The sequence below is a fragment of the Erinaceus europaeus genome, chromosome 15, assembly GCF_950295315.1.
Source record: "Erinaceus europaeus chromosome 15, mEriEur2.1, whole genome shotgun sequence".
NCBI classification, from domain to species: domain Eukaryota; kingdom Metazoa; phylum Chordata; class Mammalia; order Eulipotyphla; family Erinaceidae; genus Erinaceus; species Erinaceus europaeus.
The window spans coordinates 19,668,306-19,790,903 of record NC_080176.1 but is presented as its reverse complement, the minus strand read 5'-3'; the positions used below and the strand labels follow the sequence as shown (position 1 = coordinate 19,790,903).

At 48.5% G+C, this 122,598-nt stretch overlaps 5 protein-coding genes, 1 long non-coding RNA gene and 1 pseudogene across 9 annotated transcripts in view; 4 read left to right on the top strand and 3 right to left on the bottom strand.

The window, feature by feature from the left end:
* The first annotated feature begins 1,686 nt into the window (after positions 1–1,686).
* On the top strand, positions 1,687–2,805 carry LOC132533114 (apoptosis-associated speck-like protein containing a CARD). Its single transcript, XM_060173108.1, has 3 exons — positions 1,687–1,981; positions 2,099–2,167; positions 2,476–2,805. The coding sequence occupies exons 1-3, from the start codon at positions 1,708–1,710 to the stop codon at positions 2,730–2,732; spliced, it is 600 nt and encodes a 199-aa protein (XP_060029091.1). The 5' UTR covers positions 1,687–1,707; the 3' UTR covers positions 2,733–2,805.
* Positions 2,806–9,698: 6,893 nt separating this feature from the next.
* On the top strand, positions 9,699–10,234 carry LOC103119749 (large ribosomal subunit protein uL13-like; annotated as a pseudogene).
* A 9,332-nt stretch (positions 10,235–19,566) lies between these two features.
* Positions 19,567–31,393, bottom strand: FUS (FUS RNA binding protein). 2 transcript variants are annotated; one of them, XM_007530039.3, is made up of 15 exons: positions 31,244–31,393; positions 28,829–28,853; positions 28,591–28,745; positions 26,946–27,087; positions 26,598–26,785; positions 26,214–26,418; positions 24,606–24,640; positions 23,151–23,183; positions 22,202–22,305; positions 21,729–21,858; positions 21,174–21,275; positions 20,591–20,714; positions 20,278–20,378; positions 19,943–20,090; positions 19,567–19,759 (listed from the first exon to the last, which is right to left on the bottom strand). In XM_007530039.3, exons 1-15 carry the CDS (start codon positions 31,254–31,256, stop codon positions 19,720–19,722), a joined length of 1,545 nt encoding a protein of 514 aa, XP_007530101.1. In that variant the 5' UTR covers positions 31,257–31,393; the 3' UTR covers positions 19,567–19,719. The 2 variants fall into 2 exon arrangements, with proteins under 2 accessions (XP_007530101.1, XP_007530102.1); XM_007530040.3 differs by having other exon boundaries at positions 26,946–27,084.
* Positions 31,255–79,918, top strand: PRSS36 (serine protease 36). Its single transcript, XM_060174111.1, has 16 exons — positions 31,255–31,390; positions 31,790–31,891; positions 65,129–65,206; positions 65,460–65,495; positions 67,157–67,319; positions 67,691–67,971; positions 73,451–73,617; positions 75,955–76,204; positions 76,297–76,426; positions 76,603–76,859; positions 76,947–77,110; positions 77,763–77,988; positions 78,100–78,241; positions 78,776–79,041; positions 79,140–79,261; positions 79,420–79,918. The coding sequence occupies exons 1-16, from the start codon at positions 31,255–31,257 to the stop codon at positions 79,699–79,701; spliced, it is 2,802 nt and encodes a 933-aa protein (XP_060030094.1). The 3' UTR covers positions 79,702–79,918.
* Positions 79,919–83,542: 3,624 nt separating this feature from the next.
* On the top strand, positions 83,543–91,183 carry PRSS8 (serine protease 8). Of its 2 annotated transcripts, XM_016191280.2 has the most exons (6): positions 83,543–84,269; positions 84,524–84,541; positions 88,008–88,170; positions 89,812–90,083; positions 90,157–90,323; positions 90,420–91,183. In XM_016191280.2, the coding sequence occupies exons 1-6, from the start codon at positions 84,191–84,193 to the stop codon at positions 90,738–90,740; spliced, it is 1,020 nt and encodes a 339-aa protein (XP_016046766.2). In that variant the 5' UTR covers positions 83,543–84,190; the 3' UTR covers positions 90,741–91,183. The 2 variants fall into 2 exon arrangements, with proteins under 2 accessions (XP_016046766.2, XP_060029098.1); XM_060173115.1 differs by lacking the exon at positions 84,524–84,541 and having other exon boundaries at positions 83,546–84,269.
* A 34-nt stretch (positions 91,184–91,217) lies between these two features.
* On the bottom strand, positions 91,218–119,302 carry KAT8 (lysine acetyltransferase 8). 2 transcript variants are annotated; one of them, XM_060173112.1, is made up of 11 exons: positions 119,057–119,300; positions 112,705–112,779; positions 112,445–112,620; positions 106,745–106,798; positions 106,479–106,643; positions 105,812–105,901; positions 92,526–92,666; positions 92,342–92,435; positions 92,080–92,230; positions 91,750–91,904; positions 91,218–91,436 (listed from the first exon to the last, which is right to left on the bottom strand). In XM_060173112.1, the coding sequence occupies exons 1-11, from the start codon at positions 119,265–119,267 to the stop codon at positions 91,372–91,374; spliced, it is 1,377 nt and encodes a 458-aa protein (XP_060029095.1). In that variant the 5' UTR covers positions 119,268–119,300; the 3' UTR covers positions 91,218–91,371. The 2 variants fall into 2 exon arrangements, with proteins under 2 accessions (XP_060029095.1, XP_060029097.1); XM_060173114.1 differs by lacking the exon at positions 91,218–91,436 and having other exon boundaries at positions 91,764–91,945; positions 119,057–119,302.
* A 2,875-nt stretch (positions 119,303–122,177) lies between these two features.
* Positions 122,178–122,598, bottom strand: part of LOC132533116 (uncharacterized) — a 1,655-nt gene continuing 1,234 nt past the window's right edge. The window contains exon 2 of the long non-coding RNA XR_009545000.1: positions 122,178–122,598. This exon is cut by the window's right edge and continues 743 nt beyond it. This is a non-coding gene — a long non-coding RNA (uncharacterized LOC132533116).

Here is a 122,598-nt window from a genome sequence, read left to right as displayed (position 1 = left end):
TGCTCAACAATTTGTTTGGCTTTGTATGTTAACTCTCTTTTCAGTCACCAGGTTCCAGGTGTTATCAGGATGCCGGCCAGACTTCCCTGGATTGAAGACCCCACCAATATGTCCTGGAGCTCAGCTTCCCCAGAGATCCACCCTACTAGGGAAAGAGAGAGGCAGACTGGGAGTATGGACCGACCAGTCAACGCCCATGTTCAGCGGGGAAGCAATTACAGAAGCCAGACCTTCTACCTTCTGCAACCCACAATGACCCTGGGTCCATGCTCCCAGAGGGATAGAGAATGGGAAAGCTATCGGGGGAGGGGGTGGGATATGGAGATTGGGCGGTGGGAATTGTGTGGAGTTGTACCCCTCCTACCCTATGGTTTTGTTAATTAATCCTTTCTTAAATAAAAAAAAAAAAAACAATAAAACAACAAGGGCAGCAAAAAGGAATAACTAAATATTAAAAAAAAAGAAGATAAAAGAAGAAAAGAAAATTATTAGACTATAATTGATGTGGGACTCATGCCCGAGGCTCCGAGGTCCCACAGATAGTGACTCCCAATTTCTGGTCCCAACTTGTGAGCAGCAGGTGACCCAGGAGGATGAAGAGGACAAGCTGGCCCCAGAGAGAGGGGCTGTGGTGGCACGCAGGGTCATACCACGACACCTGTCCTCAGCTCCCTCACCACCAAACCCCCAGCCAGGTGTGAGGAGCCACTCCCCCTCCTGGAGATGACATCCACTCCCCAGGTGCAATTAACTGCAGCCTCGAAGGTTCCATATAAATTGAGAGGAGAGCGGCCAGCAGAACAGCTCAGGGGTGCACGACTTTGTCATGTGGGTGACCCAGGTTCCAGCACGGCCCCCACCACAGAAGCTTCAGCACTATGGTCTCTTTCACTCTCTCTGCCTGTCTCTATCTAGCTAACGAAGTAATAATAATAATAACAATAATAATAATAATAAGTTGCCTGAGAGGTGAGGCAATGGATTAAGTGTTGCTACTGCTGTTACGGTCCTGTCATTCACAGCCATGACCTGTTAAGAAAGGATGTGAGGGCTCAGGGAGACAGCACAGGGGCTCTGCAAAAAAAAAAAAAAAAAAAAAAAAGTCTTTAATGCCTGAGGCTTCCAAGTCCCAGGAAAGGAGGAGAGGGGGGAGGCTGATGGTGGCGTGCCGGTTGAGCACACACGTTACAATGTGCAAGGACCCGGGTTCAAGCCCCCAGTTCCCGCCTACAGGGGGAAAGCTTTGCGAAAGATGAAGTAGTGCTGCAGGTGTCTCTCTATCTCCCCTTCCCCTCTCAATCTCTGGCTGTCTCTATCCAATAAATAAAGACGAGAGAGACAGACTGGGTGGTGGGGCACCCGGTTGAGTGCACACATTACAGTGCGCAAGGACCCGGGTTCGAGCCCCCGGTTCCCACCTGCAGGGGGAAAGCTCTGCAAATGGTGAAGTAGTGCTGCAAGTGTCTCTCTCCCTCACTGTCACCCTTCCCTCTAGATTTCTGGCTTTCTCTGTCCAGTAAATAAAGATAATTGAGGGGGGAGAGAGAGAGATGGCATGGGAGGAAGGTTCAAGGTCGGGAACCCGGGTCCCGCGTGAGCCTGGAGGCCCAGCCCGCACCCCAAAGGGCCGGGTCGGGAGCCCCACCGGGTGCTGGGCGGGGCGGCGCGGGCTGTGCTGACACTTCCTGTGGGCGCCGGGCGGCCGCCATGGCGGATCCCCGCGACGCCATCCTGGACGCGCTGGAGAACCTGACGGCCGACGAGCTCAGGAAGTTCAAGCTGAAGCTGCAGTCGGTGCCGCTGCCCGCGGGCTTCGGGCGCATCCCGCGGGGGGCGCTGCAGCCCATGGACGCCGTGGACCTCACCGACAAGCTCGTCAGCTTCTACACGGCGCGGCGCGGCGCCGAGCTCACGGCGCAGGTGCTGCGGGACATGGGGCTGCGGGAGCTGGCGGAGCAGCTGGGGGGCGCCGTGCACCCGGGTGAGCCCCCCACTCCGGGCCGCACCCCTCCCCGGGGACGGGGGCGGGGCTCCTCCCGCAGGGCTGCCCACGACGCTCCCGGGGAGGAGGTGGGGTCCGCTGACCGGCTCCCCGCAGGCCCCGCAGACGCCGCCGCCGCAGCGCCCGCCGCCCTCGGGGCGCCTCCCCGCACGGCAGCCGCGCCAGGTGAGGCCCCGCCGCACCCCTGCACCGCCCGACGCGGCCCGGGCTTCCCGCCACCCGCCCTGCTGCACCTGGGGACGGGGATCACGTACCCCAACACCTGCCGGGCCGCCCGGGGCCGGGGCCGGGGAGGGGGGAGTGGACAGCATGGCGGGGTCCTGCACGAAGATGTCCCAGCCCAGGACTCCAGAGGTCCCAGGTTCGATCCTCGGCACCAGCAGAAGCCAGAGCAATAGCCACCGGAAGCGGGAGGGGTAGGGGGGCAGGGACACGCCCCCGAGCCCCCCTCATCTGCGCCCCGGCCCCCCCAGGACCGCACTTCGTGGACAAGCACCGCGCCGCCCTCATCGCGCGGGTGACCTGCGTGGACGCGGTGCTGGATGCCCTGTACGGGCAGGTGCTGTCGGACGGGCAGTACCAGGAGGTGCGGGCAGCCAGCACCAGCCAGGAGAAAATGCGGACGCTCTTCAGCTTCTCACCGGCCTGGAACCGCGCCTGCAAGGACCTGCTGCTCCAGGCGCTGCGGGAAGCACAGCCCTACCTGCTGGAGGATCTGGAGTGCCAATGAGGCCCTTCCCCGCCTCCCGGCATTCTGGGTCTCTCCTTGGTTTTTTACATACAAAATATATTTTTTAAACCAAGTTGTGCTTGTGTGTTTTCTCCGTCCAGACGCAGACCCAGATGCCTGAGAGTCTCGGGTGAAACTCTGCTCTGCTCGCTGGCAGCTCTCCTAGGGCGGGGGGCGCCCCCAGGTATCTCGCCCCTCCGGCCTCCCCGTCAGCATGGACCTTGAGGTCACAGCTCGCCTGTGGCCCAAGTGTAAAAATTAGAGTGGAAGTAGGTGGTCTGGGAGGTGGTGCAGTGGATAAAGCATTGGACTCTCAAGTATGAGGTCCTGAGTTTGATCCTCAGCAGTACATGAACCAGAGTGATACTCTGGTTCTCTTTCCTCCTATCTCTCTCATTAATAAGTAAAAAAAAAAAAAAAAAAAAAAAAAAAAAAACTTAATCTGAGCACTGCTCAGCTCTGGCTTCTGGTGATGCTGAGAACTGAACCTGTGATCTTCAGAACCTCAAGCATGAGTCTTTTTGCAGGACCATTATGCTATCTTCCCCACCCCAATAAATACAAACTAATTTTTCTTTCTTTTTTTTAAATATTTATTTTATTTATTTATTCCCTTTTGTTGCCCTTGTTGTTGTTTTTTTATTGTTGTAGTTATTATTGTTGTTGTCGTTGTTGGGTAGGACAGAGAGAAATGGAGAGAGAAGGGGAAGACAGAGAGGAAGAGAGAAAGATAGACACCTGCAGACCTGCTTCACCTCCTCCCCTGCAGGTGGGGAGCCGGGGTTCGAACCTGGATCCTTATGCGGGTCCTTGTGCTTTGCGCCACCTGCGCTTAACCCGCTGCGCTACAGCCCGACTCCCTTTTCTTTCTTTCTTATATTTGATAGGGCAGAGAGAAATTGAGAGGGGAGAGGGAAGGAGGAGGAGATGGGGGGAAGATACTGCTCATGAAGCTTTCCCCTTGCAGGTTGGGACCAGTGGCTTGAACCTTGGTCCTTGCACATGGTAACTTGTGTACTCAACTGGTGCACCACTGCCCAGCCCAGCCCCTACATAAATTCAGTATTTAAAAGAAAAAGAAAGGGGCCACTGTAATCTTACAATCTTGTAACCTACTTTTAATCACAATTTTAAAAAATTAAAAATGGGGAGTAGAAGGACTGGGTAGTGGCACACCCGGTAGAGTGCACGTTACAGTGCGAAAGGACTTGAGTTCAAGCCCTCAGTCCCCACCTGCAGGAGGGAAAGCTTCACAAGTGGGAAACGGTGCTGCATGTGTCTCTTTCTCCCTCTCTAACTGCTCTGTCTCATATCAATTTTTTTTTTTTAGTTTAGAGGTCTGTGTGAAGGTTCTGGAACTGCCAGGGCCAGGATTGGTAGAGACATTTAGAAAGAGACTAATCTACATTGTTTGCTTTTTTTTTTTTTTTTTTTTGCTTTTCCCTTTGGAGAAAAAGTGTAAAACTGAGCAGTTGGGCTGGGGAGACAGCATAATGGTTCTTCAAAAGACTTGCAAGCCTGAGGCTCCAAAGTCCCAGGTTCAATCCCCAGCATCACCCACCATAAGCCAGAGCTGAACAGTGCTCTGGTAGCTCTCTCTGTGTCTCTTTCTCTCTATCCCTCTTTCTCTAAAAATAAATAAAATATGAAAGAAAGAAAGAAAGAGTAGTCTGGGAGGTGGTGCAGTGATAAAGCTTTAGACTCTTAAGCATGAGGTCCCGAGTTCGATCCCTGGCAGCACATGTGCCAGAGTGATGTCTGGTTCTTTCTCTCTCTTCCTATCTTTCTCATAAATAAATAAAATCTTTAAAAAGGAAGAAAGAAAGAAAGAAAGGAAGAAAGAAAGAAAGAAAGAAATCAGAGCAGTTTAGAGGAGGAAGCATCAAAGTATTTCAACACCCACACAGGCCATGGTGGGATGAAGCTCACTGACTCAGAGTGACCCTGTATGTATGAGGCCCTGGGTTTGATCCCCTGGCACCAAAAATGAAATGAGCTTAGCACAGAAGAGCACAGGCATCCCCGACCCCAAATATAATTCCAGTTCCTTCTGGCACTGGCACCAGAGGCTTCTGTTCATCCCACCCCCTGGAGGAAGGGGTTAGAGGTTTGTGCAGATAACATGCCAGCCACTAAAGCAGTCCTTGAGGAAGTGACTCCCAGAGTTTCTCAACAAAATTTCTGCCTGCAGAGGAACTGAGTCCTTCTCTCCAGGAAATAGCACCGAGGGAGCCTTTCCTGAGACTACTGAGAGACCCAGAACACATTTTTCTATTTATTTATTTATTTATTTCCTCCAGGGTTATTGCTGGGCTTTGGTGCCTGCACCATGAAGCCACTGCTCCTGGCGGCCATTTTATTGATTTTGTTTTTAATTTATTCCTTTTTGTTGCCCTTGTTGTTCTCTTGCTGTAGTGATTATTGTTGTTGTTGTTGATGTCGTCGTTGTTGGATAGGAAAGAGAGACATGGAAAGGGGAGGGGAAGACAGAGGGGGGAGAGAAGATAGACACCTGCAGACCTGCTTCACCATTTGTGAAAGTGAGAACTCCCCTGCAGGTGGGGAGCCAGGGGCTCGAACCGGGATCCTTACGCCCAATTTTTTTTTTGATAGGACAGAGAGACACTGAGAGATAAGGGAAAGATAGAGAGAGAGAAAGAAAGATAGACACCTGCAGGCTTGCTTCACCACTTGTAAAGCTTCCCCTGAAGATGGGGAGCCGGGGACTCGAACTGGGATCCTGTATAATAAGTACCGTGTGCTAACCAATTAAGCCACTGGAGCTCCTCGAACTGGGATCCTTGCCCCAGTCTTTGTGCTTTGTACTATGTGCAATTAGTTGGTTGCACCCCCACCCAGAAACCCCCCACACCCCCGATTATTTTTTCTTTTCTTCCTCCCCCTTCCCCATTAGAACTATTAGTGGGGCTTGGTGCCACCTGGTAGCTGTTTTTTCCTATTTTTCTTTTTTTTATTTCCTAGGACAGAATTTTCAGAGGAGAGAGGAAGATAGAAAGGGAGAGGGACAGTGGTCTGGGAGATGGAACAGTGCATAAAGCATTGGGTTTTCAACCATGAGGTCCTGAGTTCAATCCCCAGCATCACATGTACCAGAGTGATATCTGGTTCTTTCTCTCTCTCTTATCTTTCTCATGAATAAATAAGTAAATTTTTTTTAAAAAAAAGAAAAAAGAAAAGAAAGGGAGAGGGACACAGAGACACCTGCAGTACTTGCTTCAGCGTTCAGGAAGCTCCCCGCCCTGCAGCTGGGAGCGGATGCTTGAAGGAGGTCTTAGCACGTTATAACATGTCACTTAACCAGGTGATCCACCATCCAGACTCACCCACCCACCCAAAGTCTTTCTGCACTTGAAGAGGGAAGAAGTATACATACCCATACACAAGCCTCCATGAAGTGAAGGATCCTGTTCTTGGGAACTGGAAAGATCTCATAAGGTGGGAGGGAACGGTGGCTTTGTTTACTCACTCATTCATAGTATCGCCATAGCAACACTCAGAACATCACCGCCCACAGGAAGAGCAAAGCAGGACCAAGACTGCTCCTGGTTAGCCTCATCTCGCTGATGCAAGAATCAGCAAATGCCAAGTGTTTCATTTACATATGCCACCGCCCTTCCCAAGTGTATGTGTTTCCAGGGGCTCAGAAAGTGACACTGAGTGGGGCGCTGGACTTGGAAGCATGTAGCCCAGAGTTCAATCCCCAGCATTCCATCTGTCTGAGTGATGCTCTGATTTCCCTCTCTCTCTCCCCCCCCTTTCTATATTGTGTTAATAAATAAATATGGGAGTTAGTCGATAGCACAGTGGGTTAAGCCTACGTGGCGCAAAGTGCAAGGACCATAAGGATCCCGGTTCGAGTCCCCAGCTCCCCACCTGCAGGGGAGTCACTTCACAAGCGGTGAAGCAGGTCTGCAGGTGTCTATCTTTCTCTCCCCCACTCTGTCTTCCCCTCCTCTCTCCATTTCTCTCTGTCCTATCCAACAGCGATGATAACAATAAAACAACAATGGCAACAAAAGAGAATAAATAAATTAATTAATAATGAATTAATAAATAAATAAATATGATGGCCCAGGAGGTGGAACAGTAAGTACAGCACTGGACTCTCAAACACGAAGTTATGTGTTTGAATCCCGGCATCGCATGTACCAGAGTGATGCTCTAATTCTCTTTCTCTCCTCCTCCTTCTCATTAATACATAAATAAAATACTTCAGAATGCGGAGGCCAGGGACTGGGAAGTAGCGCAACTGGCTAAGTGCACGTGGGGTGAAGCGCAAGGACTGATGCAAGGATCCCAGTTCAAGCCCCCGGCTCCCCACCTGCGGGGGGGGGTCACTTCACAAGTGAAGCAGGTCTGCAGGTGTCTGTCTTTCTCTCCACCTCTCTGTGTTCCCTTCATCTCTCAATTTCTCTCTGTCCTATCCAACAACAACAAAAGCAATGGCAACAATAATAATAACAAGGGCAACAAAATGGGGAAAATGGCCTCCAGGAGTAATGGATTCATAGTGCGGACACCAAGCCCCAGAAACAATCCTGAAGGCAAAAATAATAATAATAATAAAGGTTCAAGTGGTGGTGCACCTTGTTAAGTGTGCAAGGGTCCAGGTTCAAGCCCCTGTCCCCAACTTCAGGGGGGTCGCTTCACAAGTGATGAAGCAGGTCTGTAGGTGTCTATCTTTCTCTCTCCCTCTCTATCCTCCTTTTCCCTCTCAATTTCTCTCTGTCTTATCTAATAAAAATAGAGAGGGGGTGGTCCGGGAGGTGGCACAGTGGGTAAAGTATTGGACTCTCAACCATGAGGTCCTGAGTTCGATCCCCAGCAGCATATGTGCCAGAGTGATGTCTGGTTCTTTCTCTCTCCTATCTTTCTCATGAATAAGTAAAAAAATTCTTTAAAAAAAATAGGGTGCAGGGAGCTGGGTGGTGGCACAGTGGGTTAAGCACACATGGCGGAAAGCACACACAGACCTGCATCAGGATCCCGGTTCGAGCCCCCGGCTCCTCACCTGCAGGGGGTTTGCTTCACAGGCGGTGAAGCAGGTCTGCAGGTGTCTGTCTTTCTCTCCCCCTCTCTGTCTTGCCCTCCTCTCTCCATTTCTCTCTGTCCTATCCAACAACAACGACAGCAATAACAACAACAATAATAACAACAACGACAACAATAAACAACAGGGACAACAAAAGGGGAAAAAATGTAAAAAGACTTTAAAAAACTAGAGAGAAAGGAAGAAAAGAAGGGAGGGGGAAAATGGCCACCAGGAGCAATGGATTCGTAATGCTGGCACCCTGGTCAATAAAAAGAAAAAGAAAGAAAGAAAAAAGAATAAATGGGCCCGGGGAGCCAGCATTCTGGCTATACTTTATGCCGGTCCTCGCACTTTGCACCATGTGCGCTTATCCTGGGCACTACCGGTAGTCCTACACCACATTGTGGTTATACCAGTAACTTCCATGCTTCAGGTTCTGAATGCCCAGGTTCAATCCCCAGCACCACCATAAGCCAGAGCTGACAGTGCTCTGGTTAAATAAATAAATAAATTAGTTTTAAGCTTTTTTTTTTTTTAAAGATTTTATTTATTTCTGAGAAAGATAGGAGGAGAGAGAGAAAGAACCACTGTGGCACGTGTGCTGCCAGGAATCGAACTCAGGACCTCATGCTTGAGAGTCCAAAGCTTTACCACTGCGCCACCTCCCGGACCACAGTTGTAAACTTTTAAGCAGGAAAGTTAAAGGGCATATGCACCAGAGAAGCACATGAGCCATTTGGGCAAAAATGGCTGACCAATAAAAATATTTTTTTTTAAAGAAAGAGAAAGAGGAGATTAGGAAGAGGTTGGGGGAGGAGGAGAAAACAAAGAGGAGTGAGACGAGGTGGTGGCACCCCTGGTTAAGCGAGCACATTACAAAATGCACAAGGACCAGGGTTCAAGTCCCCAGCCCCCACCTGCAGAAGGGAAGCTTCTCAAGCCTTAAAGCAGTACTGCAGAGGTCTCTTTCTCTCTCTCCTTCTCTCTCTTTCCCTCTAAATTTCTCTTTTTGTCAATCCAATAAATTAATTAATTTAAAAAAAAAAAAAAAGGAAGAAGCAGCAGCAGAGGAAGGGACATGAGAAGGAGCAGGAGAAAGCACAATCTCAGGCTGATCTTTCCCTGTTGTGATCTACTAGATCACCAGGGATAAGAGATGCAAGAGGAAGCTACTACACTGTAGCCGCCATCACCGCTACATGGCCCGGAGGGTTCCTGAGCTGCGCCCGAGTGGGAATCAGCCCTAACACTTGTCAAGCTCCTGGTCCGTCAGCCACCCTATAAAGCATTCCCTCCTCAGTCTCCTACCGTGATTTTGCGATCCCTGAGGTGAGTTCATTTATTTGTTCTGCAAGGACCTGGCATTACCAGAGCTATGCGTCTACCTTTTACGGTCCCTGCATCCTACCACCTGATAACAGCAGTGACCCTGCAGTCTTGCTGACTACTCGCAAATAAACGCCTTTCCTGTCCCGCCAGGTTTGTGCTTAATGTCTGTCTTTCTTTCCTTTCTTTTTTTCTTTTTTCTTTATTCGTGATTTAATGATTGACAAGATTATGGGATAAAATGGGTACAATTCAGGGGTCGGGCGGTAGCGGTAGCGCAGCGGGGTAAGTGCACTTGGCGCAAAGCGCAAGGACCGGCTTAAGGATTCCGGTTCAAGCCCGGGCTCCCCACCTGCAGTGGAGTCGCCTGTCTGTAGGTGTCTCTTTCTCTCCCCCTTTGTCTTCCCCTCCTCTCTCCATTTCTCTCTGTCCTAACAGCAACGACATCAATAACAACAATAATAACTACAGCAACAATAAAAAACAAGGGCAACAAAAAAGGAAAAATAAATATTTTTTTTAAATTTTTTAAAGAATAAATAAAATTTTTTTTAAAAAATTAAAAGTAGCCCAAGCGGCTGCCGAAGATGGTGGAGGGACAGGTCTTGATCCTCGATGGCCGAGGCCATCTCCTGGACCACCTGGTGGCCATCGTGGCCAAGCAGGTGCTGTGCACTGTGAGGGCATCAACATTTCTGGCAATTTCTACAGGAACACGCTGAAGTACCTGGCCTTTCTCTGCAAGCGCATGAACGCCACGCCCTCTCCCGGCCCCTACCACTTGCAAGCCCCCAGCCGTATCTTCTGGAGGACCGTGCAAAGCATGCTGCCTCACAAAACCAAAACCAAGCAGGGCCAGGCTGCCCTGGATCGTCTGAAGATGTTTGACGGCATCCTGCCTCCAGATGACAAAAAAAAAAGCGGATGGTGGTTCCTGCAAGAAGCAGTAGCTCATGAGGCTACAGAAACAGGCCGAGAAGAAAATCTGCAAATTCACAGAGATCCTTAAGACCCATGGACTCCTGGTCTGAGCCCACTAAACTTGACTGTTTGCTCAAAAAAAAAAAAAAAAAGTAGAAAGAAAAAAAAGGGGGGGAGAGAGGAATGGCCGCCAGTAGCAGTGGATTCGTAGCGGCAGCATCAAGCCCCATTGATAACGCTGCTGGCTATTAAAACAAAAGAAGGGCCAGGCGGTAGCGCAGCAGGTTAAGCGCAAGACAGGTGTAAGGATCCCAGTTCGAGACCCATCAGGTCTGCAGGTGTCTATCTTTCTCTCCCACTCTCTGTCTCTCCTCTTCTCTCAATTACTCTCTGTCCAATCCAACAACAACAACAATAATAACAAGGGCAACAAAATGGGGAAAATGGCCTCTAGGAGCAGTGGATTCAGTGTAGGCACTGAGCTCCAGTGATGACCCTGGAGGCAAAAAAAAAAAAAAAAAAAGGAAGGAAAAAGAAAAATCAAATACCACTCCAACATCCATGAAGTTCTACCTGTTTTATTGTTTTCAATTTTTTAATATATAGTTTTATTTATTTTGGATAGAGACAGAAATTGAGAGGGGGAAAGGGAAATAGAACAGATGATAGAGGGACTTCCGGGAGGCATGGCCATGGAATAACTGGGACCAATCGCCCCTCCTCCCAAAACAACAAATAAACACAAGAGGCCCAGCTGAAAGTTCTGCAGCCTCAAGTGGATGCTCCATGCAGTTGGAGCGAAAAGAGGTTGCAGGTGCGGGTTGAAGAACAGCAAAGTTAGATCAGAGCTCTGGGGGGTGCAAGCACTGAGCTTTGCCACTTTAAGCACAGCAAGCAAGTAACATTGTTCCTAGTGCCGGAAGAAAAGAGGCAGGGCGGGGAGTCTGACCATAGTGCAGCAGGCTGAGCGCATGTGGCACAAAGCGCAAGGACACGAGAGTAAGGATCCCGGTTCGAGCCCCCGGCTCCCCACCTGCAGGGGAGTCACTTCACAGGCGGTGAAGCACGTCTGCAGGTGTCTATCTTTCTCTCCCCCTCTGTCTTCCCCTCCTCTCTCCATTTCTCTCTGTCCTATCCAACAACGACATCAACAACAACTACAACAATAGAAAACAACAGCAGCAACAAAAAGGGAAAAATAAATATAAATAAATATATTTTTAAAAGAAGTTATATACAAAAGCAGAGCTATAACACTTTCATTATATTTCTCTTCACAGATTCTAGAGGCCAGGAGTGGAATGACATATTCAAAGTTCTAAACGGGAGGGAATTCCAGCCATGAATATTGTATCCTGCAAAATTATCCTTCAAATATGAGGGAGAAATAAGGGTTTTCTCAAATATTCAAGAACTAAAGGGATTTGCCACAACCCCACCTTACAAGAACTACTGAACTGAGTGCCACAAAAAGGAGGAAGCAAAGGAATAGACGTTCCAAACACCAAGTTGCAGATGCTACCGTAATGCCAACCTGACTTACCCAGACAGAAGACTTCATGTTATACCCTGAACCCCACCTCTCCAAAGTCCTGTCCCGTTAGGGAAAGATAGGGACAGGCTGGGAGTATGGACAAACCTGTCAATGCCCAAGTCCATCGGAAAAGCAATTACAGAAACCAGACCTCCCACCTTCTGCACCCCATAATGACCCTGGGTCCATATGCTCCCAGAGAGATAAAGACTAGGAAAGCTGTCAGGGGAGAGGATGGAGCTCTGGTGGTAGGAAATGTGTGGAGTTTCAGCCCTTTTTTTTTTTTTTTTGCCTCCAGAGTTATTGCTGGGGCTCAGGCAAGGAATCCACTGCTCCTGGAGGCTATTTTTTCCCCTTTTGTTGCCCTTGTTGCTTTATCATTGTTGTGGTTATTGTTATTGTTGTTATTGATGATGTCATTGTTGCTGGATAGGACAGAGAGGAATGGAGAGAGGGGGAGAAGCCAGAGAGGGAGAGGAGAGAGAGAGATCTGCAGACCTGCTTCACCTCTTGTGAAGTAATCCCTTGCAGGTGGGGAGCCGGGGGCTTGAACCGGTATCCTAATGCTGGTCCATGTGCATTGAACCCACTGCAGTACCGCCCGATCCCCTTCACCCTTCTTATTCTATAGTTTTGTTGATATTTTCTATTTTTTATTTTATAAATTAAATTTAAAAAAAAAATAAAGGAATAGAGGCATGGCCATAGAAAAAATTACCGAATATATATAACTAGAGAAAGATAGCTTTAGAAATAACAGTCAAACTGTTATCTGTAACCTTGGGAGAACTGCTGTAGTTTCCTTACACCGGTCCTTGTGTTTTGCGCCATGTGCGCTTAACCCGCTGCTCTACCGCCCTTCCAGTGAAGGGAATGGTGACACAAAATTTTTGGCGGTGGGAATGGTGTGGAATTATTCCCATGTTATCTCACAAAATGGTGAAGGAGGCTTCAGAGCCTCAGGCAAAAGACTATTCTTGCATAACCATTATGCTGTTTCCCCGACCCTATACTAGATTTTTTAAATATGTATCTACTTAACATTAAGAATAATAATACAGGGAGTCGGGCGGTAGCACAGTAGGTGAAGCGCAGGTGGCGCGAAGTGCAAGAACCGGCATAAGGATCCCGGTTCGAGCCCCCGGCTCCCCACCTGCAGGGGAGTCACTTCACAGGCAGTGAAGCAGGTCTGCAGGTGTCTGTCTTTCTCTCCTCCTGTCTTCCCCTCTTCTCCCCATTTCTCTCTCCCCTATCCAGCAACGACATCAATGACAACTATAATAATAATAACCACAACAACAATAAAACAACAAGGGCAACAAAAGGGGGGATGGAAATAACCTCCAGGAGCAGTGAATTTGTGGTGCAGGCACCAAATCCCAGCAATAACCCTGGTGGCAAAAAAAAAAAAAAAAAAAAAAAAAGAATAAAGTGGCTCAGGCAGGTAAAATAACTCACTGGGTAATGTACTGTCTTGCCATGTGTGTGGTCTGTCTCTCTCTCTTCTTGTCTCTATATAGAGATAAGAGCAAAAAGACTGTGTTCAAGCGGTCTGAACTCAGCAGACTTACTAAATTAGATGATCTACACACTAAAGGTTGCTAAGTGATCCCTACTGTGCTTAATTTACAGACACCCCACTAGGCTGTAAACCTGGCACATGGTTGGAGGCCTTTCCCACATGAATGATTTTCACTTTTTTTTTTTTTTACTTTTACCAGAGCACTGTTCAGCTCTGGCTTATGGTGGGGCAGGAGGGACTGAACCTGGGACATTGGAGCCTCAGGCATGAAAGCCTTCTTACATAATCATTATGCTTTCTAGCCCCCACCTAGGACCTGAACATCTCAGGCTGGAGTCTTTTTGCATAACCATTATACTATCTCCCCAATGCCACATGAATTCCTTTTTTAAAAAAATCTTTATTTATTGGATAGAGACAGAAATGGAAAGGGGGGGATAGAGAGGGAGAGAAAGACAGACACCTGCAACCCTGCTTCACCACTTGCAAACATTTCCCCTTGCAGGTGGGGACTGGGGGCTCGAACCCAGATCCTTGCGCATTGTAGTATGTGCACTCAACCAGGTGCACCACCACCCAGCCCCAATCCCATCTGAATTTTTTTTTTGAAAGATTTATTAATGAGATAGAAGAACCAGACATCACTCTGGTATATGTGCGCCAGGTATTGAACTCAGGACGTCATGCGTGAGAGTCTAGTGCCTTAGCCACTGTGCCACCTCCTCCACCACCCACCTGAATTCTTATTCAAGGAAATCACAAACCAGATGAGACCTAGCAGCTTCTCTAAAGCTGGTGAAGCCATGGGAGGAAGAACAGTGAGAGAATCTGTGCAGCACTGCCACCTAGTGGTATTTGTGTAGAATGTCACCTGGAAAACGTGGCTCTTGCCTTTTGAAGGTGGGTAGCCCAACTCTTCAAATTCACCTAGGCTTCAACTCTGTAATTCAAGAGGATGCTAGTATTACAACCCTGACATTCAGGGGTAGAATCATAAGGCTGAGCTGAGACTATGAGTTGGCAGGGCATGGTGGCAGGCCCAAAGTCCTGTTCCTGTCTCATGGGCATAGGGGGGACTGGGGGCTTAAGGCTCAATGATCTATAAACACGATTAGACTGAGGACCTGATTTTTTGTTGTTGTTTTTTTGCCTCCAAGGTTATCACTGGGGCTTGGTGCATGCACTCTGAATCCACTGCTCCTGGAGGCTTCTCTCCCCCCCCCCTTTTTTTTAAAGATTTTATTTATGAGAACAGAGAAGAACGAACCAGACATCACTCTGGCACACGTGCTGCCAGGGATCGAACTCGGGACCTCATGCTTCAGAGTCCAAAGCTTTATCACTGCACCACCTCCCGAACCACTATTTTCCCCATTTTGTTGCCCTTGTTGTGGCTTTTATTTTTTTTTTCTTGTTTCCCTTGTATTTTTAGTGTAGTTATTGTTATTGATGTTGTCATTGTTAGATAGGACAGAGAGAAATAGGGGGGGGGGAGGGGGACAGAGAGGGGGAGAGAGACACCTACAGACCCAGACCTGCTTCACCGCCTGTGAAGTGGCTCCCCTGTAGGTGGAGCACTGTTCAGCTCTGGCTTATGGTGGTGCAGGAGATTGAACCTGGGGCTTTGGAGCCTCAGGCATGAGTCTGCATAAACATTATGCTATCTACCCTCTGCCCTCAGTTTAATTTTTAAATGTTCTTAGTGGTCTGGGAGGTGGCACAATCGATAAGAGTTGGACTCACACATCAGGTCCTGAGTTCAATAGCCGGCAGCACATGTTCTTAGTGGTCTGGGAGGTGGCACAATCGATAAGAGTTGGACTCACACATCAGGTCCTGAGTTCAATAGCCGGCAGCACATGTACCAACCAGAGTGATTTTGTCTGGTTCTTTCTCTCCCCTCCCATCTTTCTCATAAATGTTTTAAAAATAAATTTTATTTTTCATTTTTTCTTCTTTTTGCACGGCCTCTGGTTTTTGAGACCTTTTTCCTTACTTCTGATCAGGCCTGACTATACTCACTTGTAGCTAAGTTAATTGTGGGGGAGTTTAGATCCTGAGTCACAAGGCTGGTTTAGGGTCTTTGATGTCAACATAGGGTCTCTCCAGTCTCTGTGGTGTAATAGCATGGGAAACTTGAGTCACAGTTATAAACTGATATTTTAAGGTGATTTTTCTTAATTTCTTTATTGGGGAATTAATGTTTTACAATCAACAGTAAATACAATAGTTTGTACATGCATAACATTCCCCAGTTTTCCATATAACAATATAACCCCCAATAGGTCCTCTGTCATCCTTAGACCTGTATTCTCCCCACCCACCCAACCCCACCCAAGTCTTACTTTGGTGCAATACACCAATTCCAGTTCAAGTACTACTTGTGTTTTCTCTTCTGATCTTGTTTCTCAACTTGTGAGAGTGAGATCATCCCATATTCAGCCTTCTGTTTCTGACTTATTTCACTTAACATGAATTTTTCAAGGTCCATCCAAGATCAGCTAAAAACTGTGAAGTCACCTTTTTTCAATTTTATTATAGTTATTGTTATTGATGTCATTGTTGCTGGATAGGACAGAGAGAAATGGAGAGAGGAGGGGAAGGCAGAGAGGGGGAGAGAAAGATAAACACCTGCAGACCTGCTTCACCGCCTGTGAAGCGACTCCCCTGCAGGTGGAGAGCCGGGGGCTTGAACTGGGATCCTGATGCCAGTCCCACCTGTGCTTAACCCGCTGTGCTACCACCCAACTCCCGAAGTCACCATTTTTTTATAGCTGAGTAGTATTCCATTGTGTATATATACCACAACTTGCTCAGCCACTCATCTGTTGTTGGATAGCTGGGTTGCTTCCAGGGTTTTGCTATTACAATAAATGTTTTATTTTTAATTTATTTATGGGTAGACACAGAGAAATTGAAGAGGGGAGAGAGACACCTTCAACACTGCTTCACCACTCATGAAGTTTCCCCTCTGCAGGTGGGGACCAAGGGCTTGAACCCAGGTCCTTGCACATTACCACACCAGCCTGTGATCGATCAGTTACTGCAAGTGCCAAGTCTGCTGGCAAGATCCATTTGACAGTACCCTTCCTCCATTCTCACACCAGCACCATGAACAAGTTATGCATAATGGAGATTTCTATGCAATTCTTATTCTAAATTTAAAATATCCTCAAAAACTGCCCAGGTGGTGGCATAATGAATAAAACATGAGGCTCCAAGTTTGACCCCCTGGAATCAAAATGTCAGAGTAATTCTCTGGTGGCCTCTCTCATTGAGAAATAAATCTTGTCAGAAATAAAAATAAACATCTCAAAAAACAAAAAAAAAGTTAAAGCAGCCTAGGGAGACAGTATAGCGGTTCTGCAAAACCTCCTATACCTGAGGCTCTAAGGTCCCAGGTTCAGTCCCTGGCATCAACCTTCCAGAAATGAGCTTGGTCTATCTCATTAAATGAATAAAAACAAGAGATTTCCTAAGAGACACATCACCGTGCACAAGGCACTAAGTCTGAACCCTGGCACCACTTGGGAAAGCCGGTGCCACTCACAACTCGCGGAGTGGAGCAGTAGGGTACTGTCACAAGACACTAGGTCTAGACCATCTTTTTGCAAAAAAAGTTTGGGACTTCAGCGGTGGTACATCTGACACCCAGGTTCGAGACCCTGTCCCCACATGGGGAGGTCCTCCCTTTTCCCTCCTGATTTGTCTCTACTCAGTAAGTAAATAAAATATAACTAGGGACCCAGCAGAAGTGAACCTGGTAGACCACACAGGAAGGACCTAGGTTCAAGACCCACCTCACCTAGTCACCAAGTTTCACAAGCAATCAAATTATTACAGATGTCTCCCTCTTCCCTCCATTTGCTTTTACCCTAAATATATTTTCTAACTTTTTTCATTTTTCAAATTATTACTGGAGACAGAAAGTGAGAGGGGAGATAAGGAAATAGAGATACCTGCAGCCCTGCAGGTGGGGCTCAAGGATTTGAACCTGGGTCCTTGCACCACCACCACCTGGCCCAGTAAACACAGAGCAGCCTCACAGAAGCCCCTGGTCTCCCTGTTCTGAGTGAAGAAAAATGAGCTGCACTCCAAAAGCCAAAAGGGTATTTAAAAAAATAACAAACACACACACACACACACACACACACACACACACCCTAGAAAGATGGCACATAAAGTCTCTTCTGCCTGGAAATCCTGGCAACAGACTTCCAAAGTATAAGCAGTGGGGTCCTGGCCTCAAGACACCCAAGGAAGCAAGTTCTCAATCCCAAAGAGCTGTCTTGTTACCCACACATCCCGTTATTAAAAAAAAAAAAAAAAAAAAAGAGCTGGGTGGTGGCAGGCCGTTAAGCACACATACTATTCACAAGGACCCAGGTTCAAGCCTCCATTTTCCACCTGCAGGAGTCACTTTACAAGTGGCAAAGCAGTACCTTCTGCAACCCACAATGACCCTGGGTCCATGCTCCCAGAGGGATAGAGAATGGGAAAGCTATCGGGGGAGGGGGTGGGATATGGAGATTGGGCAGTGGGAATTGTGTGGAGTTGTACCCCTCCTACCCTATGGTTTTGTTAATCCTTTCTTAAATAAAAAAAATAAAAAAAAAAAAAACAAGTGGCAAAGCAGGTCTGCAGGCGTCTTTCTCCCTATGTCCCATTCCCCTCAATTTCTGTCCTATGGAATAAAAGTTTTAAAAAGTTGAAGATAATGGACACCAGGGGCAGTGGATTCGAACTGCTGCACCAAAAGGGAGGGGAAGGGAAGACAGGCTGGCCAAAAGGTTGGAGATCCTCCAAGTCTTAATTTTAGCCTCTTTTTTGACAGTTGGGCCAGGTAGTGACCTGGTTGAGCACACATTACAATGCACAAGGACCCAGGTTCGAGCCCTGCGTCTCCACCTACAGAGAGAAAGCTTCACAAGTGGTGAAGCAGTGCTGCAGGTGTCTCTCTCACCCTCCCCCTCCCATTTCTGTCTCTATCCAACAAAGATTAAAAAAAATTCTTAAATGGGGAGGAGGCAGAGTAGATAGCATAATGGTTATGCAGACTCTCACACCTGAGGTTCTGATATCCCAGGCTCAATACTCTGCACCACCATAAGCCAAAGCTTAATAGTGCACTGGTAAAAAAAAATATATATATATATATATATATATAAATAGACTGTTAGGTAAATCTACAGCCCAGAAGGCAGCAGTGACTGGAGCCTTTAACTTAGAAAGATCCAAGTCCCATCCTTAGCATCTAACAGTGATGCTCTGGGGGTTTACCTCCAGAGTTATGGTCTGGAGCCTGTGAATCCACTGCTCCTGGCAGCCAGCCATTTTCCCCCTAGGACAGAGAAATTGAAGGGAGAGTCTCCCTTCAAAGACCCCCTGCAGGTGGGGGCAGGTCTTGAACCTGGTTCCTTGCACTTTTTGCACTATGTGCATTTAACTGGGTACACCACCACCTTGCCCATTTTTTAATGAAATTCAGAGGGTGGAGACAAGACACCTGCAGCACTGCCTCACTGCCCATCAAGGCCCCACTCCCTGCAGACTGAAAGCATGAACCAAGGGTGCTTGTGCAGCAGGTACAATCAACCAGTTGTGCCACTGTCTGGTCCCCCCACTTTTCTAAAGAAGCTTTACCTGCTTCTAAGACCCAGTGTGTAACCTGAGTCTAAATCCAAGGGCTCCTCCATGTCAGCCCATAAAGCTGCAGTGACTCTCCCTGGCAGTTCCCAGCTCCAGTCAAGCCAAGACCACACAGCTCCTACTCCTCAGAGAAGCGCTACTTCTGGTCTGGGGCCCCAGGAACAGGCAAATTGTTTTCAGCTCTATGGAACTAAATTCAAAACCTAGCTGATTGGCAGGAACAGATAAGCTTCCGAGTGGGATTGAGGGTAAGCAAATGTTCAGGTTGCTCAGTGGCTGATTTACTAGCCACATCCCTCCAGCTGGACAGGGGGTACTTGCACTCCCTAACACTGAGGGTCCAAGTCCGGCGTCATGAGGACCAGAGACCCTGTAATGTCAGGATAGGAAAGCACGCCAGCCTCGCGGCCATTCCTACATCAGATCATTAACAATGCTGTGAATTTGTCCCTTTATGTATCTGTTGATATGACCATGTGGTTTCTGGTCTTGCTTTTGTTGATGTGGTGGATCACAATGATTGATTTACGTATATTAAACCAACCTTGCATCCCTGGAATAAACCCGTATGTATGTGTGGCTTAAAACCCATCTGGGCTCACTTTTGTTATCTCCTGTTATTCTCTGTCCCATCCATTCAACATCCAATCTTCAACCCTGGCACGTAGATTTAGACTCTGCTTTTTAGGACCCCACCTGACCGTCTCTCCCTGGACCAAGCACTTTATTCCCATCCCTGCTGGGCAGAGATGATCTGAGAGGAAAAGTCTCCATGCCCCTGACCTGGACATTAATCTGCAGATGACTGAGGGGGGAAGAGGAAGAAAGCTTAACTAAAATGATGGTCTTTAATGGGAGCCAGAGATATAGTTGCAATTACAGTCCAACACAAAAATCTGTGGGTGGATCAGGAATCAGGTTACAAAACGATGAGGGTAACACTGGGTACAGGAGAGTAGCTGTTCCAGAAACTCGGGGCAGCCTAATACGGCCTCTCCCTGCGATCCTGTCTGTGCTCACCCCTGCAAGAGAAAGCGCTCATTAGGCCTGAATCGCTGGTCTCTACCCCCCTCCCCTCCCGCCAAAATCCTTAAGTGCTCCTGCTGCCCAGCGCCCCAAAGCACCCTCCCTCCTCCTGAAGGTGGAGCACTGTAGCCTACAACCCAGCAATTACTACGTTTACTTCAATCTACAACCTTTCTTACCTGGAGTCCATCTTTCCGGGGCCAAAGCCACCTCTGTCCCCACCACCCCGGCCCCCTCGGAAGCCCCCACGGTCCCCTCCGCGGCCTCGGTAGCCGCCCCGGTCGTAGCCTCCTCTGCCCCCGCGGCGGTCATCTCCATAGTTGCCCCCTAGGACAGAAAGAAACAGATCAGCCATCCAGAAGGGGGTGCGGTGGAGAAAGCCTTTAAGGCCCCACCCCCCTCTTAGAAGTCAGGTTCCCCCAAATCCTTGACCTTCCTTCCAGAGCCTCCCACAGGAGCTCTCAGGATTTCTCCCGAGCCACCTGGCCCCCCTCACCCCAGCTGTCTTTCTTACCCATGTGAGAGCCTCCTGGGCCTCCTCCTGGTCCATCTGGCTTAGGGGCCTTACACTGGTTGCATTCGTTCCTCCAAGAAAAGTTCATGTTCTCGCAAGTACTGAAGAAAAGGGAAACAACCAAGACTGGTGGGACGCAAGGCCCAAACAGTGAGGACACTTAAGTCTCAGAATGGAGGAAACAGCAGCTTCCTCTCCAGAGCGGGAGGGGCCGTATGACTGAGCCCAGGTCAATGCCTTCCCTGCTGCAGAGGTCACACGCAGGCCATCCCTCGCCAAGGGTCAGAGAAGTTGTAAGTGAAGTTTTACTTACGGATTAGGGCACTTCCAGTCCCCAGCTCTCTGCTGGCCGCCGCCTCCGCCTCCTCCACTGGGAAATCCTCCCCGGCCACCGCCGCCACTGCCGCCACCTCCATAGCCTCCTCGGCCCATGGGTCCTAGGACAAAGAGTCCGGCGGTAGCACAGCGGGTTAAACGCAGGTGGCGCCAAACCCAAGGACCAGTGAAAGGATCCCGGTTTGAGCCCCCGGCTCCCCACCTGCAGGGCAGTCGCTTCACAGGCGGTGAAGCAGGTCTGCAGGTGTCTTTCTCTCCCCCTGTCTTCCCCTCCTCTCTCCATTTCTCTCTGTCCTATCCAACGACGACATCAATAACAACAATAAAACAACAACAAGGGCAACAAAAGGGAAAATAAAATTAAAAAAAAAAAAAAGAGCAGCCTAACCTTTCCCAAGCAAGTCTTATCCATACTATCCCATCACTTGCTTTTGTTTTTCCCTGCCATTGCCACCAAGATGTTACTGTTCTAGACACTTTTGCAGGGAGGAAGACACCACAGCACCAAGACTACCTGCCGCGGCAGTGGGGACAGCCCAAAAGGACCCCTCCTCCCTTACCTCCTCTCCCTCGGCCTCCGCGTCCATTGCCCCCACCCCGGTTGAAGTCTGCTCGGCGAGTAGCAAATGAGACCTTGATGGGGTTTCCAGAGAATTCTTTACCTAAAGAAATAAAAGGTGGGGGAGCAGGGGAACATAGCATAATGGTTACCCTATAGAAGTAAAGGTGGTAGGGAGCCGGGCGGTAGTACAGTGGGTTAAGCCAAGTGGCACAAAGCTGCTTCACAAGCAGTGAAGCATGTCTGCATGTGACTATCTTTCTCCCATCTTCCCCTCCTCTCTCCATTTCTCTGTCCTATCCAATGACGACAACATCAATAACAACAATCACTACAATAAAACAAGGGCAACAAAAGGAAATAAATATTAAAATAAAAAAACGAAAAGTGGTATAAAATGAGACTTATAAGCCAAAGACTGGAAAGCTTTGAAATTCCACAACATAGGCAAAAGTAATGGTTAATGTATCAGAAGGTTCAAAAGAACCCTCAAAATGCACTGACTGGTTTCCAGAAGCCGCTGCCCAGGCCCCAGCCCCACCTGCCTCACACTTACCGTCAAACCAGTCAATGGCTGCTTTAGCTGAAGGCGGGTCATCGAACGACACCGTTGCCTCTCCCTTCAGCTTGCCTGTTTCTCTGTCTGTATACAGGTTAATCATGGGCTGTCCGGTTTTCTTATTTGTCTAAGGAAGGCAATAGCAGATGTCAATCTTACAGTATAGAGCACTCCCCACCTACCACCTCCAGAACCCCAGCTTTATCACAACCACACTTCTGACAGTTACTACTGGCCTGCACTAATGGAAGCTGAATTTAAGACCATACACTGTTTCCCATTTCAACAACAAAACAGACAAGACATCATTAAGAAGTTTAAAAAGGTCAGGGCATTTCATTTCCTGTTGTACTGTGTTGTCACTTGTTTCTCAAAAAGGAAACTAACACTCAACTTCCACAACTCATGCTATGCTGGTGACCTTTCTAGATCTGTGAACTCGATACCTGCAGCGACAGGAGGACAAGTACCTTAATTATACCGATCTGCTTGAAGTAATCAGCCACAGACTCAATGGTAACATTCTCGCCTAGGCCTTGTACGAAGATGGTGTTATTGTCTGAATTATCCTGTTCTACTTGTTCCACACAGGAGGAAATGGGAGTGTGAAGAGAAAAATCAAGGTAAATACAAGTTAGTGACTCTTAATATGACTCAATGAAAAAAAAAAAAAGAAAGAAAAATGGGGGTATGGGGTGATTATTATGTGGAAAACTGAGAAATGTTACATGTATAAACTTATAAACTGGTCGATTACAAACCATCAAATCCCCCAATAAAGGAAAACAAGAGAAATCACAAGGACCTAAACAGAAGTAAGTTTTTTAACTGATACAGTTTAGTTTCCGTCAAATGAAAGCTTTTCACATCCTTCTATTTTATTATTCTAAATGGCCCTATGCCAGTCACTTCAAATTTTAGTTTTAGAACTACCCTTCAAAATATATTAAAAGCCCATCACAGAAACAGGGCTGGCTCAGGAGTTAAATTGAGATCACAGTAAATACAAGCACCACATTTCTGAACCTTACTCCAAAGACCAAGACCAGAAATGTATTTTACACTAAAAGCCAGTGGTAACAAAACCATATCCTGTGTTTAAAGATTATCTTGATTATGATCCACCTAAAAAAAACTGCTTTAAACAAGCATTGCTGGAGTGTTCGGTCCTACACAAACGCATTAGTGCACCCAAAGACCTGATACAAATGCAGACTAGGCTCCTACCAGACCAGTTTGATTGCTAGGAGGACGCCAGTCAAGTGTCTGATACGCTGACAGCACACCTAAACTCATACCCCTTTCATTTCCTTCTCTTAACTTGGCTCTTTTTCAGATTTAAGATTCAAAAAACATGCAAGGAAAGTAACAAAACTACTTTAGTTTTTTGGTTTTTTTTTTTAAATATTGAGGACTCACCTGAGTCATGGCGTGATCCTTGGTCCCGAGGGCCTTAAGTGACATGAAAGAAAAAAAAAAACAAGGAAAGAGGAGCTGTTAGTCAACAGGTAGAGACACAGAAGGGAAAAAAAAAATAACAACAAACTCTTGCAAAATTATCAAGTGCTCAGTCTCACTTCCAACCCTGTCCAGAAGAGAAAATTCTAGGCAGGCCTGGGGAAAGACACAGCCCCCCTTTCTTAAGATCTTTAACTCGAGTCCACACAGGGACAGCTCTATACCTCAGAAAAGGCTGCCTCCCCCAGCTCAGGCTGGGAAATGTCCTCAGCACAGATTGGGGGGAGGGGGGACAGAAGACCCATTGAAGGTAACAAACCAACTCAGAGCTCAGCCCTAGTTCTCTCACCCCAGAGAGAAACGGGCTCACTACCACCAATGTTATGTGCTTTCATCCAGTCTCCAAACTTTAACACCACAGACACTTATCCCTTATGGAACAAATTTTTAATTTCATCTTTAGAAACCATTCTTAAGACCATGTTTAATATTCCCAAAAGCACGTGAAGAAAAAGCATTACAAAACAGCTATTTACTTTTAAAGAATGTCCCAGGGAACAGACCAGAAATCTTATTTCCATTACATAGCCTCTATTGTTTTTCCAGATACCATCTTTAACCAAAGTTTATCTGAATTCACCATATAAATATATATATATATATATGTATATATATATAAAGATAGTACCCAGTTAATGACACCTAAGTCATGAACCCAAACCTTTGGCTTTAAATGTTGAGACAGATCAAACCTTTGTTAGTTAACCAGACCAGAAAAGTTCCAGCTTACTGGGAGACTTCTCAAAATTTGCCATTTTCCACAAATTCATCGTGTGCTGTTTAAGACCTGGTTATTCCCGCGAGCCACACGCTCCCAAGCTTTCTTGAAGTAGTCCACACCTTCCTTCCCAGAGCTACTTTCTTTCTATTTGCCCCAGCGAGTTTAAGTAGATAGAGAATTGCATTGACACCATTGAGAATTTAATATATACCAACTTCACCAGCCTCTTCCCGAATTAAAACATTTGGAGGTTGTTACACGCACACACTAGCCTTGGACAAACTGATCAGAAGGATCCTAAAGCCCAGTTGGCACCACGTGTCCCAGCACACTCTCTCCAGATCCTCACACGGGTGGGTACTACTTAGTGCCAGGTGTGGCCGCCCCACTGCCAGAGGCCTACTACGCGCCTCTTAGAACCCGGGTCAAACCAATGTGGTAGCAGCTGCTGCTGTGTTACCCTGCCTGCCTCCAGGTTAGCACATCCGGCAGCAGGTGGCATTCCACCCACCCTTTCCTGGAGGTGGTTCTGGACTCTTCAAAACCTTTGACACTTAAAAACATGCTAAGACATCTTCAAATGAACAATCAGACAAAGCTGGGAGTTGGGAATTTTGTAAACTCTGTTCACTTACCACCAAATTTATTGAAGCCACCACGGTCACTTCCGCTGGAGAAGACAAGTTAGAAGAAAGGACATGAAGCTTCCAACGGCTACAAAATGGCGTTTTTGTGATTTTAACATTCCCCAAAGAAGGGTAGGTGTTTTGGGGAAAAGATACAAGTGGCTACTAAAATACATTTCCCTTCCTGACCACCCTTGCCTCACCTTTGAGCATGCCACACACGTGTGCAGTATCTCAGACACAGGTTTTGTAATTTTGCTTTTAAAAGGTTATGCAGCTATTTCCTCCAATAGGAAAAAAAAAAAATGACCCAATTTTCCTTGGTCCTTCTTCCGATGTAGCAGATGTTTTTTCCTCTTGGTGTGAGTGGTTGACAACCCAGCAGTTGGTTTAAAAACCCTACCCCCGATTTACCCAGAAGACATTTCACACCAGGCTGGGGTAGCCCTGAACACATTTGTGGATTTTGCTTTGAAAGCAGCAAGCAGACCCAACCCCATTCCATAAAAAGTCAAAACCAAAGGCAAATCTCTCCCTGAAGCGAGACAAACTTAGCTGAGCCCTAGCCTAACTACTGAGCTGCGTTGCGCTCCCCCACCCCCGGGGTCACCCCTTCTACACTGCCAGAAGAGCGGAGTATTTTGCAATGTCACCTTTCATACCTGTGGCACATAAAATGCAGAGCAAGTTAACAGTCACATTAACAGTCGTTTTGCTTTTTCTTTTTTTAAAGTTTTGCATCAAACACACGCACACAGAGTTCTGCTTATGGTTGCCATGTTTGAAGCTGCCCCCACCCACCTCTTAATACTTACCTGATACAGTGTAAAAACCTACTGACCCCAAGGAGTATCACACTGACAGTCCTCCCCAGTTCATTCAAGTGAGGGAGATTAGGGTCCTTCAACTCATATTACCAACAGATTTAACAACTGCTTTTAACTTCAAATCTAAGGTGTGTAACTACTTCAACTTGAGCAGGAAGGGGAAGAAAGTTCAGTTGGTGGGACAGAGACAGTGGAGCGAATAGGCGGGGTGCCACTGTCGAGCGTGATTCTGTACAGGTCTGCACACTTCAGATAGACCCACAAACCAAGTCACACACAAAATCGTTACTGTCGGTCAGATTCGTGCAAGTCAAGCTCATGGATTCAAGTGACTACAGAATATGGGAAGAGCAGCCAACCCTGGAAGCTGGAGTCCGGTTAACCGTTAAGCAGCCCGAGAGGACACATGGGAATGAATACAAGTAACAGGTTCCCCACTGCCCTGGAGTGGAGTGGGCTCATCGGTCTCCCTTGCAGAGAAAGATGCCTTCACCTCCAGTTTCCTGCCTAGGATGGGTATCAATGACTCCAGTCCAGACACATCCATGTTTCCCCTCTTGAAAATAGAAGTGTCGATACTCAAATCTCTACTCAGAAGTGTGGGTGAGAGTTCAGGTGTCCAATTATCACAAAAATTGTAAAGTGGGGAAATAGAAAGTCACTACTCTCAATCCAAAGCCCTCACAAATCCTTTAAACAAGACTAACCGTGCACTAAGGGGCCGGGGGTAAGAGGAAGTCATGCAGCCCCCCCCCCCCATGTCATACTCCCTGGCTGCCGAGACACCTACCCCATGCCGCCTCTGCCTCCACGGCCACCTCCCCGGCCTCTGGGTTCATAGCCACCTCCGCTGCGGTTATAACCACCGCCGCCACCGCCGCCGCCACCGCGGCCCCGGCCTCCTCGGTCCTGCTGGCCTCCCCCATAGCCGCCGCCACTCTGGTCTTGACTGCCATAGCCACCGCTCATGGAGGACTGGTCTTGGCCATAGTTACCTGTCAGGAAAAGGGAGAGTTCGATAGTATCAAGAGAAGCGATACTATACAACGATAACCAAATGATAACCAGATCTAACAAGCAGCTCCAAGAACTTCTTTTTGCTAAGAGCCAAAGTGGATGTGATCCTTATAGATGTTTCTTCCTCAAGCGTCAAACAAAGCTGAAGCCGTCTCACCTCCGCCACCCCCTCCGCCACCTCCGCTGCTGCTGTTGTACTGGTTCTGCTGCCCGTAGCCCTGCGGGGGGTTGTAAGAGCTTTGCTGCTGTCCGTAGCTTTGCTGCTGTCCGCCGTAGCCCGACTGCTGCCCGTAGCCCCCGCTCTGGGGCTGCCCATAGCCGCTGCTCTGAGAGCTGCTACCGTAACTAAGGAAAAAAGAAACAGGCGTGTTCTGAATACTTCCTCTTCTCTGAAAGCAGCTTTACCTTCCTCCTCATCCGCATGACAGGACTCTTAGTTCAGTCATTCCCTGATACTCCTAGACCCCCATCCCCACAACCCCCCCCCACACACAGAGTACCCTACCTTCCAGAGGTGTTGCTAGGAGCCGGCTGCTGGCCATAGCCGGGGTAGGACGACTGCTGCCCGTAAGACTGAGAACCCTGACCGCCGCCATAGCCGCCGGCGGAGCCGTAGCCCTGGGGGGCTGACTGAGCACCATAGCCTGCTGAGGGAGGGCCGGATCACAGATCTGACCAGAGGACTGAGAACATCGCACCCTTCCCAGTGCTCACCCACGCTGTCGGTTGCTTACAAGCTGCTAGGAGCCCTTCCAACTCACAAAGTTACTGCCTTTCTCTCCTTTTTTTTTTTAAAGTTTACTTATTATTGGATAAACAGGGAGAAATTGAGAAAGGAAGGGAAGACAGAGAGGAAGGGAGACATCTGCAGCTCTACTTCACCACTGAAGCTTCCCCCCCTGCAGGTGGGGACAAGGGGCTTGAACCCAGGTCCTTGCACACTGTAGTGTGCATGCTTAACCAGGTGCACCACCACCTGGGCCCTTTTTAAAGATTATTTATGAGAAAGACAGGAAAGAGGGGAAAAAAAAAAAAACAGACATCACTCTGGTACATGTGAAGTCCAGAATTGAACTCAAGACCTCATGCTTGAGTCCAATGCTTTCTCCACTGCCACCACCTACCAGACCACACTGCCCTTGTCTTAGAAGAGAACTTCAGTGGTCTGGGAGGTGGCACAGTGGATAAAGCATTGGATTCTCAACCATGAGGTCCTGAGTTCGATCCCCAGCAGCACATGTACCAGAGTGATGTCTGGTTCTTTCTCTCCTCTTTATCTTTCTCATGAATAAATAAATTCATTAAAAAAAGAGAAAGAGAGAGAACTTCAGCCACGTCAGAGACCCAGTCTCCTGCCACATGTTCAGGAGTCAGTTCCCAGAGCCTCCAGTCACACCAGTATAAAAGCTCATCTGCACGCCCCATCTGTTTCTATTCAGGACCTCGGGTGAAACCCTACATAATCATGACTTCAACATCCCTATGTAAGGATTTTCAAGAACCAAAACCCTAACACTTCCTCCCTCCCTCTGGGGAATAGCCTGCCCTGCACAGCACTTGTGAGCTGAAGGAAGCAGAGAAGGGCAGGAGAGCGGTCTGGAAGGTGGCACAAGGGATTAAAGCATTGGCGATCAAGCACCAGGCCTAGTTCGTCCCTGGAAGCACCTATGTCAACAGCACTCCTGATTCTCTCTGCAATGTTTTATTAAGAGTAGTGCAATAGAAAAAAAGTGGTCTGGCAGATGGCTCAGTGGATAAAGCACTGAACTCTCAAGCATAAGGTCCGGAGTTCAAGCCCCAGCAGGCAGAGTTGATTAAAAAAAAAAAAAAAAAAAATCTGGTTAAAAAAAAAATCTCACCAATTCTCATGCCTGAGATTTCAAAAGTCCCAGATTCAATCCTTTGCAGTACCTTAAGCCAGAGCCGAATAGTACTCTGGTTTAAAATAAATAAAAAATAAAATAGTAAATGGAAGAAAGAACTAAACCACACCAAGAGCTTTTGTTTGCAAGGGCACAGATCCCAAGTTTCCATTGGTTAAAGATTCTTAAGGAAAAACCTGGGCCAATCTCAACATTTCTGAAGCTGAAGAAAAGCAGCATTCAGATGAGGTGAAGAGGGAGGGAGGTGGTTCCCTCAAAGAGACTCACTGTTCTGGGTTTGTCCATAGGAAGAGCCATAGCTGCTCTGGCCATAGCCTGACGTGTCCGCTGACTGGCCGTAACCTCCGTAACTCTGCTGTCCGTAGGGCTGGTTGCTCTGCTGGGAATAGCCCTGCCCAGGCTGGGTGGGGTACGCCCCATAGCTGGAGAAAGGGAGACAGCCACCATTAGGAGCAGATACCTCGGTGTGACCCCCATCAACTATAGAATTCCCAAAATAACTCACCTTTGGGTTGCTTGTTGGGTATAGTCTGGAAAAAAAAAAAAAAAACATTAACTTTAGCAATCCTCAGTAGAGCTAAACCCCTGAACTCAAGCCCACAGCACAACAACAGATCAGAATTTGCACAACTGAGGCAATGCTCTGATCTCTCACACTATTTAAAAATAGACTATTCTACAAAAAAGGGTGATTCCCTCTAGTAACAATAGCTGAAACAGTCGGAAGGTAGCAGCCACACTTTTAAAATTACTTATTACCGGACAGACAGAGAAACTGAGAGGGAGAAGTAGATAGATGACAGACACCTGCAGCCCTACTTCATCATTCATGAAGCTTTCCCCCTGCAGATGGGGACCAGGGGCTCGACCCTGGGACCATGCCCACTGTAAAGTGAGCATTTTATCAGGTGCTCTGCCGCCTCTTTCTAATAGTAAATGCACCTTTCTGGAGGTGGCCCTTGGCCTGCGGAGACAGCCTAATGGCTCTGCAAAAGCACCCACGGCCAGAGCTAAGCTGTGTCCCGGTGTCTGTCTCTCCCACTCATTAAAAATCATTCATTTGGAGGCTGGGGTAGATAGTATAATGGTTATGCAAACAGACTCAAGCCTGAGACTCTGTCAAGTACCAGGTTCAATCCCCTGCACCACCATAAACCACAGCTGAGCAGGGCTCTGGTAAAAAAATAAACAACTCTTTAAAAAAAAATCCATTTGGATGAGGGTATAGCATCATGGTTATGCAAAGAGACTTTTATGTCTGAGGCTCTCAAGTCCCAGGTTCAATCCCCCACAGCTCCATAAGCCAGAGCTGAGTAGTGCTCTGGTAAAATATATATATATATATATATATATATATATATATATATATTCGTTCAGGCGCACGCTCTCTCTCTTCTGTCTCCCTCTCTACCTCTGTATCTCTCTCAAAAATAAGTTAAAATAAATTCTTCATTCAGGGTGGGGGTAAATAGTACTAATGGTTATGTAGACTCTCATGCCTGAGACTCCAAAGTTCCAGGTTCAATCCCCCACACCAACCACCATAAACCACAGCTAAGCCGTGCTCTGGTTAAAAATAAATAAGCCAAAAAAATTATTCATTCAATCGACCTAGTGGGGGTTGAACTGTTTTGTGTAAAGCTGGGAAACGTTATGCATGTACAAACTACTGCATTTTACGATCAACTGTAAACCACTTAAGTCACCCAATAAATAAATGAAATGCCAACTGAAAAAGAAGGATTCGAGGGCGGGAGTAGATAGCACGATGCAGAGAGACTCTCACGCCTGTGGCTCCGAAATCCCAGGCTGGACCCCGGCACCACCATAAGCCAGCGCTGGGCAGTGCTCTGGTGTCTCTCTCTGCATCTCTCAAAAATGAAATAAACGAAATTAAAAAACAAAAAAACATTCGGTTGTTGGAAATGCCATGAGGCTGGGGGCAGCCGCGCTCTTACCACACGGACTCAGCCTGAGCCCGTCAAGCGCGAGCGCCTCGTGCAGTGGCCCAGCCCCCGCGCCGCTCGAGGGGCAGGTGCCGGGGATCCAGCCCCGCCGGGAACGCGGCCTCCACCGACCTGGCCCCGCGGCTCATGACACCAGGCCGCGCCGTCGCAGGGGCTTCCGGGCCGGGAACCCGCCGCTTCCCCGCAGGAAAAGGAGCGGGGCGACCCGGCGAGGGTGTAGCCTCAGCGCCCCTCCTCCCGGGTCCCGACTCGGAAAGCCGCGATTTCGGCGGGAAAAGCCCCACGACTCAGTCCCCAGGTCGCTGCCTCCCCCTCCCCCCACGCGCGCCCCTCAACCGTCCGGCCGCGCACGACCCCGGCCCCCGCCCCGGCCGCGTGGCAGCCGAGGCGGGAAGCGCGCGGCCCCGCCCCTTCCCCAGGGACCCCGCGGGCGAGGCCCACACCCGGCGCGCGCCGCGGAGCCCCAGCCTGAGGGTCTCGCGACAAAAAAATCGGACTGACACGCGGCCGGAGGGGGGTACGCGCCGCGAGAAAGGGGGAGGGGCCAGCAGGGCGCGTGCGCGAAGCGAATGCCCGGATGCAGCACTGCGACAAAGCGGGCCCGAGCGGCGGGCGCGCCGGGGAGGCGGGCAAGGGGCCCCGGGGAGGAAGCTTTTCTGCCCGGATCTCCTGTTTCCTGTTTCCAACCATCCAGCAACGCCCCTTCCCACCCTCGCCTCCAAAAAAGGGGGCGCGAAGGAGCGAAACTCACCCCCTCCACCTCGCGCGAGCCCAGGAACGAAACAAAATGGCGACCCTGGCCTCCCCCGTCCGCCCCTTTCCGCTGCTTCCCGCCACAGGGGTGCGAGAAGCTCCTCCACGCGACCGCCGCCGCGGCCCCACCGAAAAAAACCAGAGGCCGGCTTGGAGGGGCCAGCCTCCGTCGAAGGCCGCCGCCTCGCGCCCTCACTTACCGTTTGACGCCATGTCCGCGCACGCGCGCACAGGCCGGCACGTAACAAGGTTCCAACCGCACCGAGCGCCGACGCCGCGAGGACTGAGCCGCCCCGCCTCCTGCGTCGCAATTTATGTATGCCGCCGCCTACGCACCGCGGCGGGCCGTACCAAGCGCGCCAGGGCGGGGGGGGCCAGGCCCCCTCGGGGCTCTCGCCAAGGAGCCCAGCCGTTCCTAGGAGACACAGGGCACCCAGTTCACTGGAAATCCTGAGGACAACAGATGCGATCACAGTTGTCAAACACGGGCCTCCGTCTCGCCCTGCAGGATTAACTCACGACTCCTCCCACCCCTGTCCATGCACAATGGAATGACCTGAGCCCATCAGGGGCGGGGCGAGGGGCCCTGGGCGGCAGCCGGCGGAACTGAGATCAAGACCGGGAGTCGCCTGGCGGGAACCGAGATTCTGTGGCTGCCCCTTTCGCTGGGCCCACTTTCTCTGTGCGGGGCCGGCTCCGCCCCCGCCCTGCCGCTGCCCCAGACGCCACGTCTCTCCGGCCCTAAGTGCCTCCCCCCGCCGCCGTGGACCTGGCTCTGGCCATGCGGCTGTTTTTCCACTCCATCCTCGGTCCCCGACGTCTCGGCCTCTCCCCCAGGCCGGTGGATTGTGACGTTTCGCCTGCAGAAAGCCCGGGGGCCTCCCAGGCCTGGCCCCTGCCAGACACGGGGCTGGAAAGCCCAGTGATACTGGCCCGAGGGTTCCTCTCGCCCCGCTATTTGCTATCTCTTTAAATATTTATTTATTCCCTTTTGTTGCCCTTGTTTTAATGTTGTAGTTATTATTGTTGTGATTGATGACGTTGTTGTTGGATAGGACAGAGAAATGGAGAGAGGAGGGGAAGCTAGAGAAGGGGAGAGAGAGAGACACCTGCAGACCTGCTTCACCGCCTGTGAAGCGACTCCCCTGCAGGTGGGGAGCCGGGGGCTCAAACCGGGATCCTTAGACCGGTCCTTGTGCTCCGTGCCATGTGCACTTAACCCGCTGCACCACCACCCAACCCCCTATACAATAAAATTTTTTAAAGAATTTTGTTTATTTATTGAGAAAGATAGGAAGAGAGAAAGAACCAGACATCACTCTAGTACATGTGTTGCCAGGGATTGAACTCCAGACCCCATGCTTGAGAGTCCGGTGCCTTATCCACTGTATCATCTCCCAGACCGCCAATAAATTATTTATTTGATAAAGAGAATTTGAGAGGGGAGAGAGATAGAAAGGGGGAGAAACAGAGACACCCGCAGCCCTGCTTCACCACTCGTGAAGCTTTCCCTCTGCAGGTGGGGACCAGGGGCTTGCACCCGGGACCTTGCACACTATAGTGTGTGCACTTAACCAGGTGCGCCACCACCTGGCCCCAATAAATATATTTTTAAGTAGCTCACTAGGATAGTGCACTGCTTTGTCCTGCACAGGAGCTAAGTCTGTGCCCGGTCCCCAGTGCATCAAAGGACACTTTGGTGCTGTGGTATCTCTCTCAAATAAATAACAGACTCAGAAGAGGGAAGGGAAGGTTACTAAGTCCCTGTGGTGGGATAAGATGATGTTTTGGTTGAGGGTGAATATGCTGACACTTAATCTTGGGGAAATGTGACAACAAAATTCCAGTAAATCAACATTTCCTCAGTAAAGTGATATTGGAATTGAAAAATGATGTGAGGGGCCAGGTGGTGGCACACCTGGTTGAGCTCACATGTTAACAGTACACAAGGACCCAGGTTTGAGCTCCCAGGTGAAGCAGTGCTGCAGATGTCTCTCTGACTCTCTCCTTCTCTGTCACCCCTTCCCCTTGATTTCTGGCTGTCTCTATCCAATAAAAGATTTTTTTAAATAGAAAAGAAAAATGTGAGGATCAGGAGATGGCACGGTGGATAAGACATTGGACTCTCCAGCTTGTAGCCCCAGGTTTGATCCACTGCAGAGATCTCATTGTCATCATGAGATGCCCTGGTTCTCTCCTGTGATCGCTCATTAATACATAAAATCTTTTTAGGGCGGGGGTAGTTAACATAATGGTTATGCAAACGACTCTCATGCCTGAGGCTCCCAGGTTCAGTCCCCTGCACCACCATAAGCCAGAGCTGAACAGTGCTCTGGTAAAAACAAAACAAGCAAATAAACAACAAAAAAAGAAATATATATATATTTGGATTCTTTCATTTTTTATTAGTGGTTCAATATTAATTTACAAAATTACCTTAGCAGGGGTACAATTTCACACCGTTCCCAGGGAACCCCTGATTTCTCCGCTGCAGTCCACTGCCGTTATCCCAAGGTTGCTGACACGAGTTAACCATCAGCTCTACAGTATCTGTCTACATTTGTACATAATTGTCCCATTCTTCTTGCAGCTCCAGTCCTCTCTTCCCCTTTCTTCCCGCTTCAAACCACACATAACCCTATTACTTCATCTGAATGTCTCTCCCCTTTTTATCACCTCTCCCTGGGATCTGATAGAGCTGGAGCTCAGAGCCCTCTTGTCCCTTTCCTCATATCACTCCTCCCCCACTGGGAGTATGGATCAGAGTTATTTTGGGGGTGCAGAAGGTAGGAGTTCTGACTTCAGTGATTGCTTCTCCACTGGACTTGAGCGTTGGCAGGTCAATCCATACCCCTAGCCTGTCTCTATCTTTCCTAGTGGAGCAGAGCTCTGGAGAGGCAAGGACCCAGAACACATTGGTGAAATCTTCAATACCAGAGAGGTCAGGATGGAATCACGGTAGCACCTGCAACTTGGTGTCTAGAAGGTAGCAGGACATAAAGTGAGACAAAATGGTTAATGAACAGAGCAGGTGAGATCAGGAATCCCAGGCTGGATGAAAGCTAGGAAGTGTGGGGGGGTGTAGATAGTATAATGTTTATGCAAAGAGACTCTCTTGCCTGAGGCTCCAAAGTCCCAGGTTCAATCCCCCACATCACCATAAACCAGAGCTGACCAGTGCTCTGGTGGAAAAAAAAATTTTCTGTACCTCACGTAAATTATATGGTTATTACTTTAATTGGCTTAAAATAAAAATGTAGCATTACCTTCCCAATTATATATAATATAATATCCCAATTATATACTATTATATACTATTATATATATAATATTCCAATTATATATACATATATACATAATACCCCAATTATATATACATAATACCCCTTGTTTTATTGTTGTAGTTATTGTTTCCCTTCCCCCCCCTTTTGTTGCCCTTGTTGTTGTAGCCTTGCTGTGGTTATTATTGTTGTGGATGTCTGGATAGGACAGAGAGAAATGGAGAGAGGAGGGGAAGACAGAGAATGAGAAAGACAGACACCTGCAGACCTGCTTCACCGCCTGTGAAGTGACTCCCCTGCAGGTGGGGAGCTGGGAGGTTGAACCGAGATCCTTACGCCGGTCCTTGCTCTTAACCCGCTGCACTACCACTCGACTCCCTTAAATGTCCTTTTTCTATGTCACCTGTCTCTCAACTTTTTGTTGTTGTGAAGTTAAAGACAGAGTAGATAAAAGAGAGCAGAGCACCAAAGCGAAAACTCCTTCCGTCGGCAGGGACCCAGCTTGGATCTAGGCCGTGCACGTGACAAAACAACGCACTACCCAACTGAGCCATCTTGCCAGCCTCACCAGTCCTTCAAGAAGTAGAGCTGAAACAACAAGACAACAAATAACCCCATCCAAAAATGGGGGGAGGACTTGGACAGAATATTCACCACAGAAGAGATTCAAAAGGCCGAGAAACACATGAAAAAATGCTCCAAGTCTCTGATTGTCAGAGAAATGCAAATCAAAACAACAATGAGATATCACTTCACTCCTGTGAGAATGTCACACATCAGAAAAGGTAACAGCAGCAAATGCTGGAGAGGGTGTGGGGTCAAAGGAACCCTCCTGCACTGCTGGCGGGAATGTCAATTGGTCCAACCTCTGTGGAGAACAGTCTGGAGAACTCTCAGAAGGCTAGAAATGGACCTACCCTATGACCCTGCAATTCCTCTCCTGGGGATATATCCTAAGGAACCCAACACACCCACCCAAAAAGATCTGTGTACACATATGTTCTTGGCAGCACAATTTGTAATAGCCAAAACCTGGAAACAACCCAGGTGTCCAACAACAGATGAGTGGCTGAGCAAGTTGTGGTCTATATACACAATGGAATACTACTCAGCTGTAAAAAATGGTGACTTCACCGTTTTCAGCCGATCTTGGATGGACCTTGAAAAAATCATGTTGAGTGAAATAAGTCAGAAACTGAAGGATGAATATGGGATGATCTCACTCTCAGGCCGAAGTTGAAAAACAAGATTAGAAAAGAAAACACAAGTCGAACCTGAAATGGAATTGGAGTATTACTCCAAAGTAAAAGACTCTGGGGTGGGTGGGTGGGTGGTTGGGGAGAATACAGGTCCATGAAAGATGATGAATGACATAGTGGGGGTTGTATTGTTAAATGGGAAACTGGGGAATGTTATGCATGTACAAACTATTGTATTTACTGTTGAATGTAAAACATTAATTCCCCAATAAAGAAATAAATTATTTAAAAAAAAAAAAAAAAGAAGTAGAGCTGAAAGCAAGACATACTCCAGGTGACACCCAGGACAGGAAGGGTGGGGCCCACCTGGGTTTTGTGTCTCTGCAGCAAGGTTGTCGTTGTAAACAGAAGTGAAAACATAAACACCAGGCCAAGAAAACACCTGCTTTGGGAAGAAGAGCTTTCTGGTTATGCAAAAAGATTTTCATGCTTGAGGCTTCCAGGTTCAATCTCCTGCAACACCATAAGCCAGAGTTGAGCCAGTGCTCTGTTAAAACAACAATAATAGGATTGAGGAGATAGCATGATGGTCCTGCAGAAGGACTTCCATGCCTGAGGCTCTGAGGTCCCAAATTCAGTCTCCAGCACCACCATAAACAGAGCTGAGCAGTGCTCTGGTAAAAATATTATAATAATAATAATAGCGTCAGGCGGTAGTGCAGCGGGTTAAGCGCACGTGGTGCGAAGCACAAGGACCCGTGTAAGGATCTCGGTTCAAGCCCCCGGCTCCCCACCTGCAGGGGTGTCACTTCACAGGCGGTGAAGCAGGTCTGCAGGTGCCTGTCTTTCTCTCCCCCTCTCTGTCTTCCCCTTCTCTCTCCATTTCTCTCTGTCCTATCCAACTACAACTACAACAATAAAAATAAAAAGGGCAATAAGAGGGAATAAATACATAAAATAATTTTTTTAAGTTTAAAAAAACACACACAAAGGCTCCAAAACACCCAGCAGTGGTGGTACACTCGATTGAATGCACACAAGAACTGGGGTTCGGGAGTCGGGCTGTAGCGCAGCGGGTTAAACCGCACGTGGCGCAAAATGCAAGGACCTGCATCAGGATCCCGGTTCCAGCCCTGGCTCGGCACTTGCAGGGGAGTCGCTTCACAGGCGGTGAAGCAGGTCTGCAGGTGTCTGTCTTTCTCTCCCCCTCTCTGTCTTCCCCTCCTCTCTCCATTTCTCTCTGTCCTAGCCAACAGCGATGACAACAATAAAAATTACAACAAGGGCAACAAAAGGGAATAAATAAGTAAATAAATATTAAAAAGAAAAGAGCGGGGGTTCAAGTCCCAAGTGCCCACCTTTGTGGGGGGGGAATCTTCATGAGCAATCAAACAGTACTGTTGGTGTCTCTTCTCTCCTCTCTCCTTCTCTGTCTACCCCTGTCCTTATCAGTTTCTCTCTGTCTCTGTGCAATAAAAATAAATAAATACAATTTTTAAAGACTCTGAAGATGTCTGTTCCTGCTTGACTTGTTTATGCAGAGAGAAGACTTGAATTGTCACATGCCAAGTATATCTTTTTTTTTTTTTTTTTCAGATTCGTTTGCATGTTTGGACAGGAAGCTACAACTGAAACCACTAAAAAAAAAAGCTTTGACTTTCTCTCTGAGACAACGAAAATGAAGATCACTAATGCGAATTTTTGTATACTTTAAAAAATTGTATTTATTTATATTTATATACACAAAATAGAAAGGGAGAGAGAGAAGCAGGGCACTACACTGGAACATGGGGTGCTGAGGACCAAACTTGGGGCATGAAACTTCCTAGCTTTGTGCCCTACTCACTACACCTCCTCTTGGCCTACTTTTTTTTTTTTTAATTTGTTTATTTTTTATCAGAATACTGCTCAGCTAAGGTTTATGGTGGTGCTGGGGATTGAACCTGAGACCTTTGATGCCTCAGGTATGAAAGGCTCTTTGCAAACCATTGTGCTATCTCCCCAGGCCCATATCTATATATATAATTTTTAAAGATTTATTTATTGCAAAGAGAGGGAGAGAGAGAACTAGACCATGGCTCTGGCAAATGTGATGCCAGGGTCTGAACTCAGGACTTTATGCACGAAAGTTCAAGGCATTATCCACTGTTCCATCTCCTGGACACTACAATTTATTTATTTTTGTTTTATTTTATCTTATTTTACTTGGTGCTGGGAATCAAGTCTAGGCCTTCGACATGTGAGGTGATCCTCTTGCAGGTGGAGAGCTGGGGCCTAAAACTCATACCCTTTTGTCTGGTACACCAACCGGGCCCCCCATTTTTTTTTTTAATAAAGACACTTTTTTGTTTGTTTGTTTGCTTCCAATGTTATCACTGGGGCTCGGTGCCTGTACTAGGAATCCACTGCTTCTGGAGGCTATTTTTTCCTTTTTGTTGCCCTTGTTGTTTATCTTTGTTGTTATTATTATTGCTGTCATTGTTGGATAAGACAGAGAGAAATGGAGAGAGGAGGAGAAGACAGAGGGGGAGAGAAAGACAGACACCTGCAGACCTGCTTCACCGCTTGTGAAGCGACTCCCCTGCAGGTGGAAGGCCGAATGCCTTGCTATTTCTTGCGCTTCAAGCCATGTGCACTTAACCTGCTGTGCTACCCTCCACCCACCTCTGTTTGTTTTCACTATGAGTAAATTTGATCTTAGTAATTTTATGATGAAAATATGTTTCTTCTCCGCAATAAGTGAGCCAAGCTCCGCGCCCCACCAAGAACATCACTGTGGGCACAAGCATGTTCCTTCTAGTTCATGGGGAAATAACACAGCTCTGCTTAATGAAATCACTTTTTAAAAGATGTAATAGTGAAGAAAAAAAAAGATGTAATAGTGGGTAGGGAGACAGGATAAAGTTATACTAAAAGACTTTCATGCCCGAGGCTCCAAAAATCCCAGTTGTAATCCCCCTCCCCCCAGCACTTTAAATCAGCGTTGGGTAATGTTCTGGTAAATTAATTAGGATTTATTTACTCATTAAAATGGGGGGAGAAAGCTGAGGAGATAGCATAATGGTTCTGCAAAAAAGACTTTTTTTTGTTTGTTTAAATTTATTTTCCCTTTTGTTGTCCTTCTTGTTGTTTTTTAATTGTTGTTGTTTGTTTAAAAAAAAAAAAAAAAGACTTTCTCAAAGAAGCTTCCTGTAGTAGCCTGAGCCCATGGTTTTCTAAATGGGATGATATAAAAATAGATTCTAGGGGCTGGGTGGTGGCGCACCTGGTAAAACCTGAGGGACCCAAAGATCTGAGTTCAAGCTCCTGATTCCTCCCCACCTGCAGGGGGCAGTTTCCTGAGCACTGAAGCAATGTTGCAAGTGTCTCTCTTTTCTCTCTCCTTCTCTGTCTCCCCTCAATTTCTCTCTGTCTTTATTCAAACTAAACAACAACATCAATAACAACAATAATATCCACAACAATGTTAAACAACAAGGGCAACAAAAACAGAAAATAAATATAATAATAATAATAGAACAAAAAGAAATGGGCTGGTAGCACAACTGAAGTGCATTTCTTACTAAGAGTGTACTTTTTTTTTTTTAGAGGTTTAATCTTTTTTTAATATTTATTTATTCCTTTTTGTTGCCCTTGTTGTTTTATTGTTGTAATTACTATTGTTGTTGGTATTGATGTCGTCATTGTTGGATAGGAAAGAGAGAAATGGAGAGAGGAGAGGAAGACAGAGAGGGGGAGAGAAAGATAGACACCTGCAGACCTGCTTTACCGATTGTGAAGCGACTCCCCTGCAGGTGGGGAGCCCAGGGCTCGAACTGGGATCCTTACACCGGTGCTTGAGCTTTGCACCACCTGCGCTTAACCAGATGCACTATGCTACTGCCCAAGTCCCAGAGTGTACCTTTTATAAATATTTTATTTACTTATTAATTATTGGATATAGAAGGGATAAACCGAGAGGGAAAGGAGAGATAGGGGAAAAGATAGATACCTGCAGGGTTCCAGGTGGTGGCACACCTGTTTGAGCGCACATTACCATGCTCAAGGACCCAGGTTCAAGCCCCTCCCCACCTGCAGGAGGAAACTTTGCTAGTGGTGAAGTAGGGCTGCAGGTGTCTCTCTCCCTCTCTAGCTCCCCTTTCCTCTCAATTTCTCTCTGTCTCTATCCAATAAATAAAGATAATAAAATATTTGAAATGTCTATTTTTAAAAGAGGTAGAAAAAGATACTTGCAGCACTGCTTCACTGCCTGTGAAGCTTCACCTCGGAAGGGGGGACTGAGGCCTTGAAACTGGGTCCTCACACATGATAACACAGGCATTCAACCAGGTGTGCTGCCTCCAGCTCCCCCCTTTTATTTTTAACATAGGGGGCCAAGAGAGAGTGAAAGAGACCACAGCACCTAAGCTTTCTTCAGTGCACGAGGGGCCAGGTTTGAACCCGGGTCACGCACATGGCAAAGCCAGTGAGCTATGCCGTCGGCCCAGGGCATATTTTCTGATCAGCAAGATTTCCATTTATAGGGAAGTCGGGCTGTAGCGCAGCGGGTTAAGCGCAGGTGGTACAAAGCACAAGGACCGGCATAAGGATCCCGGTTCGAACCCCGGCTCCCCACATTCAGTAGGGGTCACCTCACAGGCGGTGAAGCAGGTCTGCAGGTGTCTATCTTTCTCTCCTTCTCTCTGTCTTCCCCTCCTCTCTCCATTTCTCTCTGTCCTATCCAACAACGACAACAACAATAATAACTACAACAATAAAACAACAAGGGCAACAAAAGGGAATAAATAAATAAAATAAAATATCAAAAAAAAAGATTTCCATTTATAGCGACACTCGTCTGAGCTATCAAAACTGAGTATCACATTTCTTTACAACTGGTGCCAGCAGGCTGAGAGTAAGCAACAGGTATGGACTTCGAGTGACCCCCAGATGCCAGACCCCTGACTGAAGAGTCCAGCCTTATCTGGATATATTTTATTGATCTCCTGTATTTCGTGAGATAGAAGCCAGTGAGGCACCAGGGCACATGTGGTGCCAGGGGCTGAACATGGAGACTCATGCCTGTCTTTCAGGAAACACCCCCTGTACAGTGCAGGTACTCCAGGCCGGGTGGGGGTGCGCCTGGTAGAGCATACATGTCACCATGCATGAGGACCCGGGTTCAAACCTCTGGTCCTCATTTGCAGGGGGAAAGCTTCATTAGTGGTAAAAGCAAGTGCTGCAGGTGTCTGTCTGTCTCTCCTTATCTCTCTGTCTCTCACTCTCTGTCACCAAGAAAGGAGAAGATGACCCCCTGGGAGCAGTGGGGTGATACAGACATTGAACCCCAGAAATAATCCTGGTGGCAAAAAATAATGATAAAATAAAGTAAGGCACTTTTTTTTTTTTTTTCCAAAGCACTGCTCAGCTCCTGCTCATGGCGGTGCTAGTGATTGAACCCTCAGGCATTAGAGTTTGTTTGCGTAACCATTATGCTTTCTCTACCACCCTTCTGCTTTAAAAAAAAAAAAGTGTGGGGTGGTTGGGGTAGGTAGCATAATTGTTCTGCAAAGAGACTCTCATGTCTGGGGCTGCAAAGTCTCAGGTTCAATCCCCTGCACCACCATAAGCCAGAACTAAGCAGTGCTCTGGTAAAAAAAAAAAAAAAAAAACATATATATATATATATATATATATATATATGTATATGTATTTTGTATTTCACATGGGAGAATGTGAGAGAGAAGCAGAGCATCACTCTAGCTCATGCGATCTCCTGGATTAATCTCAGGCCCTCATGCTTGAGAGTCTAACACCCACCACTGTGCTACCTCAAGGTCACGATACTCTCCTCATTTTTTCCACCTTCTCTTCCTCCTTTTAACACCTGAAATGTGACAGTTGTGTTTTGTACAGAATCTCTGGCTTCCAGAGAGGGGAAAAAAAAAAAAAAGCAAACTACTTTGACACATACACATACAACTTTTTAAAATATTTATTTATTTATTTCCCTTTTTTTTTTTGTTGCCCTTGTTGTTTAACATTGTTGTGGTTATTGATGTTGTCATTGTTGGATAGGACAGAGAGAAATGGAGAGAGGAGGGGAAGACAGAGGGGGAGAGAGAGATAGACACCTGCAGACCTGCTTCACCGCCTGTGAAGCGACTCCCACTGCAGGTGGGGAGCCGGGGGCTCGAACCGGGATCCTTACCCAGGTCCTTGTGCTTTGCGCCACATGCGCTTAACCTGCTACACTACCGCCCTACTCCCCAAATACAACTTTTTTGTTTTTGTTTTTCCTTCAGGGGTATCGCCTGTGCTATGAATCCACTGCTCCTGTGGCCATTTTCTTCCCAATTTTTTAAAATAATTATTTAATTATTTTTATTTATTTATTTATTATTGGACAGAGAGAGAAGTTGAAGGGGGAAAAGGAGATAAAGAGAGAGAGACAGAGAGACACCTGTAGTCCTGCTTCACCACTCGTGAAACTTCCCTCTGCAAGTGGGGAGCAGGGGCTTGAACCCGGGCCCCCCAAGTTTTTTTATAGGACAGAGAGAAACTAAGAGGGGAGGAGAAGATAAAGAGGAACAGAGAAAGACAGCTGCAGACCTGCTTCACCGCTTTCAAAAGGAGACCCATGCAGGTGGGAAGCGGGGCTCGAACCCGGGTGATCTTTGTGTTTAGTCCTATGTGCACTTAACCTGGTGCGTCACCACCTGGCTCCCTACATACATAATCTTTAAATATTTTTTACCAGAGTACTTAGCACTAAGCTCTGGTTTGTGGTGGTGCCAAAGATTCAACCCAGGACCTTGGGGTCTCAGGCTTGAGTTCGTTGCATAGCCACCGGTGCATCTCCCCCATCTTCTCTCATGCTTTGAAGTCCAAAGCTCTAACCACTGTGCCTTCTCCAGGGCTCCTCCTACCCACCCACCCCTGTTTCTGGGGTGGGGAGTGAGTGGGGTGGGCAGGACGATACCACTACTCCTGAGTCAATCCTTTTACCCTTTTTTGTTTTAGGGAAAGAGAGACATAGAAACAGAAACAGCAATGGCATTCCACCATCCAGGAAGCTTCTCCCAGTGCCTTGGTATTCCTATGTGGTGCCAAGGTTTGAACCCAGGCTGTTCTTTTGAGACCAGCGTGCTGAGTTCTGGAACAACTGCCTGACCTGGAAGGAGAAGCAGTTACTCTTTCTGCCACAAGAGGGACCACACAAACATACTTTTTTTTTTATTATTACTAAGTGGTTCTTTTTTTTTTTTTTTTTTAAGATTTTATTTACTTATGAGAAAGACAGGAGGAGAGAGAAAGAACCAGACATCACTCTGGTGCATGTGCTGCCTGGGATCGAAGTTGGGACCTCATGCTTAAGAGTCCAAAGCTTTATCACTGCGCCACCTCCCGGACCACATGAACATACATCTTGATCATACCTGCCAAAGGGCTGTGGAGACTGAGGATATCCTTGAACCCAGGGTCACGTACTCCATGCAGCCGGACCGTACGTGTGCGTTTTTTTAGAAGTAGTTCCTGTGTGTTTTTTAAATTGATTTATTTATTATTGGAGAGGTAGAGACAGACAGAAATTGAGAGGGAAGGGGAGGTAGAGAGACAGAGAGATACCTGCAGTCCCACTTCACCACTTGTGAAGCTTTCCCTCTGCAGGTGGGGACCATGGGCTTGAACCTGGGTCTTTGCTCACTATAATGTGTGCACTTAACCAGGAGCACCACCACCTGGCCCCAGGGGTGTGCATTTTTCAAGGTTTATTTCATTTTATTTTATTTTGTTTTATTTGACAGAAGTTGAGCAGGAACAGGAAGAGAGGGAGAGAGAACTGCAGTAGTGTTCACCACTGATGAAGCTCCCCCCCTGCAGGTGGAGACTGAGGGCTTGAACCTGGATCTTTGCCCTGCCTCCACTGCACCTAAGGAAGCTTAGGTGCTGTGGTCTTTTACACACTCTCTCTTTCTCTGCCACTCATCAAGAAAGAAAGGGAGAAAGAAAGGAAGAAAGAAAGAAAGAAAGAAAGAAAGAAAGAAAGAAAGAGAGAGAGGGGTCAGGTGGTGGCTCAATTGGTTAAGTGCACACTTTGCCACGTGCATGGACCCAGGTTTAAGCCTCCCATCACCCCCATGTGGTGGGAGGGGCTTCACAAGTGGTGAAGCTGTGCTGCAGGTGTCTCTTTCTCTCTATCCCTTCATCCACTCTCAATTTCTCTCCATCCTATCAAATATAAGAAAAAAATAAAGGAAGGAAGAGAAGGAATCTCCAGGACCACCATAAGACAGAATTAACATGGGCCAAGCTTAAAGTTCCCGGTTCAAGCCCCCAGCTCCCTACCTGCAGGGGAGTCGCTTCACAGGCGGTGAAGCAGGTCTGCAGGTGTCTATCTTTCTCTCCTCCTCTCTGTCTTCCCCTCCTCTCTCCATTTCTCTCTGTCCTATCCAACAACTACAACATTAATAGCAACAACAATAATAACTACAACAACAATAAAAGCAAGGGCAACAAAAGGGAAAATTAATTAATTAATTAATTAACTAATTAAAAAAGACAGAATTGACCAGTGGAATAGAATTGAGAGCCCAGAAGTGAGCCCCCACACCTATGGACATCTAATCTTTGACAAAGGGGCTCAGACTATTCAATGGGGAAACCAGAGTCTCTTCAACAAATGGTGTTGGAAACAATGGGTTGAAACATGCAGAAGAATGAAACTGAACCACTGTATTTCACCAAATACAAAAGTAAATTCCAAGTGGTTCAAGGACTTGGATGTTAGACCACAAACTATCTTATACTTAGAAGAAAATATTGGCAGAACTCTTTTCTGAATAAATTTTAAAGACATCTTCAATGAAACAAATCCAATTACAAAGAAGACTAAGGGAAGTATAAACCTATGGGACTACATCAAATGAAAAATCTTCTTCACAGCAAAAGAAACCAAGAGACCCCTCACAGAATGGGAGAAGATCTTTACATGCCATACATCAGACAAGAGGTTAATAACCAACATATATAAAGAGCTTGCCAAACTCAACAACAAGACAACAAATAACCCCATCCAAAAATGGGGGGAGGACATGGACAGAAGATTCACCACAGAAGAGGTCCAAACGGCTGAGAAACACATGAAAAAATGCTCCAAGTCTCTGATTGTCAGAGAAATGCAAATCAAGACAACAATGAGATATCACTTCACTCCTGTGAGAATGTCATACATCAGAAAAGGTAACAGCAGCAAATGCTGGAGAGGGTGTGGGGTCAAAGGAACCCTCCTGCACTGCTGGCGGGAATGTCAATTGGTCCAACCTCTGTGGAGAACAGTCTGGAGAACTCTCAGAAGGCTAGAAATGGACCTACCCTATGACCCTGCAATTCCCCTCCTGGGTATATTTCCTAAGGAACCCAACACATCCATCCAAAAAGATTTGTGTACACATATGTTCTTGGCAGCACAATTTGTAATAGCCAAAACCTGGAAGCAACCCAGGTGTCCAACAACAGATGAGTGGCTGAGCAAGTTGTGGTCTATATACACAATGGAATACTACTCAGCTGTAAAAAATGGTGACTTCACCGTTTTCAGCCGATCTTGGATGGACCTTGAAAAAATCATGTTGAGTGAAATAAGTCAGAAACAGAAGGATGAATATGGGATGATCTCACTCTCAGGCCGAAGTTGAAAAACAAGATTAGAAAAGAAAACACAAGTCGAACCTGAAATGGAATTGGAGTATTACTCCAAAGTAAAAGACTCTGGGGTAGGTGGGTGGGTGGTTGGGGAGAATACAGGTCCATGAAAGATGATGAATGACATAGTGGGGGTTGTATTGTTAAATGGGAATCTGGGGAATGTTATGCATGTACAAAGTATTGTATTTACTGTTGAATGTAAAACATTAATTCTCCAATAAAGAAATAAATTATTTTAAAAAATAAATAAATAAATAAATAAATAAAATTATATTTAAAAAGAAGAACAGAACATCTAGAGCCAAGAAAAAGTTCACTGTGTGCTTTTACTATTCCTTGGTCCTGGGACTGACCCCATGGGCCATATGGACCAAAACACCTGGAGAGACTCGGCAAATGACGGCAGAGTACTGTGGTCTCTCTGTCTCTTTTTGTTTCTTCTGAAATAAAAGGATTGAAAGAGTGGTCCAGGGGCCTGGGCTGTGACACACCCAGTTGAGCGCACATGTTACCATGTGCAAACATGCTGCAATGTATGTATCTGATCACATCAGTGTTTCAGAAAAAAAAAATTTTTTTCAATGCCATATCCTGAGGCCAGGGAAATAGCTCAGCTGGTAGAGCATAGGACTGGCAAGTAAGAGTCTCCTGATTTGATTCCCAGTGCAGCATATGCCAGAATGAGCTCCTCCCTCACCCTCTCCCTCACCCTCTCCCTCTCCCTCTCCCTCTCCCTCTCCCTCTCCCTCTCCCTCTCCCTCTCCCTCTCCCTCTCCCACTCCCTCTCCCTCTCCCTCTCTGTCTCCTTCTCCCTCTCCCTCTCCCTTTTCCTCCCTCCCTTCTGTATATATTTCATATGAATTTTTTTTTTTTTTTTACCAGAGCACTGCTCTGCTCTGGCTTATGGTGGTGTGGGGGATTGAACCTGGGACTTTAGAGCCTCAGGCATGAGGGTCTCTGCATAACCATTATGCTATCTACCCCTGCATTGAGCTAAATAATTCTAAAACAAAGAGTATAGATTTTTTTATTTCATAGAGACAGAGGCAGGAGGCAAGGAGAGAGGGGGAAAGAGAGACCACAGCGCCAAAGCTTCCTTCAATGTGATGGGAGCCTGGCTTAAACCTGGCTCACACACATGGCAAGGCAGCGCACTGTCCAAGGACACTTCACTGGCTCCAAAGAGTGTAGGTTTATTTAGCCAAGATTTAAGTTCAGTCACACAGCAGAAGGTAGAGTGTGGGCTGGTCCTGAGATATGGAAAAACTCTGTGGTCCAGGAGGCAGCGCAATGATAAAGCTTTGGACTCTCAAGCATGAGGTCCCAAGTTCAATTCCCAGCAGCACATGTACCAGAGTTATGTCTGGTTCTTTCTCTCTTATCTTTCTCATAAATAAATAAAAATCTTTAAAAATGTTTCAGTGCTGTGGTCTCTTTCCTTCTCTGCCTATATCTGTCTCTCTCTACCTGAAAGGAGAAAGAAAGAAAAAAATAAAGTCAACTCAGAGCAGTGAAGCCATGGTAATGACCAAAAAGGAAGAAAAAAAAGTACTCACTGTTTACCTGTATTCAGAATTTACTGCATATTCTCTGTTCTACCTGATTAATTCACTGACACGTCTGCTTTGACATGGTTTTGTTTTGTTCCCCAGAGCACTGCTCAACTCTGGCTTATGATCATGTTGGGCATTGAACCTGGGACCACTGGGTCCTCAGATATGAAAGTCTCTTTGCAAAAATGTTATGCTATCTCCCCCACATTCATTTAGTCGTTTGCTTATTTACTTATTTCTCTCTCTCTCTCTCTTTGCCTCCAGGGTTATTGCTGGGACTTGGTGTCAGCACTGTGAAGCCACTGCTCCTGGAGGCTATTTTTTCCCCAGTTTTGTTGTCCTTGTTGCTCTTCTTGTTGTTATTATGGTTATTGTTGTTGTTGGTTAGGACAGAGAGAAATGGAGAGAGGAAGGGAAGACAGAGAGGGGAAGAGAAAGATAGACACCTGGGGGTCGGGCGGTGGCACAGAGAGGGTTAAGCGCAGGTGGCTCAAAACGCAAGCAAGGATGGTTGTAAAGATCCCGGTTGGAGCCTCCGGCTCCCCACCTGCAGGGGAGTCACTTCATAGGCGGTGAGGCAGGTTTGCAGGTGTCTGTCTTTCTCTCCCCTTCTCTGTCTTCCCCTCCTCTCTCCATTTCTCTCTGTCCTATACAACAACGAACAACATCAACAATAACAATAATAACCACAACAAGGCTACAACAACAAGGGCAACAAAAAGGGGAAAAATGGCTTCCAGGAGCAGTGGATTCATGGTGCAGGCACTGAGCCCCAGCAATAACCCTGGAGGCAAAAAAAAAAAAAAAAAAGATAGATAGACACCTGCAGACCTGCTTCACCACCTGGTAAAGCCACTCCCCTGAAGGTGGGGAGCCAGGGGCTGGAACCGGGATCCTTATGCTGGTCCTCGTGCTTTGCGCCACCTGTACTTACCCGCTGCACTACCACCTGACCCCCTATTTCTCTCTTTCTTTACAATGTGGAAGGACCGAGGTTCAAGCCCCCAGTCCCTACCTGCTGTGGGGAAGCTTCATGAGTGGTAAAACAGTGCTACAGGTCTCTCCCCCCCCAATTTCTCTCTGATCAATCCTAAATAAATAAAGGCTAAATGTAAGCCCCAGAGGACACTTTCTGGTACACAGAGAGATCCCTGCTGCATAGATGGGGTGGGGGAGAAAGAAAGAATTCAAAGCTTCCTTCGGTGCAGTGGGGGCCAGGCTTGAGCCTGGGTCATGCACATGGCAAACAGTGAATTATCCACCTGAGCTCTTTCACCAGTCCTGTCCAAGCACATTCAAAACACTTGACTTGAGAGCACATACAACATTTTACTTATTTGTTCTTAAATATTTATTTTGTTTATTTTTACCAGATTTGTGATTCTGGCGGTCTCGGGGATTGAACCTAGGACCTCAGACATGGAAGTCTTTTGCAGAAGCACTCACAAACAATACTTTCTTTTTTAATATTTTTTTTTAGAATTTATTTATTCATGAGAAATGATAGGAAAGAGAGAAAGAACCAGACATCACTCTGGTACATGTGCTACTGGGGATTGAACTTGTGACCTCATGCTTGAGAATCCAAAGCCTTATCCACTGTGCCACCTCCCGGACCACACAAACAATACTTTCTAAGAACCATCTGAAGAATGTCTCCTTTTTTTCTAAGTCAGTGATAAGCTTTTTTTGTGAGAAAGCCAATCAAAAGAAAACAGAATTCAAAGTACACTACCACTGAATTTTTGGAATGACCTGTATTATCAGGAAGGCAGCCTGTCAGCTCTGCAGAAGCTACTTTCTCCTTCTCCTTCTCCTTCTTCTTTCTTCTCCTTCTCCTTCTTCTTTGTTCTTCTTCTGCTGCTGCTTCTTCTTGGGCCAGGCTGGCCTCTCCTTCCCCTAAGCTCTCGGGCATTGTGGGAGCTGGTTCCGTGGCTTTTCCCTAAGCCGACCCTGGAATCCACTTAATCACAGCAGGTATTTTCTGCCTTTTAAACCACGAAAAATGATCACAGAATAAAGAGTACAAAATACAGAGACCTTATGGCAGGAGCAATAGCATCATGGTTACAGAAAAAGACTTTCATGACTGAGACATGAGAGGTCTCAGGTTCAATCTTCTCCAGTCAGAGCTGACAAGTGCTTTAGGGAAAAAAAAAAAAAAAAAAAAAAAAAAAAAAAAAAAAAAAAAAACCACTACAGACAAATGTGGCAGCTCCAGGGGTGGTACAGTGACTACAGCACTGGCCTTAAAAGTGTGGGGTCCTGAGTTCAATCCCCTGTTAGCACATATTCAAGAGTGATACTCTAGTTCTTTTTTTTTTAAAGATTTTATTTATTTATTCATGTAGATAGAAAGAGAGAGAGAGACAGAGAGAGAGAGAGAACCAGACATCACTCTGGTACATGTGCTGCCAGGGACTGAACTCAGGACCTCATGCTTGAAAACCCAACACTTTATCTACTGTGCCACCTCCTGGACCACGATGCTCTAGTTCCATTTCTTCCTCCTATAAATATTTTTTTAATGTCCCAGAAATAGCACTGCACTAATTGCAAGCATTAAGAGAGCAAGACAGCTTCCATTTTGGAGTTCTAGGGAGTTCTGAGTCACCTGAAAGAAATTCAGATATGGGCTGAAGAAATAACTCACTTGGATAGTGTGCTGCTTCGCCACACAAGCTACGCAGGTTCGAGTCTGGCCCCCACTGCGTTGAAGGAAGTTTCACTCCCTATCTGACTGAGACACCACAGGTCCCAGGTTCAATCTCCAGCACCACCATAAACCAGTGCTCTGGTAAAAATAATAAGTATAAGAAACAAACAAATCAATGAATATCAATCCTGTAGGATTGATAAATAAATATCTTCTCTGTAGAGAAGAAACAGTGCACCCACCACAGGTGTCATCATGGAATGACAGCCAAGCAAGACCCACAGAAGAGCCTCTCTGTGAAGCAATTGCCCCACAAAAGGACAAAAGACAGGGATGGGGAGATAGAGAAAGCATGGTGTTTCTGAAAAAAAATTCTTTCATGCCTGAGGCATCATAGGTCGAAAGTTCAATCTTCAGCACCACCAGAAGCCAGAGCTGAGCAGCACTCTAAGGAAAAAAAGGGGGTGGAGAGGGAGAGATTTTGTTTTAAGTCACTACATTTCAGGGTGGGTTTTATGCACCAATAGATAACAAAAATGAAATCTTTAAATGTTTGAGCTGTATTTTCCTTAGTGCTTCTTAATTATCATTTAATAATAATTTTAATAATTTTTATTTATTTGTTAATTTGAAATGTTAGATTATTTAAGTTTATTATTTAATTATTTTTAAAACTGTTTAATTATTTGATTATTATTATTTAATAATAATTCTTAATTGTTTCCTTAGTGCTTCTATAATTATTTTCAGGTATTATTGTTAGTATTATTAATGAAAGAGCCAGAGCACCACTTTGGCACATGTGATCAAACTCATAACCTCATACTTGAAGGCCCACTGCCTTATTCACTGTGCCGCACACCCACACCCCACTGCCCTGCCAGGTTCTTTTTTTTTCTTTATTTTTTTTCAATCATATTTTTAAAGATTCTATTCATTTATTAATGAGAAACAGGAGGAGAGAGAAAGAGCCAGACATCACTCTGGTACATGTGCTGCTGGGGATTGAACTCAGGACCTCATGCTTGAGAGTCTGATGCTTTATCCACTGCGCCACCTCCCAGACCACTGTCAGGTCCTTTAAATTGTGAATTTTCCCACTGCAAATAAGACAGTCATATTATCTATTCCTTTTCAAATTCAAAATTTTTGTTGTTCTTATCCCTCTCTTCTCATTCATAAAATGATTTTTTTTTTTTTTTGCCTCCAGGGTTATCGCTGAGGCTCAGTGCCTGCACTACGAAGCCTCTGCTCCTGGCGGCCATCTTTTTTTCCATTGTTGTTATTGTTGTTGCTGCTGCTGCTGTTGTTGGATAGGACAGAGAGAAATTCTGTCTCCTCCACCTATCAATTTCTTTCTGTCCTATGCAATAAAGAGACGGGGGGAGGGGGAGAGAAAGCCACCTGCAGAGCTGCTTCACCACTTGTGAAGCGACCCCCCCTACAGGTGGGGAGCGGCAGGGGGCTCGAACCCACATACTTCTCTTTTTTTTTTTTTTTGGATAGAGACAGACAGAAATTGAGAGGAGAGGAGAAGATAGAAAGAAACAGAGAGGGAGTCGGGCGGTAGCGCAGTGGTTAAGCGCACGTGGCACAAAGCACAACGACCAGTGTAAGGATCCCAGTTTGAGCCCCTGGCTCCCCACCTGCAGGGGAGTCGCTTCACAGGCGGTGAAGTAGGTCTGCAGGTGTCAATCTATCTCTCTCCCTGCCTTCCCCTCTTCTCTCCATTTCTCTCTGTCCTATCCAACAACGATGACATCAATAAAAACAACAGTAACTACAACAAGGAAACAACAAGGGCAACAAAAGGGAATAAATAAATATTTTTTTAAAACAAAAATAAATAAATAAATAATTTGGTGTACTGCACCAAAGTAAAAGACTCTAGGGTGGGGTGGGGGGGAGAGTACAGGTCCAGAAAGGATGACAGAGGACCTAGTGGGGGTTGTATTGTTATGTGGAAAACAGAGTTTTTTTTTTTTTTAAACCAGAGTGCTGTTCAGTTCTGGCTTATGGTGGTGCAGGGGACTGAACCTGGAACTCTGGAGCCTCAGGCATGAGAGTCTGTTTGCATAACCATTATGCTATCTACCTTCTACCCAACAGAGAAATGTTATCCATGTATAAACTATTGTATTTACTGTGGACTGTAAAACATTAATCCCCTAATAAATAAAGTAAATAAATTATATATATATATATTAAAGTCAGAATTTGTAGACCATAATGGAGGTTGGTGTCCAAACCTGGCAGAGACCAGCTAGAGATATTTGAGAATCTGGGAGCTGGGAGGTGGAACACCTAGCTGAGCACACATATTGCAGTGCTCAAGGACCCAGGTTCAAACCCCAGGTCCCCCACCTGCAGGGGAAAGGCTTTGCGAGTGGTAAAGCAGAGCTACAGGTGTCTCTCTGTCTCTCTCCCTACCTACCTCTCCCTTCTCTCTCAATTCCTCTGTCTCTATCCAGTCTATAAATTTAAAAAAGAAAAAGAAAAAGAAATTTAAAAGGAAAAAAAAAGGTATTTGAGCATTCGAGTCAAGCAAGAGTGAAACATTCCTCTAAGGGACTTTCCATTCTGGGAATTCACTACTTGGAAAAGTCTGGATGCTTCTGTGTGCCAGCACTCGAATTTATCCACAAAGGACAACCGGTATTAGTGACAGCACACATTCCTCCGGGCGCCGAAAGAAGGTAGGCAGTGTCAGGCAACGCTTTTATCTGGAACAGCCCGTTCAGAGCATCAAGGAACCTTTGTGAACCGTGAATGGCTGGGACCATCAACTGGGGGAGCCAGTTTGCAATTCAGGTTCAAGTTCAAAGCAGTGGCTTTGAGGTGGGCGGTTCCTAGCACAGTCCAGGAGTTTTCGCTGTGGAGAAGATGGTTCTTTTGTCAGTCACCTGCAGATGCTACTGAAGTCACAGTCAGATATCTTTTTCATAACTAGAGGCATTAGCCTGTGGGCATTCAGAATGGAAAGGGCTCTTTTCCTTTTGAGGGGGGTGGTAGTGAGAGGAGAGGCTGGGCATTTGGCTCCTCCAGTATAACACATATTATGTGCAAGGGCCTGGGTTCAAGTCCCCAATCACCATCTGCAGGCAAAGCTCCACAGATGGTTGTGCCATGTTGCAGGAGTCTCTCTTTAATTTACTTTATTTTTTGGAATTTATTTATTTATTTATTTATTTATTTTTGCCTCCAGGGTTACTGCTGGGTCTTGGTGCCAGGACTACAAATCCACTGGTCCTGGCCACCATCTTTTTTTCCCCATTGCTGCTGTTGTTGTTGGATAGGGCAGAGAGAGATCGAGAGAGCAGGGGAAGACAAGAGATGGGGAGAGAAAGATAGACCCTGCTTCACCGCTTGTGAATCGACCCCCACACCTGCAGGTGGGTAGTCAGGAGTTTGAACCAACATCCTTATGCTGGTCCTTACACTTTGTGTCATGTGCGCTTAATATGGTGTGCTACCACCCCGCCCCCTATCTACTGATTTTTTATTTATATTTATTGGATAGAGACAGCCAGAAATCAAGAGAGAAGGGGAGCTAGGGAGAGAGACAGAAAGACACCTGCCACCCTGTTTCACCACTCACAAAGCTTTCCCGCTGCAGGTGGGGACCAGGGGTTCGAACCTGGGTCCTTATGCACCTTAACATGTGCCAGGTGCACCACCACTTGGCCCCTCTCTTGATTTTTTTTTTTCCCTTCTCTCTCTCCCTTTAAATTTCTGTCTCGATTTAAAAAAAAAAAAATTGAGAATGGAGTCGGATTGCAGATACTGAGCTCTGGCGATAATCCTGATGGGAAAATAATAATAATAATAATAGCAATGGGCTGAGATAGCATCACAGTGGTCATGCAAAAAGATTTTTATGCCTGATGCACCAAAGGTGCCATGTTCAGTCCCCAGCACCACCAGAAGCCAGAGGTAAGTGATTCTCTTGAGAAACAATAATAACAGTAGTAGTTGTAGTAGTAGTAATAAACATTAATTACTTAAAAATAAAATTGATTGTGATGAGTTCAGTAGGTCCACTCAAAAAGCAGAGGCCAGGAGTCGGGCGGTAGCGCAGTGGGTTAAGCGCATGTGGCACAAAGCGCAAGGACCAGCGTAAGGATCCTGGTTCAAGCCCCTGGCTCCCCACCTGCAGGGGAAGTCGCTTCACAGGCAGTGAAGCAGGTCTGCAGGTGTCTGTCTTTCTCTCCCCGTCTGTCTTCCCCTCCTCTCTCCATTTCTCTCTGTCCTATCCAACAACGACAACATCAACAACAACAATAACTACAACAACAAAACAAGGACAACAAAAGGGAAAATTTAAAAAGAAGAACAAGAAGAAGAAGAAGAAGAAGAGGAGGAGGAGGAGGAGGAGGAGGAGAGGGGGGGGGTCTGGGACCAGCAAGAGAGCTCACCTGGACAGTTTGCCTGTTTTGTCATTTGAGTATCACAGGCTTGAGTCTGACCCCCACCACACTGGAGGAAGCTTTGGTGTTGTGGTATCTCTCTTCCTCTGGCTCTGAATCTCTCTCTGTCTACCTGAAAAAGCTGGCTTAGAGCAGTGAAGTCCCAGCAATGACAAAAATAAATAAACAAACAGAAAAATAAATAAATATAAACACCAGCAAAATAGGTCACTCAAATAGACCGTTACTGTCCAAAGATGCACCTTCAGGACCTCCTCCCTAGCTGTCTTTTAAATATATGTTTCCATGATTTTTTTAAAAAGATGATGAATATCCTTAAAAATTATTTGGGGCCTAGGGGAAAGCTTAGTGAACAAAGTGTTGCAATTTAAGAGCCTATGGTACTGAGTTCAATCCCAGGCAACACATGTGCCACAATGATGCTCTGTTTCTCTCTCTCTCTCTCTCCCACCTCCACTTATTAATTAATTACTTAATGAGAGGCTGGGATAGATAGCATAATAGCTACACTATCATGCCTGAGGCTCCAAAGTCCCAGGTTCAATTCTTGATACCACTATAAACTAGAGCTCTAATAAAAAGGAGAGAGAGGTTAAGCGCAGGTGATGCCAAGCACTAGGACCGGCAAAAGAATCCTGGTTCGAGCCCCTGGCTCCCCACCTGCAGGGGAGTCACTTCACAGGCAGTGAAGCAGGTCTGCAGGTGTCTATCTTTTTTTTAAATTTATTTATTCCCTTTTGTTGCCCTTGTTGTTTTATTGTTGTAGTTATTATTGATGTCCTTGTTGGATAGGACAGAGAGAAATCGAGAGAGGCAGGGAAGACAGAGAGGGGGAGAGAAAGATAGACACCTGCAGACCTGCTTCACCACCTGTGAAGTGACTCCCTACAGGTGTCTATCTTTCTCTCCCCCTCTCTGTCTTCCCCTCCTCTCCCCATTTCTCTCTGTCCTATACAACAACGGCAACATCAACAACAACAACAATAATAACTACAACAATAAAAACAAGGGCAAGGAAAGGAAATAAATAAATAAATATTTAAAAAATAAAAATAAAATAAAAAGTAGAGATCGACCGAGACCAAAGCACTACTCAGTCTGGTTTATGGTGGTGCCAGGAATCGAACCTGGGACCTTGGGGGGCTTCAAACATGCTAATCTTGTGCTTTACCTCATCAAACTATCTCTCCCACTTCCCCTTGTCCTTTCAACCAATCCAGAAAATTGGGATGACAAGCACAGTGAAAATGTTGTAGTGAGGTGAATGGAAGAGAGAAAGAAACACAGAAACAGAGAGAGAGAGAGAGAGAGAGAGAACAACTAAATTTTGTAAACATATTTTAAAAATTTATCAGGGGGAGTCGGGCTGTAGCGCAGTGGGTTAAGCGCAGGTGGCACAAAGCACAAGGACCGGCATAAGGATCCCGGTTCAAGCCCCGGCTCCCCACCTGCAGGGGAGTCGCTTCCCAGGCGGTGAAGCAGGTCTGCAGGTGTCTGTCTTTCTCTCCTCCTCTCTGTCTTCCCCTCCTCTCTCCATTTCTCTCTGTCCTATCCAACAATGACGACAACAACAATAATAATAACTACAACAATAAAACAACAAGGGCAACAAAAGGGAATAAATAAAATAAAAATAAATAAATTAATAAATAAATTTTTTAAAAAAATTTATCAGGTGTCTCTCTCCCTACCACCCCCTCCCTCTCAATTTCTGGTTGTCAATATCTTTATTTATTGGATAGAGACAGCCAGAAATTGAGAGGGAAGGGGGGGGGTGACAAAGCGACACCTGTAACACTGCTTCACCGCTCCCTGCAGGTGGGGACTAGAGGCTCAAACCCAAGTCCTTGAACATTGTAACATGTGTACCCAAGCAGATGGGGAGGGGGGCTTGTAAATACATTGTATCATCTTAAAATTAGTTCTGGGCTGAGGAAACAACATAACAATACAGAAAAAGACTCTCATGCCTGAGACTCCAAGGTGCCAGGTTCAATTTTCAGCACCACTCAGCCTGAGCAGTGCCCTAGTGTGTATTTCTCCTCTTTCTCTCTCTCCCCCTCTCTCTCTCTCTCTCCCCTTCTCGATATATATATTTTTAATTTCTTTATTAGGGGATTAATGTTTTACATTCGACAGTAAGTACAACAGTTTGTACATGTATAACATTTCTCTTTTCTCCTCTCTCCATTTCTCTCTGTCCTACCCAATAACAATGACATCAATAACTATAACAATAACAATAACAATAATAACTACAACAATAAAAAATAACAAGGGAAACAAAAGGGAATAAATAAATAAATATTTTAAAATAAATAAATTAAATTAAATTAAAGGAGTCCCTCTTAGCCAGAGAGGTGGCAAAGTGGATAGGGCACATGCTAAGTAAACCTGAGAATCAGATGCAATTTCTGGGACCCCGTGTCCGAGGATGTTTTCTCTCGTTTAATTAAATTGGGGATGGAAGTGAGGAAAGAAGCCTTTGTGTTAGAGCACAGGATTTGTATGCCTGGCTTCCCAGAGCTCCCAATTCAATCCCCCGCAAAGGGACAGAGTCCTGGATCAGTGAAATAGCTCACTTGGGGGAGTCAGGCGGTAGCGCAGCAGCTTAAGCACAGGTGGTGCAAAGCGCAAGGACCCGCAGAAGGATACCGGTTCAAGACCCCAGCGGTGAAGCAGGTCTGCAGGTGTCTATCTTTCTCTCCCATCTCTGTCTTCCCCTCCTCTCTCCATTTCTCTCTGTCCTATCCAACAACAACAGCTTTAGTAACAACAATAACAATAACAACAAGAGCAACAAGGGCAACAAAAAAGGGGGCGGTTAGCCTCTAGGAGCAGTGGATTTGCAGTGCTGGCACCGAGTCCTGGCAATAACCCTGGAGGCAAAATATATATATATATATAGCTCACTTGGATAGTGCACTGCTTCGCCATGTGTGTGACCAGATTTGAGCCCAGCCCTCACTGCACTGAAGGAAACTTCATTCCCTGGCTTGTTTCCCTCACTCTCTGCCTCTGTCTAACAGAGAAGGAAAAAAAGGGAGGTGGGGGAGACTGAATCCTATAAACCAGATTTGAGTGGTGCTCTGGTCTTTCTTTTAAAGGTAAAGCATTAGGATTTCACTTACTTTTTTAAAAATATTTTAACGTTCTTTTAAAAATTATTTATTTTTAAAGTGGGACAATTTTTCAAAAAGATGTTATTTATTTATTCATGTGAAAAATAGGAGAGAAAGAACAAGATATCACTCTGGTACATGTGCTGCAGGGGATTGAACCTAGGATCTCACACTTGAGAGTCCAGTGTTTTATCCACTGCACCACCTCCTGGACCACTATTTATTTGTTTATTAAATAAAGACAGAGAGAAATTGAGAAGGGAGGGGGTGATAGAGAGGAATGACACCTGCAGCCCTGCTTCACCTCCTGAAGCTTCCCCTTGCAGATGGAGATGAGGGGCTTGAACCTGGGTCCTTGTGCACTGTGGTGTATGCACTTAACCAGGTATGCCACCACCTGTCCCCTAGGATTTTATTTTGTATTTTTATTTTATTTTCTTAATTTACAATATTTATTGGCTAGAGACAGCCAGAAATTGAGAGGGTAAGAGAGACAGAGAGAAAGAAAGACACCTGTAGCCCTGCTTCACCACTCACAAAGTTTTCCCCCTGCAGGTGAGGACCAAGGGCTTGAACCCAGGTCCTTGAGCACTGTAGCATTTGCACTCAACCAGGTGCGCCACCAGCCAGCCCCGTATTTTTATTGTATTTATTTATTTATTTATTTATTTATTTTTCCCAGAGCACTGCTCAACTCTTGCTTATGGTGGTGCTAGGGACTGAACCTGGAAACTCAGAGCCTCAGGCATGAAAGTCTTTTTCATTACAATTTTGCTATTTCCCTGCCCTCTGGTCTTTAATCGCATCTATCTTATTTACCACCACCACCCTTTTTATTCCCATATGTGTCTCTCAGACACATAAAGAATTATTTCCTTTTATTGGTGGGGGGGGTAATGGCTTACAGCACGATTATAGGTGTCTGCAAAACCCTCTCCTTGTCCACAATCATACATCAAAAAGAAACAAGCACACCCATTCAGAGAGATCTATGCACACCTACGTTCATAGCAGCATAATTTGTAGTAGCCCAAATTTGGAAGCAAACTAGATGTCTAACAACTGGCTTACTCCCCAGCCCCTCAGTAACTTTTTTAAAGGGGTGGTTTTTGTTTGCTTGGTTTTGGCTTATTTTTCACCAAAGCACTGCTCAGCTTTGGTCCCTGGTTGTGCTGGGGATAGAACCTTAAAGGGCATCTGTGGAGAGGCCTCTGTTCTCAGGGGGTCACAAGTGGGCCATAGCTTCCACAAAATGACTGTCCTTACTGCCCTTGATTTTTGTTTTGTTTGTGTGTAGTTGGTGTTTTTAGATAGAAACTGGGTGGTGGGGGAGCAGGTGGTGGAACACCTGGTTAAGTGTTCCCACTACAGTAAGGATCCAGGTTCAAGCCTTTGGTCCCCACATGCAGGGGGAAAGCTTCACAGGTGGTGAAGTAGAGCTGCAGATGTCTCTATCTCCCCCTGCTCTTTCAATTTCTCTGTCTCTAGCCAATAATAAATAAATAAAGATCTCAAAAAAGATAAGGAGGGAGGGAGGGAGGGAGGGAAGGAAGGAGGAAGGAGGGAGGAAGAAAGGAGGGCAGGCGGTAGGTATCTCAATGAGTTAAGCACACATGGCACAAAGCTCAAGGACTGGCCCAGCTCCCCACCTGCAGGTGAAGCAGGTCTGCAGGTGTCTGTCTTTCTCTCCCCCTCTGTCTTCCCCTCCTCTCTCGATGTCTCTCTGTCCTATCCAACAACAACAAGAACAGCTATAACAACAATAACAACCACAACAAGGGCAACAAAATGGGGAAAAATACCCTCCAGGAGCAGTGGATTCGTAGTGCTGGCACCAAGCCCCAGCAATAACCCTGAAGGCAGAAAGAAAGAAAGAAAGAAAGAAAGAAAGAAAGAAAGAAAGAAAGAAAGAAAGGGCGGTCCGGGAGGTAGCACAGTGGATAAAGCATCGGACTCTCAAGCATGAGGTCAACCCCCGGCAGCACATGTGCCAGAGTGATGTCTGGTTCTTTCTCTCTCTTCCTATCTTTCTCATCAATCAATAAATAAGACCTTTTAAAAAAAAGTGCTTTTAAAAAAAAAAGGTGCTCATGGTTCAGGAGGTGGTTCAGTGGTAAAGCTTTAGACTCTCAAGCATGAGATCCCTGAGGTCCTGAGTTCAATCCTTGGCAGCACATGTGCCAGAGTGATGTCTGATCCTTTCTCTCTCCTCCTATCTTTCTCATAAATAAATAAATAAATCTTAAAAAACAAAGGTGTTTAAAAAAAGAAGAACAAGTTGTATCTTCTTTTAGAGTTTTTCAAACTCACCAGATAATGGCTTTTCTGTAGAAGCCCACTTAAGCTGGAGCCATTTTATCAAATTTCATTGTTTGATTGTTTGCTTTTAATCATTCTTTTTAGTATATATTTTATTTATTTACTTACTTACTGGATAGAGGCAGAGTGAAGTTGAGATGGAAGGGAAAGACTGAGAAGAGAGACAGAGAGACACCTGCAACTGCTTCACTGCTCATGAAGCTTCATTGCTCTCTCTCTCTCTCAGAACGAGGGTCCTTGCAGTTGGTAACACGTGCTCAACCAGGTGCACCCTCCACCCATCCCCACTCCCACCCCCCCCTCACAACACTGCTCGGCTCTGGCTTATTGTGGTGCTGGGAATTGAAGCTGAGACCTTGGGTGCCTCAGGCATTAAAGCCTTTTTGTATAACCACTATAGTATCTCTCCACCCCCTCTTTTCTTTTCTTTTTTTTTTTTTGTAAAGAGAGAAAAAATGAAAGAGAGCCAACATCAAACCCTCCTTCGATACAGTCAGGGCCAGGCTTGACTCTGGTTTTTGTTTGTTTGTTAGCTGTTAATCAAAGAAAAAAGCTAAGCAGGGAAAGAGGCTTTTAGTTTATATCATCTGTGTCCAAATACTAGTTAAAAATCCTTTCAGGAAAAAAAATCCTTTCAGAACCTGGGAGATATTATTTATAAGCCAGGAGCTGGGCGGTGGTGCAACCGGTTAAGCACAAAAGGCACAAAGCGCACAGACCAGCATCAGGGTCCCTGTTCGAGGCCCCAGCTCCCCACCTGCAGGGGGGTTGCTTCACAGATGGTGAAACAGGTCTGCAGGTGTCTTTCTCTCCTCCTCTCTGTCTTCTCCTCTCCATTTTTCTCTGTCCCATCCAAAAGCAACAACAATAATAACAACAATGATGATAAACACAAGGGAAACAAAAGGAAAAAAATTTTTTAATTTATAAGCCATTTTTTTAATTGTGATTAATAATGGTTTACAAGAATGTAAGATTACAGAGTATAGTTTCACATTGCACCCACCACCAAAATTCTGTGTACCTGCCCTCAAATGGGAGATAATATTACCATTCTGCAAAAAAGATTTTTATGTCTGAGGCTCTGAAATTCCTAGTTCAATCTCCAGTACCACCACAAACTAGAGCTGAGCAGTGCTCTGGTTAAACAGGAGGAGGAGGAGGAGGAGGAGGAGGAGGAGGAGGAGGGGAAGGGGAAGGGGAAGGGGAAGGGGAAGGGGAAGGGGAAGGGGAAAGGGAAGGGGAAAGGGAAAGGGAAGGGGAAGGGCAAGGGGAAGAAGAAGGAGGAGGAGGAAGAGGAGGAGAAAGAGGAGGAAGAGGAGGAGAAGGAGGAGGAAGAGGAGGAGAAGGAGGAGGAGGAGAAGGAGGAGGAGGAGAAGGAGAAGGAGAAGGAGAAGGAGAAGGAGAAGGAGAAGGGGAAGGGGAAGGGGAAGGGGAAGGGGAAGGGGAAGGGGAAGGGGTAGGGGAAGGGGAAAGGGAAGGGGAAGGGCAAGGGGAAGGGCAAGAGGAAGAAGAAGGAGGAGGAGGAAGAGGAGGAGAAGGAGGAGGAAGAGGAGGAGAAGGAGGAGGAGGAGAAGGAGGAGGAGGAGAAGGAGGAGGAGGAGGAGGAGAAGGAGGAGGAGGAGAAGGAGGAGGAGGAGAAGGAGAAGGGGGCAGACAGATGTGAGCAACCCTAGTTCAAATACAGCTGCCACCACACTGAGGAAATTTTGGTGCTGTTTTCTCTCTTTCTCTTTCCCTCCTTCCCTTTCTCCATCCCTCCTTACCTCTTGTCCTCCCTCCCTCCCTATCTCTATCTAAAAATAAAAAGGAGGAGCAAGAAAGACAGGTGTCTAAGGGACATTCATGTCCCTCATCACAGAAAGGAAAGGAATCAGAGTGGGCATTGAGGAGGATGGTGGGCAGAAGGATAGATAGGAGAAAGCAAGTGCCTATTGACTCATTAATTCAGGTTGGTTTGTTTTTGTGTGTTTTTGAGGGCTTATTCTCTTTAGGTTTTGTATTAGCTGCTTGCAAATAGGAAAACGTGTAAGTATTCGGAGGCTGGGCGGTAGCACAGTGGGTTAAGTGCAAGTGGCACAAAGCGTACTCACAGGCTTAAGGATCCCGGTTCGAGCCCCCTGCTCCCCACCTGCAGGGGGGTTGCTTCATAGGCAGTGAAGTAGATCTGCAGGTGTCTTATCTTTCTCTCCCCCTCACTATCTTCCCCATCCTCTCTCCATCTCTCTCTGTCCTATCCTACAATTACAAAGGCAACAAAAAAGAAAGAAAATGTATAAGCATTCTATATATTTTCTTCTTAAACAAATATTTACTCATCAACTTTTTTCCCCTTGTGGTAGGCCAATGTTTTCAGAGAGAGAGAGAGAGACCAGAGCGCTGCTTTACAGTGTTCAGTTGGATTTCTTTTCCTTTCTTTTTTTTAACTTAGGCAAGTTTAATTGATTTTCTTTCATTCATTCTTTTTTTTAATTATCTTTATTTTTATTTATTGGGTAGAGACAGGCAGAAATCGAGAGGGAAGGGAGTGGTAAGGAGGGAGAGAGACAGAGAGACACCTGCAGTCCTATGTCACCACTTGTGAAGCTTTCCCCCCACAGGTGGGAACTGAGGGATCGAACCTAGGTCCTTGTGCAGTGTAACATGTGTGCTCAACCAGGGCCCCCCCTTTTTTTTACCTCCAGGGTTATTGCTGGGACTCTGTTCCTGCACCAGGAATCCACTGCTCCTGGAGGCTATTTTTTCCCTTTTTGTTGTCCTTGTTTATTGTTGTTGTCATTGCCGTCGTTGTTGTTGGATAGGACAGAGAGAAATGGAGAGAGGAGGGGAAGACAGAGAGGGGGAGAAAAAGACAGACACCTGCAGACCTGCTTCACCGCTTATGAAGTGACACCCCCCTCCCACAGGTGGGGAGCTGGGGACTCAAACCAGGATCCTTGCACCCGTCCTTGCGCTTTGAGCCATGTGCGCCCAACCTGGTGCACTACCGCCTGGCCCAGTCTTTTCCTTTCTTTTTTTTTTTTTTTCCTCCTCCAGGGTTATTGCTGGGCTCGGCGCCTGCACCATGAATCCACCGCTCCTGGAGGCCATTTTTTCCCCCTTTTGTTGCCCTTGTTGTAGCTTCGTTGTGGTTATTATTATTGCCCTTGTTGACGCAATTCGTTGTTGGATAGGACAGAGAGAAATGGAGAGAGGAGGGGAAGACAGAGAAGGGGAGAGAAAGACAGACACCTGCAGACCTGCTTCACCGCCTGTGAAGCGACTCCCCTGCAGGTGGGGAGCCGGGGTCTCGAATCGGGATCCTTACGCCGGTCCCTGCGCTTTGCGCCACATGCGCTTAACCCACTGCACCGCCGCCCGACCCCCCTTTTCCTTTCTTAAAAAAATCAGTTTTGGGGGAGTCGGGCTGTAGCGTGGCAGGTTAAGTGCAGGTGGTGCAAAGCGCAAGGACCAGCGTAAGGAAACCAGTTCGAGCCCCCGGCTCCCCACCTGCAGGGGAGTCGCTTCACAGGCGGTGAAGCAGGTCTGCAGGTGTCTGTCTTTCTCTCCCCCTCTGTCTTCCACTCCTCTCTCCATTTCTCTCTGTCCTATCCAACAACAACGACAACAATAAAACAACAAGGGCAACAAAAGGGAATAAATAAATATAATAAATATTTTAAAAATATTTTTAAAAATCAATTTTGGGAGTTGGGCGGTAGCGCAGCAGGTTAAGCGCAGGTGGCGCAAAGCGCAAGGACCAGCGAAAGGATCCCGGTTCGAGCCCCCGGCTCCCCACCTGCAGAGGGGTTGCTTCACAGGCAGTGAAGCAGGTCTGCAGGTATCTGTCTTTCTCTCCCCCTCTCTGTCTTCCCCTCCTCTCTCCATTTCTTTCTGTCCTATGCAACAACAATAACTACAATAATAAAAAAAAAAAAACAAGGACAACAAAAGGGAAAATAAATAAAGTTTTTAAAAAATCAATTTGAAGGACAGGGGTAGATAGCATAATGGTTATGCAAACAGACTTTCATGTCTGAAGCTCCAACGTCCCAGGTTCAATCCCATGCACCACTATATGCCAGAGCTGGGCAGTGCTCCAAGAAGGATGACAGAGGACCTAGTGGGGGTTGTATTGTTATATGGGAAACTGGGGAATGTTATGCATGTACAAACTATTGTATTTACTGTTGAATGTAAAACATTAATTCCCCAATAAAGAAATAATTTTTAAAAAATAAATAAGTAAATAATAAAATTTTGCCAAGGTCATTTGTATTCATCATTTGTATTCCACATTTTTATCCTCTATTTATTTCACTTAGTGCAATCACCTCTAGTTTTATCCATTTTGTCCCACATAACATAATATCATATTTATTTATTTTTTTAATCGATTTATTATATTTTTTTTTACCAGAGCACTGCTCAGCTCTGGCTTATGGTGGTACGGGGGATTGAACCTGGGGCTTTGCAACCTCAGGCAAGAGAGTCTCTTTGCATAACCATTATGCTATCTACCCCCATCCTTTTTTTTTTTTCTTTTTCAAAGGTGAGGGCCCAGCTAGATCTGTGCCAAGTGGTGCAGAAATAGAACAGGAATGCCTCTGGTCGCACTACTCTGCCACCAGACTATGTCAGCAAATCGAGGCCAAACTAGAGAAGGAAATGGGGATTTATCTGGGGTCTTAGGAACTACAGTGGGGGCAGGAGGACAGTCAGTATAAAGCTGCCCACTGCACCACACTCCACCCCATTCACTGGGGGCTGACGGGACTTGTGGGTTTAATGGGCAGTTTTGTGCAATTGTGTTTCTGGTTTAGGGTTTGGGGCTTACTATTGTTGTTGTTTTAATGCAACTGATTTTACACAGTTATAACTCATGGTGAGTCAGGTAGGCTGTGATTGTGTGCTGTGCTCAGGTCCCCCTCTACCCCTCTCCCCTCCACCAGCCCAGCGGCACACTGTCCGGAGCTGGGTTGGCTGAAGGCCTGTTTATCACCATTGTTTCTATCTGACCGTTTCCAGAAAGATCTGTGCACAGATTATCCTCTTTGCGGTCATTCAGATTCCATTTTTGGCTCCCCAATTTTTCCCCTATCTCCTATACTCCTTTAGGGTGAGGCAGCAGTGGTCATAAAAGAGTGAACCTGTATGCGTGGGGTGGGGGAGTGACTTTCCCAAGGTCATACAGAAGGTAAGTGACAGGTAAGAGCACCTAAGCCAGCTGGGTGGAGCCCACCCAGCCTCCTCCCAGAATCCTCTGCCTGGCCTGACCAGCCCCACTCTCTGATCCTTTTGTTGGGATGGGATTGAATTCCCCAGGGCTCCTGAGGCCAGCCTGGGCAGCCACTCCAGTAACCAGAGCTGTGTGAGAAGAAAAGGCCAAGCCACTAGGGTAGCCGCACCCCAAACAGACGTGAGGTCCCAGGTGAGTCACGCCACTGAGGGGCCACCTCCCCAGTCCCAAGGGCCACTGTTCATCTGCAACTCTGCCACACCAGGGACCTGGAACACTGAACCCCCATTCCCCAACCCCATGTCCTGGAGGTCCCTTGCCTCCATGGGGTCCCCCGCTACTCTCTGTCCCACCTTAGACAGGTCGTAGACTTGGGAGAGAGACCTGCCTCCCAGCTTTGCCCTGGGCCTCCCACTAGGTGACCAGCACACAGGACTCTGGGTGGGGCCCTGGGGCTCCCCACTTCCCAGTGCCGCCTCAGATCCTCTCAGATTCCCAGAGATGGGATCCAGCCAGGGAGGGTGGGGCTGTCCCCAGGACCATCCAGAGTCCCAGGCCAGACAGGCAGGGACAGTGAAGTGGCCTCAGTAGCTGACAACATTCGCCCATCTCTGCTCCTCCAGCCCAGCCCAGCCCAGCCCAGCCCAGCCCAGCCCAGCGTGCCATGTCCCAGCACCTGGTCCTCTTGCTGGTGATGCTCGGTAACCTTGGGGGTCTTCCCCTCTGCGAGGCTGGGAAGCAGGCTGTGTTGGGGGACAGGCTGCTTGAGGAGTGGGGTATCAAAGCAGGGAGGGGTAGGAGACCCCAGGCATAGGGTATCAGAAGAGAGGAAAAGAAGCCTGTGGACCTTGGGGGACTGAGGACAGAGAGGGCCTGTGAAGCTGGGATGGGGGGACTAGGGAGGACTACCCCACAAGTCCAAGTGTCAGCCTCTTCCTGCCTTCCTCTTTCCAGCCATCAGCCCCCTCCCGGGAGCCTTCCAGGAACCAGGTAAGGCTGGGAGACCTGCAGAGGTGACAAGTTAGGAGTGGGGGTGGGGTCCCCCATGCTAGCAGGGAGCCCAAGGGCTGGGGGCTCAGGGTCAAGGAGGGAGGGAGGGGACAGAGGTGAGCAGCAGGAAAAGGATTTACCAGCCCCTTGCTCTCTCTGCCTCTCCCAGCTCTCTCGCCCACCCAAGAAGAACTGGATGAGCTGAGTAAGGAAGAGGCTGGGTATCCTTTCTTCTTTCTTTTTTTCCTTTAGAAAGAATGAAATAGACCACAGCATCAGTGCTTCCTTCAATGTGGTGGGGGTCAGGCTCGAACTTGGGTCATGCATATGACAAAGCAGCGCACTATCCAAGGGAGCTATTTCACTGTCCCTCAGCTTGCTTTCTGTATTTCATGAAAGAATGAGAAGAGAGACCCAAGCACTGCTCAGCTTTGGCGTGAAGTGGGGTTGGGTTTTACCCTGGGCTCTGGCAGGCAAGTTCTAATAGGCTGCGCTATCTCCAGGGGCTGGGATTCAAAAATAAATGTTTTTTTTTTTCCTGCCAGTATTTTGCTGGAGTTCCCATGTCTTGTGATGGCTCGGTTTCTGCTTTGCTTTAGTTTGTTTGTTCAGAGAAAAGGAGAGGGAAACAGGGAGAGGAGAGGCAGCTACAGCACTGCTTCCCTGGTCACAAGCCTTCCCCTTTGCACCCTTAGCATGGGTAGAGGGCTCGAACCCAGGATCCTGCACATGCTTAAGTGTGCATTACAGCTCTACAGCTCAGCTCTGCCAGCTGACTTTAAAAAAAATTTTTTTCTTGATTTTAGATAATTTCTCTCTCTCTCTTTTTTTTCTTTTTTGTCTCCAAGGTTATTGCTAGGGCTCAGTGCCTGCACTACGAATCCACTGCTCCTGGAAATCATTTTTTCCCCATTTTTATTGCCCTTGTTATTATTATTGTTATTGTTGTTGGATAGGACAGAGAGAAATCAAAAGAGGAGGGGGAGAGAGAGATGGGGAAAGAAAGATAGACACCTGTAGACCTGCTTCACCTCTTGTGAAGTGGCCCCTTGCAGGTGGGGAGCCGGGGGCTCCAACCGGGATCCTTACACAGGTCCCTGCACTGCTGCCAAACCCCTCCCTCTTTTTTTTTTAATGAGAAATACAGAAAGATAGAAACACCAGAGCACTGTTCAGCTCTGTTTTATGGTGGTGCTGGGAATTGAACCTGGAACCCTTGGTGCTCAGCCATGAAGTACTGTTGCATGAACCACTTTTTTATCCCTCAACCCCCCCCCCACACACACACACCACCCCATAGATCCTCAGATCCCAGATAAAAGTGAGGCTAGCTAGGTGAGAAAGTGGAAGATGTGGGCGGGGGTAGATAGTATAACGGTTATGCGAAGAGACTTTCATGCCTGAGGCTTCAAAGTCCCAGGTTCAATCCTCCACACCATCATAAACCAGAGCTGAGCAGTGCTCTGGTAAAAAAAAAAAAAAAAAAAAAAAAAAGTGGAAGGAGTCAGAAACAGCCTCAGTTCCCCCTGTTCTTTGTTGGGTTGTGTTGGGGAGGGGTTCTCCACCGGATCAGGATGGAGGCAAGACTTTGTCCTGAGTTACCCAGACCCTGGCATGGGGGAGGGGAGGCGTGCTCCGAACCCTGCGGTGCCCCATTGCAGACTGCGGCCGCCCTGAGCCCTCTGCCCGCATCATGGGGGGCTCGGAGTCGCGGCCCGGCGCCTGGCCCTGGCAGGTGAGCCTGCATCACAACGGGGTGCACATCTGCGGGGGGTCGCTCATCGCGCCGTCCTGGGTGCTGTCCGCGGCTCACTGTTTCGTGGAGTGAGTATGCGCCCCCCCAGTCCAGTCCCTGAGCCCGTGTCCCTCAAGTCCCCCCCTGAACCCCATCGTCCCTTGATCAACCCCCTCCGTGCATCTCAACCTCCATCGCCCCAGACCTCCAATCTGCCTCCAACCCCACCTCCCCTCTGGCTCCCATCACAAACCCGGACCGGTCGAGGGTCCCACCCCCCGCCCGGAGTGTCTGATTCCCTCCCCCCGTCGAAGGTACGATCCCCCGATCTAGGGTCCCAAACTCCCCGCTCATCGATGTTCTGTCGAGGGTCGATCCTCCTTCCGTCCCGGGTCCGAGGGTCGCCCCCCTCCCCGGCAGAGGGTCACCCCTCAACCCCCTCCACCCTGGCCCGGAGCAGGAACGGGACGGTGGAGCCCGCGGCGGAGTGGTCGGTGGTGCTGGGCGTGCACTCCCAGGACAGGCCCCTGGAGGGCGCGCACGTGCTCGCGGTGGCCGCCGTCCTGCTGCCAGACAACTACAGCCGCGTGGATCTGGGCGACGACGTAGCGCTGCTGCGCCTGGCCGAGCCCGCCCTGCTGGGGGCGACAGTGCGGCCAGTCTGTCTGCCCCGCGCGGCGCACCGCTTCGCCCACGGCGCGGCCTGCTGGGCCACAGGCTGGGGCGACGTGCAGGAGGCCGGTGAGTGCCGGCAGGGGGCGACGGCAACCTGGGGCGTGTCCCGAAGTTGGGGGGGGACGGTACCGGGACTGGGGGGGGTGGGGGCGAGGCCCGGGGGGACAGGGCCACCCCCAGGTACAGTCCCTGTCTATCAATGTGCGCGACCCAAGTTCAAGCCTGGCCCCCACTGCCTTGGAAGAAGATTTGGTGCTATGATCTCTTTCACTCTCTCTGCCTCTGTCTCTATCTTAAAAAAGAAATTTGAGGGCTATGCTGCCTACCCCACAGGGCTGTCCTCATTGCCTCCCATCCTTCCTCCACCCCCCATCCTCCCCCCACCTGCGCTCCTCACCTCTTGCTGTTCCTCATTCAATCTATTATTCATTCATGCGACGCTATTTCTTGAGTACTTCCTTGTGCCGGGCCCTATCAGGCATCAGACTCACAAATGAACATAAATTAAATTTTAAAACCGTTAAACCTTCGGCTCCCCACCTGCAGGGGAGTCGCTTCACAGGCGGTGAAACAGGTCTGCAGGTGTCTATCTTTCTCTCTCCCTCTCTGTCTTCCCCTCCTCTCTCCATTTCTCTCTGTCCTATCCAACAACGATGACAACAATAACAATAACTACAACAATAAAACAAGGGCAACAAAAGAGAATAAATAAATATATTTTTAAAAATTTAAATATTAAACCTTGCCTTCCCAGGCCAGGCAGTGATATACCCAGTTGAGCACATACCTGAGGACCCAGGTTCAAACCCGCAATCCCCACTTGTAGGGGAGAGGGGCAACTTTCTCGAGTGATGGAGCAGTGCTACAGGTGTCTCTCCTCTCTGTCTCTCTAGCCAGGCATCAGTGCAGAACAGAGGTGGCAAAAGTTGAGGGGCTGGACCCTAAAAGCCTGAAGGTCACAATGAGGTCTGGGTCCTCTATCAGCTCCAGGACAAGCCCCAAACCTCTCCTGTTGACCTTCAAGTACAACTGTCATCTGACCACAGGAATCTGTGTGGGGAAGGGAGCCGCTATCTCCACTTCCGGAACCTTAACCTTTGTCCCCATCCACAGCAGTGTTCTGGAGGTGGTAGAGTGGGTAAAGCATTGGACTCTCAAACATTAGGTCCTAAGTTGAATTCCTGGCATTGCGAGTACCAGAGTGACTCTCTCTATCTCTCTCTCTCTGTCTCCACTCATTAATAATAAACAAAGCTTAAAAGCAAAGACAGGTTCAGGGGACTGAGAAATAGTTCACCCAGTAGAGTACACACTTTAGTATGCACATGACTGGGGTTCAAACTCCCAGCCTCAAAATGGGAGCACCTGCACAGGGTAAGCTTTTAAAAAGAAAAAGAAAAAAAAGTTCAGGGGGTCGGGCAGTAGCTCAGCTGGTGAATCCCACATGGCACGAAGTGCAAGGATCGGCACAAGGATCCCAGTTCGAGCCCCCGGCTCCCCACTTGCAGCGGGGTCACTTCAGGGCGGTGAAGCAGGTCTACAGGTGTCTATCTTTCCCTCCCCCTTTCTGTCTCCCCCTCCTCTATTTCTTTCAGCAATGACAACAACAATAATAATGACAACAAGAAGGGCAACAAAATGGGGAAAGTGGCCTCCCAGAGCAGTGGATTCATAGCCCCAGCAATAACCCTGGATTGCTTTCAGGAAAGGGTGCCTGGTTGAGTGTACATATCACGATGTACAAGGACTGGGGCTCAAGCCTTAGTCGCCACCTGCAGGAGGAATGCTTCACAAGCAGTGAAGCGGGTCTACACAGGTGTCTTATCTTTCTTATCTTTCTCTATCTCCTCCTCCCCTCTGAATTTCTCTGTCTCTACCCTAAATAAATAAATATTTAAAATTTAGAAAGAGAGAGCGTGTGTGTGTGTGTGTGTGTGTGTGTGAAGGACAGACACTTGCAGCACTACTCCACAATCCCGAAGTTTCCTACCTGCAGGTAGGGACAGGGCTTGAACCCGGATCCTAAAGCATGGTAATAATAAGTGTGCGGGTTAAGCACATGTGGCATGAAGTGCAAGGACCAGTATAAGGGTCCCGGTTGGAGCCCCTGGCTCCCCACCTGCAGGGGGGTCATTTCACAAGCAGAGAAGCAACAAGGACAGCAATAACAACAATGATAATTACAACAACGATAACCAACAAGGACAAAAAAAAAAAAGGGAAAAAACAGCCTCGAGGAGCAGTGGATTCATAGTGCAGGCACCAAGCAATAGCCCTGGAGGCAAAAAAAAAAAAATGTAATTTTCAAAAAGATACAATTAATGAGTATCAGAGATAACAAATGGCCTCTTTTATTTAATGCTAACATAATAAAATATGTGCAAGCCATTCATAGCGCTCATAAAACTTTATTTGGGCTATAACAAAAATAAATTGAGAGATGTCATGTTCATGTACAGAAAAAAAAAATCAATGAGCTCTACTGGAGAGCCATCACCTAGCCCCTTCCTTTTTTGCCTCCAGGATTATCGTTGGGGCTTGGTGCCTGCACTATGAATCCACTGCTCCTAGAGGCCCTTCCCCCGCCCCATTTTTGTTGCCCAGGGGCTCGAACCAGGATCCTTGCACCAGACCACCCAGCCCCCGCCCCTTCCTTTTCTAATTTTTGTTGTTGTTGTTGTTGCTGTTGTTGTCCTTGTTTTATCATTGTTGTGGTCATCATTATTATTGTTGTTGCTGCTGCTGCCGTTGTTAGATAGGACAGAGAGAAACCGAGAGAGGAGGGGAGGCAGAGAGGGGGAGAGAAAGATAGACACCTGCAGACCTGCTTCACCATTTGTGAAGTGACTCCCCTGCAGGTGGAGAGCAGGAGGCTCGAACCGGGATCCTTACTCCAGTCCTTGCGCTTTGCGCCACATGCGCCCAACCCGCTGCGCTACCACCCGACTCCCTCTAATTTTATTTTACTTTATTGCCACCAGGATTATTGCTGGGGCTTGGTCCCTGCACAACAAATTCACTGCCCCAGTCACCATTTTCCCATTTCCTTCTTTTGACAGAGACAGAAAATGAGAGGCAAAGGGGGATAGAGAGGGAGAGAGACAGAGAGAGAAACCTGCAGTTCTGCTTCACCACTCTTGAAGTTTCCCTCCTGCAAGTGGGAATGGGGGCATGAACCCACGTCCTTCTACCACTGCCTTATGTATTTTGTTTTTATCTTAATGAGAGATACAGATACAGAGGGAAAGACACACTGCTCAGCTCTGGCTCATGGTGCTGGGGTTTGAACCTGGGACCTCAAAACCTCAGGCATGAAAGTCTTTTGCAGAACCATTATACGATTCCCAATCCCAATATTTAATATTTGGTTTTTTTTTTTTAGAAACTTAATTTTTTCCCCTTTTGTTGCCCTTGTTGTTTATCATTGTTGTTATTGATCTCGTTGTTCTGGGATAGGACAGAAAGAATTCAAGAGAGGAGGTCAAGACAGAGAGGAGGGGGGTCGGGCGGTGGTGCAGTGGGTTAAGTGCACGTGGCGCAAAGCGCAGGGACTGGTGTAAGGATCCCGGTTCGAGCCCCCGGCTCCCCACCTGCAGTGGAGTCGCTTCACGGGCGGTGAAGCAGGTCTGCAGGTGTCTGTCTTTCTCTCCCCCTCTCTCTCTGTCTTCCCCTACTCTCTCCATTTCTCTCTGTCCTATCCAACAACAAAGCAACGTCAACAATGGCAATAATAACCGCAATGAGGCTGCAACAACTAGGCCAACAAAAAGGGGGAAAAATGGCCTCCAGGAGCGGTGGATTCATGGTGCAGGCACCGAGCCCAGCAATAACCCTGGAGGAAAAAAAAAAAAAAGACAGAGAGGAGGAGAGAAGACAGACACCTGCAGACCTACTTCACTGCTTGTGAAGTGACTCCCCTGCAGGTGGGGAGCTGGGGGCTCAAACCAGGATCCTTACACCAGTCCTTGTGCTTTGCGCCACGTACGTTTAACCCATTGCTCCACCACCCAGCTCCCTTAATATTGTTTTTTAAGATTTTATTTATTTACGGTGGCGCACCTGGTTAAGTGCACAAGGACCCAGGTTCAAGCCCCTGGTCCCCACCTGCAGAGGGAAAGCTTCACTAGTGGTGAATCAGGTCTGCAGGTGTCCCTATCCCTATCTCCCCCACCCCTCTCAATCTCTGGCTATCTCTATACAATAAATAAAGATAATAAAAAATTTTTAAAAAGATTTTACTTATTAATGAGAAACATAGGAGGAGAGAGAAAGAACCAGACATCACTCTGGTATATGTGCTGCCGGGGATTGAACTCAGAACCTCATGCTTGAGAGTCCGCTGCTTTATCCACTGTGCCACCTCCCAGACCACAATATTTATTTATTATTATTATTATTTTTACCAGAGCACTGCTCAGCTCTGGCTTATCGTGGTGCAGGGGATTGAACCTGGGACTTTGGAGCCTCAGGCATGAGAGTCTGTTTGCATAACCATTATGCTATATACCCCTGCCTCAATATTTATGTTTTTAAAATATTAATTTAGGGGGAGTCGGGCGGTGCAGCAGGTTAACCGCATGTGGTGCAAAGTGCAAGGACCGGTATAAGGATCCCAGTTCGAGCCCCCGGCTCCCCATCTTCAGCGGAGTCACTTCACAGGCAGTAAAGCAGGTCTGCAGGTGTCTATCTTTCTCTCCCCCATATTCCCCTCCTCTCTCCATTTCTCTCTGTGCTATCTAACAACGATGACATCAATAACAACAATAATAATAACTTCAACAAGGGCAACAAAAGGGAACAAATAAATATTTTTTTAAAAGGTTAATTTAGGGAGTAGAGCGGCACGAAGCACAAGGACGGGGTAAGCATCCCGATTCGAGCCCCCGGCTCCCCTCCTACAGGGGAGTCGCTTCATAAGCGGTGAAGCAGGTGTGCAGGTGTCTGTCTTTCTCTCCCCTTCTCTGTCTTCCTCTCCTCTCTCCATTTCTCTCTGTCCTATCCAACAACGACATCAATAACAACAACAACTACAACAACAATAAAAAAACAAGGACAACAAAAGGGAAAATAAATAAATAAGCACATAAATAAATAAAAATTTTTAAAGATATTTATTGTCATAGAAGAGAGTGAAAGAGAAAAACAAAAGAAACACCAGAGAGCGTCACTCTGGCACACGTGATGCTGGGGATCAAACTTGGAACCTCCTGCTTGAGACTCTATAGTCACTGGCTTCCTCCCCAGACACTCTCTTCCCTTCCTTTTAACTTCAGCTAGAAAAAGACCGGGAGGGAGCAAGACACATCACAGCACCACTCCACTCTTCACTATGTTTTCCCTCGTGGCCCATGCACCATGCCCAGGTCTCGAACCCAAGTCCTCCAGAGTTGAGTTTACAGGCCACACTTAAGGTCTTTGGTTGGCTGCGTACTTAGTGTGGCGCACACCCTCCGGGCGGCTCCGAGGTGGGAGAGCAGCAGCAGGAGGCAGCCAGGCGCAGGGGACCCCAGGCCCGCCCGCAGCATCACTGTCTTTCTGCCCGCAGACCCCCTGCCTCTCCCCTGGACGCTGCAGGAAGTGGAGCTGAAGCTACTGGGGCCGGCGGCCTGTCAGTGTCTCTACAGCCGGCCGGGCCCCTTCAACCTCACCTTCCAGCTGCTGCCAGGGATGCTGTGCGCCGGCTATGCCGAGGGCCGCCGGGACACCTGCCAGGTGAGGCGCCCTGCGCCTGCGCGGCTGGGCCAGGCAGACCCCGTGACAGGAGACCAGGAGAGGGGTCCACGGACCCCAGGTGGGGGCTGGAGTCTTGAGCCTGCGTCCTTGTGCAAGGTGACAGGTGCACTCAGCCGAGTGTGCTAACTCCCAGTCCCCCTTTCACTGTCTTTTTTATTTATTAAACAGAGAAATTGAGAGGGAAGGGGAGATAGAGAGGTAAAGAGACAGAGAGACACCTGCAGACCTGTTACACCACTCATGAAGCTTTCCCCCCTGCAGGTGGGAACCAGGTAGTGATGCACCTGGTTGAGTGCACACGTCACAGGGACCAGGGTTCAGGCCCCCCGCTCCCACCTGCGGGGGGGGGGGAGGCTTTGCAAGTAATGAAGCAGTGCTACAGGTGTCTCTTTATCTCTCTCCCTCTCCATCTACCCCACTCTCTCTATTTCTGGCTGTCTCTAGCTAATAAATAAAGATAAGAAAATTTAAAAAAAAAAAAGACTTGAGGCTCTTAGATCACAGGCTTAATTCCCAGCATTACCATAAGCCAGAACTGAGCAGCGGTCTGGTCTTTCCTTCTGTGCCTTTCTCTCTGACTCTCTCGTTAAAAGGGGGTGGGGGGTGCCAGGAGGTGGCGCAGTGGCTAAGGCACTAGACTCTCACGCATGAGGTCCTGAGTTCAATCCCTGGCAGCACATGTACCAGAGTGATGTCTGGTTCTTTCTCTCTATATCTTTCTCATTAATAAATAAAATATTAAAAAAAAAAGGGGGGTGGGGGAGTAAGGCGGTAGAGCAGCGGGTTAAGCGCACGTGGCGCAAAGCGCAAGGATGGGCATAAGGATCCCAGTTCAAGTCCCAGCTCCCCACGTGCAGGGGAGTCGCTTCACAGGCAGTGAAACAGGTCTACAGGTGTCTATCTCTCCCCCTCTCTGTCTTCCCCTCCTCTCTCCATTTCTCTCTGTCCTATCCAACAATGACATCAATAACAACTACAAAAAAAAAAAAAAAAAAAAACAAGGGCAATGAAAGGGAAAATAAATAAGTAAATATAAAACAATTTTTAATGGGGGGTAGATAGCATTATTGGTACGCAAACAGATTCCCATGCCTGAGGCTTCAAAGTCCCAAGTTCAAACCCCCATACCACCATAAGCCTGAGCTGAACAGTGATCTGCTTTAAAAAAATTAAATATAAATAAATCACAAGGGCTAGGCAGTAGCTCACCCAGTTAGGCACATACTTTGCCATGTGTGAGGACCCGAGTTTGAGCCCCTACTCCCCACCCACAGAGGGGAAGCTTCATGAACAGGGAAGGTCTTCAGGTGTCTCACTTTTTCTCTCCCTCTCCCCTCTCAACCTGTCCTATTTTAAAAAAGTGAAAAGGGACCAGGAATGTGGCATGAAGCACAAGGACCAGCATAAGGATCCCAGTTCAAGCCCCCGGCTCCCCACCTGCAGGGGAGTCACTTCACAAGCGGTGAAGCAGGTCTGCTGGTGTCTATCTTTCTCTCCTCCCTCTCTATCTTCCCCTCCTCTCTCCATTTCTCTCTGTCCTATCCAACAACGACAGTAATAACAATAACAACGATGAACAAGGGCAACAAAAGGAGGGAGGAAATAGCCTCCAGGAGCAGTGGATTCGTAGTGCAAGCATCAAGCCCCAGCAATAACCCTGGAGGTAAAAAAAAAAAAAAAAAAAAAAAAACACGGAAAAATAGCCACTGTGACAGTGCTGTCTACTCAGTCCCACTTTTTAATCTATGACATTGAGTATCAGTCAGTCCCTCTGTCAGGCTGCTGGAGAAATTATGTGCGCCACTTAGCGGCCATTGAGTGCACTGCCACGGCGTTGCGGGCCTGCTTCTGGCAGTAATGTTCTATCTGGTCTGGATACAAGGCAGGAGCTTACAAGTGGGTCTGAGTTTAGCTTTGCAGCTTGCGGAGCGACAACACATAGCACCCCAGCCTGCACTCCAGCTCTAAATGAGACCTCCAGGCCCCTCCTGCACAGTCTTTAATGCACAAGCTTGATGCACTTGGGTTTGACTTTCTGTTGTTAATTACGTGAATGTGACACCGGGGAATCAGACTCTGGACCTCATGCTTGAGTGTTCAATGCTATACCCACGGCACCACCCGCCGAGTCTCTGGTTTTCTGTCTTACAGGGCTTCTCTGTGTCTAGCTGCAGTGTATGCAGATGACAAGACACAGCCAAGGCAGGTTTCTCAGTGCAGGTGGTTGTGTGTTGGGCCAACAACAGGAGGTGTGGCACCTCTGCAAGGCGGCTGGGTCTGAGCCGGGAGGTCCTGACCCCAGTCTTCTGTCACTAGGGAGACTCCGGGGGGCCCCTGGTCTGCGAGGAAGGCGGCCGGTGGTTCCAGGCAGGCATCACCAGCTTCGGCTTTGGCTGTGGCCGGAGGAACCGCCCGGGCGTCTTCACGGCTGTGGCTTCCTATGAGGCGTGGATCCGCGAACACGTGCGGGGCTGGGAGCCGGGGCCCGCCTTCCCCGCCCAGCCCCCCGAGCCCCAGCCGGGCCCCCAGGAAGCCCCGGATGAGAACTGCACGCTCGCCCAGCCAGGTGAGACCCAGGCCCGAGGCTGCGAGGGGAGCCCGCGGGGTGCGGCGGGGATGGAGGACCAGCCTGCTGGCTTCTCTCCCGCCGGCCCGCAGTGTGCGGGGGGGCCCCGCGGCCCGGGGACTGGCCCTGGGAGGCCCGCGTGATGGTGCCGGGATCCAGACCCTGCTACGCAGCGCTGGTGTCGGAGAGCTGGGTGCTGGCACCTGCCGGCTGCTTCCCGGAGTGAGTGACAAGCCCGGGGTGGCGGGGAGCCCCTGCGTCTGGAATCTGCGCCCCCACTGGGGCCCTGGCTCATCGGGGAGGGGAAAAGGGGCGCGTCGGTCCAATCCCGGTGAGAGGCCGACGCCTGGGGTGCGAGGCTCCGAGCCCAGCGCGCCTCCAGCCCCCTCGCCCCGCAGCCCCGTCAGCGCAGGCCGCCAGCCCCGCGACCTGGCCGCCTGGCGCGTGCTGCTGCCGTCATGGCCGCGTGCCGAGCGGGTGTCGCGCCTCGTGACGCACGAAAACGCCTCGTGGGACGCCGCCGCCGACCTGGCGCTGCTGCAGCTGCGCGCGCCCGTGAGCCTGAGCGCGGCCCCGCGGCCCGTGTGCCTGCCCTACCCCGACCACTATTTCCTCCCGGGGAGCCGCTGCCGCCTGGCGCCCTGGGGACACGGGGGTGAGCGGGGGGGTGGGGGGTACCCGGGGGGGCGGCGGGGCGGGGCGCGACTCGGCCGCAGCGCGGGCTCCTCGGTTTCCCGCCCAGAGCCCGCACCGGGCCGGGACACCTTGCTAGAGGCCGAGTTGCTGAGCAGCTGGTGGTGTCACTGCTTGTACGGCCGCCAGGGGGCGTCGGTGCCCGGGCCCGGAGATCCACCGCTTGCGCTCTGCCCCGCCTACCAGGAGGAGGAGGAAGCCAGTCAGTGCTGGGTGCGCTCTGGCTGCGGAGCCTGCGGGGCCGTCGGGGCGGGGCCGTCGGGGCGGGGCGTAAAGCGAGTCTGAGCACTTCCGGGGCGGAGCCATAACGAGCATGGGGCGGGGCCTGGAAGCTAAGGAGGGGGCAAGCCGGCGGGGGCGGGGCCAAATTGTTGGGGTTAGCAGGGAGCCAGCCACTCCTCAGGGTCATAGAGCATTCTGTGTACCGCTAGGGGCAAAGTTAATTTTTAAAAATATTTTTCTAATACGGTATTCATTTACTAATGAGAGACAGGACGTGAGAGACAACCAGAGCATCACTCTGGTACATGTGCTGCTCAGGGATTGAAATCCAGACCTCATGCTTGAGAGTCCAATGCTTTATCCACTGCACCACCTCCTAGGTCACTAAGTACTATTTTATTAATGAAAGAGAGAACATTGCAGCATATGCAATGCCAGGAATCAAACTGAGGTGGGATGCTCAAAAGTCCAGTTTCTTATCTGTTAGTCATCTTCCTGGCCGGAAGGCTTGCCTTCTAGTGAAGATTAGTTCTGGAGTCTGACTGGGAAGAAGTGGGACTTAACTCCCCGAGACTTGAACATGTGAGGTCCAGGGAAGCCTCTGACCTTTTCATCAAGGTGCACACACCCTGTCTCACCACAGAACTACTCACAGTGGAGCCTTGTGTGCCGGGAGGAGGGGATCTGGTTCCTGGCTGGAATCGGAGACTTATCCGGTGGTTGCCTCCGTCCCAGAGCCTTCACCCCACTACAGACCCACGGCCAGTGGATCAGCCATGTGACTCGGGGGGCATACCTGGAGGACCAGCTGGACTGGAACTGGAGCGAGCAGACTGACACACAGACTTGCCCCCCGCACCTTGAGCATGGTGAAGGGGAGCTTTAGGACTTAGCTCTGGGGGTGCTTAACAGCAGTGACAGAGGTTATCAGCCAGCTGTGGGACCCCCCCCCCACTGAGGTAATCACCTCCTCTTCCTAGCCTGTGGCCTGCGGCCAGAGCCTGCTCCAGCAGGGGGCCTGTGGCCCTGGCTGGCAGAGGTGCATGTGGCTGGTGACCGAGTCTGCATTGGCATCCTTGTGGCCCCAGGCTGGGTCCTGGTAGCTACTCACTGTGTCCTCAGGTAGGTGTCACCCATCACCTGGGGAAGAGGGGGAAACCGAGAGGTGAGCCAGAGCACTTATCAACTTCTGATGGTGCTGGGGATTGAACTCAGGACCTTTGGTGCCTCAAGCATGAAAATCTATTTGCATGACCTGTATACTATCTCCCCAGCCTGAGCTAGAGTGGTGAAACATGGGGCCAAGTGGTGGCTCACCTTGTAGAGCACACACATTACCATGTGAGAGGATCTGGGTTCAAGTCCCCATTTCCCTTCCACATATAGTGGGAAGCTTCATGACTGTTGGAGCAGTGCTGCAGGTGTCTCTCCTCTATCAAAAAGACAGATACAGGGAGAAAAAAAAAAAAAAGCATGTCCTCTGGGGATAGTGCAGTGCAGATACCAAGCCCTGTCAATAACCCTGGTGGCAAAATAAATGCATAAAATAACTTATGATTCCTCCTGCCCTTGCCTCTGGGCTGAGAGGGACAGTTTCAGAAAAGGGGGGAGGGGGCTGGGAGCAGGACTTAACCTGACCTTACACTGCTCCTGCAGACTGGGCTCCACAGCAGTACCTCACATTGAGGTGTACCTGGGCCGGGCAGGGGCCACTCCCCACCCCCAGGGCCACCAGGTCTCTCGCTGGGCTGTCAGCATCCGCCTGCCCCGACACCTGGGCTTCCGCCCCCCCCTGGCCCTGCTGGAGCTGAGCTCCCGAGTGGAGCCCTCCCCATCAGCCTTGCCCATCTGCCTTCAACCTGGGGCTGCACCCCCGGGGGCCAGCTGCCGAGTGCTGGGCTGGAAGGACCCCCAAGACCGAGGTGAGAGCCCTGGGCTGAGGGAGAGAAGCAGCTGGAAGCCCGACGGCTTCCCCCCTCGCGCCCCCTACACACAGCCTCTCTTTCTCTCCTCTCTCCAGTCCCGGTGGCGGCTGCAGTCTCTATACTGCACCCAAGGCTCTGCCACTGCCTCTACCAGGGCGTCCTGCCTCCGGGGGTGCTGTGTGTGCAGTATGCAGAGGGGCAGGAGGACAGGTGTGAGGTACAGTGGCCTGGGCAGGGGGCGGGCAGAGAGCATCTGATCAACATGGGGGGAGGTGCTGGGCCCCTTGAACCTGGAGCCCAGGACCCCTAAGCATGGAGACAGTCGCTTCTTCTTCTTCTAGCAGTCGCTAAAACAAGAGGTCTCTGACTCTGCAGGTGAGCTCGGCGCCCCCCCTCCTGTGCCAGACCCCCGGGGGCCACTGGGCTCTGGTGGGCATGGCTGTTCGCGGTAGCCAGGAGCTGTTTGCCGCCCTCGCCCCTGAAGAAGCCTGGATCTCCCAGACGGCGGGGGAGGAGGCTCACTTCCTGACCCCCAGCGGCTCCCCCCACTGGACCACTGTGGATAGTGACTTCTGCCCCCCGGAACTGGCGGGTGCCTCCAGCACCCCTCGGGCGGCCCTGTTCCTCCTACTTCTGGGCCCCCTAATCCTAGGCTGAAGATTCCTGCCCGCCCCCCATCTTCCTCGCCCCCTCCAGGCCTCCCTCCACTTCCTGGCCCCAAGGGGCTGGAATGCGGCCCAACGGGTTCCCTCGGTCCCGGCCCCACCCACCGTGGCTGCAGCGGCTCAGAAAACCCGCCCTCCGCTCTCGGCTATTTCGGGCCCGGGAATCCCGGGGGCAGCAAGAGGAGGGACAATAAAGGTGTAAACACAGACACGTGGGCCTGTGGCCTCGCAGGGAGCCCGCGCAGGGGCTGGCGGGTGGGAGGCTCCCGAAACAGGCCGGCCCTCCCCCTCCCGGCCTTGTGAGTCAGGCCTTGGGCTCCCAGGAAATGTGTCCCTGATAACGTGGCCGCTGTCCCTCATTCCTGTCCCGGGGCGGGGGAGGCTGGAGGCCAGGTGGGTGTGTGTCACCGCGCGCGTGGAGCAGCCGCCATGGCACCTGCTGGACACCTCAGCCCTAGCGAGGACCCCGCGGCCCCTGCCCACTGGATGAGGGCCTGCTGGTAGGTCCCAGAAGTCTGGGAGTCTGATGCACATACTAGTGAAATACTGCCCCCTGAGTGTACACCTCCTGGCCCCCAGAACACACACACCCCACTGTGCCTTTCAGGGGTCCACCCCTCCCAGGTCCCACCTAGTGTCTCCTGGGTTTGGGTTCCATCGTGTACCCCCTTATATATTTTTTTAATTTTTTATATTTATTTATTTATTTTATTTTCCCTTTTGTTGCCCTTGTTTATTTTTGCTGTACTTATTGTTGTTGTTATTGATGTCGTCGTTGTTAGATAAGACAGAGAGAAATGGAAGGAGATGGGGAAGACAGAGAGGGGGAGAGAAAGATAGACACTTGCAGACCTGCTTCACCACTTGTGAAACGACCCCCCTGCAGGTGAGGAGCTAGGGCTTGAACCGGGAACCTTACCCTGGTCCTTGCGCTTCGCACTATATGCTCTTTAACCCGCTGCGCTACCGCCGGACTCCCGTACCCCCTTATATTAACACACCCCAGACTTTTCGCAGCACCTGTATGAACTCAGCCCCATTCCCAGCTAACTGCTAAGTTACAGCACAACACCATGGGGGTATGGGGGTCAGACAGAGGGGCTGGCCCACGGGTGTCAGGAAAGGATCACAGAGATGATGGATGTATCAATAAAGCAAATGAAGGCCTGGGAAGGGGGCGCCTGGGATGGGAGCCAGCTGGTGAGAGTCACCTCTGAGGCTGGGGGTCAGCTTCCATGGGTTGAGTGTGTGGAGAGTGTTGGGGGGAGAGAGGTTCCCAAAGGACCACTTGCTTGCAGCTATCAGAAGCCCAATAGGACATTCCCCAGGGAGACCCAGGAGGAGGCGCAGTAGATAAGGCGTTGGACTCTCAAATATGAGGTCCTGGATTCAGTTCATAACATCTCATGTGCCAGTGCCAGAGTGATGCTCTGGTTCTCTCTTGCTCTTTTTTTTTTTTTTTTTTTTTTTTTTTTTACCAGAGCACTGTTCAGCTCTGGCTTATGATGGTGGCACAGGGGACTGAACCTGGGACTTTGGAGCCTCAGGCACGAGAGCCTTTTTGCATAACCATTATGCTTTCTACCCTCTGCCCTTTTTAAAAAAAATTCTTTTGATATTTATTTATTCCCTTTTGTTGCCCTTGTTTTATTGTTGTAGTCGTTGGATAGAACAGAGAGAAATGGAGAGAGGAGGGGAAGACAGAGAGGGAGAGAGAAAGATAGACACCTGTAGACCTGCTTCACTGCCTGTGAAGCGACTCCCCTGCAGGTGGGGAGCCAGGGGCTAGAACCAGGATCCTTGCGCCCATCCTCGCACTTTGCACCACGTGTGCTTAACCCACTGTGCTACCGCCCGACTCACCCCCCTTTTTTTAAATCTTCATTTATCTATTGGATAGATAGCCAAAAACTGAGGGGAGTGGGGAGAGAGACAGACACCTGCAGCACTGTTTCACCACTTGTGAAGCTTTATCCCCCTGCAGGTGGAGACTGGGGGCTTGAACCCAGGTCCTTGCACACTGTAATGTGTGAGCTTAACCACCCAGCCCCCTCTCTCACTCACTTAAAGCACATCTTTAAGAAATATATTTCCTGGGGGTCGGGCGGTGGTGCAGTGGGTTAAGCGCATGTGGCGCAAAGCGCAGGGACCGGCGTAAGGATCCCGGTTCGAGCCCCCAGCCCCCCACCTGTAGGGGAGTCGCTTCACAGGCGGTGAAGCAGGTCTGCAGGTGTCTATCTTTCTCTCCCCTTCTCTGTCTTCCCCTCCTCTCTCCATTTCTCTCTGTCCTATCCAACAACGAATTGTGTCAACAAGGGCAATAATAATAACCACAACGAAGCTACAACAAGGGCAACAAAAGGGGGGGAAAAAAAGAAATATATTTCCTGGAGATCCAGGGCATAGCTCACCCAACAGAGTACATACCTGGGTTCAAACCCTGGTACCACCTGGGAGTTTCATGATACCAGGAGAAGTTCAGGTGCTGTGTATGGTGTCTCTCCCTATCTGAAGGTAAAAGAATAAAAAAAAAACAGGCCTCAAAGATATGAAACTGTGCATGTACAAGGCCCAGGTGCTATCAAAAAAAAAAAAAAGTTCATTTGACTAAGATGTTATTTATGACTTGACATAAGGAGAGAACCAGAGCATTACTCTGGCACATTTGATACCAGGGACCAAACTTGAAACCCTAGGTTTCCAAGTCCAATGTTTAAGCCGCTGTACTACCTCCTGAGTTTTTTCCCCAAGAGCACTGCTCAGCTTTGGCTGATGGTGGTGCTGGGGGTTGAAGCTGGAACCTTAGGAGCCTCAGGCACGAACATCTTTTTGCAGAACTGCTATGCTAGCTCCCCAGTCGCCTCTCCTTTCCCCCCTAAAGATTTATTCATTTCATGTGATAGAAAAGGTGGGAGAGAGAATCAGCAAAGCACTCTGGAACATACAGGGCCAGGGATCAAACTCAGGACCTCACAATCCCAAGCCTAGAGTTGTGCCACTGTTCCACCTTTTAGACTGCCAAACACCAAGGCTTCTAAAGAATAGGTGAGGAGGGCGAGGGGTGATTCAGCGAGAAGGGGGCTGGCAACTTTATGCCTGAGTTCCAGGCTCCGGCCAGGCTCCACAGGGGAGTGAGGTGCTAAGGCTTCAGAGGAAACTCCAGGGATGTGTTGTCTCTCCCTCTCTGTCTCTATCCATCTGCATGTGAAATGTGTCCTGGTGTGGTAAAACCACACGTGCGTGAGTCCAACCCCCCACCACACACACACACACACAACACACACACACACATGGGGAGTGGGGCTCTGTTTTTCTGGAGCTGAAAGCAACATGAATCCCCAGTTGTCACAAACTCACACAGAGGATCAAAAGATGTGCCTAGGGAGTTGGGCGGTAGCGCAGCTGCTTAAGCACAGGTGGCACAAAGCACAAGGACCAGCATAAGGATCTCCGTTGGAGCCCCTGGCTCCCCACCTGTAGGGGAGTCACTTCACAAGCGGTGAAGCACATCTGCAGGTGTCTTTCTCTCCCTCTCTCTGTCTTACCCTCCTCTCTCCATTTCTCTCTGTCCTATCCAACAACAACGACATCAATAACAATAATAACTACAACAATAAAACAAGGGCAACAAAAAGAATTAAATAAATATAAAAAATTAAAATATATATATATTTGTGCCTGTCCTTCCAGCCACCAGGAGCTGAGAGCACCGTCCCCCGCCCCCCTCCCAACTGGGTCCTTGCCTCGTAACACCTGTCACACTCCTGCAGGCCCCACATCTCCAGGCACTTCCTGGAGCCGGCAGTGCCGTCAGTGCCGCCTGTGCCACCTGCGTCAGGTGCCCGTGAACCGGCTCCAGAGTCACCATTCTCGGCTGTCCCGGTGACTCAGGCCAGGCGGGGACATACGAGCTGCTCAGTGAATATTTGCGGGGTGATTGGCACAGGCGGGCACTCATTCACACCTCGCCACACGCAGACCAGGCCGTGGGCAGCACCACAGGGCTTGCAAGCGGGCAGACCCCGCAGTCCGGGGCGCAGGTTCGAAGCCCAGGGAGGGCTGGAGGCGGGAGCCGCTGGGGCCTCGTGACCGGGAGGCTCTGCCAAGCCCCGGGAGACCAGGGGCAAAAGCAGGGTTCACATTCCAGGGAGACAGGCCAGCGGGGTCCAGGCCCCCCTCCCCCGTCAGCGCCCCGCAGCCGGAGGTCTGGAGGCCTGAGCTGCAGGCGCGGGACGGCCTGGGCGGGGCCAGCCGAGGGGCGGGCAGGTAGATCACCTACCCGGCAAAGCGCTTGGCTCGCCCGGCTGCGCGGGAGACCGGGAGACGCAGCCCTTGCTGCCCGCCCGTAGCCGCCGTCCGACCCTCGAAGCCAGCCCGGCGCCAGCGTGGACCCGGACCCGCACCTGCCCCGCACCTGCCGAGCCGGCCCCCGACAGCTCCCTGTTACTCCGGGGTCCCCCTCGGGGCGCTCGTCCAGAGCCATGGCCCGGAGGATGATACTCAGGCCGGGGCGGCTGGTGGTCCTTCTGCTCGGGCTCGGATTCCTGCGGCCTGGGATGGGTGAGTCAGCCGGAGGGGTGGAGGGGTGCAGCGCGCCGGGGTGGGGGGTTAGGGGGGTGTCTCGCTTCTCCTGAGCTCGAGCCCCAGATCCAGCCTCGGGGTGAAGACTGGGGCCTCCCCCCCCCCTCCACACACACACACAGGTCTTCCCGCCCTGGCCCCCTAGGGAGGGGCCAGCTTGCAAAGGAGTTTAGATGCTAAGAGTTGGTGGACTCAAGTTTCTCCACTCACCCTCCCTTTCTCTTTCCTTTCAGGAGCTGACGGAACAGAAGGTGAGGCTGGGGGAGGGGAGGACGAAGGAGAGGAGGGGGAGCTGGGGTGTGTTTACAAGTTGCCTGGCCCTCCCTCTGCCCCGCTGTGACCCTCCCACCTTCCCACGGCTCCGTGGAAGCTGGGATTCAGGGCCAGGGAGATGGCACAGTGGCCTCCCAGGTAGGGCCCAGGTTCAATCCCTATTATCTACCATCTTATATCAGAACAGACCACTGTTCTGGAGAAAAAGGAAAAAGAAAGAGAAAAAAAAAAGTTGATGCGCAGGAAAGTGACTAATCCAGGCACACAGCTAGTCTGGAACAGAACTGGAATTTGAACTCAAGGCTGACTTCTTAGGTGGACCATTTTGAGAGAAACAAACCAAGGTTTCTCCCATCAAAGGCACTGTGACCAAGCAAAATAGCTCATTTGGATAGTGCGCTGCCTTGTTATGTGCATGGCCCAGGTTCAAGGCCAGCCCCCACTGCACTGGAGGAAACTCCAATGCTGTTCTCTCTTTCCCTTCCTTGAGAGGAAGGGAACATGCAATGCTGAAGATTGAACTCTTGGACCTCAGCTTGAGAGCCTGACATTATCTACTGTCACCTTCCGGGTGTCAGTGCTGAGGTTTCTTTCTTCCTTCCCTTCTTTCTTGTTTTATCTTTATTTGTTGAATAACATCGCCAGAAATTGAGAGGGTGGGGGGAGGAAGCAAGAGACACCTGGCAGTCCTGCTTCACTCACAGAGCATCTTTCCCCCTGTAGGTAGAGACCAGGGGCTTGAACCCAGGTCCGTGCACACTGTCGTGTGTGCTAACCAGGTGTGCCACCACCCGGCCCCAGTGCTGTTTATTTTTAATATTGATTTATTTATTCCCTTTTGTTGCCCTTGTTGTGTTTCTTTTTTTTAATTTTTTTTTAAATTTTATTTATTTATTTCCTTTTGTTGCCCTTGTTGTTTTATTGTTGTAGTTATTATTGATGTCATTGTTGTGGGATAGGACAGAGAGAAATGGAGAGAGGAGGGGAAGACAGAGAGGGGGAAGAGAAAGACAGACACCTGTAGACCTGCTTCACCGCCTGTGAAGGGACCTGCCTGCAGGTGGGGAGCCGGGGGCTCGAACCGGGATCCTGACGCCGGTCCTTGAGCTTAGCGCCACCTGCCCTTAACCCACTGCGCTACAGCCCGACTCCCGCCCTTGTTGTTTTTATTGTTGTAGTTATTATTGTTGTTGTTGGATAGGACAGAGAGAAATGGAGAGAGGAGGGGAAGACAGAGAGGGGGGAGAGAAAGACAGACACCTGCAGACCTGCTTCACTCCCTTGTAGTTGGGGAGCCGGGAGGGGGGTCTGGGGGGGCTCGAATCCAGGATGCTTATGCCCATCTGTCCTTGTGCTTCGTGCCACGTGTGCTTAACCCGCTGTGCTACTCCCCAGTGCTGAGTTTCCTTTCCCCCTGGCTCTGCCTCTATCTAAGTGAGAAAACTGGCAGCACTTTATCTGATTCTAAGCAAGCAGGTTTTCCTGGTGGGGGTCCTGTCTCTCAACTGACTTAGGCTCTGGGGGTTGTGGGTGGGACCAGGGAAATGGGGGTGGGGGGAAGAGCTCACAGTCCCTGAAAGGCACTATTGTCATTATTAGAGAGGAGGAGCCTGGCAGGTAGTTTCCTCCCTTCCCAGGAAGGTGACTTTGAAGAGTTCAGTCAGGTCCGCGCTGTGCCAGAAACTGGATGTCTACACTGGGAGCCTGTTCTTTATGGCTCAGCACACATCACTGCTCCCTGTGTGTCCAGAGCCAGAGGCAGGTGGTGGGGGGAGGAAGGTGTCCTTTGGGGTTAGGGACTCTGAGATCTGCCCTGTCCCTCCAGGCAAGGGAGCTCCTGTGACTGGGTAGATGTGGGGGCTCTGCAGCTGGGAGGAGGGCCTCACTCAGCCAGCAGCCTAAGGAGGGGTGGCCATTTGAATAGTCCTCACAGGCAAATGAGGAAAGGGATTCTAAACAGACAGACCTGGGTAAACAAGAGCCCAGAGGTAAACAAGTATGTGGCCTGCTTGGAGTGACTGTAAACTCCAGAGGGACCTTTTTTTTTTTTGGGGGGGGGAGGGTGTCACAACTGCTTGGGCACACACATCGCGGTGTGCAAAGACTCGGGCTCAAGCACCCCACCCAACCTGCAAGGGGTGAAGCAGTGTTGCAGGTCTCAATTTCTCTCTCTCTTTTTAATATTATTTGTTTTTAGAATTTGTTTATTCATGAGAAAGATAGGAAAGAACCAGACATCACTCTGGTACATGTGCTGCTGGGGATTGAACGCAAGACTTCATGGTTGAAGAGTCCAGTGTCTTATTCAGTGCACCACCTCCCAGAGCACTTCATTTTTATTGAATAGAGATAGAGAGACACCTGCAGCATTGCTTCACCACTCATGAAGCTTTCCTTCTGCAGGTGGACAGTAGGGGCTTGAACCTGGGTCCTCACTCACTGTAGTATGAGTGCTTAACCAGATGTGCCACCACCTGGCCCTTCAATTTCTGTCTCTATCCACCCCCCAAAAAAAAAAGTGAAAAGAGAGAGAGAGAGAGACCAAGACTGGAGAGTGCTACCCTCAGCTCTGGCAAAAAGAGGGGCTGGGGCCCGAACCTGGGACCACAGGCATGTAAGTCCTGCACTCTACCATATTGAGCTGTTTCTTCTGCTTCCCTTGCCCTACCCAGCCCCCCAGTGTATCAAAGGGCAGTGTGACTGGAGGAAAGGATTTCAGCTGGGGAGTGAGCTGGCCACATTGTGGTTGGGAGCGAACTCTGGTAAAGAACAGCCGCACCTGGGCCCTGGGTACTTTCTGCACGAGGAGCACCATGGACAGCGCCACGCGGAGCCCCAGAGTGGTGGAGCAGTGCTCTGGTGTCTCCTGAATATTTTTATGTATATTTTTTTCTTTAAGGCTTTATTTATTTTGGGTAGAGACAGAAGCTGAGAGGGAATGGAGAGATAGAGGGAGAGAAGGAGGGAGAAAGGCATGCCTGAAGTATTATTTCACTGCTTGTGAAGCCTCCCCCTGCAGGTGGGGACCAGTGGCTTAAACCCATGTGGTTGTGCACTGTGATGTGTGCACTCAACCAGGTGTGCTACCACCTGGCCCCCTGAATATTTCTTTTGTCTGTGGGGGTGAGACAGACAGATCAAAGCCCTCACCCACCATGCAGGGAGCTCTCCCACCTCTCTCTCATGCTCTCACATGGTGCCAGGGATCAAACCTGGGGCTTTGCACCAGATAAGGCATGCAGCCTACTGGGTGAGATAACATCTGACCCCTCTCTCTAAATATATAACAAAATCTAAGCTGCATAGGAGACCCTGGGTTCATTGTATAAAAAGACTTTCTGGAAGCAGGTCAGTTGGTGACACCTTTGCCCAGACTCCCACCAGTCTGTTGGGAGGGAGTGGCCTGACTCCACCCCCACCCCCACCCCACCCCGTCTCCCACAGCAGCCTGCGGTGTGGTCTCCCAGGCTCGCATCACCGGCGGCAGCAGTGCCAACCCTGGCCAGTGGCCCTGGCAGGTCAGCATCACCTTCAATGGCATCCACGTGTGTGGTGGTTCTCTCGTGTCCAACCAGTGGGTGTTGTCAGCCGCTCACTGCTTCCCCAGGTACTGGCGGGGGAACCGGGCGGGGCTAGAGGTGGATTACAGGGTCGGGAGGTGGAGTAGGGTTTTGGGTTCAGTCCAAAGGAGATCCATAAAGTCTGGACAGAAGGACAGAGGGCAAAGTAACAGCGCAAGACTAGGAGGCAGGCTGGCAGCTGGCTCATCTGGTAGAGCGCACACTCTGTGCTCAAGGGCCTGGGTTTGAGTCCTGGGCTACTATATGGATTGGAGCACCTGCAGCACAGAAGCTTCACGAGCAGTGGGTCTATGCTGAGACATCGCTCCTCTCTGTCTCACACTCTACTCAGAGAAGCAGGGGGAGATGGCCACTAAGACTGGTAGATTCCTGCAGACACCAAGCCCCAGATCTAAGCCCGGTGGTAAAAAATAAGTAAAATTGGGGATAGGAGGTGGCACACTGGGTTAAGTGCCCATGTTTTTTTTTTTTTTAAAGATTTTATTTATTTATGAGAAAGATAAGAGGAGAGAGAAAGAACCAGACATCACTTTGGCACATGTGCTGCCGGGAATCGAACTTGGGACCTCATTCTTGAGAGTCCAGAGCTTTAGCATTGTGTCACCTCCTGGACCACAAGTGTCCATGTTAACAATGTGCAAGGACCCAGGTTCAAGGCCCCACCCCACCGCCTTCATGAGTGGTAAAGTAGGACAGCAGGTGTCTTTCCCTCTCTTTTATGTATTTTTAAAATAATCTTTACATGCTGGGTAGAGACAGCCAGAAATCAAGAGGGAAGGAGGGATAGGGAGAGAGAGAGAGAGAGAAACACCTCCAGTACTGCTTCACCACTTGCAAAGCTTTCTCCCTGCAGGTGGGGACCCGGGGCTCAAACCCAGGTCTTTGTGCACTGTAACATGTGCGTTCAGCCAGGTGTGCCACCACCCACACCCTCTTTCCCTGTCTCCACTTTCCCATTTATTTATTTATTTATTGCCTCCAGGGTTATCACTGGGGCTTGGTACCTGTACTACAAATCCACTACTCCTGGTGGCCATTTTCTTTCATTTTATTGGATAGGACAGAAAATGAGAGGGGAGAGGAAGATAGAGAGAAGGAGAAAAAGACCCCTGCAGACCTGCTTCACCGCTTGTGAAGCGACCCCCCCCACAGGTGGGGAGCCAGGGGCTCAAACCGGGATCTTTGCGTGGGTCATTGCACTTCGTATTGTGTGCTTAACTCGGTGTACCACCACCCAATCCCCCTCTTGCAATAAATAATAGTTTTTTTAATAAATTTTTTAATTTTTATTTACTCTCTTTTGTTGCCCTTGTTTTATTGTTGTAGATATTATTATTGTTAGTGAGGTCATCATTGTTGGATAGGACAGAGAGAAATGGAGAGAGGAGGGGAAGACAGAGAGGGGGAGAGAAAGACAGACACCTGCAGACCTGCTTCACCACCTGTGAAGCGACTCCCCTGCAGGTGGGGAGCCAGGGGTTCGAACCGGAATCCTTAAGCCGGTCCTTGTGCTTTGCGCCAACTGGCTTTAACCCGCTGCACTACCGCCTGACTCCCTATAATAAACTTTTAAAATGAACTAACCAGACTGGGATATGGCCTGGCCCTCTAGCTGAGACGGAAGTCAGGGGTCCCCCGAGCCTCAGCCTTTGCCCCACCACCTGCAGGGAGCATCACAAGGATGACTACGAAGTCAAGCTGGGCGCCCACCAGTTGGACGCCTTCTCCGACGCCTTCACGGTGCGCGGGGTGGCCGAGATCATCACCCACCAGAGCTACCTGGAAGAGGGCTCCGAGGGCGACATCGCGCTCCTGCGCCTCAACATCCCCGTCAGCTTCTCTCGCCACATCCGGCCCATCTGCCTGCCCGCCGCCAACGCCTCCTTCCCCAATGGCCTTCACTGTACCGTCACCGGGTGGGGCCATGTGGCACCTTCAGGTGAGGTGGGCCCCCTGCCTGGAGGGGCGGGGCAGGGGTAGGGGCAGGGGGTGACCGCCATCTGCCCCCACAGTGAACCTCCAGGTGCCTCGGCCCCTGCAGCAGCTCGACGTGCCGCTCATCAGCCGAGACACGTGTAACTGCCTCTACAACATCAAGGCCAACCCTGAGGAGCCGCACTTCATCCAGCAGGACATGATGTGCGCTGGCTATGTGGCGGGGGGCAAGGATGCCTGCCAGGTAAAGGTGGGGGGGTGGGGGGGGGCCGGGGGAGCCCGGGCTGGCTGCAGACCCAGAGCCTGGTCCTGACCTCTGTTGTGTGGCTTCTCTCCTCAGGGTGACTCTGGAGGCCCGCTCTCCTGTCCGGTGGGGGGCCTCTGGTACCTAGCAGGCATTGTGAGCTGGGGCGATGCCTGCGGGGCCCCCAACAGGCCAGGGGTGTACACCATGACCTCGAGCTACGCCTCCTGGATCCACAAGTACGCGCCAGAGCTCCAGCCTCATGTGGTGCCCCAAGTCCAGGAGTCCCAGCCCGACGTCCACCTCTGCAAGGACTCTCAGACCAACTCTGCCCCCGTCTGGGGCTTGAGGGCGTCCGTGCTGCTGCTGCCTCTGGGTCTGACGCTGGGCCTCATCCTCCCGTCGTGCCGGCTCTGAGCTCCCGGACACCCCAACACTCTGCCTCTCGGGCCTGGCTCGAGCAGCTCCTTCCTCCGAGGATGCCGTGGGAGTTCAGGGCACCATCCCAACCAAGCTTCTGGGTCTGTTTTTTGGGGACTACAGCCCTGCTGGGAACTTCTGGCCACCTCCATCTACTGTCCCCGGGACACAGGCTGAGGCTCTGTTTCTAGAAGTATGGCCACCACTCAGCTGACTGACTGTTACTTGTGGGTTCATCCCCACTCTGCCGGACAAGCCCGCCACCTGCCACCTCAGCTTCTCCTGTCTGTGAGCGCCATGCCTCCAGGGACAGGAAGGGACCCAGTCTTGGCCCTCTGGCCTCCGGAGGACTGAGCCCCCACCGGAACTGGACCTGGGCTTGGGTCTGGGGGTGGGTGGGGGGGATTGAAAGAGTAAGGAGTAAAGTCATTTGAGCACAAGTGGCTGTGTGTGACGGGAAATGACGAGCAGCTCTGGGCCTCTCCCTGCCACCTCCCAGGTCCAATACTGGCAGAACTGATTTTATTTAAAAAAAAAAAAAAAGACAACAAAACTAGTCTGTACATATTTACAGGGTGGGCTTGGGGAGAAGGGGGGCACAGGGTCCAGCTCTGGGGTGCACAGATGCTCACTTCTTGGAGAGCTTGGCCTGCTTGTGCTTAGGTGGCGCCCACTTGAGGCAGACGGAGTCCACTGTGGGGAGAAGGGGGGCGGGGGCGGGGAGGTGGGGCTCACCAGCTGTTGGGCTCTGGAGCCCCGCCAGGTTTCACCTCTAAGTGAGAACAAGGTGAGGGGGAGGGCAGGGGAGCCCAGGAATCCAGGAATGAGTGGCCTGCCCCAGGCTCCTGTCCCAGAAGCTGGTCCGACTGGTTTGGGGTCACATGACTGTAGCCCAAGGAAGCCCGACTCTCAGGATCCTGACACCTGCCCCCCACCACACACACACACACACACACACACACACACACACTGCACATTTGTGTGCCCTGGGCAGCCCCCCACCCACCTGTGATGGGAGGTTTCTTATACTGGGCGCTTTTGAGGTGTTCCTCCACCAGCTTGGGCGTGACGCAGATGACGTGCTGGCCTTTCCAGTACTTGACCATGTTGAGAGACTGGAGGGTGCTGATGATGTCATTCTGGGTGATGCTGGTCATCTGGCTGCAGAGAGGGGTGCAGAGCAGAGCTGGGGGGTAGGGGTGCTGGCCGGGGCAATGAAGGGAATCAAGGTGATGGGATTGCAGCCAAGCTTCGAGGCGCCCAGGCAGCCCCCTCAAGAGACCCTGCTGGACAGCATGGCCTGGGAGAGGACAAGGGTGGGGAGCAGGAGTCCCACCTGAGGTCCTTGATGGACAGCGTGCCCCGGAAGTCCCGCAGGATCTCCAGCAGGACCCAGGACCAGTAGCTCCGGTAGCTAAGCTTGCCCAGGTCGGATAGCGGCTTCTCTGGTGAACCCACCGTGCTCTCGAGCTTGGAGAGCTCATAGCCTGGCAGGAAGGGGAGGCTCAGGGCCCAAGCACCCTGCAGGCCCCTGCTTCCCCCCCCACCTCAGCCTGCACCCCCGCCCCCGCCCCCTGGACCCACCAGAAGGCACTCACTGAAAGCGATGAGGAACTTGCCGTAGCCGCGGCGCTGGTAGGGGGGCAGTGTCAGGATACAGGCCACGTTGTTCCCATCTGGAGACTCCTTCTCCTGTGGGGGAGGGGGGTCAGGGGCTCTGGGGGGGGCCAGTGTGGTTCATGTTCCCTGCCCTCCCTCAACCAGGGCATCTGGCCCCAGCACCTTGGAGAAGTAGCCGACAATGTGAGCTCCCTGCCTGTCCACCTCAGTCAAGATGTAGAAGACGAAGGGCTCCACATCGAAGTAGAGTGTCTTGTGGTCCAGGAAGAGCTTGGCCAGCAGACACAGGTTCTGGCAGTAAATCTGGGGGGGGGGGGTGAGTGGGTTGAGGGAGGCTCAGATGTCGGGCCAGCTCCCCCACCCAGCCAGCCCTGCCGAGGCCAGTGCCAAGTGGGCTCACCAAAAGGGCAACAGGTAGAACTGGGAGGGAGGGGGTCTCAGCACTGTTTCTGATGAGCTGGGGAACTGAAAAGCAGAAAACTAAGCTGGGCAGTCACGCTCTTATTTATTGGCACTACGTGTGGACTCTGGCTTCAAGGCATTAACCCATTTCATATGCGGAAAATGAGGCTAAACGGTTTGCCTAAGGAAAATCTCATGTCTGGGGAAGCATATGGCAGGGTTCAGGCTGGCGTCTGTGCTCTGTCCTGTGCAGGCTGTGTCCCAGCAAAGGCGCTGAGGAAACTAGCTGAATGGACAAGCCTAGAGCCTGACTCGCGGTCGCCCACTAAGCCTCAGCTGCCTCCTTGCTGCACGTTCCGCTGAACAGAGGCCACTGTCAAGAGGGACAATAGGACCTTGAGGCTCTCAAGCGACCCTCTGGTCTATGACCTTTGGTACACCCAATCTTTGATCCAACAGCTACGTGTGAGCCCAGCAGGAAAGCACAGCGAGTTGCAGTCTGGGAGGTGGTGTGCTGGATAAAGCACTAGAATCTCAAGCAGGAGGTCCCAAGTTTGAGCCCTGCCATTGCATGTTCCAGAGTGATACTCTGGTTCACCCGCTCCTCTGTCTCGTTAATAAGTCTTTAAAAAGGTCAACTTTCTGCCACTCCCATTCTTTCTCAGGAAGGAGAAGCAGAGATGTTGGAACAGGAGAAGAGTGGGTATTCCCCAAGCTGTTTATCACAAAGCTAATAGCTGAGGTGATAACAAAGGTCATGTTTACTAAGTAACTAGTCAGAGCCAGGTAATGTGTTAAGTACTGAACACTGTTGTCTCACAGATTCTACTAACTACCTTGTTAGGTAAACATCACCATGACTTCTGTCTCACAGAGGAGGAAACAGAGCAGCGCTCAGTAATTTGTCCAAGGTCAGTTAGGAAGAGGCGGGGCGGTTTAAGACCAGGAGTCATGGGGAAGTGTGCCTTCTTTACCTTATATTCTGTGCCTTTCTCTCTCTCTCTTTCTTTCATTGTTTCTTTCTTTTCTTTATTATTGGAGACGGACAGCAACTGAGAAAGAAGGGGGAGATAAAGAGGGAAAGAGGCAGAGAGACACCTGCAGCCCTGCTTCACCACTCGTGAAGCTTTCGCTCTGCTGGTGGAGTCGACTAGGGGTTTGAACCTGGGTCCTCGTGCACTGTAATGTGTGTGTCTAATCAGGTGCGCTACTGCCTGGCCAATCGAGAGGAAAGGGGAAGATAGGGAAAGAGGGGCCAAGTGGTGGCACACCTGGCTGAGTGCACATGTTACAACATGCAAGGACCCAGGTTCAAGCCCCCCAGCCCCCACCTGCATGGGGAAAGCTTCACAAGTGATGAAGTAGTGCTGCAGGTGTCTCTCTCCCTCTCTATTTCCCCTTTCAACTTCTGGCTGTCTCTACCCAATAGATAAAAAGATAATAAGAAATTAATTAACAATTCTTTAAAAAAAAGAGGGTAAGGAGCGGGCTGGGCGGTAGCAAGGCGGGTTAAGCGCATGTATCATGAAGTGCAAGATGGGCGCAAGGATACCGGTTTGAGCCCCTGGCTCCCCACCTGCAGGGGTTCACTTCACAAGTAGGTCTGCAGGTGTCTGTCTTTCTCTCCCCCTCTCTGTATTCCTCTCCTCTCTCCATTTGTCTCTGTCCTATACAACAACAAAGACAGCAATAACAACAATAACAACAACAACAAAGATAAACAAGGGGGAGTCAGGCAGTAGCTCAGCAGTTAAGTGCAAGTGGCACAAAGCACAAGGACTGGCATAAGGATACCGGTTCGAGCCCCTGGCTCCCCAACTGCAGAGGAGTCGCTTCACAGGTGGTGAAGCAGGTCTGCAGGTGTCTTTCTCTCCCCCTCTCTGTCTTCCCCTCCTCTCTCCATTTCTCTCTGTCCTATCCAACAATGATGACATCAATAACAATAATAATAACTACAACAATAAAACAAGGGCAACAAAAAGGGAAAATGAATGAATAAATATTTTTTTAAATTTTTTAAAAAGATAAACAAGGGCAACAAAAAAGGAAAAAATAGTCTCCAGGAGCAGTGAATTTTTAGTGCAGGCACTGAACGTGAGTGATAACCTTGGAGGTTAAAAATAATAATAATAATAAATAAAAATAAAGAGGGGAAGGGGTAGAAAGAAAGAAATACCTGTAGCCCTGTTTCACCACTTGTGAAGCTTCCCCCCTGCAGGTGGGGACCAGGGCCTTGAGACCACATGCATTCTACCAGGTACACCACTGACTGGCCCCTTCTTGCTTTTCCAGAGGATATGGGGTCACTCAGTGGTCTTTCCAGACTGGGGTTCAGAGGCAGTAAAGCAACTTCCAGAGGCCCCACTCTACTCATTGACAATGTTCTGCCAGGAGCCGGAAACTCAGCTGCCAGAGCCAGATTTCACAAGCAGGAAATCTCACACCAGCAGGTCCCTCCAAGGTGAGGAAACAAACAAAAAAAGCACTATTCTGGGTCGTGGAAAGGACATACGTCATCAGGACAGAATAGAAACTGGTCTTTTGGAGGTTGGGCGGTAGCAGCGGGTTGGGCACACGTGGCGCAAAGCACAAGGACCGGCATAAGGATACTGGTTCAAGCCCCCTGCTCCCCACCTGAAGGGGAGTCGTTTCACAAGCGGTGAAGCCGGTCTGCAGGTGTCTATCTTTCTCTCCCCCTCCTCACTCGATTTCTCTCTGTCCTATCCAATAACGAGCGACATCAACAACAACAATAATAACCGTGGTCCGGGAGGTGGCACAGTGGCTAAGGTACTAGACTCTCAAGCATGAGGTCCTGAGTTCAGTCCCTGACAGCATATGTACCAGAGTGATGTCTGGCTCTTTCTCTCTCTCCTAGCTTTCTCATTAATAAAATAAATAAAATATATATTTTTAAAAAACCAAAAACAATAATAACCATAACAAGGGCAACAAATAGGGGAAAAAAAAAACTGGTCTTCTCCAATGGGGCACTGGGTTTTTTTTTTTTTTTTTTTGGGATAAAGAGAAGAGAAATTGAGATGGAGCTGGGGAGATAACATAATGGTTATACAAACAGACTCTCAGGCCGGGACTCTGAGCTCCCAGGTTCAATCCCCCATATCACCATAAGCCAGAGCTGAGCAGTGCTCTGGTAAAAAATAATAAAGGGGTCGGTAATGGCGCACCTGTTTGAGGGCACATGTTACAATGTGCAAGGACCCAGGTTCAAATTCCTGGCCCCCACCTGCAAGGGGAAAGCTTCACAAGTGGTGAAGCAGTGCTGCAAATGTCTGTCTCTCTCCCTCTCTATCACCCCCTTTCCTCTCAATTTCTGGCCTTTTTTCTAAAGTTTTATTTATATATTTACTTAATTTTTTACTATCTTTATTTACTTATTGGATAGAGACAGCCAGAAATCAAGAGGAAGGGGGAGATAGAGAGGAAAAGAGACAGAAAGACTCCTACAGCCCTGCTTCATCACTTTTGAAGCTTTCCTCCCGCAGGTGAGGACTAGAGGCTAAAACCTGGGTCTTTGTGCAAGGTAACATGTGTGCTCAGCCAGGTGAGCCACTACCTGGCCCTATTTATTTTTTATTATTAGATAGAGACAGAGAGAAACTGAGAGGGGAGGGAGAGACAGAGAGAAAGAGAGACACCTGCAGCCCTGCTTCACTTGTGAGGCTTTCCCCCTGCAGGTGGTAAACAGGGACTTGAACCTCAGTCCTTGTGCACTGTAATGCATGCAGTTAACCGGATGTGCCATTGCCTGGCCCCAATTTCTGACTGTTTCTATCCAAATAAATAAAAGTTTTGAAAGAGGAGGGCAGAGGAGATATTATAATGGTTATACAGACTCTGATGCGTGAGACTGCAAAGTCCCCCAGACCACCATAAGCCAGAGCTGAACAGTGCTCCAGTGTTTCTCTCTGCGTATCTTTCTCTGCATCTCTCTAAAAAATAAAATAATTAAAATATTAAAAGAGAGAGGGGGAAAAAAGGACACTTGCAGCACTATTTCACCACTAATGAAGCTTCCTCCAGGTAGGTGGGGACTAGAGGCTTGAACCTGGGTCCTTGTGCATGGTAATGTTTGCTCTATCAGATACACCTACACTCAGCCCCATTTATTTATTTATTTATTTTCTTTTTGCTGGACTCCAGTGTTATCACTGGGGCTTGGTACCTGGACTACAAATACACTGTTCCTGGAGGCCATCTTTTTTCCATTTTGTTGCCATTATTATTGTTGTTGTTATTTTTATTATTGCTGTGGTTGTTGATGTTGTTGGATAGGACAGAGAGAAATGGAGAGAGGAGGGGAAGACAGAGAGGGGGAAAGAAAGACACCTGCAGATCTGCTTCACCACTTGTGAAGCAACGCCCCCTGCAGGTAGGGAGCCAGGGGCTCAAACGGGGATCCTTACACCATTTCTTTCTTTCTTTTTTTTTTTTTCTGCTTTGCGTTTCTACTTCTTTTTTTTTTTTTTACATGTATAACATTCCCCAGATTCCCATTTAACAATACAACCCCCCCCACTATGTCATTCTTCATTTTTCATGGACCTGTATTCTCCCCACCCCAGAGTCTTTTACTTTGGTGCAATACGCCAATTCCATTTCAGGTTCGACTTGTGTTTTCTTTTCTAATCTTGTTTTTCAACTTCGGCCTGAGAGTGAGATCATCCCATATTCATCCTTCTGTTTCTGACTTATTTCACTCAACATGATTTTTTCAAGGTCCATCCAAGATCGGCTGAAAACGGTGAAGTCACCATTTTTTACAGCTGAGTAGTATTCCATTGTGTATATAGACCACAACTTGCTCAGCCACTCATCTGTTGTTGGACACCTGGGTTGCTTCCAGGTTTTGGCTATTACAAATTGTGCTGCCAAGAACATATGTGTACACAGATCTTTTTGGATGGATATGTTGGGTTCCTTAGGATATATCCCCAGGAGGGGAATTGCAGGGTCATAGGGTAGGTCCATTTCTAGCCTTCTGAGAGTTCTCCAGACTGTTCTCCAGAGGTTGGACCAATTGACATTCCCACCAGCAGTGCAGGAGGGTTCCTTTGACCCCACACCCTTTCCAGCATTTGCTGCTGTGACCTTTTCTGATGTATGACATTCTCACAGGAGTGAAGTGATATCTCATTGTTGTCTTGATTTGCATTTCTCTGACAATCAGAGACTTGGAGCATTTTTTCATGTGTTTCTCGGCCTTTTGGATCTCTTCTGTGGTGAATATACTGTCCAAGTCCTCCCCCCATTTTTGGATGGGGTTATTTGTTGTCTTGTTGTTGAGTCTGGCAAGCTCTTTATATATGTTGGTTATTAAACTCTTATCTGATGTATGGCATGTAAAGATCTTCTCCCATTCTGTGAGGGGTCTCTTGATTTGGGTAGTGGTTTCTTTTGCTGTGAAGAAGCTTTTTAATTTGATGTAGTCCCATAGGTTTATACTTGCCTTAGTCTTCCTTGTAATTGGATTCGTTTCATTGAAAATGTCTTTAAAATTTATGCGGAAAAAAGTTCTGCCAATATTTTCCTCTAAGTATCTGATAGTTTGTGGTCTAACATCCAAGTCCTTGATCCACTTAGAATTTACTTTTGTATTTGGTGAAATACAGTGATTCAGTTTCATTCTTCTGCATGTTTCAACCCATTGTTTCCAACACCATTTGTTGAAGAGACTCTGCTTTCCCCATATAACAGTCTGGGCCCCTTTGTCAAAGATTAGATGTCCATAGGTGTGGGGCCTCATTTCTGGGCTCTCAATTCTATTCCACTGGTCAGTGTGTCTGTTCATGTTCCAGTACCAAGCAGTTTTGATGACAATGGCCCTATAATACAGTTTGAGATCTGGCAGTGTGATGCCTCCGGTTCTGTTCTTTTTTCTCAAGATTGTTTTGGCAATTCTAGGTCTTTTCTAGTTCCAGATAAACATTTGTAGCATTTGTTCTATTCTCCTAAAAAATGTGCTTGGGATCTTGATGGGGATAGCATTAAATTTGTAGATGGCTCTGGGTAATATATTCATTTTGATGATGTTAATTCTTCCAACCCATGAACATGGAATATCTTTCCACTTCTTTGTGTCTTTTTCAATTTCTTTGAGTAGTGACTCATAATTTTCAGTATACAAGTCTTTCACTTCTTTGGTTAGGTTTACTCCTAGATATTTTATTGTTTTTGTTGCTATAGAAAAAGGAACTGATTTCTGGATTTCAATTTCTTCTAACTTAGTGTTTGCATAGAGGAATGCCACTGACTTTTGATTGTTAATTTTATAGCCTGACACATTACTGTATATTGCCTGATGATTTCCAAAAGCTTCTTGCTGGATTCCTTAGGTTTTTCCATGTATACTATCATGTCATCTGCAAATAAGGAGAGTTTGACTTCTTCTCTTCCAATCTGTATGCCTTTAATTCCTTGCTCCTGCCTGATTGCTATGGCAAGAACTTCCAACACTATGTTGAATAGTAATGGTAATAGTGGGCAGCCCTGTCTAGTACCTGATCTGAGGGGAAATGCTTCCAGTTTTTCACCATTGAGTATGATGTTGGCTGTAGGTTTGCTATATATAGACTCCACTATCTTCAGGAATTTTCCATCTATTCCCATTTTTTGTAGTGTTTTGATCATAAAGGGATGTTGTATTTTGTCAAAGGCTTTCTCTGCATCTATTGATATGACCATGTGGTTTTTGGTCTTGCTTTTGTTGATGTGGTGGATCACATTGATTGATTTACGTATATTAAACCAACCTTGCATGCCTGGAATAAACCCCACTTGGTCATGATGAACAATCTTTTTGATATACTGCTGTATCCGGTTGGCTAGAATTTTGTTCAATATTTTTGCATCTATGTTCATCAAAGATATTGGTCTGTAGTTTTCTTTTTTGGTTGTGTCCCTGTCTGCTTTTGGTATCAGGGTGATGTTGGCTTCATAGAAGCTGGCAGGGAGTATTCCAGTGTCTTCAATCTTCTGGAAGACTTTTTAAAGTAGAGGTATTAGTTCTTCTTTGAAAGTTTTGTAGAATTCATTTGTAAAACCATCTGGTCCAGGACTTTTATTTTGGGGAAGATTTTTGATAACTGTTTCAATTTCATTACCTGTGATGGGCCTGTTCATATTATCCACTCCCTCTTTACTTAGTTTTGGAAGTTGGTGGGTATCTAGGAAATCATTCATTTCTTCCAGGTTCTCTAGCTTGGTGGCATATAGTTGTTCATAGAAGCCTCGCATGATATGTTGAATTTCTGCAGTGTCTGTTGTGATTTCTCCTCTTTCATTTACTATCCGATTTATTTGAGTCTTCTCCCTTTTTTGTTTTATGATTCTGGCTAAAGGCTTGTCGATTTTGTTTACTCTTTCGAAGAACCAACATTTACTTTTGTTGATCTTTTGTATGGTTTTCTTATTCTCAATGTTATTTATTTCTGCCCTAACTTTAGTAATTTCTGTCCTTCTGGTTGCTTTAGGATTCCTTTGTTGTTCTTCTTCTAGGTCTTTGAGATGTGCAATCAGGCTGTTTATTTGTGCCTTTTCTTGTTTCCTAATGTGTGCTTGTATGGCTATGAACTTCCCTCTTAGGACTGCTTTAGCTGTGTCCCAAATATTTTGATAGCTTGTGTCTTCATTTTCATTGAACTCTCGAAACATTTTGATTTCTTCCTTGATTTCCTCTTTGACCCAGAAGTTGTTAAGAAGTGTACTGTTGAGCTTCCACATTTTGGGACTGTTACTAATCTTTTGTTGATTGTTAAGTGTTAGTTTAATTCCACTGTGGTCTGAGAAGATGTTTGGGATGATTTCAGTGCTCTTGACTAGGCTGATGCTGTCTTTGTGGCCTAACATATGGTCTATCCTTGAGAATGATCCATGTGGATTTGAGTAAAATGTGTATTCCAGTTTCTTGGGATGAATGACTCTGAAAATGTCCAATAGTTCTAGTTTATCTATCTCTTCATTTAGCTCCCTTATGTCTTTACTGATTTTCTTCCTGGATGATCTGTCAAGTTGAGATAGTGGGGTGTTGAAGTCCCCTACTATGATTGTGTTACTGTTAATATATTGCTGTAGCTCTTTCAGTAGAAGTTTGATGTATTTAGATGGCTTCTCATTGGGTGCATAGAGGTTAATAATTGTTAAGTCCTCTTGATTGACTGATCCTCTGAGCATTAAGTAGTGTCCATTCCTATCTTTTTTAATCTTATCTATTTTGAAGTCTATCATGTCAGATATGAGAATAGCTGTTCCTGCCCTTTTTTGTGGGCCATTGGCTTGAATGATAGTTTTCCATCCTTTCACTTTAAGTCTGTGTTTGTCTTGTTGCGTTAGGTGAGTTTCCTGTAGACAACATATTGTTGGGTTGTGTTTTCTGATCCATCTTCCTACTCTGTGTCTTTTAATAGGTGAATTCAGGCCATTCACATTTATTGATATCAAAGATTGAAGATATTTTAACGCCATTCTTGTAGAGTTTTAGAGTGTTCTGATATATGTCCTATTTGTGGTGGTCTGGTTGTTTATAGGAGCCCTTTCAGAACTTCTTTCAGGGCAGGCTTGGTAATGGTTGCTTCCTTCAACTGTTGCTTGTCTGAGAAGGTTTTGATGCTTCCATCTAGTCTGAATGACAATCTAGCAGGATATAGTATTCTTGGCTGAAAGCCTTTCTCATTGAGCACTCGATAGATATCTTGCCATTCTCTTCTGGCCTGTAGTGTTTGTATGGAGAAGTCTGCTGCTAATCTTACGGGTTTTCCTTTGTAGGTGACTCTTTGTTTTTTCTCTTGCAGCCTTGAGGATCCTTTCTTTATCCTTATTCCTTTCCATTCTAAGTATGACATGTCTTGGTGTCTTTAGGTCTGGGTTAATTCTGTTTGGGACCCTCTGGGCTTCTTGAATCTTTGTCTTTGGTGTTGTCTAGAGAAATTTTCAGCTATTATGGCCTGGAGAATGCTTTCTTCCTCTCCTTCTCTTTCTTCCTCTGGTAAGCCAATAATGCGTATATTGTTTCTTTTGAAATCATCCCATAGGACTCTGTTGTTGTTTTCAGCATCTCTTAATCTCTTTTTGAGATCTCTTACTTCTTTTTTAGTTGTCTCTAATTCATCCTCAATCTTGCTAATTCTATCTTCAGCCTCATAGATTCTATTCTCTCTGCCCTCTACTGCTTTCTGGAGTTCATCTATTTTGTTGCCCTGCTCTGATACTGTTTTAGCTTGTTCAGCTAGTTGCCTTCTTAGCTCAGAGATTTCAGCTTTCAGCTCTCTAATAACCATGAGATTATTAGAATTTTCTTCCATATTCTCATTTGTTGTTCCTGCATTTCTCATTACAATTTTTTCAAATTCTTTACTCACTCCTGTTATTATTTCCTTAGCTAATGTTTGGATGTTGAACTCGTTGTTTTGTGCTTCGCCCTCTGGAGGACTTTTAGCTGGACTCTTGTCCTGGTTCGAGTCTCCAATATTTTTTCTTGTTGTTTTAACCATTTTATATATTATGTTATTATGAGTTCCCTTTATCAGTACTTTTCAAATTATTGATCGCTATTGCCTGGATTGACTTGTGTCTAAGTAATTTAATTAAAGGGTTTACTGTGGTGGAAGTTAACAGTTTTTTTCAATCCCTGAGTTGGAGCTCAGTGGTGTAAAAGCCTCTTTTTTTTCTTCCCTGTAGGCTATTGGTGCCTGAGGGCTTTTTAACTATCAATAGGCTTCTTCGCTTAATCACTGACTCCTGACCAAGAGATAAAGCAGGGTGTGGCAGAGATAATCCAGTGGTTATGCAAAGAGACTTTCACAGCCCCTCAGCTATGCCAAGGAGGTATAGGTCTTCTCCTGAGTTTCCTGGTTAGATCTCTGTACCCTGGTGTCCCTCCCTGTTGCTGCTCCAGATTCTGAGGGTAGTAGCAATGGAGACTCAGAGTTGCACTTGGTGAGGCTCTGGGGAGTCCTTTCCTCCCTTCAGCTGTCCCCTTGTTGTGGAGCAGACTGGAGGTGGTATCTCCACTGATAAACTGTTGAACTGTTAGCAGCCACTTAATCTCTCCTTAGGCCCCTCTCTCCTCTCTGTCACCAGCCACGCGTGTTTGTACTCACGGGTGATTTACTGGGTTCCTGTGGTCATTCTAGTCCTGTCTTGTTTCGGTCCGGGTGGTCTCCTTTGGTATTCCTAGTTGATCCGGGAGAGGAGAGGAGAGGAGAGGAGAGGAGAGGAGAGGAGAGGAGAGGAGAGGAGAGGAGAGGAGAGGAGAGGAGAAGAGAGGAGAGAAAGCGATCTGCTGCTCGTAGCTCCGCCTCCGGAAGTCCCATTCCTTTTTTTTTAATTTAATTTAATTTTATTTATTTATTCCCTTTTGCTGCCCTTGTTGTTTTATTGTTGTAGTTATTATTGTTGTCATCATTGTTGGATAGGACAGAGAGAAGTGAAGAGAGGAGGGGGAAGACAGAGAGGGGGAGAGAAAGATACCTGCAGACCTGTTTCACCACCTGTGAAGCAACTCCCCTGCAGTTGGGGAGCCAGGGCTCGAACCAGGATACTTACGCAGTCCCTGCGCTTTGCGCCACCTGCACTTAACTGGCGGCGCTACAGCCAGACTCCCCCTTGCACCAGTTCTTACACTTGCTTCGTGCCACATGCACTTTACCCGCCACGCTACCACCCGGCCCCCTACTTATTTTTTTAAAGATTTGTTTATGGGTCAGTCAAATAGCTCACTTGGACTCTGTGCTGCTTTGCCATGAGCACAACCCAGGTTCAGTCCTGGCCCCCATTACATTTATGGAAAGTTTGATACTGTGGGACTTAAAAAAATTTTTTTTTAATATTTATTTTATTAAATATTCCCTTTTGTTTCCCTTGTTGTATATTGTTGTAGTTATTATTGTTGTTATTGATGTCGTTGTTGTGGGGATAGGACAGAGAGAAATGGAGAGAGGAGGGGAAGACAGAGAAGGGGAGAGAAAGACAGACACCTGCAGACCTGCTTCACCACTTGTGAAGTGACTCCCCTGCTGGTGGGGAGCCGGGGGCTCAAACCAGGATCTTTACACAGGTCCTTGCACTTTGCGCCACATGCGCTTAACCCACTACACTACCGCCCGACTCCAGGACTTTTTTTTTTTTAAGAATTTATTTATTTATTTATTTATTTATGAGAAAGATAGGAGGAGAGAAAGACAGCCATCACTCTGGTACATGTACTGCCAGGGATGGAACTCGGGACCTCATGCTTGAGAGTCTAGTGCCTTAGCCACTGCGCCACCTCCCGGACCACTTTTTTCTTTTTTTTAATTTTATTTTAATATTTATTAATTTATTCCCTTTTTGTTGCCCTTGTTTTATTGTTGTTGTTGATGCTGTCATTGTTGGATAGGACAGAGAGCAATGGAGAGAGGAGGGGGAGAGAAAGATAGACACCTGCAGACCTGCTCACTGCCTGTGAAGCAACTCCACTGCAGGTGGGGAGCCGGGGGCTCAAACTGGGATCCTTACGCTGGTCCTTGTGCTTTGTGCTATGTGTACTTAACTCGCTGCACTACCACCCGACTCCCATTATTTTTTATTTTTACTCCTCTCTGTGTGTCTCTTCCTCTTTCTATCTGGAAATGTCATCCTGGAGCAATGAAGCCCCTGAGATGACCAAAAAAAATTTTTTTAATTGCTTTTAATGTTTTGTATTATCTTTATTTAGTTATTTATTTGACAGACACAGGCAGAAACTGAGAGGGAAAGGAGTGACAGAAAAGGAGAGCTGTGGGAGCTGGGCAGAGGCGCAGTGGGTTAAGCACACATGGCGCAAAGTGCACAGACCAACATCAGGATCCCAGTTCAAGCCTTCAGCTCCCCACCTGCAGGGGAGTCGCTTCACAAGCGGTGAAGCAGATCTCCAGGTGTCTATCTCTCTCTCCTCCTGTCTTCCCCATCTCTCTCCATTTCTCTCTGTCCTATCCAACGACAGCAATAACAAAAACAATAATAACAACAATGATGATAAACAACAAGAGCAACAAAAGGAAAAGAATTAAATAAAAATATAGTAATTATTGTGGTCTGGGAGGTGGCGCAGTGGATAAAGCATTGGACTTTCAAGCATGAGGTCCTGAATTCAGTCCCCGGCAGCACATGTACCAGAGTGATGTCTGGCTCCTTCTCTCTCCTCCTATGTTTCTCATTAATAAATAAATAAAATCTTTTAAAAAAATTATTATTATTCTGTAGCGCAGCGGGTTAAGCGCAGGTGGCGCAAAGTGCAAGAACCAGCCTAAGGATCCCGGTTCAAGCCCCCAGCTCCCCACCTGAAGGGGAGTCGCTTCACAAGCGGTGAAGCAGGTCTGCAGGTGTCTGTCTTTCTCTCCCCCTCTGTCTTCCCCTCCTCTCTCCGTTTCTCTCTGTCCTATCCAACAACAACGACATCATTCATAACTACAACAATAAAACAACAAGAGCAATAAAAGGGAATAAATAATATTTTAAAAATAAATAAATAAATAATTATTATTTAAAAAAAGAAGAAGAAGAGTGGCCCAGGAGGTGGCGCAGTGGATAAAGCACTGGATTCTCAACCATGAGGTCCTGAGTTCAGTCCCCGGCAGCACATGTACCAGAGTGATGTCTCTGCCTATCTTTCTCATAAATAAATAAATTCTTTAAAAAAAAAAAAGGAAAGGAAAGGAAAAGAGAGAGACAAGAGCAACACCTACAGCTCTGCTTCACCTCTCGCAAAGCTTTCCCCTGTAGGTGGGAACCGGGGGCTTGAACCCAGGTCCTTGTGCAAGATAACTCGTGCACTCAACCAAGTGTGCCACCACCTGGCCCATTCCCCTAACTTATTCATTTACTAATGAGAAGGAACCAGCTTCACACCAGCACATGCAATACCAGGGATGGGACTTTGACCTCATGCTTTTAAGTCCAGGGCTCTAGTCAGGGACAGTTCCGGATCGTGTGTGGTTCCTTCTGATGCTGGCTCTACCCTGGCTGGTGGTAAGGGTTGTCTAGGGGCTCCAGTGCTCACCCCGACTCACCTTGTGATCTCTGCCATCCACCTCGTACACAGATATGTTACTCTTGCGGTAGATTTCCTTCCCTGGGGGCTGCCGCCACTGGCACTGGCCCTGGCACAGGGGTGGGAAGACAGGCCTGAGACCCCAGGGTCCCCTACCAGGTGCCCCCCATCCCATCCCGAGTGGCTTGGAGCCACTTTCTCTTCTCTCTCCTCCAATGTGTAACACTCCACCTCTATCAAGTCATCTCCCCTCCCTAGGAAACAGCCAATTTCACAGAGGGGGCAGCCAATGCTCAGAGAGGTCAAGCCACTGGCCCTAAGGTCACACCGAAATGGTTTCGAGTCCAGCTCAGCTTGGCTCCACAGGCATCTTACTCACCCGTGACAACACACCTGCACTGCCCAGAGCTCGCACTTGTGTGGCGGATCCCACCCTGTGCAAACACCTGGCTTTTCCCACTTGCCCACATCCTGTTCAGGAACTGTGCTTCCTTCCTCTTCTGCACCTAGGTACCCGACTGCCCTCAGCCTCACCGCCCACCTCTCGCCAGCCCAGCCAGGCCTAGCCTCACCGCCCACCTCTCGCCAGCCCAGCCAGGCCTAGCCTCACCGCCCACCTCTCGCCAGCCCAGCCAGGCCTAGCCTCACCGCCCACCTCTCGCCAGCCCAGCCAGGCCTAGCCTCACCAGGTGGAAGCGGTAGCTCTTCTCAAATTTCATGTACTTGAGGCAGTACTCGCAGAGCCAGAGCTTGGGCTGCTTCCCATAGTCTTCGGGGAATGGGGAGAAGTACCAGGCGTCGATCTCATAGTTTCCGATGTGGATCTTGTCCACATACTTCACCTTGGTGATCTGTGGGTCAGGGGAGAGGGGAAGGCAGGGGCTGGCTCCACTGGGGCTGAGGAGAGCAGGGGGGAGGGGACGCCCACAGCTGGGACCCCCGCCCCACTTACCGCCTCGTGCTCCTTCTCCAAGGCCGCCGTGGTGGGGTCCATCTCTGCATAGGTCTGTGCAAGGAAGGGGACAGAGGTGACGAAGGGCAGCCAGCCTGTCCCTTTCCTGAGCCTGAGCCCAGGGCCGCTCCAGACCTCACCCTTGAAAGGGCAGTCATGAGCACTTACAAAGAGACTTACTTTTACCTGGTCCTGCAGCTGGCTGGTCCAAGCCCCTCCATCCTGCCCATTCCCCCCTCCCCCCCATCCTAGAAGTCCCTAATGCTCAAGTTTGGACCTTTTGCCAGGTGAACAGAGTGAGGATCTGGAGGCTTTGGCTTTACAATGGGACCCATCCAGCTCTGCCGACGTTCACAGGAGACAGATGGGATAAGGTGCTTGTCCTCTTGTGTTTGACTTCTTCCCCAGCCCCAGCCCAGCCAGACTCTCGGTGAGCCGAGGAAACTCAGCTACCCCCCCCCCATGCAAACCTGTGCTTCCTCTTGGGTCCTCCACCTCATTGGGAAACTAGTCCCCCTCAGTCCTACTGCCCAAGACCAGTGACAGCCCTGCTCTCCTACCTTCTCCCTCTGCCTGGTGTTCAACTACCCTCCAAGTCCTAGCAACATGATCTGCACATTTCTGGCATCGCTTCTAGAATTCTCTCTTGCTCGCCTCACAACTACCAACACCCTCTGAAGTCTGCACGACTGCTGAGGCCTCCTGAGGCCGCCAGCCTCTAGACTTGGCCCCCATGTGTGTACACGACGTTCTCTGGCCCTCACATCTTCTACTCGAATGCCTTTCCCTCTCCAGTGCTGCCAGAAAATGTTTACTCAAGCCTCGCGGAGCCCAAGCACATGAATCATGATGGTGACGCAAGCACAAGCCAGCATGTGGAATTGTTTTTACCGGGCCTGTCCTGTCCTTCAAGGCCCAGCAAGGACCCCCTCACCCTCTACCACCCCTTCTTGGAGGCCTGGCTGAATTCCTCTGGAGGATACAGGCCTCCCTCTATGTGGAACCCCCTTCCCAAGTCGGGGACATAGTGGTGGCCCATCTCCTGTGACTGTCCCCACCTGCTTTTTCAAGTCCTCAGAGAGCATCGACTATACATCATGCCACCCCCACAGTGTCCTGTTCCTGGGACAGGTTCTCTAGGAGGAGCTAAACACAGTCTGGCAACACAGGGGGGACCCCAAGAAGCAGCGCTAGATCCTACAGAAATGGATGGCAGTCTTTCCCAGAACTGAAAGGGACCCCAAGAAGCAGCTCTAGATCCTACGGAAATGGATGGCAGTCTTTCCCAGAACTGAAAGGGACCCCAAGAAGCAGCTCTAGATCCTACGGAAATGGATGGCAGTCTTTCCCAGAACTGAAAGGGACCCCAAGAAGCAGCTCTAGATCCTACGGAAATGGATGGCAGTCTTTCCCAGAACTGAAAGGGACCCCAAGAAGCAGCTCTAGATCCTACGGAAATGGATGGCAGTCTTTCCCAGAACTGAAAGGCAGGAGCCAGTGTCTGACCCTGCCACCTCTTCCCCACTGTGGGCTCTTTGCTGCTGCAATACAGATTTCTCATTTTTACTTTATGGAAACAGCGACAGGCAGAGAGGGGTGAGGTCACTCACCCTGAGGGATGAGTCAGCTGCCATTTATCCCAGGTGCCCAATGCTCCACACGCATCACCCCATCCAGTCCTCATGGGGAGCCTGTGACTGATGAACTCATTACCCCACACTGCACAGTGGGGAAACTGAGGCACAAAGCGTCGAGGTCACAGAACTTGAGACACAGTTCCCAATTCTCACAGGACACATTCCTCTTTGGCAAGTTCGGGAAAGAACTACAAAAACACTACTTTTCTTAAAGGCTGCCTTTTATTTCAGATCAAACATGAATTGGGTTCTGAAGAACCTGGCTGATTGTTAGCTTGCTGGTTATCCAATTTCTTCACCGTTGGCCATTGTCATCTTTAAAAATAATAAAACTACTAAGGGACCCGGTGGTAGTCCACCTGGTTGAGAACATGTATCATGCAAGGACCCGTGTTCAAGTCCCTGGTTCCCACCTTCAGGGGGGAAGCTTCACAAGCAGTGAAACATTCTGCAGTTCTCTCTATTATGACCATTATTTATACTTTAAGATATACTATTATCATTATTTATGTATTCTTTGGCTACAGACAGAGAGAAATCGAGAGGGAAGAGGGGAAAAGAGAGATACTCGCAGCACTTTTTCACCTCTTGTAAAGATTCCTCCCTGCAGGTGGGGCTGGGAGGCTTGAACCCAGGTCCTTGTGTACTGTAATATGCGTGCTTAACAAGGTGTACCACCACCTGGCCTTGCTCTCCCTATTCCCTCTAAATTTCTCCATATCTATCCAAAATAATGAAAATGTGCATTAAATAAAAATAATGCTACTATTAATAAACCAGAGCCCTGCTCAGCTGTGCTTCACGGTAGTGCTGGGGACTGGACCTGGCTGGGGCTTCTGGGGTCTCTGGGGCCTCAGGCAGGAAGGCTGTGGCCCCAGCTCTGGCGCTGTCTCCCTGGCCCCAGTCCGTTATCCACCCTGCTGACGGCCAGTTTGAAGTACATCTCTGAGACCTAGTTTGACAGTCAGTGCAAAGTGGTTGGCGAACTAAATATAAACCTTAGCTGTCTGCTACATGTGTTTATGTCAAAACATTCCATTTAGAAAAGGCTTGATTCTTGGGCTGAGCAGACAGAAGAGTAGTGATGCACTAAGACTTTCCTGCCTGATGTTCTGAGGTTCAATCCCCCACACAAGCCAGGACTGAACAGTATTCTGGGGGAAAAAAAAATTTTTTTAAAGGTGTAATGCTTTGTCACGCTGAACTGATTTCATGAATATAACAGCTATAAGCAGCTGGTGGCTCCGAGAGTGGGCAGAACACAGAGCATTTTCATTCAACAGAGGAAGCTCAGCAGAACAGGATTGCCATGGCCTTGAGAGATCTCTCTAGTTGGGGGGGGGTGTCCCCTTGTTTCTTAGTCATAACCCGCAGCAGGCAGTGCAGTGAGCACCACAAAGCAGTCGACGTGTTTGTGTACACAGTGCCTTTGAAGCTAAACAAAAGCTTCTCAAAGCAAGACTTACCTTTTTAATAAGGTGCAGTGCATCTGATACTTTCTATCTTGTACTCTCTTTCATTTGAAAAAAAATAATTAGTGTGGTCCGGGAGGTGGTGCAAGTGATGATAAAACACTGGACTCTAAAGCATGGGGTCTTGAGTTTGGTCCCTGACAGCACATGTGCCAGAGCGATGTCTGGTTCTTTCTTTCTCCTCCTATCTCTCTCATTAATAAATAAATAAAATCTTTTTTTAAAAAAAGAAAAAATATAATTAAACGGTGGTCACAATTCAGGGAGCAGCTGAGTTGCAGAGTTTAGAAAACGCTGCTGCCCAGTTCCACCAAGAAGAGACTTGGCAGAGAAAGACAAACCTCTTTCTTGCCTGGATTCCCCATTTTACAAATCAAGAAATCAAGACTCAGGTGCAGGGAGATAGGATAATGCTTATGCAAAGAGACTCTCATGCGTAAGGCTCCAAAGTCCCAGGTTCAATAACCTGTACCACCATAACCCAGAGCTGAGCAGTACTCTGCTAGAAAGAGAGAAAGAAAGAAAAAGAAAGAAAGAGAGAAAAATAAGTATATATATATTAAAAAAAAAGGAAAGGAAGGAAGGGAGGGAGGAAGGGAGAAAGAAATGAACTGAGACTCAGAGTGGGAGGAAAGTAACCCACTACCCAAGGCTGGCTTGCTGAAAAGAATCCAGGATTTGAAAACAAATGACCTGATTCCTGGGATTATGGTAAAGTCACAGGTAAGGGCTTGTGCTCCAAAGTAGCCAATCTGGCTGGCAAATCAACTAGTTCCCAGATCTTTTTGTCCCTCCCCCTTAAATGGGGATGATAACCCCTATCCTATACTGTCAATCTTCAGTGAGATCATTATTAAAATACTTAACCCAGTGGTCCAGGAGGTGACACAGTGGCTAAGGCACTAGACTCTCAAGCATGAGGTCCTGAGTTCAATCCCTGGCAGCACATGTACCAGGGTGATATCTGGTTCTGGTTCTTTCTCTTCTATCTTTCTCATTAATAAATAAATAAAATCTTAAAAAAGAAAGAAAGAAAGAAAGAAAGAAAGAAAGAAAGAAAGAAAGAAAGAAAATAATACTTTGTCTCAGAAGCCAATAAAAGTTTGGCCTTATTCTTCTGCTCCCAGCCCACCATTTACTAGCTATGTCACCTGGGCTAAGTTACTTAACCTCTCTTGTCCTGTTTCCTCCTCGCCTATGAGAAGAAATAATTGTCCTTGTGGTGTTGCAGGATGAACTGAAACAAACTGTCCTTAGCACAGTGCTTGGCAAGAGCATGGGCCCAGTATCACTCATTCTCTTCTACCACTTTGACTTCAAGTCATTTTGTCCAGCGTGACACAGGTGACGAAGAGCCAACTGTACAGAAGGCTTCCAGTCCAGTCCCAGCATGGTGTCACCCTTGCTGGGTGAAAGCAGACAAGCCCGTCCCTCTCTGATTCTCGTGCTGTTCTTTGTGTTAAGAGTGCATGAAGAGAAGAGGAGCCGGGTGGTGGTGCACCGGTTAAGCACACACATTACCAAGCATAAGGACCCAGGTTCCAGTCCCCACTCCCCACCTGCAAGGGAGAAGCTACACAAGTGGTAAAGCAGGTCTGCAGGTGTCTCTTTCTCTCCCTCTCCCTCTCCCCTCTCTATTCCTTTTGTTCTATCAAAATAAAAAATAGGAAAAAAGGGGAATGTCAGGAGAGGTGGATTTGTGGTGCTAGCATTGAGCCCCAGCGATAACCCTGGTGGCAATTAAAAGAAAAAGACAAAGGAAAAGGAAAGGAAATGAGGGCGTGTATGAAGAGGAGTCAGGTGGTGGCGCTTTCAGTAGAGTGCACACATTAATATGGTCATGGATCTGGGTCCAAGCCCTGGTCCCACCTGCAGAGGGGACGCTTCACAAGCAGTGAAGTAGTACTGCAGGTATCTCTTTCTCTCCTTCTCTATCTCCGCCTCTCTCAATTTCTCTGTCACTATCCAAAAAGAATGCATGTAGTGGCATCTCCTGTAGGAGGGGAACTTCCCAAGTTGTAAAAGAAGTACTGCAGGTGTCCCTGTGCCTCTCTCCCTCCCTCTCTCCCTTGCCGTCCCATCAAATTCTCTGTGTCCTATCAAAAAAGAATAGAAAAAGAGGGAGTTGGGCGGTAGCGCAGCGGGTTAAGCACACGCAGCACAAAGCAAGGACCTGCGTTAAGGATCCCGGTTCAAGTCCTCGGCTCCCCACCTGCAGGAGAGTCGCTTCACAGGAGGTGAAGCAGGTCTGCAGGTGTCTATCTTTCTCTCCCCTTCTCTGTCCTCCCCTCCTCTCTCCATTTCTCTCTGTCCTATCCAGCAACGACGACATCAGTAACAAGAACAATAACTACAACAACAATAAACAACAAGGGCAACAAAAGGGAAAATAAATAAATATAAAAAATTTTAAATAAAGAAAGAATAGAAAAAGAAAATCTTAAAGCGTGCATGAATAGAGGCAGGTCAAGTCCCTAATACACACTGGACTTGAAGGCATAGAAGCTGCTGTGGGATTAGCACCAGGACCCACGGAGCTGGCAAAGGCAGCCAAGCCTCCCAGGGCCCTGGGGAAAGGAAGGGACCCCGACCTTCTGCACATGGTTGATCTCATCGTGTTTGCGCTTTTGGTTTCGCGTGATCTTGCGCTCGGGCTGCTCTGCCAGTTCGCTCAAGTACTTCTCGGAATTCTTCTGCACGGCTTCCTTCACCGTCTTGGTCAGCGCCAGCCGGTTCTTGTCTACCCACTCATCTAGCCGCCGGTTAACTGTGAGGACAGACGGGCTGTGAGGGTGCTGCCCCTGCCACCCTCCTAGCCCCCATCCTGGCCTGGGGATCCCAAGTGACTCACAGCCCACGTAGTGGACATAGAATTCCTCTCGGCCCTCCTGGTCATTCACTCGAGACTGGATCACTTCAGCAGAATCTGTAAAGGAGACAGGCAAGGAGCGTGAGGAAGGGCGGTGTGGTTGAGGCCAAAGGGCCCCTCACGCTGGGTGGGGAGCAGTCTCCACATGCCAGGGCCAAGTATACGTGACCCTCGCCTGTCTACACCCTGCCATTTCTCTTTTGCCACCAGGGTTATCACTGGGGCTTGGTGCCTGCACCACAAATCCTGTGCTCCTGGCATCCGTTTTCCCCCTTTTGATAAAACAGAGAGAAATTGAGAGGGAGGAGAGAGATGAAGAGGGGGAAAGAGAAAGAGACACCTACAGCACTGCTTCACCGCTCATGAAGCTTCCCCCGGCCGGCTTGACCGTGGGTCCTTGAACATGGCAGTAGGTGTGCTAAACCAGGTGTGCCACTGGCCGACCCCCATCTACTTATTTAAAGATTGTATTGTATTTTATTTGTTTATTTACTGCCTCCAGGGTTATCGCTGGGACTCGGTGCCTGCACCACAAATCCACTGCTTCTAGAGGCCACTTTTTTCTCTTTTGTTGCCCTTGTTGTTTAAGGTTGTTGTGGTTATTATTGTTGTCATCGTTGTTACTGATGTCATTGTTATTGAATAGGACAGAGAGGAATGGAGACAGGAGCAGAAGACATAGGAGGAGAGAAAGATACCTGCAGACCTGCTTCACCACTTGTGAAGCGACTCCCCTGCAGGTGGGGAGCTAGAGACTCGAACCCGGATCCTTATGCTGGTCCTGGCACTTTGCACCATGTGCACTTAACCTGCTGCTCTACCACCCGACCCCCCAGATTGTATTTATTTACTAATGAGACAGATCCAAGGAGAGAAAGAGAACCAGCACATCTCTCTGGTACATGTGCCACCAGAGACTGAACTCAGGACCTCATGCTTAGAGTTCACTGCGTACTCACTTTATCCACTGTGCCACCTCCTGGACCACTCTGGCATTCCAGGCCAGATTTTTCTTAATTTACAAATGAGAAAGTGGGGCTTAGCCAGACCTAGATATGTGTGTACTATACAACAATAACTACAACAACGTTAAACATCGACCCCCACCTCCTATCTTTCTCATTAATAAATAAATAAAATCTTTAAGAAAAAAAAAAAAAGACATTGCTGGGGAGGTATCAAAGTGGTTATGCAGGGAGTCGGGCCATAATGCAGTGGATTAAGTGCACGTGGTGCAAAGCACAAGGACCGGTGTAAGGATCCCGGTTTCAAGCCCCCGGATCCCCACCTGCAGGGGAGTCACTTCACAAGCAGTAAAGCAAGTCTGCAGTTGTCTATCTTTCTCTCCCCCTCTCTGTCCTATCCAACAATGACAACATCAATAACAACAACAATAACTACAAGAACAATAAAAAAAAAAAAAGCAAGGGCAAGAAAAGGGAAAATAAATTTAAGACATTTTTTTAAAAAGTGGTTCTGCAAATAACTTCACACCTGAGGCTCTGAACTCCTAGGTTCAAGCTTCAGCTGGTATCCCCATAAATCAGAGCTGAGCAATACTCAGCTGGTTAAATAAAATTAAATCCAATGCTTTTCTTTAAGAATACATATATATTATATATGTGAAATTATATATATTATATATATTATATATATATATATATATACACACACACATATATGTCACAATAAAGATAAAAACAAAAACTGGGACCGTAAATGTGCAAGATCCTTGTGTTCATTCGCTGGTACACTGAATAAAACAGAAAGTTTGAATTACAATTACTTTCGTTCAAACAGTATATATTATTTATTTATGATGGAGGAGTGAGAAACAGAGCACCACTCTGGCATATGTGATGCCAGGGACTGAACCAGTGTTCACCTCTCCAGGCACAGCAAGACCTAGTCCCCCCCACACACACTTTTTTTTTTTTGCTACCAGGGTTATCACAGGCTTTGTGTCTACACAACTCCACAACTGCCGCTGGCCATTTCTTTCTTTCTCTCTCTCTCCCTCTCTCTCTTTTTAAGATTTTTATTTCTTGATGAGAAAGATAGGAGGAGAGAGAAAGAACCAGACATCACTCTGGCACATGTGCTGCTGGGGATCAAACTCAGGACCTCATGCTTGAGAGCCCAAAGCCGGCCCCTGCAGTTGTCTCTCTACTTCCGCCTTCCTTCTCATTTCCTGTCTCTAACTAATAAGTAAAAATATTTAAAAATAATATAAAATCTTTAAAGAATAAGATAGAGATCAAAACTCCCTTCAATGTGGTGTGGGCTGAGCTTGAACCTGGGTTAAATATATACAGCAAAACAGGAAGCTGGGTGGTGGCATACCCAGTTAAGCACACACAGTACTATGAGCAAGAACCAGGCTTCAGGCGAGCTCCTCACTTGAAGCTGGGATGCTTCTTAAGCAGTGGAACAGGTCTACAGGTGTCTGTCTTTCTCTCCCCCTCTCTAGCTCCCTCTCCCTTCTCAATTTTTCTTTGTCCTATTGAATAAAATAGAAAAAAGGAAGAAAAGGAGAAAAAGGCTACTGAGCTGTGGAGTCATAGCACCAGCACAGAGCCTCAGCAATAACCCTGGAGACAAGAAAGTAAATAAAAAGTGGTCTGGGAGATGGGGCAGTGGGTAAAGCGTGAGGTCCCAAGTTCAATTCCCGGCAGCATATGTGTCAAAGTGATATTTGGTTCTTTCTCGCTCTCTCCTCCTATCTTCCTCATTAATAAGTAAAATCTCAATATATATATATATATATATATATATATATATATATATATATACACACACACATATATATGGATATGTATGATAAAGATAAGAAGAGAGGCAGAGACACCTGCAGCACTGCTCCTAAAATTCTCCCCTGCAGGTGGGGACCATGGGCTTAAGCCCCAGTCTTTGGGCACGGTAACCTGCACATTTTACCGGTGTGCCACCACCATCCCTCAAGAACTACTTAGTTGGGTAGGAGAGACAGCATAATGGTTATGCAAACAGACTCTCGTGCCTGAGGTCCAGGGTGCCCATTTCAATCCTCCACACCACCATACCTGAACAGTGCTCTGGTAAAACAAAACAAAACAAACAAAAACTAATTTTATTTTTCTCTTTTCTTTTTAAATTTTTTAAATCTTTTTTTAAATATTTATCTGTTGGGTAGAGACAGTCAGAAATTGAGAGAGAAGGGGGTGATAGGGAGAGAGACAGAGAGACACCTGCAGCACTACTTCACCACTTGTGAAGCTTTCCCCTGCAGGTGGGGACCAGGGGCTCCAACCTGGGTCCTTGTGCACTGTAACATGTGCGTTCAACCAGGTGCGCCACCACCTGGCCCCTCTTTTTTTTTTTTTGAGTACTGCTCAGCTCTGGTTTATGGTGGTGCAGGGAATCGAATCTGGGACTTTGGTGCCTCAGGCATGGGAGTATTTTTGCATAACCATTATGCTATCTTCCCAGCCTGTTTTTTAAAATATTTTATTTATTTATTAATGAGAGGGATAAGAAGGTGAAAGAACCAGACAACACTCTGGTACATGTGCTCCCAGGAATCAAACACAGGACCTCATGCTTGAAAGTCCAGTGCTTTATCCAATACACCACCTCCCAGACCACTACCCAGCCCTTTCTTTTTTTTATTTGTTTGTTTACTTTTGGTTTAAACTATCAAAAGTTTATTACAAGGAGGAGCAGGGGTAGATAGCATAATGGTTATGCAAACAGACTCGCATGCAAGAAGCTTCAAAGTACCAGGTTCAATCCCCTGCACTACTGTAAGCCAGAGCTGATCAATGCTCTGTTAAAAAAAAAAAAAAAAAAAGCAATTAACGGCAGGAGTAAGAAAAGGCCAGGCCCATGAGATGAGTTGATTATGGAAGTTCAGCTTCACGTGTGTCTAAGTCCTGGGAGGAGAAGCCAAGGCAGGGCCAGCAAGTGGTAAAGCAGCAACTCTTCTTTTTTAACAGAGCCGTGCTTAGCTCTGGCTTATGGTGGTACAGGGAGGGGGTAGAATCGGGGACTGTAGGTGTTTTGGACACGTCTTTTTTGCATAAATACTATGTAGATATTGTACTATCTCCTCAGTCCAAGAACTAACTCTTGACAGAGAGACACCTGCAGCACTGCTTTACCACTTGAAAAGCTTTCCCCCTTCAGGTGGGGGCCAGGGGCTTGAGCCTGGGTCCTTGTGGATTGTAACATGTGCGTTCAACCAGATGTACCATCACCTGCCCCTCCCCCACCTTTTTTTCTCCTGACACCAGGGTTATCACTGGGGCTTGGTGACTCCACAAGGAATTGACCCCTGCTAGTGGCTACTTTTTTTTCTTTTTTTTTACTTAATAGGACAAAGAGAGAGGGGGTAGGGGGAGATGGAGAGAGAAAGAGGGACATCTGCTTGTGAAGCTTTCCCTTTCGAGGAAGATCTGGGCCTGGAGCCCAGGTCCTTGTGAGAAGGCAGGGTGAGGTAGAGAGGGAGACAAAGAAACACTTGCAGCCCTGCTTCGCCACTGGTGAAGCTTTCCCCCTGCAGATGGGGACCAGGGGATTGAACCCGGGTCCCTGAACACTATAATGTGAGCGACCGCTTAACCAGGTGCGCCACAGCCTGGCCCTGCCTCTAAATGCTTAAGAATAGCGACCGAGGGAGTCGGGCTGTAGCGCAGCGGGTTAAGCGCAGGTGGCGCAAAGCACAAGGACCGGCAGAAGGATCCCGGTTCGAACCCGGCTCCCCACCTGCAGGGGAGTCGCTTCACAGGCGGTGAAGCAGGTCTGCAGGTGTCTGTCTTTCTCTCCCTCTCTCTGTCTTCCCCTCCTCTCTCCATTTCTCTCTGTTCTATCCAACAACGACGATAACAATAAAACAACAAGGGCAACAAAAGGGAATAAACATTTAAAAAAAAAAAACCTAAAAAAAAAAAAAAAGAATAGCACCCGATTGGGTCCGGCGGTAGCGCAGAGGGTTAAGCGCACGTGGCACAAAGAGCAAGGATCCGTGAGGACCCCGGTTCGAGCCCCCGCTCCCCACCTGCAGGAGAGTCGCTTCACAAGCGGTGAAGCAGTTCTGCAGGTGTCTTGTCTTTCTCTCCCCCTCTCTGTCTTCCCCTCCTCTCTCCATTTCTCTCTGTCCTATCCAACAACGAACGACATCAACAATAACAATAATAACCACAAGGCTACAACAACAAGGGCAACAAAAGGGGAAAAAAATGGGCTCCAAGAGCAGTAGATTCATGGTGCAGGCAGTGAGCCCCAGCAATAACCCTGGAGGCAAAAAATATATATATATAGCGTCCGACATGTAGCAGACCATTCAATAAATGAGTAAGTAACCACTGCGTGTCTGGCTTTATCCTGTGTTGTTGGCGGATACAGAGGTTACAGCAATGAATCACAAGAAGTCCTGCCCTCCAGAAATTCCCACATGGGTAAGGGAAGACAGACAATTACAAGGTGATTTATATATACCGTGGCTGAGGTATGAAAACAATGTCGCAGGAACATACAGAAGGGATCGACTCACTATGCCTGGAGGGAGTTAAGAATAGCACAGCAGTGACCAGGGAGGTGGCGCAGTGTTTGTGGATAAAGCCTTAGACTCAAGCATGAGGCGCTGAGTTATTAACAGACTCCCTGCATTGCACGTGCCAGGGTGATGCTCTGGTTCTCTCTCTTCCTCGTTCTTTCTAGTATATAGTATATGGGGAGGGAGGCTAGGAGGGCAGGCGATATGTTAAAAGAATGAGCAAGATCTAGCCAAATTTGCGAGCAAGGAGGAAAGGAAGAAAGGCTATTCCAAGCAGAAGACAGAAACAGCAACTTCTTCTGCTCTGATCTGGCTAGGGGACTTGGTTAAGCAACGAAAGGGAGAAGCCCGTATTTTTACATTCAGAAAGATACCCGGGCAGGGGTAAGATAGCATAGTGGTTATGCAAAGAGACTCTCATGCCTGAGGCGGCAAAGTCCCAGGTTCAATCCCCTGAACTGCCATATGCCAGAGCTGAGCAGTGCTCTGGTAAATACAAAAAAGAGAGGGAGATCCTCTTTGCTGAAGGGCAGGACGGACGAGGAAGTCGCAGACGAGAGGTGAGTGAAGGAGGAGCGTTACCACGAAAAAGAAAAGCTATTAAGTGCACGGAAGTGGAACGTGAGCCCCACGCGCAGAAAGAATTTCGCCGCAGAGCAGGAGGCTGAGCTCCAGAGCCCTCATGCCCCGCCCCACGGGCTCAAGCCCCGCCCCCTGGTCAAGCCCCGCCCCCGAGGCTCCCAGCCTCTCGAGACGCCGTTCTCACGCCCTCAGCCCCCGCCCCCTGGGCCCCGCCCTCACGCCAGGTGCTATCCGGCCGCCGACACAGGTACGTTTCTCCGATCTCCACGGTGACTTCCGGCTCGCCGCGCGCCGGAGTTGGCGGGGAGACGCGGCCCGGTGACGGAGCGGTCCCCTCGACCGCCGTATTCTCCCCGGGGCCAGGCTCGACCTCTCCAGCGACCCCTGAAACAGCTGCCGCAACCGCCACAGCAGCTCCCGGTGCCGCCATCGTTGTGGTGGAAGTGACGTCAGGCCTTGGCGCCGCATGGCGCTTTTACTTCCGGGTCAGCAACGGCGTGGCAGAGGTGCCTGCGGACGGGGGGGGGGGTCTGTGACGTAGTGTAGTTTCATTGGCTGGTAGGCTGTCACCGCGCGCTAGGGCGTTCCCTCCGCCCGTTGCCTCTGTCCAGGTGTAAAAACCAACCTGTAGCCTAGAGTTGAAGCAACAGCGTCAGAGTTTCCTGAGTCAGTTGATTTTTCTTTAATGTTTTTATTAATATTTTATTGTATTTTAGTTTAAAGACAGTGATAGAGAAAGACCAGAACCCTGCTCAGCTCTGGGTTATTGGTGGTGCTGGGGATTGAACCGGGAACCTCAGAGCCTGAAAGTCGAGCAGAAACATCATGCTGTCTCCCCAGCTCCTCAGCTGACTTTTCTCTGCACTTGAAGGGAACAACTCAGGGTGGATAAGAGACAGCAGAGAGAGGCTGTGAGAGAGACCACAGCACGGGTTTCCTTCAATGAGGCGGGGTCAAGCACGTGACAAAGCAGTGCACTATCCAAGTGAGCTATTTTGCCAGCCCAGTTTATTTTTTCTTTCTTTTTGTAATTTTTTTTTTGCCTCCAGGGTTATTGCTGGGACTCAGTGCCTGCCTCGCATGAGCTTAATGTGCAGCTTGGCGATACGAGAATCCGGCATGAAGCCCAGCCAGTCTATCTTGGCATTACTCTCCATCGCACCCTGTCATTTCACGAACATCTCATAAAAACTGCAGCAAAGGTGGGCGCGAGGAATAACATCATTGCAAGACTGGCCAGCTCCTCATGGGGCATGAGCGCTTCCACACTACAGTGATCATCATCCCTGGCATTATGCTATTCCACTGCAGAATACTGTGCCCCAGTATGGTTCCATAGCCCCCATGTCCACTTGGTCGATTCCAAATTATATTCCTCCATGAGGATAATTTCTGGAACTATCCCGTTATGATTGGGCCCTCCTCAATCGCTATCCAACAGGCCATGGCCGGTGCGCCGCTATGTTCCACCGCTGGGGAGCCAGAGACGACCCGAACTGCCCCCGCGGCTCCAGACAGACTATGACCCACATAGTCAACGACTGCCACCTCTCCAGATTCAAAGGAGGTCTCGAAACTTTACATCAGGCTCAACCTGATGCTGTTGACTGGCTACGGAAGAAGGGCAAACACTAGAAGAAGAAGTGCCTGCATCATGAATCCACTGCTCCTGAAGGCCATTTTTTCCCCTTTGTTGCCCTTGTTGTGGTTATTATTGTTGTTGTCATTCGTTGTTGGATAGGACAGAGAGAAATGGAGAGGGGACGGGAAGACAGAAAGGGGGAGAGAAAGACAGACACCTGCAGACCTGCTTCACCGCCTGTGAAGCGACCCCTGCAGGTGGGGAGCCGGGGGCTCGAACTGGGATCCTTACACCGGTCCTTGTGCTTTGTGCCACGTGCACTTAACCCGCTGCGCTACCGCCCGACCCCCAATTTTTTTTTTAACCTGTTGCAGTTTGTTTTACTTAGAGGAGCCTAGGGAAATACCTTATGTGGTGATAGATCTTATCTTGCTTGTGGGTCCGGTTTCAAGTCCTGCCCCTACCTCCCATGCAAAGGGGAAATTTCACAAACTGGAGAAATGCTGTGGTCTCTCTCCCCTCTCTGTCTCTTGCCAAAACCCTGGCGGCAGAAAGATTAACCAAACACCTTTACAGCGCTCCACCATCCATTCTGCTCCCATAGTTGCCGGGCCGTAACGTGCAGCCTCCACACAGCCAGGTTATGGCTGGGCGAGCCGCCTGCTGCCCTCAGTGCATCTGTTAAAGGACCCACAGAGTCCGAGGAAGCCAGGGATTCAATGCGGGCGCCACTGCTCATGCTGGCCTTCCCGGGCTTGTGCCATTCAGTTTGGGAGCTTGGCGTTAACACCTCACCATGGGCCAGACACTTCTACCAGCCTAAAAAAAAAAAAAAAAAAAATCCTCCCTTTTTGGAGGATACAAACAACTGCCTTTCTTCTTCATGATTGGAAAAGGATATTCTTGGGTGGGGATAGGTAGCATAATGGTTATGCAAACATACTCTCATGCCTGAGGCTCCAAAGTCCCAGATTCAGTCCCCTGCACCACCGTAAACCAGAACTGAGCTCTGGTTTAAAAAAATAAATAAATAAGGGAGCGGGCAGTAGCGCAGCAGGTTAAGCGCACATGGCCAGAAGAGCAAGAACCCACACAGGATCATGGTTCGAGCCCCCGGCTCCCCACCTGCAAGGGGGGTCGCTTCACAGGCGGTGAAGCAGGTCTACAGGTGTCTATCCTCTCCCCCTCTCTGCCTTCCCCTCCTCTCTCAATTTCTGTCCTATCCAACAACAGAAATAACAAGAAAATGAGGAAAAACTGGCCTCCAGGAGCAGTGGATTTGTGGTGCAGGCACTGAGCCCCAGCAATAATATATATTTGCCCCCTGGAGGCAAAATATATATACATATATCTATGTATATGCATATTCATTCCTGGGGTGGGGCAAGCGGGACAGGTGTGCCCAAGGAACAGCTAATAAAATTAGTTACAGAATCAGGTTGTGCGCCCCCCCCCCTTTTGAGAGGGGGTCATCACCAGGCCTTCAGTGTCCCACAACATTGCTTTTGGGTTTGTTTTTTCAAGATAAACCACAGCCCAACCACTTCCTCGGGTGGTGGGGGCCAAACCCAAATCTGGTTCTTGTGCAAGTACACTCTGTCCAGGTGAGCTGTCTTGTCACTACAGATCAGCCCCCATTCCCACCCACTGTGTGTGTGAGTGTGAGTGTCTGTCTGTCTGTCTGCTGTCTCCAAGGGCATCACACATGCAGAGTGTTACGAGCAAGGAATTAGAGCAAGGACTTACTCGGAGAGTGTGTCGGGGTCAAGCAATAATTCTTTACTTATTTTAGATGCCAGAGAAAGGTCACACAATTCACACAACACACAGTCAACCCGATACCGCTCCTTACTTAATAGCTGTTTGCAGGGAAGGCTCATGACATGTTCACCAGTCGCTGATGGTAGTGCAGCGGGTTAAGCACAAGGACTGGCATAAGGATTCCAGGTTTGAGCCCCCAGATCCCCACCTGCAGGGGAGTCGATTCACAAGTGGTGAAGCAGGTCTGCAGGTGTCTCTCTTTCTCTCCCCCTGTCTTCCCCTCCCCTCTCGATTTCTCTCTATCCTATACAACAACAACGACAACAATAGTAGTAACAACAAGGGCAACAAAAGGGAAAAAAATGGCCTCCAGGAGCAGTGCATTCGTGGTGCAGGCACCGAGCCCCAGCGATAACCC

Excerpts from the sequence above, each read along its gene's own strand:
- FUS (XM_007530039.3), bottom strand. Across the intron at positions 28,746-28,828 it reads ACCCAACAAGCAACCCAAAG|CTATGGGGCGTACCCCACCC; the intron begins GTGAGTTATTTT and ends CCCTTTCTCCAG. Across the intron at positions 20,715-21,173 it reads CGGAGGCCGAGGGAGAGGAG|GACCCATGGGCCGAGGAGGC; the intron begins GTAAGGGAGGAG and ends TCTTTGTCCTAG.
- KAT8 (XM_060173112.1), bottom strand. The coding sequence starts at position 119,267 with ATGGCGGCACCGGGAGCTGCTGTGGCGGTTGCGGCAGCTGTTTCAGGG. Across the intron at positions 112,780-119,056 it reads GCGGCCGGATAGCACCTGGC|ATTCTGCTGAAGTGATCCAG; the intron begins GTGAGGGCGGGG and ends TCTCCTTTACAG. Across the intron at positions 112,621-112,704 it reads CTATGTCCACTACGTGGGCT|TTAACCGGCGGCTAGATGAG; the intron begins GTGAGTCACTTG and ends CTGTCCTCACAG.
- LOC132533114 (XM_060173108.1), top strand. The coding sequence starts at position 1,708 with ATGGCGGATCCCCGCGACGCCATCCTGGACGCGCTGGAGAACCTGACG. Across the intron at positions 1,982-2,098 it reads GGGGGGCGCCGTGCACCCGG|GCCCCGCAGACGCCGCCGCC; the intron begins GTGAGCCCCCCA and ends GGCTCCCCGCAG. Across the intron at positions 2,168-2,475 it reads CCGCACGGCAGCCGCGCCAG|GACCGCACTTCGTGGACAAG; the intron begins GTGAGGCCCCGC and ends CGGCCCCCCCAG.
- PRSS36 (XM_060174111.1), top strand. The coding sequence starts at position 31,255 with ATGTCCGCGCACGCGCGCACAGGCCGGCACGTAACAAGGTTCCAACCG. Across the intron at positions 67,972-73,450 it reads GGGCGACGTGCAGGAGGCCG|ACCCCCTGCCTCTCCCCTGG; the intron begins GTGAGTGCCGGC and ends TTCTGCCCGCAG. Across the intron at positions 78,242-78,775 it reads GCTACTCACTGTGTCCTCAG|ACTGGGCTCCACAGCAGTAC; the intron begins GTAGGTGTCACC and ends CTGCTCCTGCAG.
- PRSS8 (XM_016191280.2), top strand. The coding sequence starts at position 84,191 with ATGGCCCGGAGGATGATACTCAGGCCGGGGCGGCTGGTGGTCCTTCTG. Across the intron at positions 88,171-89,811 it reads GCCGCTCACTGCTTCCCCAG|GGAGCATCACAAGGATGACT; the intron begins GTACTGGCGGGG and ends CACCACCTGCAG. Across the intron at positions 90,324-90,419 it reads GGGGCAAGGATGCCTGCCAG|GGTGACTCTGGAGGCCCGCT; the intron begins GTAAAGGTGGGG and ends TTCTCTCCTCAG.